Source organism: Nothobranchius furzeri, chromosome 10 (genome assembly GCF_043380555.1).
Source record: "Nothobranchius furzeri strain GRZ-AD chromosome 10, NfurGRZ-RIMD1, whole genome shotgun sequence".
In the NCBI taxonomy this organism is placed as follows: Eukaryota; Metazoa; Chordata; class Actinopteri; order Cyprinodontiformes; family Nothobranchiidae; genus Nothobranchius; species Nothobranchius furzeri.
Genome location: NC_091750.1, coordinates 42,717,089 through 42,857,088, shown reverse-complemented (window position 1 = coordinate 42,857,088; position 140,000 = coordinate 42,717,089). Strand labels below are relative to the sequence as shown.

Sequence of the window (140,000 nt, the reverse complement as noted above, 5' to 3'; positions counted from 1 at the left end):
TCTGCCTCTCTGTCCTGTTTGCTCTAGTTGAAAGACACCCAAAACCACACCCCCTTCACATGGTCACACACACACACAACAAAGTTTGCTGTGTGTGTTCTTGTGGTTTTCATGCAGTGTCTGTTTACGAACACATTTGAACATCGCGGAATTTTATTTTGAAATGTTTATTTTGTTAAATTTACCGGCCTGCCTCTTATGTCTAAGTTTGACTTCCTGCCAGAATTGACGCGGTTCACCCGCGGCTTGCACAAAAAACAGAGCCGACGCTGAAATGATCGCTGCACGGCGCGGGCTGGAGCGCTGCGCTTCGGCGGCCCATGTGGCCTATAGAATAGGCTAACAAGGGCCCCGAATGAAGGCGGTCCCCGTTTTGCGGCGCTTCAGCGGCCAGTGTGTCCCAGGCGTTACTGGTACCAGCTCCAAAACCAGCACTCTGGCTCTTGTTGGGGTTTCTGCAGAGAATCGAAGGCAACAAAGTCAATGGAGCTCAATTTGATGACAAGGCAGGAACGAGATTCGACCCTCGTCCAGATGCCCGGAAGGAAAATGTTTCCCCTAGGAATTCTTCCAGCTGTGTGTGTGTGTGTGTGTGTGTGTGTGTGTGTGTGTGTGTGTGTGTGGGGGGGGGGGGGGGGGGGGGCTTGGGGAGAAATTATGACAAGTCTTTAAATAAAGTAAAATTTTCCAGTGCAGATTGGAGACAACCCATAGAAGCACTGATTTGATCTCATTTCAGAGAAAAATAGAACAGGTCAGATGCACCTAATAAATAAAATTACTAACAAACTCAGGAATCTTTCTTTGCTTCACTGTTCTGGTGCTGAGAATATCACTAATGCAGATCAAAGGAGATACACAGATGAATGCACCTCTTATTTATTATTTGGAGACTACATTTACTGCTGCTGGCAGAGGCAGAGATTTTTTCTATTGATACACGGATTTACAGAGTCATTTTAAATTTTAATAGGGGAAGACTGCAGGAGGGAGCGGTAAAATACAGGGGGTCCCCAGCAAAAACAAGAAACTTTACGAGTCTGATGAAACCCGCTGGTTTTCCATCGGGCAGTCACGGGGCAGCTCCAATGACCCAGTGGCTGTGCTGGGTCAATGTTATCGAGCTCAGTCCGGCTCGGCAGAGGGTGAACGAGCCGAGGCGACGTCGTGCTCTGCTTAAGAAGCGTTATTTTCCCGCTTCAGAAGAAGCGTCCAACGTGTTTTTACGCTTTCTCCGAGACATGTCACGTCGCTAAGTTGTTAGCGCCGCGCGCTAAAACGTCAGTAGTGCAGCGTAGCCTGCTGGAGGTTTTAAGGGTAGCTCAGGTACCGAAAAAAGGCAAAGTTTCATACGACGTGAATCGCTACTCAGTCGGTACTGTGGGATTTGGTTGGTGCCTTAAAAAGTACCAAATTCGGTACCCATCCCTATCAATGACAGGCCCTTACATGATCCTGTCTGTTGATCGCTGCTGAATGCAGTTGCTGTGACATATTTAGACTATGCTATAATGACTTGCTAAATGAGAAGGAGACTAAGGAAGTGAGATGTTGCAAGTCAAATAAATTACACATGTGAAGTAAACAAATGCTTGTGGAGCCCAAACTGTTGATCAGTGATGCAAACCTGTAACTAGATGTTGGCATGGTGACCGGGCTACCAGCTCCACGCTGAGCCTCCGCCCCCTGCTCCCGTTGTGTTAGATAAGGAACAGAGGCAGACCCGTTGGGTGATGTGAGAGGAGCTGACCCTTCTCCTGGCCAGGCATGTGTGGTCACAGTGAAGGAGTGGAGTGGAAGTGACGTCCTCTTTTCTGTTTCTCTCTGCTGCTTCTGTAGCAGAGCTGCTGCCCCGAGGCCCTAGAGGTGCAGTAGGAAGCTTTCTCTGCCACCGCGGTGAGCAGCCAGTCAGGGTGCTGCAGTCAGAAAAGGGGAAAGTCTCCCTTAGCCACACGCAGGCCAGTGTCACCAGCATGTGTGAGTGGGCGGCTGCAGTGGGAGTAAGTATAGATGCTTGTAGATAGGCCGCCTGTCTAAGATGTGACAAAATGTCTGCTGCTTCTAGAGAGATGCATGTTTTGTTAGCACTGGTTTGGTTTCCTACATGATCAAGTCTGTGTCAAACATGGCGGTGAACATGGATTTAAGGCCTCTGCTTCCTTGTGGAGGAAATTCTGTTTCTGCTGCTTTCAAATACCTCACAGCCAATAGCCCTGGAGCTGGCCTAGGACACCTAAGGGTTAGAGATCATAACAAAGGCTCACAAAACTCCGACGCTGAGGTCGACTGTTATCCAACTGTGTCTTATTTTAACCGGGTTGTGTGTCAGGAGTGCAGGCGGGAAGCTGGGGCTAAATGGAAATGCCACTCATTCCTGAAAAGTCCCTGGCCTCGTCAAGGTTAGTGGTTTGTCTTTGTAAGTTGAGGGATTGATGCATGAGCCTGTCTGGCACTGAATTCAAAGTCCAAGGCTGTCACAGTCAGCAGGCCTCCCTCCCTCCCCTGCCCCGCACCCTCTCTTTTTGCAGGCTATCACAGGGCCCTGTCCTTCCCAACTTCTTAGCAGCCTGTCCTTTTGGGAACCTTGAGCAAGGACACAGCGTCTGGTGCAGTAAGCCTGTGCAGAGGGGGTAGCTTTACGTAACTCTCTGCTTTAAACATGGGTGTATGACTTCCCTGACACAGAGCAGTGCGGTGCAGAGCAGCGCAGCTCACAGCACATGTCCCAGTCCCCACCCCTCAAGGAGGGGCAGCGAGATCCCTGCAACTTCATTTTATCTTTATCTTTTAAAAGCTTTCGTTTGAAATTAAATTTTCCCAGGCAATTAACCAAAGAGGAGTTTTCAGAATTTATGAATGAGTGATGGATATATTGCACAAGATGACGGGTAAAAGAGGTAAAGGAAAGGGCGGGCCATGCACACTTGATGTGTCTAAGCAGGATCTGGGACTTATTTTCAGTTAAGAGTCACAAACTGATGAACTCGGTGGCTGATAGCTGGAGATCTACATCTTAACAGTGGTGGATGTTCTTTTACATGTGTTCGGCTTTTACCAGTTACATCACGTCCACCCCTCAGTTCCTCCTTTGGGTTTCGGGAGCAGAGCCTATAGAGCTCCGGATGTCACGTGATTCTCAGAGCGTAGGCGCCAGGCTGGCAGGCATCAATGTGAACAAGATGAACGGGACCGGCATGGATTTTACTACGTTGGAGTAGTCTTGGACGGTATACCGGTTCATACTAAAAACCGGTATTTATTTTGGTGATGATATGAATTTTTCACATACCGCTATACCGGTGAACGGCCTAGACAACGTACAGAACGTTCGTAGTAGGAAAGCGTTTCAGCGGGTACTCATTTCACTGCTACACACAAACACCACAGCGTGGTGAAACCAAGAATGGCGGCTGGCGGGAGCTGTCATGGCGACATCAAAACTTCGAATGCAGAAGAATTTATTCCAAAAAGAGGAGCCACGTCTGTTGTTTGGAGTTTTTTTGGGTTTAAATGTTCGGACGTGGAGCAAACAACTTTTATATGCTAATGCTGTCAAGCAACGGTGGTAGCCGGCGGGGGTAATACCAGCAACTTGCTTCGTCACCTCAGCCGAAAACACGTCTTGGATTACCAAGAATGTCTCAAGCTTCGATCTGCACCCTCCACTTCCAAGGCTAAAATGGCTAGTAGCAGTCAGAGACAGACGTCCATTAAAGACGCGTTCGTTAAAGGGACTGTTTATAAAAAAAAGCAAGTGGTGGGTCGAAATAACCAAAGCAATAACGTTGGATGTGAAATCATAAAGATGGTTAACTGCACAGATTATGTGCAAAATGTGTTCATTAAAAATAGTTCATTTTGACTGTAATATTTTATCTTTCTAGTTGTTTTTTCTTAACTGCTTTCTTTTGACAAGGATTCTCTGAGGGGGTTTTGCATTTACCTACCATTGACTGGACATGGAAAAACTGGTATTCTGCACATGAAGGTAAAACGGGCTATTTAAGGCCAATCTAGTGCAATAATTATTTTCTTATAAAAATAATCTGAGTAATCACGGCCTTGTGAAAAATACCATCAAATACCGTAAAACCAATATAATTTTTAAAAGTACCGTGATATGACATTTTTGCCATACCGCCCAGGCCTACGTTGGAGTTTACTTCACATTTTAAAACCGAAAATGTATCTTTATGTTATCAGAAATTAAATAGGCTAAACATCTCCGACCCTTGCCATGCCGCCGGGATACTTTTGAAAACTGTCAGAGTGGACCTTTTACCATATTTGTCATTTTAAATGTTTAAAAGTTTGCCCTCGTCCTACTCCGGAGCATCGCTAAGAATGTACAAACGCCAGGAGGGATACTAATGGAATCAATCAGGGTTACGTAAATGGCAGCATGCAGAAATCACGAATGATTAGGCAACATTTTACGTGATATTTACTTATTGCTTTGAGCAACAAGACAGAAAAAGTCACGTCAAAATAATTAGAAAGCCCACTAAGAATCGTCATAAAAGCATTTAAAATAAATACCATATACAGTTGAGGAAACGGTTTAACTACCTGAAATGAAGTGGTCGCTGCGTAAGCAAAAACCTTTGCTCCCGGGATCCCACACGTTCATTTTAGCCTGGTCACTAGCGCGTTTTACTGAGATGATCCAATGTTTGCCGGATCTTGGGGATTTCGGCTCTTCCCTTATCTCGTCCGCGTCTGTTATGGCATCCTGGGACACAACAGGTATCTATCCTTATTTCCCGTTTCTAGTTTGGGTTTTCTGCAAATAACAATAGCCTAACTGGGGGCAACAGTTTGCCAAGATGGTGCTGTTCGATTTGAACTGTTGCATGCCGGGAGAAGTGACGTCAACTCCTGGAGCTCTATAGTCGGTGGGCAATGGGGTTTCTTTGCTGGTGGCCGTGAAATGTCAATGCTCTGTAAGATCAAATGGGTCAGCAGTGAATTATCGGGGGGCTTCATTAAAGAAAGCCGTAGTCACCCTTGAAATGCCTAATTTGTTTTTCCAAGGTAGATGTTTGTCATTCATCCAACACAATGTTCTGTAAGAAGTGCATAAAGGTCAGCCTTGCAAACGCTCTCACATCGCTGAGTCCCTTCAGTCCATTTCAAATCACCAATGAAAACCTTAATGACTCATTGCAGTATCAATTAGGATCACCCAGCAGAACTCTCTTAGCCTGGCAAGCCAGACTAAATAAATGTATTATTTAGTCTGGCCACGCTCCATTGACGGCTCTTGGTTGTGGGGCGGGTTCTACCGTTGTCTTTCAAATGATCTCCGCATTCCATTGCACAATGAATGTGACATACTCTTGTTTCACTCTGTTGCATCATCCCACCCACCAGGCATATAGAGTGCCCTGATTGGCCCACAAAGCGGATAAAGCTCTGTGATTTGTTCACTAAGCAGATAGAGCATGATTGGCCCACCATTATGGACCAATCACAGCTCTTTATGTGTTTGAAACCCCTCTAGAGAGCTGTGATTGGCTAGCCAGAGTCCTGGTAGGAGCTGCTGAGGTTCCAATGGAGCATGCCTAGACCATTCTTTGCAAAGCGAGAATTTGGTCTAGTTCACTAGGCTAGAACTCTCTTTAATTCGTGTGTAAACGGAGAATGAATACGTCCACACAAAGGACCGAGGACGTTTGGCATAACTCTGGTCTCGTTTTCTCTTCGAGTGGCATCTTGAATTTTTGAAACATGCTGCTCCTTTGTGAATCTCCAGCCTACTTGTAAATCCATTAGAGGTGGTGTTGTTCACTACAGTCCTCACTACAGACGAGTAAACAGACTGAAAGCTGTGGTTGAGAAACACAGCTTTCTTGCAACGAGTTGTAGCGAGTGGTGCCATTTGTGGGGAGATGGCGAGTGAAGAGCTGATGACTTCAGGCGGCCATATGACCTATTACTTAGGAAAAATGGACTGGTGACCAGAAGATTGCTGGCTCATCCTCTGCTCACCCTCTGCCCTTCAGCAAAGGCAATTAACCTGGATTCCTTTAGTAAATATCCAGCTGTAGAAATGGAAAGGGATGTGGAAGAGTGATAATTATTTAAGTGACTGTGAATCAAAGTGTCCATTAAGCAGGAAGAGTAATATGGGTAATATAATCATAACTTGTGTTTTCAAGTTGTCAAGGACGCAGGACTGCTGAACATGTACGACCAGCGTTTGCCTCTCTTCTTTCTTCTCCCATTTTGTGCACTCTTCCACGTGCATGCATTTGCAGACCTTGCTCTTTTCCTTTGGCATTAAGGCCTGACCTTGACCTGATTGCAGAGGCTGTTTAAGTTACTCAAGGAGAAGATCCAATCATGTGACACCCTTCACCCAGCCTCACCCCCTCCCCTAACCGTTCATGAGGGGGCTAACTAACGCTTGCCACAGGGTTGCTTGTCACTGCAGGGGCTGTCATTCACTTGGTAATCACTTCACGGTCAAACAAGGTTGAGGTCATTAGTGCGGCTCGGACCATCCAAACTCCAGAAATGTCCGCCCCAAGCCTCAGCTCCGGTTGTACTGTGGTGACGAACTGAGCCGGTTTAGTCATCTTCTCAATTCTCAGTCACTTAGACCAGCATATGTCAGGGCAAGGTCATTTCATGTGCACAGTGACTCGTGTCCAGACAGAGCTGTCAGCATGGGTTCCTGTTATTGAAGTCAGTCACTACAGCCGTCCTGCTGCTGTCTCACTCTGGAGCACCCTCCAATCTCTGCCTGGAGTTTTCTGTTCTGCGACGTTAACATTTTTGCCTCTTTTGGCCAGGTAAAACAAACCCTAACTCGTCCTCTGCTCCAGTAAGATTACATTTGTGTTTTTTAAGGAAAGGGCCTGTTTTACTATGCCATGTCTGTAAGTGAACACAATCACCATGGTTTCACACACTGGTCACTGATCTATCATTTCAAAGCTGTTTGGTCATCAATGTTTTGGAGCCAGCAATGAAGGGGTTGAACTGAATGGCATCTATTTAAGGTGTTTTCATGAGGGCTGCTAGCATGCTGGTTACAGCAGGCCGTGTAGCTGATTAGCGGTGCACACTATTGGATTTCATCACAATTCGGATGGTTGTGACATCCTTCTACCCTACCCCTCTGTGGGACTGTTAAAGTATTTCAATGACCCAAAATAAAGTTACGTTTTATTAAAAAGAAATAAACAAATGTGATTCTTCAGTCACAGTTTTCATACAAAATATTTGTAGACTTTTTTTCTATGAAGTGAGCAAGTTTTCTTTTTTAGAAATAAAAAGCTGAAGCGCCTAAAGCCTCTCACTTCAGAGTGTGGAAACTAAAACTAAAAGAAAAGCTTCTGTACCATTTTAAGGACAACCATTGGGACTGCTCCATTCCCACCTATGAAGTGGCTGAAGTCTCCTATGTGGTAATATTTTAGATATCTTAGATATATTCCCATAAAAAGTCATTTGTGGCAGCCCTATTCGTACAAAACTGTAAAGTTCAGTTTCTGGTCAGCAGGCGGCTACAGAGGGGTCAGATTTATGGCTCAAGAACCACTGAAACCAGTTTGAAACCAAGAGATGTAAATGGTCAAAAACTCTTAAGGTGAAACTGGGAAATGAGAATATGGTGTTAAAGTACATTTATGTCAGTAATCTAGCTTAGACTGAGAGACCATCTAAAGGCTCAGGAGTCCTTTCAGGTGTTCTGGATCCATTAGCTGATTAGTGTGACACTTTCAGTCCAGAATATTGAACCTTTTCACATCCACACGCACACACACACACACACACACACACACACACACACACACACACACACACACACACACACACACACACACACACACACACATATCCATAAACAGAGACAGACTGTAACGTACGGCAGGTCAGAGATGGAGACTGCCACACACATCCCCCCCACACACACACACCCAGACATCCACATGTCCACACACACAGACACATCCCTATACACACACACACTAGTAATGTGCGGCATAACTGGTATGATTTTGGTTTATGATACAGAATTTTTTACTACCAGCGAACCGGCTGTGCTTGCTGATGAGGAGCGCGACAGTTTAGCACTTCATTTGCTTTTGCCTGAATGTCATCGACAGCTCCCGCAGCAGAGCGCGTGAATGAAAGCATGCTTGTAAAGAACGTGGGTTAACATCGGTTTCACGGACCTGGTTTGGATTTTAGGATTCGGATGGTGGGCTGAAAATCATCCTCAGTAAAATATGCCGGGTGAGAGTAAAGCCGTGTATCAGCATCAACTAGGCTTTCAAATGTTTTGGACATGTTCTGTGATTTAGTTTGAACAGTTTTCCCTCACAGTACTTCCCAGTTTCAGCTTTTTGTCTCATTAAGCTAAACAGATCTACTCCTCTCTCTCTCTCTCTCTCTCTCTCTCTCTCTCTCTCTCTCTCTCTCTCTCTCTCTCTAGAAAACTATTAGAGATTTTTTGCATTTAATTAAATATGTTTTGAAAATTACATGTAATAATACGAATTTATACTGATTTATTCTAGAGTTTTTAGGATTATTCGTTTTGCAATTCTTCTGGTATGTGAGATTGTTAAAAAACATTTTCACACCTATAAACAGAAGAAAATAATTTATTGCGATATAGATTTTTTGGCCATATCACTCATTCCTCACACACACACACACACACACACACACACACACACACACACACACACACACACACACACACACACACACACACACACACACACACACACACACACACACACACACTCACTCACTCACTCACTCACTCACTCACTCACTCACTCACTCACTCACCATATATATCAAGTAGTGTTTCTTAAATATCCTATTTAGTAAGAGTTTTTTTTTCAGCTTTTAATCAAAAACATTTTGATGGATATTTCCAGATATGTATGGTTAAAACTACACAATCTCTCTTTAAACAATTTTAGTGTTTATTTATGTGGTAGTTTGGTGATTTTTTTTGGTCTCTGTCATGTTTTTATTAATTTAACTTTGCTCACACGATGGGCTGGTGAAGGTTCTCAGTCTTCCAGGTCATGGTAATCCAAAAAGATTCAAATGAAGGCAGCTGGACTTCTTTAGTTTCTTGAAGACGTTTCGCTTCTCATCTGAGGAGGTTTGTCAATTCTAACTGGAATATGGGAGAGTCAAGCTTATAATCTGTAGCTGTCTGTTATTTAACAAGCAGAAACTACTCCGAATACCCCTCCACTACCCCCTGATGAGTCGTTGAAATCTATTGTGAGGGAGTCGCTCTCTCAAACCATCTATCTTCTCTGTCCAGAATCTGTACTTTGCCATCTTCAAAGGCGTGTCCGTGGTCCTTCAGGTGTAGGTGGACTGCAGAGTCGACCTGACGAGGTGGCTCTCCTGTGTTTTGCTCTTCTCTTGTGTAATTGTTGTTTAGTTTCCCCGATGTAAACATCTTGACAGCCCTCACACGATGGCTCTTACTATTGCTTTGTCTTTTTTGGGGTTTTAGTTCCCATCATTGAGGTAATGTAGTTGGTAGGAGCTATTTCTTATCGGGGTTCTAGATGAACCTACACGAAATGTTATCAATGTGATATGGCCCAAATTTATCAGTGATTAACATTTGAACTTGATCCAGTTCTGGTTCCAGAAGTGTTTAGGTCAGCTTTGAAGACAGAAGGCAGTTTCACGTTTTGATGTAACCCAAAAAAATTGTTCATATTTTATTAAAAAAATTTCCAGAGCAGCTGACAAACGAGTAACTCTGTACTAAACATATAAGGAAAAGGGTAGCCTTCTATCCAAATTAAACAAAGTCTTTAAATTCTGCTAAAGCTCAAATAATAAAAAATGAAGCCACTGATTGTTCCGCTGAGTCATGCTAACGTGTGATTGGCTTTTCCCATTGTCGCTCCAGTTTGCAGCCATGGAGACTACTGAGACCGGCGTTTTGCTTGTTGGCAGTTTGTATTCTGCCTGCAACACTTCAGCTGGATGGATTTTAATATCAGAGCTTTTGTTTACATTAACATTTGAGTCTGTGGTTAGTGTGTGTGTGGAGCAGAGTCCAGTAGTAGCATGTCTGAGGCAGAACAACAGACATGAGAGAGACTTCTGAAGTGAAGTTACAGAAACTCACACAACAAAGAATCACAGATGTTCAACATTTGTCACTCTAGATGCTCTGTGCCATAACTTCTGAATGGCTGATAAAATAATTCCAACGGTTTCCCAAAGTACATCAGACAAGCTATCCAATAAGGTATTGCATGATGTTACTCCAAATATCGCTTTTAGAGGAAATCCAGCTTTTCAGCATCACAGAAAGAAACCGAGCGACAGAGAGAGCAGAGAATGAAACTAAGGAGATAATCTGATCATCTGCATCAGTAGTTTTTATAAAATTATGGAAATGTCACAAAGGACGGACAGATACCTACTAACCAGGTGATTTAAAAATTTATTTATTTTTTAATTTCTTGGACCGATACCGATATGTTAAAAAATGACTAACATCGGCCGATACCGATATTGATGCCGATATATTGTCCATCCCTACAAAAAGATTTCTTTTAAAAGTGCAAAATTCTAATTCAAGGTCACTTCAGTTATGTTTTACTGTTAGCAAATGATATGAACAGGGCAGGGACAAATGAAAATAACAATCATAATATTGGTCATTGACCAACTGTTACAAGTTGAGTGTCCTACGTTTCAATTTCACACACACAAAAATCCTCATGCAATGTTTTGTGATGCTGCTTCAAGCGTGCAATCAGGTTGAACATGTTCACCTTTCTTGGTTCTGTTCCACCCTGGGAAACTTGTGCATGGTAAATGTTGTACTGAGCCACACCGTCTTTTACGGACTTTAACAAAAACTACTGCCACATGGTTGACGTTGCTCTTGCTCTTCTTGACATACACTGTTCTGATCATGTGGGCTTTGCATGCTGGATCTGGGAGCTGATGGAATGAAATTACGGATTGCTCATATCGGATATTTTTGATGTAGTCCAATATAATCCGATGCAGTGTTTTTGGGCTGATGTCGACTTATGTCCGGTATCGATATTGGAACGGGTTATCCCTATGCATACGTTTTATTACTTTACTGTGTATTTTGTTATTATTAAGTATTACGTCATTATTATAACACTGGAACAAGGGAGATATTCTGGATCGGCACCATGAAGCAAACATTAAGCAGTATTCTGGAAATGATATGAAATGTCAGTGTGTGTGTGTGTGTGCGTGTGTTTGTGTGTGTGCGTGTGTTGTGTGTGTGTGTGTGTGTGTGTGTGTGTGTGTGTGTGTGTGTGTGTGTGTGTGTGTGTGTGTGTGTGTGTGTGTGTGTGTGTGTGTGTGTGTGTGTGTGTGATTCCATATCAGGCTCTAGATTAATGTGGGTTGTTTTTCAGACTGATATTGTGTAAAGGATATCATTAGGTTGGTAGCAAAGCTCTGAGGTCTAGTGTAAAGTTCAGAGTGAGATCATAGAGTTGGATCAGGAATTTCTTATGAACAAGAAAAAGATCTAGGCTCACATAACTGTATGGATCACACTGGATAACTTTCTGTGGTAGCATACTGTTCAATATACTTTCTGTATGAGTGAATTTTTAAGGATATATTAACAAAATGACAGAGAAAGAAGGACAACCTGGATTTGTTTCCCCTTTTTCTTCGTTTGTAATACTTTGTATTACCACTTCGAACCAGATCAAGACTCTGCATTGGAAGATAATCAAAAATCATATAACTTGGACTCGGATCAGGGCCAAAAATGTGGTCGTATCTCCCCTATTTTTTCCAATTTCAATTTTTGTCCCCTGCACTTGTTACCAGAGGTTTGACCAAGTCACTGCTTTGCAAGGCGCAAGTAAAGCCTGATTTATGCTTCTCCGTCTGCATCAGTGCGGAGACACGCAACGCCATTATCCGTCCTTGCGTAGGGCTCCGGCAGGCACGCAAGTACGTACGGAGTCGAGCCCACTTTTTTAAACATCCGTCGAACGAGACGGATTACGCAAGCTTGTGATTGGTCAGGACGCCGCTGTTGTTTACAGCGCCGCCATTGCAAAGAGAGCCGAGGATAACTAGCGGCAGACACGGAGAAGCTTGAAGAATACCTCGCGAAAAAACTCTAAAAATGTGAACGTTTTATCCTCCCGTGACTGGAGGAGTGAAAAGATGCGCAGCAAGCGTTTTATTTGGGGACGGAAATGACAGGAAACGTGGGTTTAGAGGTGGGGAGCGCATGAAGCGGTGGGAGAATGAGAGAGAAATACGTCCGTGTTAAAAGTCTCTTATATACACAAAAAACACAATATAAACACATTATCTTGGACCGATACATGGCAGGATACCACAGAACAGCGCTACGCCCTCTGTTGTCCTGCCTGGCAATTGCTTTGCAACACTCTCCAGGAGACGGAGAAGTAAAAGAGCAAAACACTTCTGTCAATCCGTGCGTGTCTGTCCCTTGCGGAGCTGATGGAGAAGCATAAACCAGGCTTTTGTCACAAGTCTTTCCAGTCAAGACTCGAGTCAAGTCCAAGTCAAAGACAGCCAAGTCCAAGTCGAGTACAAAGTCAGTGATCTGGAAGTCCAAGTCAAGTCCAATTGCTTAACTTTAAATTTTCTAACCATAATCAATTCATCTGTCAAACTTCAATTTAATGATGATGATAATTAATAAATCCCAGAAATAAAACTTCTTAAATCTTAATTTATTTGCTCAAACAAGCAGAAAGTGCTGCTGCAGTTAGCAGTACAAGATCAAACCCAGATCGAAGAATGATTTATGATTTTTCTCCATGTCGTGCCACTTTTGTGCTAAAATATCAAATATGCTCAAGTCATCAAGTCAACAGATCCAAGTCGATTCAAGTCGCAAGTCATTGGCGTTCAAGTCTGAGTCAAGTTTTAAGTCTTTATAGATTGTATCAAGTCAAGTCAGAAGTCATTAAAATAATGACTCGAGTCCAAGTCATGTGTTGAGTCCACACCTCTGCTTTTTACCATCCAGAAACAATATTATGCTACATTAAACACACTGGAGGTTGAGCACTTGGACCAAGCGGACAACAGCCACTTGTGTTGAAGCCTGTTGAGCTCATCTTCTTTTTTCTTATTTAACACAGTGAAGTAATAAATATATATTTTTTTATCTTCGGCTGACATGTTTCAGCCGGAACCTCCACCTTCGTCAGAGCTGCCAGCTGTTGGTGGCGTTATTTCCGTTTACCTGCGGGCAGCAAAAGACGATGTCGCCCTCTGCTGCCCGCATCCTTCATGCTGATAACACAATCCCGTGTGTGATCCAACGTGTAAACACCGTCGTCTCTGTTCATGGTGTTGTGTCTGCGTCTCCTTATGTCTATCACTTTCTTAATCTATCTTCTGTATTTTTGTTGTTCTGTATTTATAATCCGTGTGCTGTCCCAATCCATTATGTGATTTTCCCTTGTGCAATGGTCCGTTACCGCTGATTTTTTCATTGGACTTCCCGCTTCCTGTTTTGCTGCTCTTGTGTGACTTTGTTTTGTGTTTTTCTCACACTCTTTTTGACGGTCTGTTTTTCGTGTGTTGAGTTGGCGTCCTGTTTCTGCTATGTATGTTTTACTGCAGAGTTTACATGGTATTTCGTAAATGACACCGCATTTTTGTCCAGCTGGTATTTTGTCTTTTGGGTGTACCACTCTGTTCTTGACCGTCAGGTATGGCTTTGTCGGTGTGTGTTGTGTCTTTTCATCACTGTCCTTATTTTTTCTGTTATGCCTTTGATGTAAGGAAGGGTTATTGCTGGTTTTGGTTCTGCTCCCTCTGTTGTCCTTGTTCTCCTTGGTGCTTCTTTTGTTCTGTTTTTTTTGTTTTGTTTGTTTTTTCAGAGCCCAAACTAGGGCAATATCGACAATAGAAATGGTCGACAATGAATTTCATTGACGACGTTGTCGCCAGACATGTTTTTTCCGACCCAGTGAGGCATCTCACTTCATTACGATCTCTGCCGAGAGTCGCACGTGTGCAATAGCTTCTCTGCTGAGCGCCAACTAACAGAAATGGCAGCGTACAACACAGCAGCTACGCGTACCAAAACATCTAAAGTTTGGGAGCATTCTAGCCTGGATTCGGCCAATAAAAAGATGACCTGCATTATTTGCAAAGCAGTCCTCACATTTCATGGCAGCACCTTGGGGCATGAACACTTAAAGAGAAAGCACGTCAGACAATTGAATCAGAGTCTGACTCACCTCGGTAAGATTTAAACAACATGAAAGCAAATACGTTTTGTTTTGATTGTGCATTGTACTTTTTTTAAAATGTATTTTCGCTTTAAAAAAGAGATTTAATGTTATGCCCGACTGTGCCTGACAAAAGTGTTTTAATTTTATTTATGCATGTTCTACATTTAAGTTAATTTTTTAATTTATTTATTTTTTAATGAATTAACTACAGTTAACCTCACTGGGAATACCTGATCAGAGGCAAGATGTCTGATTCATCCCAAGTGGCTGATACTTCTGAAAGATGAGAAAGTAAACAGATAAATCCTGCCATGTTCTGCTCAACTCTGCTCTGGCTAACTGATGGCTCTTGGAAAAGAAGCACCAGAGCTTTTTTCTATGCAGAGATCAGCTCACAAAGCATTCATTTATGCTAGAGAACACTGAACTTGGTTTTTAAGGAAGGAACTTGTCAGAGGTTGGGGGCATAAAGAAGGATTTTACTAACTCGTTTGATTCCATGTTTGGGATCTTAAGGGAAATGGAAGTGACAGCAGGATACCACCCCCCCCCCACCCCCCCCACCCCCCACACACACACACCGTTATCACAGAGAAGTTGGATGCTTGTGTAATCATGTTTACGAGTGTAGATCTAGCACAGGCGCAGGAGCCAGAAGAGTGTGCTTTATACGGCCCTCTCTGTCTAAGCCACCTTTCCTTCCATTCAGCGCTGACCTTGTTGCTTATGAAGAGGCAGGGCTTGACCTACATCCACCCCTGTAACTGAAACTAGAACCTTCACCAACCCCTGAAGAATAAAGAGGCTGCTCTCCTCCTTCTAACAGCAATTTCCCTCTTCCTCTGATCATATTTGTTACAATTGACTCACTAAGTAGATGATAAATAGCAGCTCTGGCATTTTAAAAGCATGTCTGTCAGCATGGGAAAGTGGAGCAGCAGACTTGTCTGTGTGTTCTGGGTCACCATTAGTGCACAGGGGCTTAGCATGGAGCCGGTGGGAGTTTAAAGGCAGGTCAGACCCCCTTGGGTTTAAAAGTGTTAAACGGTGGTTCAGAAAAATGAGAACATATCAAATATGTGTAGCTGCTAGCATCTGTTTGGCGGGACACACAAGCTCAGGCCACGCCAGTGTCGGAATCGGTTTTGACATCAAGGCTGGGTAAAAGGAAAAAATCATGAGTCATCATTTTATCAGGATTGTTTACATTTTAACAGTTTTAACCAGTTAATCATTTTAACTTTAGTCTGTTCTTTTTCATATTTTAAGTTCCTGAATGCTGCTAACACTTTCCTGCTGTTCAAACGTAACTTTAAAAGACAAATATGATGGAGGATTTAGGTGTTCATTTTCATCATTACCATGTAATCTACACCAACACAACTGAGACTGTTTCATTCACGCCTAGCCAATCAGCATATCCGTGCTTTTTTATGGTTACCTTGCTGTTCTGGTCAATAGCAGTTAAAATATTAGTACAGGTATTTAGGCATGCACTGAAAATTCAGCCACCAAAAACTTTCAGCCGAAATGACCTAAAAGGGCAAACAATGGCCAAAATAGGCCATCATGTGATGTTATGTTGTTCTTAGTTATTAGTTCTTAGTTATTATTTTGTTCTCTGTTGAAAATGTGGTGTTACTTACTTGTTGTGTCATGTTGGCACGGTAATTGAGGAGGAATGGGACCCTGTTCCCTTCTGCTGTCATAATAAAATAGTGGTGCATGGTTCACACTTCAGGAACCTTAGGATGCCAGGCCCTGTGTTCCTCTCTCACTGGCTGTCCGCAGTTATGATGTGTAAGAGCCATGAGTTAGCTAATGTCTTTCTGTCTGGCTATTAGCTTCCTGGCATGAAACACTGGTAAAAGTTAATTTCATTAATTAATGGAGTTGATTTATAACTGAACTTGACTCTAAAGAATGTAAAATTGACTGAATATTTAACACTGCACAGCAAATACAGCATGCTCAAATTAACAGTGTCAAAGTTGATTTCAACACTTTTAAAGTCTATATGGGTCCACACCAGAAAGAGTCAACTTAACTCCATTTGGAGAGTTGGTACTTTAACTCTGATTTAGTGTTAGAAACCACCTCTTGTGGAGTTGACAATTTAGCACTGATGTTAGAGTTACTATTGTAACTCCAACATTAGTCTCCTGTTAAAACCAAGTAAAGGCCCGCCAGGCTTATAAAACGCTGGGGGAAACACTGATCAAATTGTTGGATAACTTTGTCAGGTGGCTTAATCATGTCCCAGTTAAGATCACCATGATGTACAAAATCAGCTTTAATAAAGGGCGCCAGACAGTGCACTGCTCAGTATCTTCAAGGTGCAGGCCAGAGCTGATGGAGGACGATGGCATCCAGCCACAGACCGTGTGAGTTAATTAGAGAATTCAATGTTTAGTATAAGCAGATCAAATTGACCCCGGTAAAAAAAAAAGTTGACAATAATAATAACCGTCTTGTTTTTAAAAAAACTATATTATCTTGGTGGGTTTACCGTGGCTGCGGTGTAGGCGCGGTGACCCTTACCGGCCACCGTATCATCGGCTGAAGTTGCCGGCGGCACATACACGCTTTGTTGCTTACAACCAAAACTTTCTTGAAGCTAAAGCTGAAATAATGGTCAAAGGAGGAGACGGCAGCGCTCAGGAGGACATTTATTATCCTCAAAGAAGACAAAGTCGGAAGTACGGGCATATTTTAGATATTTGAAGAATGCCGAGGGAGTTTATAGAAGATGGCTATCCTGTTTGCAGCACGAGCAGAAAAAGTGTCTGTGAAAGGCAGCAACGCTTCAAATCTCATGACACATCTGCGTGACCATCACCCACAACTCTACAGTCAACGCAAGGCAAGTTAGCGTTTTAGCTAAAATGCGTGATCCGAGGATTTGGGTTGAGGGAGAATGCAATGAGTCGCTATATGCGGCGCCGCTACCTGCATATAAACCGTGTTGCGGACACCCCCATGTTGAAATGACGCTATGCATTACGGGGCTCCCAGGGGCAGATAAGAGTTGGTCTCTCTCCGAGAATAATTATGAATTTAACAATGATTACTGCCTGATGACATTTTCCCACATCTGCAAAGCTCACTGGAAGGACACACACCGAGGACAATATTTTCCTGATACAGTGATCCCTCGCTACTTCGCGGTTCGTTTATCGCGGATTCACGACTTCGCGGATTTTTTTTGGAGCCTTATTCAAGGGAAATTTGCCGATTCGCGGTATTTTTCTATGCGAAATGTCAAGAAATTCCTGTTTATTTTCATCAATTTCATCATAAATTGCACTTTTTGTAATAAAACTATAAAAAACCAAGTAAAAAAAATTTTTTTTCTTGAGTTTTACCCACAAAAAGAGAATGTGATCATACGATAATTCAATATAGTACTGTATGTCAGACTGGTCGGCTGGATTCGGGAGTTGAGCTTGTAGTGAGCGTGGTTTCACAGTTAGATGAGGAAGTGATAGCGTCTGTGAAACGCCGGCTCACGATTAATCTAGGAAACCCCCGAGCGTTCGAGCGTCAACGAAGTGACACGGAAATGCCGGGCTTTCCAGAAGTAAGTAAGATAACTTACTATGAGCTGACAGTTTGTTGGATTGATCGGTAGGTTGTAGGGTTGTCACGGTATGAAAATTTAACCTCACGGTTATTGTGACCAAAATTATCACGGTTTTCGGTATTATCGCGGTATTTTTTAAACGGTGTTGCATATGTTCAGAAAGCATTGATAGTCCTGTTCTACACAAACTGAAATAGTTCTGAAAAGGTTTAACAGTGTTTATTAAACCTAAAATAACACAAAGCCTTAGCAAAAGTGCAACTTTTCACAAGTAAAGGAACACATAGCTTATTTTTCTGGAACATGTTACAGTAGTCAGTGCAGGTTTAAATTATACAAATCCAAACATTCAAAACATAAACAATATGTAAACAAATCAAAGAAACACCACTTGTTTTCTCATATACTTGTTTTCTTCATTATCAAAATGAAAATCTAAAACTCCAGTCCACACTTGACTTGAGCGCTGTACAAGTCAACCTTAAAAAATATGTATTTAAAACAAATAGCCACTTTAAACAAATTACTAAAATAACTACTACACTATGTAATCAAATCCAAATGTTCAAGTATAAATGGCATTGAATAAGTAAACAAATCCATGACAAGGAACTAATTGTATATTTCTCTTCATCATCAACAAATAAGATGCTTCATCCAGCAACAGGGTGTCCGTGACACGGTTTAAATGCTGGCAGAGGACGCTGCGGCTGCAGTATATAGTGACTCGTTGCATTCTCACTCAACCAAAAGTCCTCAGTTCATGCATTTCAGCTAAAATGCTAATGTTATCTTACCTTGCACTGGCTGTGGAGACGTGGGTGATCGTCACGCAGATGTGCCATGAGATTTGAAGTGTTGCTGCCTTCTGCAGACACTTGTTTCCTGCACGTTCTGCAAACGGGATAGCCGTCTTCTATTAACTGTCCCTCAGCATTTTTCAGAAATCCCAAATATGCCCATACTTCCGATTTAGTCTTCTTTGAGGGCTGATGGATGTCCTGGGCGCTGCCGTCGCCTCCTTCGGCCATTATTTCAGCTTCAAAGTTTTGGTGCCGTTGCAAACTAAAAAGTGCGTGTGCGCGCAGCGGGAACTTCAGCTGAAGCGACGGTGGCTGGTAAGGGTCATCGCGCCGAAACCGCGGCCACGGTAAACCCACCGAGATAATATAGTTTTTTAAAAACTGGACGGTTATTTTTATTGTCAACTTTTTTACCGGGGTTTACCGCTATACCGGTTACCGTGACAACCCTAGTAGGTTGGAAACTCTGATCATGAATCTGAAGAAACAATGACTGAGTGGTGAGCTGGAAAGGCGACTTCCGTTTATAGCCGCGGTTTGTGACGTAGGTGCGACGTGGAGGGAATCCCCGCGAGGGGCATGCTGGGAGTCCCTACTTCGCGGATTTTCACCTATCGCGGCCAGGTCTGTACCGCGATAAACGAGGGATCACTGTATACGGTTTATTACTCAAGTAAGGGTAAAAAAAAATTATCTGATTGGAAGGCTACACTTGAGTACTGAGTATCATCTGATCTAATATTTTTAAATGATGACATCAAACAGACAAAAAATAAGAAGTTATGGGCAAATATTGGTATTTTAAAGACTAAAGGGAAAAATGTAAACAAATAAACAACATAATTACAAAACAACACATTTTTGGCAAAATTTAGACACAAACTGAGGACAATATTTCCTGACATACAGGGTTTATTTAATTGTGTGAAAATGTATCACGTTTAAAAAAAATACCGCGATACTACCGAAAATCATGGTAATTTTGGTCACAATAACAGTGAGGTTAAATTTTCACACCGTGACAACCCTAATACAGACCATTTTAGATTAGGTTACATTTCCTTTATTCCCAGATTATGTAGTTTGTACCACTCATTATAATGTTGTAGAAAATTTCTGGCCAATCCACGTGATCAGCATTCTTTGATATCGGTATCGGTGATCAGCAGCAAAAAACCTGATTGGTGCATCCCTATCTCCAGCCCAAATTATCTCAGGAGTCTAGCAGAAGAAGCAACACAGCTTAGATGCCTGGAGCAGTACCAACTCAGCCTAATGAGAGGTACAGGTAGCAGGGCCTGGTGGCTGGTGTGGAGGTCCTGGGCTCACAAAAACATTCACTCCTGAGTTGTTGTGACTGTAAAATACATCTGTTAAACCTAAAGGGATTTTCAGAACCAGGCTGTAAGCATGTTTATTTCTGCTGTGAAATTGTTATTTTTAACAGGATTTGCTCACTTGTGGTGCCTGCCCCTAGTGGACGAGTAGGGAACTGCAGTTGTCACTTTTTGTGTTAGCTTCACAATATTCAAACTTTGAAAGCCCCTTGGTTTTGACACACTGATGGTTTCATGCTCTCAGCGTTGGCAGGTCAACACAGGGGGTGGGGTGGGTGGTGGGGGGGGGGGAGATGTGTATTTGTTTAGCCATGTGACAGTGATTGTAATGATCTCAGAAGCGTCAATGTGTAGTGTGTGTACATAATAATGGAATTTCAGCTTTAAAAATACACAATCTGCTGATATCAGAATCAATATCATCAGGGTATATCAATTATTGGTTATAACAGTGATCATTATCAGCCGAAAATGTTCTTATTGGTGCATCACTAATTAGATGTATGTGACTTGTAAATGTGACCTTTGAGCAGAACCAAATAAAGGTTGCTAAGCAACAGCAAGGCACCATAGAGTGACGAGTGAATTTTGGCTGTAGCAATTGGAGCCTACCAAATGGCCGTATTTAGATCTACGCACACAAAAGTGTGTGTGTGTGTGTGTGTGTGTGTGTTGGTTAGGCTCACAGTTCCTGCAGCTGGTTCAGCTGTTCCCATCAGGAGAGCCCGAGTATGGAGGCAATATAAAAACCAGCAGGCACTGAAGAGCTTAATGGGGGGGGGGGGGCGCTAGCGTCAGAGCTCGGTGTGTGATCTCACATATACATCATGTGCTTTCCTGACCGGCGCGGAGGAATCCAAAGAGGCCAGTGTCATGCTACAAGGCATTAGGGCAGCGCACGGCTCACTTAGCCCTGTAACACCTCCCTGAGCCAGGGGGGGCTCGTCATTTTTCAAGTTGGATGACACATCATACCTTTGTTGGTGTTAAATTACATACTTGTGTGTGTGTGTGTGTGTGTGTGTGTGTGTGTGTGTGTGTGCGTGTGTGTGTGTGTGTGTGTGTGTGTGTGTGTGTGTGTGTGTGTGTGTGTGTGTGTGTGTGTGTGTGTGTGTGTGTGTGCTTGGTTTTAAAAGGCAGTGGGTTTCATTTAGCTCTCTGAATAGGACACAGACCATTCATAGGCGATGCAGAAATGACAAACTCCCATAGCTGTTGGTGTGTGTGTGTGTGTATAGGGGGGGTGTCTGATTCAAAGGCCAGAGGAAAACGCATCACCAGAATGCACAGATCAATCACAGAAAAGCCTTTTGGTTTCTTTTTTTTAAACTCTTCTTCTTTTTCTGACTCCCACCCACGCAACCCCCCCCCCCCCCCCACACTGTCTCCCTTGATAATGCTCTGCAGAACCCCTCTCATGGTCTTAGGGAGGAGAGAGAGAGAGAGATAAAAAAAGAGAAAGAAGAAAAGTGGGTCAGGGTGACCTATTTTTTTCCCACAGTTCAGGAAGGCAGAGGGTGGCAGCGTTATCGTCAGTTAGATGAGGAGCAGGGCCTGATGGGGAGGCAGGGCCTTGTCGCGAAGAGCAGCCACTCAGAACTGGGTCAGCAGCAGAGGCTACGTCTTGTAAACGGCTTGTCATACCGCAGGAGAAAAGCTGCAAATGAACCATAGATTATACGCCCCGAGCGGAGCGCCGAGGTCTCCCCTCTCTCCGCAGCCCTTCTCCTAAAAAAACATGTTCATACGACGAGCCTTACAGTGGAGCCCGCCACCTCCTATAAGGTCCTTCCCTCCCCTCTCCAGCCTCAGTAATAGCGTTTGATTACTGCAGTCGGAGCTGACAGGCTCAACCCCCAGCCGCACGTGCTTTTAAATAAAGATTCTTGTCACATTTCTCTTCCTCTGCCACACAGGTGGCTGCTTTCTAAATTTATCCAGCTTCTCCCAGATTTGCTCGACTTTATTCAGGTCAGGTTATTTACTGTACCAAGTTCAACTGCTGTGTAGAAATGAGCCGTACACTTGCTTATTCAGCTGTAATGACCCCCTTTTATATCATCTGTGTCAATGCCTGGATGTGCTTTTAAAATGGACCAAAGCCAGACCCTCATTTTCTTCTTTAACCGCTTTCCTTCGTCAGAGCACTCATGAGTATTTAGTGTGAAGCAGCAATGGAGTCTCGCGTCCAGTTGAGGTTTGATTTTGACTGCTGAGTCTCACCTTGCCTTTGTGTCTTCCCACGGTGTCTCAGACAGACAACAAGGGCTAAACACCGGATTTGATCCCTCCTCACAAATAATTGCCCCAGCTATTGTATAGGGCTAAGACCTCTCCGGCTGAAAACAGTGGGCTTATTCTGGCGTCTGCTTATGGAGCAGCAGAGCACACTCGTATTTCACTATGTGGAACAAGTCTGCCTGTAATGAATCTCTCAGGACACTGTGTTGCCTCCACATACGAGTTTGTTTTTTGGGCTGTTCTGCAAACAGAGAGCTACTGCGGCCCCTTTAATATTTCAGCCTAGGAAAAGTAGAACTTTGGCTTTGATGGCAGCAAGCTCTAATGGTTGTGTGTGTGTGTGTGTGTGTGTGTGTGTGTGTGTGTGTGTGTGTGTGTGTGTGTGTGTGTGTGTGTGTGTGTGTGTGTGTGTGTGTGTGTGTTCTTGCATAGTCTGAGCACATGCTGATCGTATTGGTTTCCCTCTGTTTAAAAACAGCCTTATTAGCCTAGGTGTGGCACTAACAGACACACCATGATATCCTGAGGTGGAGCTAAACATGGTGGGAGATGGGATTAGCAGCCAGAGTCCATTTGAGTCCACACGGCCCGTTCCCCTAGGTGCCCTGGGGCTGGCGGGCAGCAGACCTGTCTAATGTTATTCTTAGCCCTAGAAGTTCACGTGTCTGTGCCAAAGCCCCTTAACGCTAATTGTAGAGGCTGCTAGCAGCCCGGGTCGATCAACAGCAGCCTTCCGTTTTAGGGGGGAGAGCACACGTCTCACTGCCTGTCTGTCAACATTTGTGTGTATGAAGGTGAGAAGAGCTTAGCAAACCAGTCAGAACCAGTACTTGGCCACCTCCACCAGTTTTGTGTTTGTTATTATTTTGTGTGTGTGTGCGTGTGCATGCATGCATGCATGAGCGCATGTGCTTGTGTGAGAGCGTGTGTGTGTGTGTTTGTGCATGCCTGCGTGCATGAGCATGTGTGTGGATGTGTGTGTGTGCATGCATGAGTGCTTGTGCTTGTGTGAGCATGCGTGTGTGTGTGTGTGTGTGTGTGTGTGCATGCATGAGCGCATGTGCTTGTGTGAGTGCGTGTGTGTGAGAGTGTTTGTGTGCATGTGTGTGATAGGGTTGCAATGATTACAAATTTTGGTGGTACTGAGAAATAATGAAGTTTTTTAGATGTTACCCTATTTTACATGAATTGTGATGTTGTGACTATCGCGCGACTTTCCAAGAAGCGCTCGGCGGTGCGGCGCGTGCTGTGTGACCACTTCACTTCTCAAAATTGCGAGCGAGTCCGCCGCCGGTGTGCCGCAGGCATTATTTACCTAGATTGGGTGTAAAAGTGCCCAAATTTCGTGCAATCGGGACAAAAACAAGCGTTTTTATTTTTGTTTTTTCGTGTCCCAAAAGTAGTGCGCCACCAAGGACTCACATACTGAACGAAGACAGAATAGTGGATCATAGTCTCCGGCTGCTAGATCAGCATTAACGGAAAAGAAAATGTTGCCCTTTGCAGTGATCACTTCATCACAGGTAAGGGTTTACCAAAGGCTTTTTATGGCGCTTTACTGAACAGTTATTTAGAAACGCAGCTACAAAAACAGCAGGCAAAATGTTTGATGCCGTTTTCTCGTGTCCTCACCGCAAATAGCTTGTAGAGTGCTAATGCTAATTCAGCGCCTTGGGCTACCCGACAGGGTTGCGGAAGGCGCTATATAAATAAAGCTTTGATTGATTGATTGAATGTTTTAGCGGTTAGCTCAGTGTTGTAACGTGGAACTGCGGATGATAAGGATTAAATAGTTGGATAATTTTTTTTTACTTCAAACCAAACAAGACACGAACGGTTAAAGTTTGGAGCGGTAAGGTGTCTGTTGCCTTTTGTTATGAAACAATAATCTAATTATCACCAAGTGTTTCCAATGTTTAGCATGTTTGCTACCATACTGGGATTTAGCCTGAAACAACAGTGTTTGTTGTAAATGTTCTATATGCATACGTATGTATAATGTTATCTGTTTATTTATTCTTTATGTAACCAGGAAGGTCCCACCGACATTAAAAACCTCATTTTCAACGGAGTCCTGGCCAAGAGGCAGCAAGAGTTACAGTTACAACTTTTTCTGTTACACAGACATGTTATGTACTGAACTACAGAAGGCAGTTACAACACAGGGAATCTTTCTCAAGGGTTCTCAGTCTGGTTTTAAATGTATTCAAGGAGATGAACTCGGTTAATTTCCAGTTTTCCTGCAGCCTGTTCCATGCAGAAGGAGCACAGTGAACTGTACATTTTCAATAAACGAATCTAGTGTTTTTTAGGGTCAAAGAGACACAAAATCTTGTTTTTATTCTTTCTGCTAGTAGTTTATTTTGCTCTAATTGAAATTGAGGCCTGCCTCTAATTTTGGCCTCTTTCCAATAAAGGCCCGACCCAGGATGCACTTAAGTAAATAAAGGCCCGGACCTGTATTAGAGGATCTATGGTAGAAACTAATGCAAGAGAAAGTTGTAGGAGACTATTTTCATGTTCAGCCTGTGTGAAAAACTCAGTGACTGACTATCAGAAATATTCAGTGTTCCACACCTTTAATTATATTTGCCTAACAGTCTTTTGAAGCATCTGTAAAAAGGCTTAACTGTTGACATCTGGCCAGGGTTGGCACTGAACGATGGAGACACCTTAATGAATTAAGATGCTAGATTCCTACTAGTGCGGTTGTTATTATGGATATTACTTATTACTTAAATGTAATTCCTACTTGTTTATGTATTTTCTAATGCTATCAGTAAGAATATTATTTGGACAAGGATAAATTATATTATTGCTATGCAGAACAAAAATTACAGTGTGTTGTTGATTAAATACCAAAATGGGTTGCCGTACAAGGGTGTTGTAGACAGGTACAGGGGAAAGGTAGAACAGCACAATATGAACCGTCGTTCACTGGATTGTTCTAATATTGCTGTTAAATCCATTCAGTCACGAATGTCATCTGACTCTGTCGGAGGTCATTTGTCTGCGATGATCTCAGAGATGATAACAAGATGGGAGTTTCGAAACTTCTTTTCTGCCAGCTCTGCAAATCTGTCTGAATTTCTCTTAATCACACAGGTGTGTTCCATAAAGAAGCTCCTCCATCCCTGACACCCTCTTTCCGTGAAATGGCACTGCGCTTGCACCCGAGGGAGGCGGAGGAGTAGGTTTAAAAATAAATCCACGCCAGCTGGTCAGACATTTTGAAATTCAGTTTCTATCTCAGTTGATGGAGAGGTTAAAGGTACAGCATCCTGATAAATCTCTCACCATCAGCGGGGAGCCGATAATGGGGAGCATTAAAGAGTTCCAGAAAAAGGGGAGGATAGGTGGGAAAGGGGTGCAGGGATTGGAGTAGAAGGAGGGCTGCATGTTGTTTACACGTATATACGTCTCAGATCCAGTTGAAGGGCACCCACAGGCAAGGCAGCTCCCACTCCCGCCGCGCCAAGTCTGCTGCTCAAGGTCATCCGAGCCAGCCCTGTGACATTAAAGAAGAATAGGAAAGGGGAACGGGAGGGAGGGAGCCAGAAGCCGTCACACACACACACATGCACACACACACACACACACACACACTTGCATATCAATTGGGCTATACGTCCACCAGGTGGTTGGGACGTTGGTACACCTTCATTTCTAAGGCCATGCTTGGATTACTACCCACCTACATCTGTAACTTAATCTCACGGAGAAGTGTAACTTCTCACAGTCAAACGATCAGCTGTTACTTTGTGTTCCGTTTGCTCACACTGAACTGGGCACAAGGGCTTTCGTTCACTCTGCTCCTTCTGCATGGAACAGGCTGCAGGGACACTGGAACTGGACCGAGTTTATCTCCTTCACCATATTTAAAACCAGTCTAGGAACCCTTGAGAAGGATTCCCTGTGTTGTAACTGCCTTCTGCAATAACACGTCCTTGTAACACATCTGTAACTGTAACTTTTGCTGCCTCTTGGCCAGGACTCCTTTGAAAATGAGGTTTTTAATCTCAAAGGGACCTTCCTGGTTAAATAAAGAATAAATAAAAAAAAATAGAAAAATAGCCTCTAACTCCCTTACGTGACTTCCTGCTCCAGCGACTGCCTCTGAGGTGGACCCAGTCAGGCAGTAACAAGAGTGCCTTGTACTCTTTGTGCCGGGCCAAGAGATGCTTGGTTGCCTAACTACTTTGTAGCTGCTTGACACACATACAGAACACACTTTTGTGTGGGACGGGGGGGGGGGGGGGGGGGGTAGAAAAGAGTGATAAATCTGAAGGAAGAGAGGCAGAGAGAAGGGAAACTGTCCAGGTTTTCAGTCGAGAGTTAGGATCAGATGAGTTTAGGGGAAACTCACACATTTGTTTTGTGTTCATCTGTAAGCGTTGACTGCAGCGAGCATGCTGTGCTGCACAGCCCGAATGTATGCATCAGCAGGTGGTCTCAGATGGGAAGTGGAGCTGTGGCTACGGATCCAGGTGTTTAATGTGTACAGCTGTTGCTCATACTGAAATAGTTGCTTCTTCAAATGTGGATGAAAACGTTTTTGCAGGTCTAGATTGTGTCTGACCCAGTGGGGTGCCGAAGGCTGGCTCCCTTACAGTCAGGATTGCTTATGGTGAAGCTGGTAGGGAACTTTGTTGTGTCCTGGAGGTAGGACTCCATTTTAGGACATGTTACTGAGTGTCATGGCAGGACCGCCAATGACGTCAACAGTTTTTTCGAATCAAGTCGTCAAAGTCACTCTGTAGTCGATGCACCACTCTTACTTGTTGCGTCCCCCTAGGTTCCTAAACAGAGGAAGATTCTGTCTGCCTTTCCTCTAGTTTGTCCTCTTCTCCACCTTTACCAGCATCTCCGCCAAATACCGAAGAGCCAAAACGATGTCTGCTACCAGATTACCTTCCTGTTAGGTCTGCCTCTGTTTCCCGGCTACAGACGACAACTTCCTGGCTCAAAGCCGCTGATTCGTCTATCGCAGATGAAAGAAATCACCAAGCTTTGGACAAAAGTGTCTGCTAAATACATAAACATAAGTTTGCGTTTCTCCCATCATAAAGGAGCTTCTTTCAGACGTTTGAGGAGAGCTGTTTTTGTGGTAGCCGTCTCTGCGCTGGTCTGTTTGCTTGGTCTTTTTTTTGTATTTAAACTTGCTAACAGGTACTTAAAGGTATCCATCACCTCAGTGTCTTCTCCCTGGATGTTCATGTTGAGTGAGGAGGAGTGTTTCCCTGATAGTCAATCACCATTTCCTTTGTCTTACTGGTGTTCAAGCGAAGGTGGTTACGCTCACACCAGTCCACAAAGTCCATGATGACTGATCGGTACTCCTGGTCATTCCCCTCAGACACACAGCCGACAACGGCCAAGTCTTCGGAGAAGTTATAGACGTGACAGCTGCTGGTGTTGTAGGTGAAGTCCGAGGTGTAGACGGTGAAGAGAAAGGGTGAGAGCACCGTACACTGTGGCCTGTTGGTGAGGTAGTTGATTGTCCATGCAGTCAGATGTTCGTCCACTCCTGCACCCCTCATCTTCTGCTGCAGTAGACACGGCTGTATGGTGTTGAAGGCACTTGAAGTTGAAGAACTTGATTCTCACAGTGCTCTTTTGCATCTCGAGGTGAGTCGGAGCCCGGTGCTGCAGGTAGATGGGCGCGTCCTCCACCCCCATGTTTGGCTTATATGCAAATTGCAGTGGGTCGATTTCTGGGATCACCACTGAACATAGATGGGTGAGTGTCTCCATAGTCTTCATCAGATGGGAGGTCAAGGCGACAGGTATGGAGGGGTCGAATCTGTTAAAAAACAGGTTAAGCTCATTAGCCCAGTTCTGGTCCCCTTCAGACGACTCACTGGCACCGCTCCTCCTACTGTGTGTGACCTGTGGTGTTCTCGAGGCCTCTCCATGTACCACAAGCATTCTGCCCCAGATGTTTCTCCAGCTTCTTCCTGTAGATGTCTTTAGTCCGCCTGATCTAATATTTGAGCTCCTTCTGGACCAATCTCTGCTGCTGCTTGTCTCCAGCCATGAAAGCTTTTTTCCTATCGATCAGCAGGGATTTCAGCTCAGGGGTCGACCAGGGTTTATTATTCCAGAAACACCTCATTCTTCGAGTTGGGATGGTATTTTCAACACAGAAATTCACATAATCAGTGACACAGTGGGTCAACACAGGCTTTCAAGGTCATCACCATGAGCGCTGCAGAGTGTCTCCCAGTCTGTGGTTTGGAAACAGTCCCTCAGCTTTTCTGTTGCTTTCTCAGTCCACACTTTCACTATTTTTTCTTATGAGGAGGCTCCCTAATCACTCTGGGTGTGTGTTCAAGGTTCAGGTAAATGACATTGTGATCTGAACAGCCGAGCGGAGCGAGGGGGGTGGAAGTGTATGCGTTTCTCACATTAGCATACAGAAGGTCAATTGTCTTGTTGTCTCTGGTGTTGCACCCAACATACTGTGTAAAAGTGGGGAGGGTGGAAGAGAGTAAGGCGTGATTAAAATCCCTGCCGATGAGAATGAGCGCGTCCGGATGGGCTGTCTGCAGCTTCTCCACAGAACTTTGGAGCCGATAGCAGGGGAGATGTACACATTAAACGCTCTCGGGATGTAATAGGGCCAAAGACCAACAGCCAGTAAGTCTTTTGTGCAGAATTTTTGTTTAATAGTCACATGTGCTGGGTTGCACTATCTCTCACTAATAAACACAGCCAGAACCCCATCTTTGCGCTTACCGTTTCGCTCTGCGCTCCTGTCGGCCCGTGTGAGTTTAAATCCTTCCAGGGTAACCTCAGAGTCAGCAATGAGCTCATTCATCCACGTTTCTGTAAAAAACATCAGGCTACACTGTTTGTAGTCCCACTGCAGCCTGGTCACGGAGGGTAAATATGGTTTATATCTCCGTTTTCTCTCCTCTAGCTTACGTCCTGCTCTGCACCCACTGTGTTTCCTCCTTAATTCTGGGGGCAGAATCAGCTCCTCTGTGGAGAAGAGCACCAGCATCGTTTTAAACTCGGGCAGGTGATGAGGATAATACGTACGTTAGTGTTCTTACCCTGAGTTGGCCCAGTTAGAAATATTTCTTCATGTGATATTCTCACCAATGTCCAGTTATTAGGCAATGAAAATGTATGTAATGGAAGTTGATTTTTTTTTCTTGGGCAAATAAGCTCCTGTTTTTTGGAGCTAAACTAATAGCTCCACTATCATCTAAATTTCCTTTTAGATGTAAAAGTACAAGCGGACTCGTTGTATGAGTCCAAAAAGTCGGTCTCCCAGGCTGCTAATGGAGCTGCTTGGGGCGATGCATCAATATGACAGCCTAGATTACAATCTTTAGAGTTTGGGAGCACTTTAGATACTTTCAGTGCTGGAAGAACGGAGAAGGAACTGGCCCAAAAAGCGCTGAGTCATTATAAAAACAATCAGGGAGATGGGTGGAGTTGTGCAGTCATACAGCCTGACAGAAATGACTCCTGTTTTCCCATGAGGCCTTGTGATGAGGCCATGGGCCTTATTGGGAATTTGCTTTGGCATTCATAATGAAGTTGGTCTTTTGTTTCACTTGGTGTCCTAAGATGGCAGCACCTTGCAGCAAGAAGGTCCTGGGTTCAAATCCTGACCTGGAGTCTTCTTCTGCATGGAGTTTGCATGTTCTCCCTGTGAATGCCTGGGTTCTCTCCAGGGTGGTAAAAGTGGCCTTCCAGTGTAGTCAACTGCAAACATTTAATTTTGTCTTCATTACAATATTGTTTCAAGTATTTGATGATTGGTGGGGGTGTTCCTTGGTTGTGTTTTGTCAAGGATGCCTTTAAACAGAACATTTGAAGGATTATCATCAGGAACTTTAATTGAAGGAGATGTCTGGACTATTTCTTTCATCTGATGGCACCATCTAGTGGCTGAAAAACGTGTCACACCAAGATGTTTCATTTTCGTATTTACGGCCAAAAGCAACGCCTCTCGTTCATTAATGCGCTCCTCAAGCCTACTAAACATAGCTAAAACACATTGTTTTACAATTATTATGCTGATGTTGTGGATTCAAACATTTATATTTCAAAGACACACTTCTCAACCGATGCAAACCGAGGTACGTCCTTAAACCCTTGAGCACGCTTTGTGATTAACGTCTGTACGTAAGCAGTACAGGTTAGTGCTTACTGGCCTCAGTTCATATTGCATTGAGCTCTAGGGAACAGGGGGTGGGCTTAGCAACAAAAAAGGCTCATTTCATACATTATATCACAGTGGATTTCTGAACAATTGTACATAATTCCTGAAAGGGGAAAACTACGGATAGAAAAAGGCTCTTCACATTACTTGCTGACTAAATGTCCTAACCACAGTCTGCCTTAGTGGCCCCCAAACGTTTAAACTTTTATTGAATTCTTGAAATCATCTCAACAAATAAAACTTGAGTTTTGTGAACTACAGTGATTTCCAGAGTGCAACTTTAGTAACCATTAGGGTTGTGTATTCACAGACATCATATACGTAGACACCCCATTGGACTGGCGCTGTTGTATCAGTGGGCTGCCATCTTGGATGGGTTCCCTTTCACCGCCAGTGCATTTATTATTACTACTGAGGAAGGTGATTACCCAACCAAAAACCCAGAAACACTTGTTTTATTATGCTTTTTCATAATGTCAGACATATGGTATGGCATGATTGTTATAACAAAACTATAATAACTTAAACTAGAACATTTCTGAAGGAATTTTGTAAGGGGCCAGCCACCTGGCACAAGATAGTGGCCATGTGTCATATGCCAATGTGAACCACCACATCAGCACCTCAAACCCTCTTAATGTCCTGTAAGCTTGCTAATAAATTGTGCATGTCATCAGTAGATGGTGTAATGAGTGATCCTCTATAAAACAGTCATTAGTGCTGATGGTGAGCCCCCACCACCGGTGTACAGGTCAAGACCACGATCCCATGCTTTAGGAGGCCTCGGGAGAACCTCCAGACCCCAGGTCTAGATTTTGGCCCTGGCTGGGCATTCAAGGGTGGATACACAGGTTAGGAGCAAGATCTAGGGCTTTTGGAGGTATCTAGAGGACCCCCATACCCGAGGTGGCAATTCTGGCCCAGGTTGGGTGTTCAGGGGTGGATCTACAGGTCAAGACCACAATTATTAATAATAATAATAATAATAATAATATATAATAATATAATATAATAATAATAATAATAATAAATTTAAAAATTACAATAATAATAATAAAGAGATAATTTGGTCTGTACATAACAGTAAGGGCCCTGCCTGTTCAGCCGGTCCCTTAATTAAATTAAATTAAAATGTAAAATTCAAACAGGTAGGTTAGAAATGTCAATAGTAATCCCATGTGGTATTTCCAGCAGGGCACTGGTTGTTTCAGCCATAGGCTGCTCAAAAAAACGAGCACTCTGCGTTGACTCCAGTTGGGTGTGGAGAGTGAGGAACCCATCCAGCGCCTAATGGGTCATCTACATATTCATGTCTGTGTGTGTATTAGCATGAATGTATAGATATGATGCGATGTATCATTATACTAAAAGCCAGGCCACATTTTCCATTTTTAAGACCGAATTTGATTGGAAAATACTGGCCAAACACTTCCAGGATACATCCAGTGTTATCGGGAAATCTTGTTGTTTTGTCAGAATGAAGTCAGTAAAACCTGCTGCCACCCATCAGTTTACCACCTTTACCAGCTCAGTGGCCTAGTGGTAGAGTGTCCACCCTGAGACTGGGAGATCAGGTTAGATTCCTGGTCAGGTCATACCAAAGACTTTGAAAAAAATGGGACCCAATGTCTCCCTGCTTGACACTCGGCATTAAGGGGTTAGATTGGGGGGTTAAACCACCAAATGGTTCCCGAGCGCGGCCGTGTCTGCAGCTCGCCGCTCCCCCAGGGGATGGGTCAAATACAGAGAACAAATTTGCACACACATCAGTGTGTGTGACAACTGATGGGACTTTAACCTATCAGTTGGAGAATGAATTGCACCACACAAAAGAAATACAGGAAATGTTTGCTTGCAAAATTGAATCATTTGCTTTTAAATGTTGGCTCAGTATCATAGCACAAAATATTGCAATATGTTAGCGTATGGATATTTTCTTACGCCCCTAGTGACCACTTCTCCAACCTACCATTTTAATGAGACCTCTGACCAACACTGGTATCAAAGATGCACTCTTTGTCATTGAAACTAGTGTTTGTGTGACTCAGCAGAGAAAGGTATTAGTCTTCAGATCTGCTTCAGCCACTCCGCTGTCTGTTATAAGTCTGGATTATAAGTTAGTGTTTAGTTTTCATTTCCAGAGAGGTTGTTGTAACTCGATCTTCTCTGTTGTAGAAACCCCTCTCCAGATCTGCTATTTAGCCTTATCCCTGGAAAGAGCAGCTCCTCTTTAATCCATCCACCATGTGCATTAGCATCAGGTCTGCTATATGCTCTGACATCATGTGATAGTGAGACTGTTGAATGTTGTGATGAGTCCATTTTCTCCTCTTCTCTCTCCATGTGTTTCAGCAGCTTTAATGTAAATCTGCTTTTAGGTTTTTTATTGGGATTCAGTTCATACCTGTGATTTATTGCTGGCCTTTGTGATATTGATATTGTGACGGTACTATTTAATTTCCAGAATGGTGAGCTGCCCTAGCTTAAATTCAACAACACTTCTGGGCACCAAACCTCGGCTGTCTGAGTGATGACTCTACTACTCTGACTGGTTGTAAAAGTAACTCTTGAGGTATTTGCTAAGAAAAGAATATTAAAGACACTTTTCACTTACCTATGTACTTATTATGTCTCAATTTAAAAAATACTTTTATTCCTTAAAATGTGTATATATTCAGCATTTCTTTTTATTTTTTAATCTTGAATCCTTTGTTGCTCCTGTAATGAATGTTGTTGCTGATGTGACACCAAGCTTTCCCCACTGAGGGACAATAAAAGGATTTTCTATTCTATTTCCATTCTATTCTTCTATCGGTAATTTTTCCCGTTCCTGTTTTAAAGTAGGTGAAATCTTTTTTCACAGGCCAACAACATTGTTACATCCCCGACATGTGTTGGTAAAAATGTGAAGGATGGGGGTAACATAAGAACTGGCGGCTGAGTTTAAAATGGGTTTATTTGTACAAAAAGGTATTAAAAACACAAGCAAAACTGATTTATCTAAAAGGTTAACATTACGAAGCAAATTATCGACGATAAAACACCTGGTAAAAACTTATATTAAAAGTTTTACCGCAACAAAGGTGTTTTAAAATCCTGAAGTTGATAAAAGGCTAAAAACATTCTACTGACAAAAACACCTGGTAAAAACTTATTTTAAAAGCTTTACCACAACAGAGGGTGTTTAAAACCGAGGTCAGAAAAATAGCCACAGACAAAGTTAACCTTAAAACCCAAACACACAAAAGATCCCACTGGATCATCCTCAATTTCTGACTGAGTTAAAACTACAAAGGTTCAAAATTCACAGACACAAAATGTCTGGGATCATCTAAAAAAACCAAGTTTCAGACCTGGTGACTTGTTTACATAACAATAAATGCTCTGACAGAGATTATTTAAAATAAGGGTAATGCTTCCTTTTACAGTCCCCTAATTACTAAGTACTTACATGGTAATTACACAGTAAGTTAAAGTGTATTATTGTGTAATTAAAGTGTATAATTGTAATAAGGTGTAATTATTGTATAAAGCAGTATTTACGTGGATAGATTAATAAAATAAAAACTAGATTTGGACCTGAGTTACATGGTAATAACTGTTTAAGAACTCAGAAACAATAATACACTTTAACTTACCATGTAATTACCATATAAGTACTTAGTAATTAGGGGACTGTAAAAGGAAGCCTTACCAAAAGTAAGTAATAACTGATTAAGTAGCACTTACGCGTGCACGGGAATGTGCACAGATCTGATGACGTGGATGAAGTCAGGTAAAGCTGCTGTTGCACATCTCTGAATACTTGATGAATGAGTGGTTTATGTCTCAATAACTGAAATATGTCTACACCTATGTGTGCACGTGCATGTCATCACATGAGCATCCTCCCATCTAATGCCTCTTCCAACAAATACAACTTGGATAAATAGTTCTGGAAACCCAAGTTTAGTAGTTGAAAGTTACAATAGAAGCTTATTGCCTTTGTGTGCTTTCCTGTGATCTTGTTATTATGTTGATCTTCCTTTTCAAGTGTATGTGCTGCTGTAGCATGTGCATCCCCCCTCTTTGGGGTTAATAAAGTCTATTCAATTTATACTATTCTATTAATGTAGGATGCTCAATTTTGTCTTTTTACCAATATCTGATGCACCAATTCTGCTGACTTTAATTTCCAATCCTGATCAATGCTGTGCCCCCCTCACATAAAGAAATTTTTTTTTGTTGCTAACATCGCATTTCTCCTAGCATACATGCTTAAACTTCAGTTTAAGTTATTAACAGGAAGAGTCTTTGCTTTGTCTCCCAACAGCAGCCGAACCTCATTCTCCCTAAGCTTAGATGTGTGTTGGGCTGCCGCGCTTAGTCGACTCGTCACGACGACGTCGACAAATAAAATAGTCAACTATTCATTTAAAAGTCGACACGTCATTTATTTTATACACATTTTTTTGTCTCGCCTGTTGCAGCACGTTTGGCGCTTGCTTCCAGCCTCTGCTCAGCCGCCGCTTTAGCTTTGAGGCGCATGCGCAGTGGTGGCCATCCAAGTCGGCCTTCGTCACCGCAGAAAGAAAACATGGCGAGTCGGCAACGTAGCTCAAAAGTTTGGGAGTATTATACTCGAGTCGACTTGAACTTTATTTATATAGCACTTTACACACACTTACATGTGTGTGTGTTTGTGTGTGTGTGTGTGTGTGTGTGCGCGCGCCTCTGCACAGCAGTGTAAAACAGAGAAAAACGGCTTCAGTCAGAGACTTGTTACCGCCACAGCATCCAGAATGATAATGAATCAGGCATGCGGGAAGCCCCCGTGGGCTGACTTTATCCGCCAGTCAAAGGCTCCCCCTAGTGGTAGGCGTGCTTTTGAGCCAGCCAATCAGACAGAAGTGGGCATGTTGGCCCTGATTGGCTCCAAGCAGACCTTCTCGAGAAGAGACGTCCGGTTACGCTCAGGAAAACTCAAGGCTACGCTCGGTCCGGGCGGAGTGGAGCTGATGCTAGTGTGTAAGGGGACTTAATTATCATTCATACATAATTCTGGTGTCAGTGTCTGTAAATATTTATGCTTTATTGCGTGGACTTGAATCGTTTATTAATGCAGGAAAAAGCTTTGTTGTAGCATTTTAAGAACATTTTAGATGTTTACATTTCTTTAGAATAAAAAGATTTGTAAAAGATGTTTAGAAATTAGTATAAGTTCATGACACAGAAGAAAAGCTGTAAGTTTTACTCTTCTCAGGTGAAAAACATAACACAATACTGACAATCCCAAATGTAATCTGTTATCTCAAATAATTGTGATAACACAATTAATTTTATTAGTCCCTGAATCTGTTCACCCCCCCGGCTGGCATGGTACCATTTTGACTCTTTCCTTTGATTAAACTCTGAGACGTTTAGGCTAAACAATCGATAGGTACAGGCTCGAGTCCTGAAGGACTCTGACATCAATCTTCCTGGTGCCTGGCGTGGACTCGTTGCTGTATCATTTCTGCTGATTACTCTTCCCATTACTCAAAACAGATGTGTTTGCTGGTGATGAATGGTCCAATTATGGAATATCTGTCACCCATTTGATACCTGCTGCTAGCGTGTGTCCATGGGAAAACCGTCATCTGTCCTCTCTGGTTGGACACATGGACTGGACTTGTGGTTTTGTCTCAGCAGACTTTAGACAGGAGGCTCTTCGTCAGCCTAACGGTTGCAGGACAAAAGTCAGTCAGAAGCTAAGCACCTCATTTACATTAAGGGGGATTGTTACTCAGAATTAGAATTATTGTGCTTTGACACCCCCACACCCGCTCACATGCCTCGCATAGCAGCCAGAGATGCTTAAACGGCAGTTGACCCCTCCAGTTGCTCCACATACACACTAAAACAATACACACAGCTGAAGGGGTTCATGTACACCCCCGCCCCTGGACAGTAGGCTGCCTCCCTTCTTCTCTTTCTCTCTCCTGTTATGCTGTACGTGTGTGTGACAGCTCCCTAATTGGCCATTCTCCCCTTGTCAGAGCGACTGCCCACCCCCCTCCTCTAGCCCAGGCCGGGGCTGCTGACGAATGGCAGTGGATTACAGATGAGGACACAGTGACCTGCCTGACCTTGCTGCACAACCCCGGGGGCGGGAGAGGAGTCCGTGGCGGGTTGGGGGGTGGATGGAGGATGAGCACTGCAGAGAGGTTGGGGATGGAGGCAGGGTTGAGGTGGGTCTGCCAGGTGGCCAGGCAGGGAAGCGAGTGATCAGACGGTCGAATGACAAGTGTCTCACACACACACACGCACCAGCCCTCCCTTTTCCACTCATGTCAATATGTCAAGGGCACAAACCTCCACGGGCTACCACCACTGCAGCATTTCCCCCTTTTTTACTTTTCTATTTATTTCCTTTCCTCTCTTCTTCTGACTTTTTTATGCGTCTCTCAGACGAGCAGCTTCCCTGTGACTGCTGGCTCGCCTCCACACACCCACAGGCCGTGATGTGCTCGGTCAAAAGCAGGCAGCAGGTCCTAGAGTGCGATGAATTTTAATGTCTTCCAGCTCTATAGATAATTCTGTGCCCCCCCCCCCCCCCAACACCCCCAGTGTGTAAGACTGCCAAGGTGAGGTTGTGTCCTCTTGTTAAGAGCGATTAATAGCACTTGTTGTGTACATAATGAAAAATCCCCGCTGATGCATAGGGTGGTGGTGAAACTCCCACACCAACATGAACACACACACACACACACACACACACACACACACACACACACACACACACACACGTGTTTATTAATATGAAGTATTAAGCCTCACTACCATGTGAGCTGTGGCGGTTCCTGTTTCTCTGCTACAGACACAACGCTGCAGCGCGTCTGCGTGACGTGTGTTCTGAGTGATGGAGATTGTCTACTCACCACCAAGTCTTGTTCTGACTGGTGGAGTATGTTTAGATCTAATCTGTGTGTACGTGTGTGTGTGTGTGTGTGTGTGTGTGTGTGTGTGTGTGTGTGTGTGTGGTCGTTCTGTTGTACCTGTAGAATCTTCACCTAACATCAGCTTTTAAGCTGACCTTGATGTGTTGAGTGCGTGTCTGAGGCTTGTGTGCGTTTCTCGGACTAGATGCTGTTAGTTTACTCATGTCTCTTTTTAGTGTGTGCGTGTGTGTGTGTGTGTGTGTGTGCGTGTGAGTGCACTAACAACATTCAGTGCTCCAGTCAAGCTGTGCAAGCTCCTTTAATCCCACGCCCCAGTGTCTGTAGGCTTGATTAGTGGCAGCAGTTATCTGTGCAGCGCCCTCCTTTAGCATTTGATCAGGTTTGGGGCACTTAAAGGAGGGGGAGGGGGTGTCAAGTCATGAGAAACGAGGAAAGGAAAGAGTAGAGGGGCAGTGGTTTCTTAAAGAAGCGTTCCTGCCAGTGGAGCCAATTGATTACTGCATTTTACCCGTATCGGCCTCCACAGCTAAAGATGACGAGGTATAGGAGCGTGATGTGTGTCCGCATTCACCTCCCAACCACACCACTAGCTCTGTTGTACAACGGTTCCTTCAGTTTGTGTCATTGTACAATGTCTAGACGTTCTTCTCCGCAAACCAGTGTCTGTTGAAGTTGCCCAGTCTAGCTCTCTTTGGTCTACTTGTGGCTGAAGGCTCATTTCCTGTCATTTACCTGCGTACAGCGTGACCCATCAGCTGGTTCAGTAGAGTCAACACAGTCCGTCTCCAACCAGAACCAGAACACAACCTTGTTTCCATTCCATCTGTGGATGAAAGGTTCGGTTCTGCCAGTCTTCATCCTAGGAACAGATTCCACCTGGTAAAGAAACCTTAAAGGAAGGGTCGTAATTTGACGTCATCAGGGCGAGGAGGACAAGATTTTAAAATGCGAAAACTTGTTGCTCACTCCCCTGCCCTTCCTGAAAGAGCCAAAAGCCACACCTCCTATCGTGCACGCAGAGGAAAAGCTGAGTCAACAGAGCGAAAATGCTAACAGTAGCTTTACCAACATTAAGTTCAAGTTACCAAGTTTAAATAAACCAAAAATACCCAGCAGCAAACAGACCAGCACGGAGGAGAGACTGCTTCCACCAAAACAGCTCTCCTAATGTCTGAAAGAAGCTCCTAGCTCCTTTATGAAGGGAGAAACGCTCCCGGTGATTTTCTACATCTGTGATAGAGACGGAGCGGTGCATCTGACCCCGGAAGTTGTTGTCTGTTGCCAGGAGATGAAGGCGGGCAAAACAGGAAAGGAATCTAGTAGCGGACGGACATTGTTCCGGGTCTTCGGTATTTGGCGGAGATCTTAGTGAAGGGGAGAAGAAGGCGAGCTAGAGGAAAAACAGGCAGATTCCTCCTCTATTTACAAACTCCCGGGGATGCAACAAGTGGGCGTGGTGCGTCGACTACCGGATCTGACGTCGACAAATTTTTAGAATCAAGCCGTCGACGTCATCGAGGATTCACTACAGCCCTACTCACATTTATGAAAGAAAACAAAAACACTGTTTTCACTAATCAAATTACAGTTTGAAACATCACAATCTTTATGTTTACCAGATTCTGCTATCACTGTAGCAGAATCTGGTCCAGGTTTAGAGAGTCTTGGTCAGTGGTTCCCAATCTTCTGTCTTTGAGGATCCCTTGGCTGTGTGGTAACCTCGCCATCTCAGCACAAACGTGTTGTAGAAGAAGAAGAAATTATCTTTTGTATAGCGCCTCTCAAGATGAAAATCACTAGGTGCTTGTGTGTGCTGACGTACCACAAATTTGGTGGGGACTCCGTTGGTGGATCACAAACAGGTTGGGAACCACTGGTCCAGGTGTTGTAGTTTAAAATATGAGCAGATTAAAGAGAAAATGGGTTGGAATTGCCCTTTAATATTTGGAAACCTGAAATTGAAGCCAATGTTTTTAGCTTTGTCTGAATTTCCACAATAGAATGTAACTAAAAATACCAGCAATAATTTTTAGATTAACTTATACTTATTTTCACATAATTTTCCACGAATATCAACATCCCATTGAAAAAAGAATCCAAACTTGATAATTTTTCTTTTTTTTCTTAATAATTTTAAAAACTAACAAAAACAAAATGGTGGTTTTGTAGAAATGACAACCAATCTCAGATATTTAGAGGAGAGAAAACAACAATCACTGACTTTGATCTCTGACAAAAGTTGGTTTAAACTTAATGTTCTGACATTTTTCTCAGAAGTCTCAGAATAAATAATCAAGGCTTTAATTGGATTATTTCAACAGTTCTTTCATTTTGTTCAAAGGGGTTTGGTTATGAAACAACACAACCACATTGTCTGTGCTAGAATCATATTATTGGGCTTCTTTAGCAGCAGCCTGTCTGATTACTGAGGAACCTGAGCAGCTTTAACCCTTCAGTCTTTATTGTAACAGCATTTTCTCCACCACGCTCATCTCCCATTAGTCCAGGATCACTCTGTCATTTCTTTTTGGTTTGGAGATTCGTGAGTCTGCCTCCTAGCTTGATTGACAGCCGCTTTTTTCGCCTCACAATCAGTTTATCCAAGATTCAAAGACGAAATAGTGCCGGACGGTGTCTCAATTAGCAGGACCTGTGAAAAATTATGTAAATTCAGGACTAACCCACAGAAAGCAGGGACCCTGGTCACCCTAACGGCAGCATAGCAGCCACTCAGGAAGGCTCGGAGCCTCAGAGCAGAGTCTGGAAAGGTGAGCAGGATCAACCCATTTTTGAGACGGGGGAGATTTGCTGTATTTTTGTTTGTAAAACATAATATTTTGACCTATTGTATGGTTTTTATATATTACTAATGTGTTAAAAATCACCACAGATGGTAAAAATAAATTGATGATTAAATGCCAAACTTTAGGGGTGCTATGGATGAATTTAGGGGTGTAATTTTTCCCTATACATTGGAGAGACATCTAATTTTTTGCCCAGTTGTAACTTCATTTTATAGACAACACTTATATCTATTTTTACCTGGATAAACAATGTTTATATAACTACACTGTGTATTCTAACTTTATTGTTATACTTTCAGTAGTATGTGCTTCACCAATTTATTTTTTTACAGAAACACACTGTTTATAATAAACAATCACAGGCTTAAAGCTAATCTCCTTGGTGGAGATATTTAGTCTGTTTTCCTAAGCCTTCATCAGATTCTGCAAGAGCTGCTAATTACTGATTTTAATCAAATTAGTATTGCTTAAACAGAAAAAAAACTTTAAATCCGACACGAACCATGACTCATGGCCCACCGGGCTAACACAAGGCTGATGTAGCCTTGAAGCGCTAATAAACAGCTGATGTTTATGATACATTTCTGCTCAGAAACAAATGTTTCTAACAGCTGAATTATCTTCTAAGTCTTTTTAAAGCTCTACAGGATATGCTAATCACTCGTTTAATCACATCTGTGATGTTCTAACTGGGGAAACATCAAAAAACAGAGAGAAAGCAACAACGGTGATGCTAATGCTGACCACTAACATTTCACAGAACACACACTTCACTAACACAGAACAAACCTAAAACCAGACCAAGTCTCCTATGGCGTAAAGTTAAAGCCTACACTAACCCTTGGCTCAAATACACAAATGATAGTCTCCTTTCGTTTAAATCTCCTCTTCCACAGTTACCTTTAATTTTTTTGTTATAGACTGACATAATTTTGGTGCTTTTTAGCATTGAAGCTAGTTCCATATTAGCCAACACAGCTAAATCTGCACTCATTTCTTCCATTTTAATAAAAAAAATCTATTATAGTTCTCTAAAATACAATTGATGACTTACCTTTCCAAAAGTAGCTTTGCCAACTCTTCATCAGTTTGGAGGCCTCGTAGTCACAAAGCTTCACTCATCTTTTAAAAGTGTCTCCAATATAAGTCCTACTCCACAGTCAAGTACGTGTAATGGCGAACTTTAAAAAAGCACTTTTAAACTTTTTAAATTTGTTTAGGAAGTTAAGGCAGTCGAGGGAGCTGTAACAATATTTCTTGATCCGTTGTAGCAACACATTCTCACACCCAAAGCGTCAAATAATGACGCGTGTGACCAAGCATCAAAATTTGACGATTAGGGAAGCCCCAGCGCGTCAGGAGAGGACGCACTGGGACGCGCTGTTCCAGAGCGTCGGATTTCGACGCCCGCGGTGAGACGGACATTTGACCGTCTTGTGAATTACATAACCTTCCCCTCACCCCCATTCTAACCTTAACTAGGTTGCGCATGCAAAGCTTAATTGGAAATTACTGAGTTAAGATTGGGATGGGGGTGAGGGGAAGAGTAGATCTCTAGAGGTTCGAGGAATAATGTCCATGCCACTGCGGGCGTCGGATACTGACGCCCCCGTGACAAGTGTCCCTGCGTGTCCCAGCGCATCCTCTCCCGATGCGCTGGGGCTCCCTAATCGTCATATTTTGACGCTTGGTCACACGCGTCATTATTTGACGCTTTGGGTGTGAGAATGTGTTTGTTGTAGTGTGAACTGACTGAGGCGCGTGACACCATTGTGCACACTGGTGACTGAGGCTCGTACTCATTGGCTGACAGCTCCCCCTGGTGGAAAAGCAGCGGTATTTTCATCGCTATAGGCTTGCAGAAACTATTCATTTAGCTGAGGAGGCCAGGGGAGGGACTTAGGAACAAAATAAAATATGAAAGATTATTTGCTTTATCTATAGTTTCAAGTAATTTGACAATTTCAGCGTGCATACCCTGCCTTTAAAGGGGCAATATATAATTCTACAGAGAAATAATCACAAAATTGTCTAATGTCTGTACTAGGGCTGTCACGGTAACCGGTGTAGCGGTAAACCCCGGTAAAAAGGTTGACAATAATAATAACCGTCTTGTTTGTAAAAAAAATATATTATTATTCATGTGTTCACCTACAGAGGATGTTACTGTCATTTCTAACCCTCACAACTTTAAAGTTTAATGTGCTGCTGCTGACAAAAGGAAAGGATTTATTGGTCTGTTGAAGCAGATTTACTCCCATAAAGAGTTTAAACACTGCTGATGGTGTGAAAACTAAATAAGACAATGGGCCCAATGAAAAGCCACCGGGCTCAGTCTAAGACGTTTAACAGTTTCCTTTAATCAGCTGATGAGTTCGTTTAGGCAGACGTACTACTAAGCGGTCCCGACATAATAACCTCTGCATTATTCATCCAGCCCCTCTGTCTTCAGTCCTTGTTGCAGGAACTTCATATACTTGGTCAAACTCTCGTTTAAATCTGGAATTACTGATAATGAATTCAGATTAAATTGGAGAAGAATGATGTTAAGTCTCTAACCATTATGTGGAGCGTCAGAAGGGCTGTTTGGTGCAGCAGATCTGTCTAAAACACCAGCACCTACTCAGATTTCCACAGAGAATTATCTTGAGTTTTTATTCTGTAATCGCTCTGTCTGCAGTTTACTGTGCAGTCGGCATGTTAATAGCTTCACAAAGGACAGCCGAGGTAAACATGTATTCAACAGTCAAATGTGACACGCGGAAAGTCGTGTTGTTGTTGAATGGGACCGACTCTGGTTGAGACGCTCTGTTCCTGCTCTGCAGCTCCCACTCAGAACTTTGACCCCAACTAAAGAGTTCAGTCCAGCAGAGAAACAGTGGGCGGGTTTCTGAGAGGACTGGAGAGAACGGCGAATGACTCACTGCTCATGCTTGTATTCTTGCAAAAGGAGATATTCCAGGTAAATGGCCTGGCTAGGCAAACTATAGCTCGACTAAATCCACACATGTGAACTTTTTAATGACAAAATGGAAACTTTGGCGTTCCTTACTTTCCACTAATCACTCGTTTGTGCCGCCTCACGCCTTGGCGGCTCCGTTAGATCTGGGATGCTGTTTTGAATATTTAGTGTGAAGCCTGTTTGCGGTTGAAGTAGCTCAAACCGTGTCAGCAGTAGGTCAGACATCAGGGGCCAGTGTAGGACTAATCTTATCCACGTCTCTTGTTTATTGGCATGTACGGAGCTCAGCCCTGCCAAGTGGAGTGGGGCAGTCTGGGACCGATCCCCTCAGACTGTTGCATGTAGATGCATGAAGTCAAACTGATTTACCATTCTTTTTCATTAGTAAACTTTGACCTGGCTGTGATTGATTTCAAGTAAAATGAGGAAAATCTTTGTGTTTTTATGATTTTAATGTTATATTTCACTCTCAAAGCAAACTTTAGGCTAATCTGAAGAGCAAGTCACCCCCTACCACAGTCTCACTCCAGTCCCACTTCATGTTTGAAAAAGGCAAGAAATGCTGTTGCCTGGCAGAACGAGAGGGCAGAGCCGCTAACAAATACACACACACACACACACACACACACACACACACACACACACACACACACACAGGCTCACAACGACATTGTGACATAATAATGAACCAGCTAATGTCATAGTGTACCTCTTAGCCAGTAACTGTGGCAGATTTAGATGAAAATGCAGTGCAGCGTTTTGACCTGAAGATGGCGCTACACTGTGTTTTAGACAGAATATTTATATTTGAACTAAGATGCACTCAAGTGCCGAATTGACTACACGTGTCTACAGCACGATTAGACATGCATTTATATAGTTTATCAGCACAAAAAAAGTTGATTTGGGTTGACTTGCCCTTTAAAAGCCACAAAAATAAGTGAATGAGCATTCTGAGAGGCTAAACGATAGCAGAGATCCATCCTCTTCCATCACAGCTCCACCAATTATACGCACAGACCATGCTGCGTTCCCAACAGTAAAAGTAAGAAAGCAGGAGCCTCTTTAACCCAATAAAGGCAGACATCTTGCTGACTCACAGCAATAGCCTTCTTAGGAGTGATGCCAAGGATATTATGGAAATGATTCATTAAAGGCCAAGGTTTTTTAGCTGGTTTTATCCAGCTTTCAAGGCAGCTCGATGGAGGGACATTTGATCACAATTGCAAAGTGGCTCATTTCCCTCAGACATAACCACTGCAGTCTGTTTCAAGGGCCCGGCTCTGCCTACTAGCATGCTGACCGCGGGCCAATCAGCTGTTCCCGTTACCAGTGCTTTGTTTACAAATGTAAAATACACGTTGGAAATGAATGAGCACCGTTTCAAACCGGCGATGCAAGCAGAATACCTCAGAGCCCGACAGAACTGGATTCAGGATGGACTGATGGCACACACGGCTCATTAAGAACTGTGTGTGTGTGTGTGTGTGTGTGTGTGTGTGTGTGTGTGTGTGTGTGTGTGTGTGTGTGTGTGTGTGTGTGTGTGTGTGTTTTAATTGATGTGCTAATTGTCAGCCACTCAGGAAATGGCCCTTGGTTGGGTCTTTTAAATGGCACAATATGGACACAACATCTTTGGACGAACCTGGGCTTGTAAGGCGAGGCGAGAGAAAGTCTAGGTCTGCGATACGACCTGGTGACATCATCCCTCGGTCCTCTGCTGCTCAGCTGGGCTCTGATACACTTAGATGACTTGTTGGCGGACATGAAATCCTCTTAGTTTTCTCTCTCAACCTCAAGAACTCCTTGTACTGTCGAGCTCATATGAGGCTAAAATCCACCTCTGTGCTCCTCATTCAAGGCCAGACTCAGGCCAGGAAAATTCCCAGTCCAGATCAAGTTTGGCCCAGTCCAAACCAAATGCACTCAGCTTCCCCACGGCCTGCCATGAGGAGGATGGTTTTATCAATAGATGGTCCGTGGTACTTGAACCAGGAGCTTGGGCTTTTCAGCTCTGGTGTATTACATTTCCGTCTATTCCCTGGAATCTGTGTGTGCGTGTGTGTGTGTGTGTGTGCGCCAGTGCGTGTGTGAAGTTACTGTTTTAGTCAGTGCATCCTAAGAAGTAGGTCACGGTGCCCCAGTTCTCATTGTGTGGGCATGCATGTTTTCTGTGTATCCTTTTCAGCTGTTGTTTTGTCCCAGTTGACTCATCTGCAGAAACATTTGCTTGCTCGACTCTGCTGCTGTTCGGTAGCATGTTGCGCTCCTGTTTACCTGTTCTCGAGGCTGAGCAAGATCTTTTAAGTCTGCCTTCCTCTCCTGCACCCACTCACTTGTGGAGGTCTTGGAACAACTGCATTTTGTCAGGCAGCTTATGTTCTGCCTTATTTAATCATGTCAGACCATATTGAATTTACAAATAGCGGTCACGCCGCATGTGTAAGTGAGCTACCCCGTAGAGTGTGTGCAACAGGACTAGGCTGCAGATTACGTGATATAATAGTGTTTAGGCATCGCCTCCTCCTTTAAATTCCTTTAACCTTGACTCCCCTTAAATGCAGGGAGAACACATCTGCCAGGCTGGTGTCAGACATTAGAAATACACACCGCTCAGGCAGCATTGTCACTTTTTATTAACGCCCAGAGCTTTGCATGGACACCAGCTGTTGCATCAAGTGGAAGAGCCTTGGCGGTATGAATGACCTTGACTTTAACTGCCTCTCCTTTGGCTCCTTTCCCCTTTTCATTCTTTAGTTTGCTCTCATACATTTTAAACAACCCAGATCACCATTCTTGATGGCGATCCTTTAGAAACACCAACGATTTAAAGAAGACTGTTGGCTGAGAGGTGGAGATGATAATGCTATTGTTGTCGCTCACCAAACGTAGCAGCTCTGTTCATTTCCATGTAGAATTTGAAGGTTTGTTTTTTTCCCCAAGCAGCGGGTCAAGGAAACACAAAAACACAGAAGTGCTATCTACGACCTACCAGAAGCCAGTCCCAGACTGGTGACCGGGTTTACAGCAGCAGGTTTTTATTTAGGTCCTCTCACCGTGAGCTCATTATGGCTGGAACAAAGACGTGTTAGTTTATAGTTGTTTTCAGAACAGCACGATAAAATGATCTGCTGCTTAAGTCTAAATGTCCCTGCAGTCAAAGTCAACAGATGTCAAAATCACGTGATCATCCGTTGTTTGGTGAAAATCTGAATGAGGATTTGTTGTAAATAAGTTTCTGGATCAGATCTCGGCATGATGTGGTTCTCTGGTGCTGATGTGCATCGTGGGCGGTGGTTGAGAGTGCAGCAACCTTTTCCTGTTCCTGCCGTCCTCTCAACAGCAGAGGAGTTCAACGGAGAAAGACAAACAAATGAGGAATCAACCAGCCAGGGGATGATGTAGCCGCACCCCACCCGTGTGTGTGTGTGTGTGTGTGTGTGTAAGTGCGTGCGTGTGTGTGTGTAAGTGCGTGCGTGTGTGTGTGTGAGATACTGTAGGGGTAAAAATCACTTTAGTGCCTGCTCTGTCATTGGCTGACATTGTCAAGGATAATGGATAATCACCACAGAAACTGTAGAGCAGCTCACTGATGCTGTGGTGTCTCGCGGTGGAGGAGGGGTGGAGGTCAGGCTTTTTGGGTGCCACCACCAATGAAATGACACGTTAACAGATGTGTAAGGTCGTTCTCCATGTATACACCAGAGGAGATAATGTAATAGTAATGCACACATTCACAGTAAGGGACGAGGAGGGCCGGGAGCTTTGGGGGCTCCGTGTAGAGGACGACGCCTCCGCCTGTATTAAGGTCAGCGGGCTGTTAACAGACATTTGTAACCGAGGTGAACAGCTTGGGTTTGTTTTTCTTGTCCTTGCTGCAGCAACGTGCTTTGACACAGCCCGTATCATCACATGCCGCTCATAACTTCTTGGATTAAGTTGAGTTTGTTTTACTTTGTTCTGAACAGGGCCACCCCCCACCTCATCACAGCCGACATAATTAGAGGAACATTTTATTTCTGAAGCTAGTTGACTCAAACTTATTAACATTAAAGAAAAACTGAAGGGATAAGCCATCGCTAACTGGAGTGTGTATGTTGTGATGATGCAAACCTGATCGGGCAGATTGCCCTCCAGCTCATCACTAATTGTTCCAGCTTGTCTGTTATGTTTAGGCACATTTTATGGTTTGATGTTTTATAGACCACTGTTGAGGGGCTCAACAAAATAAATGATGAGTAAACACTTGGTCTCACATTCTCCTCTTTCTTTATAAAACGCCAAATCACGACGAGTCGTCTCAAGGACCTTCACACAGCAAACAGTCCAACACAGGTCAGTTCATTAAGCCAATCAGTAAAAAGTTTCCTGTATAAGGAACCCAGCAGATCGCATCAAGTCACTGACTAGTGTCAGTGACTTTACAGCAATCCTCAAACTAAGCAAGCATGCAGCGACAGTGGAGAGGAAAACTCCCTTTTAACAGGAAGAAACCTCGGGAGGATCCTGGCTCAGTATAAGCAGCCATCCTCCACGACTCACTGGGGATCGAGAAGACAGAGCGCACACACACACACACACACACACACACACAACATATATACCATTCAGCTTCTGAATCATGAAGAACATGACTCTAAATCACAAAGATGATCTGTGAAGGTAGTTTAAAATGGCCCAATCTTTAGGGACAATGGTCACGTTGTAAGTTAACCGATACCAAGCAGTGCAGTAGTATCCTGTCCGCTCTTTCTAGTCGTCTCTTTGTTCAAAAACATTAACAAGGTCAACGGTAATTCCAACGGTTCAGTGCCGGCAGCAGACAGATTAACAGAATTCTCCATGTTGAAACTGTGTCAGCGTTTTATTCCCATTTCCATTTGTCCTCTCGCTGACTAGGAGCCTCTCTCGCTGCATATTAGTCATCTTGCCAAGCTGTAGTCAAGGTAAACATGTTTACATGTTTACTGCACTAATCAAACGTGGCCTTACAGGCCATTCCATTATAGCTCTGTTAAGCTCAGTGGCGGGAAAATAGTCCTAATCCAGTGCATCTAAGATTAGTGTGACGGCAGACGTCAGATGGCCCAGGGTGACCAGGTTGGCCTTTGTCATTTTCTGTTTTAGGTCGTAGTTTAAAGATAACCTTAAATTATTAACGACGCCAAAAGGCCGATCTCTTTCTGTTGGAAATGGAATGCTGCCGTCTGAAATTCCAGTGGAGCTCTAAAGGTGACCACCCTAATATTCTGACTTGGGATTCGTGTGTGATTTAACCATCCTAGATTTGGTGTTTAATAGAGTCGTTGCATATCCCACCTGGTTGTGACCTGATGCTGTCCACAGAGATGGATTTGAGCCTGATTAGAAGGATGATGCTTTGTTTGTGGTCCTTGCTTCAAATATAAAGCTGAGGACATTGCTTTGGCCTTTCGTCATAAACAGGAGCTGCTCTCCTGTCAAGTGACCTGCAGCGTCGTTCCACTCGGCCCACACAAAAGGTGAAGACAGCATTGGGAAAGGACAAGGACAGCAGCTGAGCCAGGGTGGAGACTCTGTATTAATTAACCTTTGTGGGATGTGCCCAGGAATGTTGGAGGTGTCCCGTATCCACGGAAACCGTGCTGACAGGGTTCAGAGCAGAGGTCTCTCAGGGCAGCGTCTCTGACACTGTCATGGCAACTAGCACAACGTGCGTCTCAGTGCCACCAGCTCTGGCCTCCAGACAATGCCGTGCCGTGACAGGTGCACCTGATCCTTAAGCCACCAGTAATACTCATCCAAACAATCCGTGGATTGTCTCTGCTACTCATATCTCATAGCTGTAAACTTCAGTCCCATAAGACCAAGGCAGGGTCAGTTGTGTGTGTTGTCTTCGTAATAAAAGTGCTTTCAGATTGGAATAAGAATAGATTCTGTTTTGCTTTATCCCTTTAGTATTTGGTAACGACAGCCTCAAAAATAATACTGTTGAAGTGTATTTAGTCATTTTTCTTTCTTTTCTTTTTTTAGAGGGGGGGTGGGGGGGTCCTTAGTCGCGGTCCAACAGTGACTTGTGTTTATATTGCAAAACCACTAACATGAAGAAGAAAGAAGAAGAAAATATCATTTCTAAAGCGCCTCTCAAGATAAAAATTACGAGGCGCTTCACAAAAACAAAAAATGTGAAAATATAAAAAAGCATTTAGAAAATGTTTTAAAATATATTAAAATGAGCAAAAAATAGGAAATTGTGATTAAAAAAAATGTTAAGAAAGAGAGAGAGTGAACAGGAAAGAGGGAAATCAGTGGATCCTGAGGAAGCTGGAATAGGTGGGGAGAGCTGAATAAAGAGAGAGGGGTGAAGAAGGTCATACAAAAGCCAGCTTGAACAAGTGAGTCTTCAGCTGCTTTTTAAAGGAGACCACTGAGTCCACTGATCTCAGGCTCAGGGGGAGAGAGTTCCAGAGTCTGGGGGCCACAGCAGCAAATGATCAGTCACCTTTGGTCTTTAGCCTGGTGCTGCACAACCAGTAGGCTTTGATCACTGGACCTCAGGGACCTGCTGGGGGTGTAGGGACTGAGAAGATCACCAATGTAAGATGGTGCTTGTCCATGTAAGGCCCTAAAGACCAGAACCAGGATCTTGAAAGTCACCTCTTTCTGTATGACCTCATCGGTACTAAATGAAATCCTGGTCCTCTGCTTGACAACATTTCAGGTCCGTAAAACTTGACTCTTTAAGCCGTAGTTGTCAACCTCCTTTCCCATGACGGACTCTGTTTCTGTTAATGGCACGATATACATCACAATGCCCTAGTGCCAAAACACAACATGGCGGCACCTTTAAGCAGGATAATTTACAGTGCTCAGCATTAATTTGTCAAAAAAAACCTTTAGTTTCCTTTCAGAATTAACATTTTCTATGAGATACCGTGCTACAAAATAATCCCCAGTGATTGCAAACAGTAGTTGCTAATTTGCACACCCAAAACGTGTAATCATGTTTGCTTCAACCAGCTTTAGTAGAACTGAAGATCTTGTGATCTAAGTTATATTATTAAACTAACTTTCATGTTATTGAGTTAACCAAGTGTTCAGTAAAACCAGCCTTGTGAAAATTCTGGAATTTGTTCTTTTGTTCACTGAGCTGCTGATTAAGTTTGTACTTTTTAAAGGGGGTGTACACTTTTATGCAGAACACTGTAGCTTCAGCTTTCAACAACACCAAGAGGTGGAGACACTTTACTATTACAAAGGGTGATTCATGCTTAGCCTGGCCTGCCAGACTCGTCCTCTGTTTAATTCTGCACAGAGTCTGGTTGCTCACAGATAGAGAGGCTCATGAGGGGCGGGACTAGCCAGCTCAGAAATAACCAATCAGAAAAAAGGCGGAAATGCCAACTGTAACGCGTGGCGGTGTAGTTTTTTTTAGCTTTAGTCAAAAATGGTGTCTGGCAATGGCGCATACATGTTTTTTTTTTTTTTTTTTTTTTTTTTTTTTTTTTTTTTTTTTTGACGAAAGGCTTTTAGCGCTTCTACTTGTTGTGGATTTCAAGACGTGTTCAGGTCATTTAGACCAGAGGAAAGAACCGCAGCGAACTCCGCTTCAGTCGCCATCTTTGTTGTTGGAGCGTTGTGGTGTGTGACGAATGCTGCTCAGCGCTGATTGGCTCGGGTAGGATTCTCAAGGGGTGGGGTTATTTGAAGAGAGTTCCCTGATGGGGCTGGCTGGTCTTTCAAACCCAAGTTGTTTTGGTTAGGGATGCACGATCAGGTTTTTTTGCTGCCGATCACCGATACCGATCACCGATACCGATCACGTGGATTGGCCAGAAATTTTCTACAACATTATGATGAGTGCTACACACTACATAATCTGGGAATAAAGGAAATGTAACCTAATCTAAAATGGTCTGTATTAGGGTTGTCACGGTGTGAAAATTTAACCTCACCGTTATTGTGACCAAAATTACCACGGTTTTCGGTATTATCGCGGTATTTTTTTTAAACGTGATACATTTGCACACAATTAAATAAACCCTGTATGTCAGGAAATATTGTCCTCAGTTTGTGTCTAAATTTTGCCTAAAATGTGTTATTTTGTAATTATGTTGTTTATTTGTTTACATTTTCCCCTTTAGTCTTTAAAATACCAATATTTGCCCATAACTTCTTATTTTATGTCTGTTTGATGTCATTTAAAAATATTAGATCAGATGATACTCAGTACTCAAGTAGCCTTCTAATCAGATACTTTTTTACCCTTACTTGAGTAATAAACCCTATATCAGGAAAATACTGTCCTCGGTGTGTGTCCTTCCAGTGAGCTTTGCAGATTTGGGAAAATGTCATCAGGCAGTAATCATTGTTAAATTCATAATTATTCTCGGAGAGAGACCAACTCTTATCTGTCCCTGGGAGCCCCGTAATGCATAGCGTCATTTCAACATGGGGGTGTCCGCGACACGGTTTATATGCAGGTAGCGGCGCTGCGGCTGCTTTATATAGCGACTCGTTGCATTCTCCCTCAACCCAAATCCTCGGATCACGCATTTTAGCTAAAACGCTAACGTTAGCTTGCCTTGCTTTGACTGTAGAGTTGTGGGTGATGGTCACACAGATGTGTCATGAGATTTGAAGCGTTGCTGCCTTTCACAGACACTTTTTCTGCACGTGCTGCAAACAGGATAGCCGTCTTCTATAAACTCCCTCGGCATTCTTCAAATATCCAAAAGATGCCCGTACTTCCGACTTTGTCTTCTTTGAGGATAATAAATGTCCTCCTGAGCGTTGCCGTCTCCTCCTTTGACCATTATTTCAGCTTTAGCTTCAAGAAAGTTTTGTTGTAAACAACAAAGCGCGCATGTGCCGCCGGCTACTTCAGCTGATGATACGGTGGCTGGTAAGGGTCACCGCGCCTACACCGCAGCCACGGTAAACCCACCAAGATAATATAGTTTTTTAAAAAACAAGACGGTTATTATTATTGTCAACTTTTTTTTTTTTACCGGGGTTTACCGCTACACTGGTTACCGTGACAACTCTACCTGATCGGTTTGCTTTGATCTATTTTGAAAATTCCGATCAAAACCGATAGGGGCGCTATCGGCCGATTACGATCAAATGCCGATCCATCGGTGCATCCCTAGTTTTGGTCAGGTGTAGAGCAAAAAGGTGCAGCTCCTTCCTAAAAAGCAAATAATCTCCAATAGAAAATAAGAGGATGCTTAGACTTTTGCATTGATGTTACTAATTTTTTTAAATCACAGCTCATCAGATCTCCAGACTTGATCCTGTTCATTATGGCCCAGTAGTTGCTGCTTCAGAAACCTTGTGGTTTGATCAAGGGTAACTTTCCACACATAAGCGTGGCCCGGCTGCCCTGTCTTTAGCACAAAGAGCTTTGTGTCTTCAGCTGATCAGCCATTTAACGTTAAACGTGCTAATATAGGCTTCTGAGATGGAGCTCCTTGTGTCTGTGATGATTTTTCTCTTTGGCATTGTGTTAACACGCGCCTGAGCTAAGACCTTAATTATTAAAGACATTATGCAACAATTCAGATGTATTCACCTAATACTTTATACTTGTTTAATGCCCAGAGACTATTTCACGGTGTCCTCTGTGTTTTCAGACTGTATGTCCTCATACTTCTGCTCATTCGTGTATTTAAGCAAGCGTGCTTCTGTTGGTGGGTGGGTGGCTCTTACTGTAGCTAGATGAAGGGTTGTGTGGTTTTAGATGAAGCTCAATTGCAAACGGAGTCGGGGGGGGGGGGGGGGGGGGCTAATCCAGTGAAATGGCAAGCTGCATAAAGAATTATGCACAGCTCTCAGAAGGCCCTTCACTTTTGAAAGACACAGCCGTGAGAGGCTTACAGCTCAAGACCTGAATGTTTTCAAGGTAGTGAGCTTGAATTTTCAATTTGAATCCAATCAAGGCTCATCTACATGTGTTGTGTGTTGGGTGGCTGTGAGGGAAGAGTGCAGAGAGAAGGAGCCGTGTGCAGTCAATCTGAAATGTTGCTAAGTAACAGCGATGGCAGACAAGGTGGGGAAATGAATGTGATATAGTGCTCTGCAAATCCCTGCTTCTCACATGGTTTCCTATTTTTCCCCTTTTTCCTTCCCCCACCACCCCTCCCTGTTTTCTCTCTATCTCTCACTTTTATAGATCTCCCCCCTCAGCTGTGAGCTCTACAGAGACACCACTGACAGAACAACAGACAACCATGGAATGCGTCAACATCATGGTGGTGGATTCCTGCTGACTCCTCGCTTGCTACTGGCATCAACCTGAATCTTGGCCTTCTGGGGTCCTGCAGCGTTTATAGGCATACAGCAATGCCTTGGAGGGCCGCCTGCCCCAGATTGCTTCCAGGCATGGTTGCTTCTTCAGCACGTTGCTGCTTGTAGCCTCTTCAGAACGATCCAAGTCCAGCGAGCGCATCCTTCTGCTCTTCTCTGTTCTCACCTGGCGCCAAGACCGGCCCTCTTTCTGGTGACTAACCAGTGCATGACTGAACCAGATGACCCAGATCACATTTATTTTCCAGTAGCAGTGCTAAGCAATACGAGGGGATCTGAGTATTGAACATGACTCATGGGGAGGAGCCTGGCCCTGAGACACACAAGGATTCAGCTGTTCTAACTTATCTGGAAGGTTTACTGATGCATCCAGTGGTGGCCGGGCCTGGGGCCACAGCAGGCGGGAGGTCCGAGGCTGTCCACAGCAATCAGCAACAGGGCAACAAGGTGGGGGGGTCCTTCCCACTAACTCACCATGCTCCAATAGCGCCCAAGGCTGGAACTAATAGACCGACTCTGGGTTCCTCACAACACCTGAAGAAGGCTCGCCTGCTGCGCTCCGGAGCGTGGAATGATCCGGGGAACCAGCGGCTGAGTTCACCCCCCATGGACCTGAATGGCCAAGTGGGAGGCCTGCAAAACGGAACGCTGGAGGAATCCCCTAATGCTGGAGAGAGCACCCTGTTGGCATCTCTGCTTCAGTCATTCACATCACAGCTTCAGAATGTGGCATTGTCTCAGAACACTAGTAAACCCACCAGTGAGTGTCCATCTCCAGCCAAGGCTCCAGCTGCAGACAAAGAGCCCCTACCTGTTTATGGGACAGCCTCCAGCCGCTTGAAAGGCCTCATGCGGAAGAGCAAACTACAGAATCACAACAACACCCCTTACAGCCGCCGTGGACACAGCCAGGACCGGCCACCAGAGTCCCCTCGATCAGCACACAGCGCCACGCCTCCTGCTGCTCCTGCTGAGTCGGTGTCCTGTGCTGAGCGTTTGAAAGCAGTGGCTAACTTGGTGAAAATTCGTTCTAGCCCCGCCCCCTCACCAAAGCCCAGCGTGGCCTGCAGTCAGCTTGCTCTGCTGCTGTCCAGCGAAGCACATCTGCAGCAGTACTCCAGAGAGCATGCTCTCAAAGCCCAGCTCTCAGGGAGATCAGCCAGCGAGAGACTGGCTGCAATGGCCAGCCAGCAGCACGACACAGACAAAAGGCCTCCAAGTGTTGGGGGGTCTCCAGACACACTAAGCTCCTTAGCAACTCAGAATGGAATGACAACTACCACGATGATGGCAACACTCCCTCGGACGGCAGTGTCCAGTCCTCAGAGCCCATCCCTGCTGCGTGGCCACAGCCAAAGCTCCCCACCCGCTGCTCCCCACGCGCCGAGCCAGCCCCCCAGAGAGAAAAGAGGCTTTGATGCTCGTCCAGTCCGCCCACCGCAGACATGCAGCAGCTTGCTGCTGCTGCTGCTGAACAACCACAACAGTCAGAAGCAGCTGACCAAGAACGGACACCTGGAGGACATCGGTGGCCTTCTGCCTCCAAGCGGCTCCTCTTCTGTCACGTCGGACAGTGAATGCTCCACCCATGAGAGAAGCATGACCAAGGACAGCAGTGATGCTGAGAGCTCCTACTCCAGCTGTTCCCCAATTGACCTCTCCATGAGAGGTCGTGGCAGTGCTAGTGCACAAGACACTGGGCCCAAAAATGCTCCCTCTTCTTCCTCTTCCGTCACCTCTGTGCTCTCTTCCTGTACCATGGTGCTGTCTTCCACCCCAGCATCATCCTCTCCTCAAGCCAGTGCTCAGCCCTCCACTTCATCCTACTCACCTTCTTCTTTGACTGTCTCCTCTGTATCCACTGCTATTTCTTCATCCTCGTCCTCCTCCTTCCCTACCTCCTCCCTGGACAAGCTAACGGAGTCTTTAATAAACAAGTGGAAACCAGAGCCATCCAGATCAAACGTCTCCAACAACAAGGAGCCAGAAATGAGTCCGGACCTAAAATCCCACCCGAAGGTCACTCTCATGCAGCTGCTGCTCGAGCGCAGGAACTCTGAGATGGCTAGCAAAAGCAGCGGGACACAGGACTTGCCTCTTGACATAACTATGGCCACCATGTCTCAAAGTCAGCAGAAAAGACTGATGTCCTGGGAGGAGAGCAGAACCAGAAGCTCCATAGAAAAGTCAGCAGGTCCGCCCCAGTCCCTCTACTCTTTTAGTCAGGACCCGAGTGGTGCACTTTCCCCGTATTCTTACCCCTCCCCCCATGTTCAGTCCAGCCCACTAGATTTGTGTAAGTCTAAAGCCTTCCCAGCTGAGAGGTCCTCAGAGCCAGCCTTTAGTGCCAGTAAACTGTTGCAGAATCTGGCCCAGTGTGGCACCACCACCTCCTCCTCCTCCTCCTCCTCCACCCCGCCCATCCCCTCCAGCAAAGGCCTGGGCCAGGAGATCGACACCAGCAGGCCCCTGGCCTTGATGGAAAGACTTAATGCTCCAGTCCACCGGACCAGCACCACTCCACTGTCAGATGGAGCATCAGGCAGCGGCACACCTTTCATTCACAAGGAGCCGTCCACTCCCTCCTCACAGATCGAGAACCTCCTGGAGAGGCGCACTGTGCTGCAGCTTCTTTTAGGAACCGGGTCGGCCGGCAGTACCACCAGCCGCAAAGACAAGTCCAGTGGTGGTTACCGGAGGAGTACTGAGGCAGCTGGGGGGTGCTACGAGACCAGCCCTGCCACCACTGTCCTTTGTGACAGCTCTAACGAACCTATCTTAGATGTGAAGGTAAAGTCTGAGCTCACAGAGGAGGCGGGGCCACCTCCTGCCAGGTCTGAGGACTTTAGCAGCAAAAAGAGACTGAGTGGCTGTGAGAAGAAAAGCCAGCTCTCCGACCCTCAGCAGGACTTGAAAACAGAAGCGCGGCCGCCAGAGGTCATAGCTAAATACGGCCTCCTGAGCCAGCTGCTCAAACAACAGACTGCCACCTACTACACTAACTCTGCAGTGCTGCTGGAGTCCCAGTCCACACAGGTGAAGGAGGAGCAGAGGGACTATCCCAGCCCCGTCCCTAAGAGGAGACGTGTCTGCCCTGAGCAGTCAGAGGGTTTGAGTCACATCAGGTCTCCAAAAGCAGTGGACGGTGGTTACACAAACATGTCCGCCTCTCCCACTGTTCAAGTGGAGCCGGAGCAGCAAAGGAGTCTGAAGGAGGAGGAGGTTCCACCAAGCGAGACCCTCACTAGGGAGAGCCGTGGCTTCAATGTTCTGAAACAGCTGCTGCTCTCGGACAACTGTCTGAAGGAACTGTCCCAGCAGCCACGTGGGACGCCCAGTCCCGCGGCCCTGAAGGCCAATGGGAACAGTCTCTCTCAGCCTGCCCACAGCTTCCTCCACACGCCCAGCTGGCACCCCCATGGCTCCCTCAACTCAGGGCTTCCGAGTAATCTAAGACCACTGCCCACCCCTCCCTCAGACAGCACCCCCGTCCGCTTCCCATGGGTCCACCAGCCGGCTCCATGGCCTGTCGCTCAGAAGCGAGAGCCCCCGACTCTGGTCAAGCAGGAACCCGAGAGCCCGGTCCGGTGGGGCAGTCAGGAGAACGACGGAGAGGAGGAGGGTTGTGACTCGAACCCGGACTCGCCGCGGCTGTCTCGCTCTAACCCCATCCTCTACTACATGCTGCAGAAGGGCAGCCTCCAGCTGAGGAAGGAGGCGTACGATCAGGGAGACGGAGTCCAGCCTGTGGTCAGGGTTAAGGAGGAGCAGATAAGCGACATCCACGCCTATGAACGCAGCCTGAGCTCCACCCCTCAGTCACCAACACACAACGACAAGCACAGCCACGAGAGCCAGGGGCTGAGCCAGTCCTTCCAGTAAGACTGTGGCTCCACCACAGGAAGTAGAAGCTGTTCATTGACTCTATTTAATTTAGGGTTTTATTTCTGGTTTTGGGGATGAGTTGCTAAACTGGTTTTGTAAGAAAGTGTGTGGTTCTTTATCTTTTTTTTTTTTAACCATGGTGTCACTGTTTGAATCCTACCTGCTGAGGTCACAGCAGAGGCAGCGTTGCTTTGGTCTCGATGGTCCACGTGAATCCCACACGCATCACTTCCCTCTGTTGCCTCTCATAAACCTTTTACACAGAACATTTCATAGTGATGACTCAAAACATGCCAGTGCTCACTTCAGTGCACACTTTTTATTTTCGCCACCAAAGCGTTCTCAGATACAGTCTCATCAGCTTTAGACAGGAGCGCCGTCCCGGGGCAGACGCGGTGGTCTAGCACAGCGGCACTCGTGCTTAGGAGGACCTGCGGGCTCTTCGGTGAGGAAACGGAGGCTTCTCCTCGAGTGCCGCGGCTGTGGGGAAAGAACCCACCCGTGGAGATTCGCTCAGTTTTTTTATTCGTGCTGAACCTTTAAGGCTGACATTCAAGAGTGCAAATTCAGGATGCCGTGAGCAGGATGAGCGCAGATGGGTCAACAGAAACCGCGTGGCTCTTAAACTTGAGCAAATGTGTGTAAACGGGTTTCTAGAGCAACAGTCTATAGGCTGCAGCTTATCTCAGCAGACTGGTAAAACTCACACCAGTTTTCCTTGTGCGCGCGCACACACACACCACACACACACACACACACACACCTCTTTCTGTGTATGCCATAGAAATAAAACTACCTGGAGTTTGCACTTTTGAGACTGAGCCTTTTTTAACTAATGATTTCTTGGCATGTGATGGAACAGTGTCAGTATTGTTATCTGCAGAGAGAATGACCGTTTGTGAATTTTATTTTCTAGCATTTTATTCCTGTTGTGCTCGATGGACATGTTTTATTTTTGTGTCGATGTCTTGTTCATAAACTGTCAAAAGAATTGCATGATGCTGATGAAAAGAAGACCACGGTACTTTGTTTTAGCAGCAGCTGGATTCGTGACCCTGCCTGCCCACTAATCACCAAGGCCTTTGTGTCTCGAGGGAGGTCTGGCATCCAGCTCTTTATTTCTGATTGTACTGTATTCTTTCTGCTTGATTTCATTCTGCTTATCCGTTTAGTCTCGTGGTCTTTTTATGACATATATTAATGACATATGTCTGCAGTTATTAATACATTTTCACAATGATTAAATATATTTGTGTATATAGTACTTTCAGTATGAAAAATTACTATTTTGTAATGTTTAAAAAAAAGATAAGACCCTAGTTTTTAATGCCCTGATATGTAAATATGAATTCTATGCGTACAGGTGTACATATGAAGGCTGAGGATACTACACCCATCTCTTTTTGGTTGGTTGGTTCTATGCATGTGTCTCAATGTGGTAAATGATAATCTATCCTGCGCTGTGTTGTGTAACAATGTCTGACTCTCCTCACTGCTGCCTGTTGCATGCAGACGCATGGGAACTACCTGTGTATCCCTACTGGTGATGGGAGAAAATGTCAAGTCTTAAAATAGATTTTTTTTATCGCAGAGCGAGAGGTTAGCACAGAAAACGAGCAGCCTCCATATAACAGACTGAGCAAGGTGATGAAAGTGTGTGAAAAATAAACATGCATTGAATATTTTTGTGATTTTATTTTCTGTTACTGGTTAACTTAGCTCTGTGAACAAGCATGGGGCTCTAGTGTGGGATTGACGTACAATCATAGATCTGCATTGTGCATCGAAGAAATACATTTGTAGCAGCAAACTATAAATATATACATATATATGTATGTATATGTGTATACATCTATATATATATATATATATGTGTATATATATATGTATACATATATGTATATACATATATCATTAAATACATATATATATATATATGTATGTATATATATATTTATATACACACATATATATATATACATACACACGTATATATATGTGTGTATATGTATATTTATATATATATATTATATATACATATGTATATATGTGTGTATATGTATACAGATACATGTATATGTATGTATGTATATATATATATTTATATACATGTACACACACACACACACATATATATATATATATATATATATATATATATATATACATGTATATGTATATTTATATATATATATGTGTATGTATATATATGTGTATATATATATATGTGTGTGTATATGTATATTTATATATATGTGTATATATACATACACACATATATATACATATATGTATATATATGTGTATATATACATACACACATATATATATATATACATATATGTATATATATATGTGTGTATATATATATACATACATGTATATGTATGTGAAAATGTCTTTTTTCATGTGAAGACCTGAAATATTTCATTTTTTTTTAAATGTTTTCATTCTTGGTGTTCATTTGCACTGATATCTCAGAAATAAAGTACTAAAATGCATGACCTAGTATGGATGTCTTCTTGTTTTTCCGTGTTGCTTCTAAATATCAGCTTAAGAGGGAATATGAGTTTTTTTTAAGGTAAAACAAGTCTTCTGATCTGGGGATTTTTGAACAAATAAAACTTATCAAAAATTAGCGCTTAGCTTCTCTGATTTTTTGACCTTGGGTGTCCTGAAAGGCGCTTTTAAATAAAATGTATTATTATTATTATTATTTTCTGACCGCATGAACCGAGCCATGAAAGTTTTCAGCAATCACAGATCAGCTGCGCTCTCCAGGTTCAGCAGCATTTTAGTATAAATGCAACTGATTAATAGTCTGTTATTCCTCGCTGATGTTTGTGGGAAGTGTTTTGATTTGAACCAGGCCAGAGTAAGTTCTGTTGTTTTAAATGAAATTAGTCTTTCGTCCTACAGGGTTCTTCATGTGGCCGGTCGCTTTTACAGAAATCTTTAATAAAGCAGAACAATAATTAGGGAAATGTGGCTTCTGCTGCTCCCAGCACCAGACTCTGGCCTGATATGAAAGAATATTATTTTTTTAAAGAACATCAAAGCCGAACAGCTTTCTGTGATCAAATACTGGTTTATTTAAGTGGGGCGGGAGGATGTCCTGTATTTGCCCCAAAACTGGTGCTGCTGGTGTGGCTGCTGCTGTCCTCACAGCCGAGTCTTAACAAAGGCAGGAAAGGTTCGGTGAGGCGGGATGGAGGTCACCAGATGTCCTCCAAGGGGACGTCTCTGACACCGACTCAAAAAATTCATAATAGATGTGGTTGTGTTTAAAGCACTGAATCATTTAGTCTGAGAACTGGTTTGTGTTGGAATCCTGGTGGAGTTTCTCAGCCTCCAGCGTGACACATGCCAGAGGTGAAGACGAGTTCAGCTTCCTCTAACTGCTGCTGAACATGGAGTCCAGCGAGCCAACAGACAGCTTTTTGTCTGCTGCGCACTTTTGAAATGCAGCGCAGTTCCTCAGCGATGACTTCCCTTTTCATTAAGTCCTCCCCGTGACCGACTGACTACGTGCTCTTTAAACTCTCAGTAACCTTTCCCCCCCAGTCAGCTTCTCCATTCTGAGATTCTTATCACGGCTGAACCGCACTAACCTCTCGATTCCTTGCGATTGCTGAGGCGGTGGCGAACATAAAGGAGTTAAGCAGAGGTCAAGGTGTAAAACGTAACAATTGGCTGTTTGTCTGCAGCGTCTCTTTGATTTCCTGACCTCAGCAGGAGGCTGAGTGGATGCCGGAGCCGAGCACCAGAACACGCTGACCCAACTGTAGGCCAAGGACTCCGGACGTTCCTCCACACGCGTTAGAAGTTCGCAGGCCTCCTAAGTCGTTTCCTACTTTAGATGCTTTTGTGTGACCAACAACTTAATGACAGCACTTACTGTGCTCAGACCAGAGGTCATCTACAGGGACGTGAACCACTAACTGCACTTGTCTCTAGGTGGTCTGTCTGCCCATACGAAGGCCATTCAAGCCCGGCGTAAGTTGTCATGGCGATCTGTGTGACGAACTCACAGATGTTTGACTGCCCTCCTCTCCTTGGGTGTTTGATCTCTGAGCACATGAACTGACCTCACACACACACACTAAAATCATTAGACGTAACGAGCATTTGAAAGGCCTGACCCCGTTCAGAGTCGAGTGAAGTGGACGTGAATCAACGCGGCTCGTTTTTCATGACGCCACCAGAGCCGCTGCAGCAGCCAGGTGAGAGAGAGCTCTGAGTCAGACAAACACCTGGGGCACTTCTGCTCCGTGAAACCAGGTCAGGGTGGTTTGTTTTCTCGACCCGGTACTGGCTGTCCCACTGGGACCGGAGTGTTTGAAGGTACACCTCTGTCACTCAGCCCTGGGGGGTCACGGCCTTTTGGCTCCACCTCCCATCCACTGACCTGGCTGATGTCTGTTTCCTGGGATGGGAGCAACTGTTGTCCTGCAGCTGTGTCCCCCCCTCCCCCCCTCCCCCAGCTGAACAACACTCCTCCAACTCCCCCTTCTCTTCAAAGCTTCAGCCATTCCTCTAAGGTTTAGAGCAGGGGTCCTCAATTATACCGGGGTCGGGGGTTAGGGTTAGACCCAGAAGCAAGAGGACCAGGGTAACCCTCCCTGACCCTCACTGCTCCTCGTAGCCTCCTGCTCTATCATCACGAGTGAATGTCTTCTGTCTGATGAGTCGTACGGAGAGAGCTCCGTTATTGGATGAAGATCCTGCAGGTGGACATTAACAGACCCGTAAACGCTCCTCCCTGAGCTCCACGCAGAAGCCTGGCAGCTTGGACGGATCCCAGCTGAACACGGGTGATGTTCGTCCTGTCAGAAAGGCGCAAGGGCAGATGTTTGGTGGCGTCGGGGGAAACGAGTGAAGCCCATCTCCTGTCTACCGCCTTTTACCTTCTCACAAATGTTCCTGCCTGTAAATGTGAACTCTTCAGCTGCACATGGCTGATCTGAGCCCTCCTGCAGATAGAACAGGTTTGCTCTTGACCTGACTCTACTCATATTCGACAGACAGCCAATAATAAACCACCATTTGTTTCCATTTTCCGACTCCTTCACGTGAAAGAAGTCATCATCCGGAAACGTGTTTCACCACTGACGCCCAGTAGGCTCTGGGGTTGATCTGCAGGGTCGTGAACTTCTCCAGTAAACATTTCTGGATAAGAAGGGCCAGCTCAGGGTTTACCAGACTGGGTGTGAACTTTGAGCTTTGGCCTGTTTAGAGTGATGCACGCTAAATCTACGTTTGTTCTTTGATGTTCCACTCAGACCAAACCCAAACGTTAAAGGGAAAGGTCCTCCTCCTCCACATCAGCGGTGTGTTTGTTCGTTTAGCACACACTTTTTGTTCAGCTGCTCCGACAAGCGTGTTTCTGGCCTGTGGGATGAAACCCACAGTGAGCTGGGATTCAAACTAGCAACCATGCTACCTGGTATGCCACCATGCAGGTCGTTATGGTTACAATAATAATAATAACAACCTGTTTTGAGATTTTTTCCTCTTAGATGGGTTTAAGTTCAGCTACGACCAATAACTTCTGTATCATTCAGCCCTTATTGATCAGAACAAATATGTGTTGTTGTTTATAACTGAGGTAGATGAGCAAGCTGGAGCTGAATGACCCTCGTTATATGCGATGGAAAAGATGATCCGGTCAGGAAGTGCGACTTGGAGACAGGCAGCTTTTAACCGCTTCATTATTTACTCCGTCACAAAATCAATGGCACCACTGTGCTGCAATGTTTAAAGAACAAAGGGAACACGCGGGATCACGTGGTTTAATCTAACAACACCCTCTCAGCCGAACGCCAGGACCTCGTCTTCCTCTAGTCTGCAGGTAAAAGCTCTCAGCTCACCTGTTCTCTGACGGATTAATATCCTGCTTGGCACGAACGGGCTGGAAGTGTGGAGAAGTCCCGGACACGGACGAGCCTGAATGTGAGTGGTTTGTTAAACCTTTGTCGGTGAAGTGATGTGCGATTGGGTTTGCTGCTCGTCCCTCAGATCCTTTCATCTATCAGAACATCAGCAGACATGACGTTGTTAAACTGCATTAAACACACTTCAGTCACTCTTTTACAAACAACAACAACATAGCAGTCACACGTGGATGCTCAAACACGTCATTCAGACCACACTTCATCTAGAAAGTTTTTGAGCAGCTTCAGTTCAGAGAAATGCCGATTATTTCTGAATTCCAAACGAACCGGCTGCCTTCAGAACCACGTCTTCGACAAAGCTACAGTCAGCTCACCAGACAACGGCAGCATAGGTGCTGGACTCACCTGTCTGACTTGCTGCCGACAGAGGATCCGTGCAGAAACTAATGACACATTTACCCTGAGCTGATGGTGTTTTGACACGAAGAATGAGGAGAAAACATAAAACTCCGAAGTGTTTTACTGGTTTGAGACACTGGGTTTGAGTGTTGCTGTGACTTCTTGTGTTTCGGATTGAGTCCTGGAGAAGGTAAACATCCAGAAACGGATGGATGGATGGTGTTTGGTCGTCTGACAGACAGAGGAGTCCCACATCCAGCTGGACAGCAGCATCAGAGACTCTACAGGATAAGACTGCCCTCTACTGATGAACACCACCATAGCAGCTCACCCTGGCCAACATCATGCGTCCATTAATATTTATATGTGCTACTTTATCGACACAGTTCCTGCTGATGGCTTCACTTCTAGCAAAATGGATTCCTGAGCATCAGAAGAGCGCCCTGGTTTTGAGTCAGACGAATAATCTCCCCAACATTTGGATGATTTTTCTGGCTGAATAATTAGGCCAGACTCCGAAAGGCTGACTTCAGGGGTTTTCTTCACAATTAAAAGTTTTTGATGTCATTCTGACAAAAGTTGTGATGCATTTTTGTTTTGTCAACCAGAAAACTAACATGTATTCGATAAATGTGCAGAGGTGTCCCAAAAGTGTGGTTTAATGTGAGGACTGAAGAGTGAATAAAAAAAGGACAATAAACTGATCTAAACCACTGGTTCATGTGAGACACATCCACACAAAAACAAATCTTCCCTGATAGAAATGAAACACACTTCCAAACAGTGATTGTCTGGAACAGAAGTGATTGTTGGATTATTCTTTTAAATGAATAAAAATAGAAAAACAAATCAGCAGTAGATGCACAAGAAAAACAATCTTTAAAGGCTTAAAATCCCTTTTCTGTGTTGCTTTTTGTTGATGGAAATGATAAAAAGCTTTTGGCTTTTGTTTCCACACTTCCAGGTGAGGCTGCTTTTCAAAAATGTATTTACCAGGTTAATAATAATAATAATAATAAGCCCCTCTGAATGCATGTTCTTTAAAAATGCCGCTCAAGTTAAGTGCTGGACTAGACAAAGTCACAGGAGACAGAAGATCGTTTTTTCTGTTTTTAAGTGTTTTGGATGCTTTGGCTTCATCAGACAGTCGCGTTATCCAGTGGCGTGTCCAGATCTTTTAGAATGGGGGTGGCCCAGATGAGGCACTACTTTGTGCATGGGTGACACCAATGGTTATGCTTCTTTTTTTTACCCCAAGCCTTTTGTGGACAATGAAAATACTATTTAAATGGAATTCAGTGTGGTGACACATGGGGTGGCCATTCAGATTCCAAGGGTGGCATGTGCCACCCCAGGCCACTCCCTGGACACACCCCTGGCGTTATCCTACACACTGATGGAGAAAGCTGCCTTTGCCAGGAATTTGGTTACAAAAGACACTAGGTCATTGAATTTGGGGACTATTTTGATGTTACCGGGTGGAAGATGATGGTCCATCTATCTGATTTTAAACAGATTATGGTTGTTTTTTCTCATTATAAAATTTGATAAATACAGTCAGACGGGTGAACTGCATTTCTATTTCTCACCCGTGACGTTGACGCAGTCGAGTCAGACGAAAGTAATCGATCCCAGCTCGTCGGCGGGCTAGAGCAATGTTTTCACGAGCTGAGCTAGTTTCTCTGCCATGGCGCCCGTAGTGTCGCTGGTTAAGGTGGGGACTTCGTAGCATCTTGTTTTGATTCGCTTCAGGAGCGAGTGCAGCTTGTGTTTCGCTGCTCCTAGTTGGACCTGACTCACATTTACCCCCGAACCGGCCATGACCGTGGAGCAGAATGTCCTCCAGCAGCATTCTCAGAAGGTATGCTGGCAGAAGATAACTTCAGAGCTAGCAAACTTTAGCATAATGCATAGCTTCAGAGTTTCAGGACACAAAGAATTTACAGCATCACTGTGTTGAGACGCTGGATAGTTGAGTTGGTTTTAAAGCGTTAGATGTCCTAATGGTTGGCCTTCCACGCTTGAGCTAAAGCTTTAAAGTCCTGTGTGGTAGCAGCAATTTAAAGGCCCAGCTTTGCGCTGCTGTTTGTTTACTAGCGTTAGCTAACGGTCCGCGCTAAAGGCGAGTTTACCCTAAACCCTGGCCATCTGTGGAGGTCCGGTCACGTTCGCCATATTTAGTCATTTATTGATAAAAAACAAACAACGTGGCACTCGAGGATCTAAATACGTAAAGATTTTAACAAGAAACCCAATCAAACGACACCCTTAACTGGCGTATTTAATTTTATTTTGGGACTTTGTAAATAACGTCGTTCCCTTTAACAAAAATGTTCACATTTCTCTTAAAATGTTAATTTTATTTGTGAATTGTATTCCAGCTTACCTATGATGTATCTGATGTGTTTGTTTACAAAACACGGCTAACTGGAATTCCACCCCAGTCCTGCCGCTTGGCGGTGATCCACAGCTGCTTCACAGCTGGACACGTTCTTTATTATCATCGTCCCAACCCATCATACTATGGCGAGTGATTTCTGATCACCAGCCGGAGAATGATGGGACGGGACGATGATCAAAAAAGAAGAAGCGCTGGGAGAAGCACGTCGCCTCTGTAACGTGGAGAAGTGCTTCTTCGGCAAGCTCTAACACATATTGGCCACTAGGGGCAGCAGTGGGCATTTTCAGTGGGTTTTTGCCATTTCCTGTTTATTTGTTACAACATAAAATAAACTAATAAATTCCCTCATGGAATTAGCCTGTTCTTTACATAACTGATATCTTTTCACTAGGGGTTCACCGGTATCGGGCCGATACAATACCATCCCACATATGTTGGGGGAGTTCAGATGGCGCTCGCGCGGGTTCACGAAGCGAGCTGCTCGTCCTCTTTACGCAATGGAACCTTGCGTTTTATTGGCTTTTGCGTATTTTGTTGTCTCTGATGCTTTTTTTGAATGGTGTGGCTTCTCTGGTGACTTATGATCGAGCTGTGCGGCTGAGGCTTCGTCCTCCTGTTGATGTAGCGGGTGCTGCGCGCTGGGAACCTCACGGATGGCGTTGTTGTTTGGACTGCCCGTGTGCTCTCTCCCCCCAAGCCATGATGTGTTGGCCCTCTGTCCGCCCCAGCTCGAGAAGGAAGCATCGTATAAGACGGGGAAAGCGAGGTAGCCTTCGCGTGAGACGTCGGGCTGGACTTCCTGGATCCCTGAAGAAGCGGCTGGTCCAATTCGGCCCAGCTTGTGACCCGGTGGTTCCGAGACGTCTGATGGTTTACTCTGCGCCCTGCCTTGTGATCTTGGCCGGCTTTGAGGGTGAGCTGGCACCGTGCCACGGCCAATCGGCTCGAGGACCTCGCCAGAGTGGGGTTTGCTGGGAGAATCTACGCTCAGTTACGGGCTCAGAGTTGGAGGAGACGGTGCCTGTACACGATCCAGGTGCTGTGGCCCCGCCGCAGACCCGGTTTGGTCTGGTCAATCCCAGGTCTGTGCAGAACAAAACTTTCATTCTTCGGGATTTTTTTATTCAACATGACTTGAGTTTTTTGTGCATCTGTGAGTCCGTTTGGTGACTCAAGCACCATGCTGGAGCTGGTACCACCTGGCTGCTCCTGTTTTAATATCCCCAGATCGTCGGGCAGAGGTGGTGGGCTGGTTGTGTTTTAAAATCCAGCTTTCCTTGTAAACAGCTTACACTCACCATGTCATTTTCTTCTCTTCAACTGTGCCTATTTGAACTGCATCTCCCCCCGCCTGCTCGTCGTGCTAATTTATCGCCCTCCAAAGACTGACTCTAACTTCCCGTAATGATTTCTATGATCTTGTGGCAGACTGCATCCTAAAATATGACTATGTCCTATTTTTGGTGATTTTATCATCCATATCTGCTGTCCTGACAATGTGCTTGCTAAAGGTTTTCTGAATTTGCTAGATTCATTCAATTTAACTCGATGGGTATCGTCCCCTACTCATGCCAGGGGTCACACCCTGGACCTGGTTCTCTGTTTTGGTCTCCCTGTCATGAACCTTGTGACGTTGCCTCCTGTGTTCTCTGACCACTCTCCAATACTCTGTGATGTTACTTTGCCATGTCCTGTCCCTGTGTGTGAAGCTCCAGCTACTAGGTTCAGAGCCCTGGATGCAGAAACTATTGCAAATTTGTGGACTGTATGTCTGTAAGGTTAGAGACCTTTAACCCTGATCCATCTAACATTGATCACTATTCACAACACTTTGATTTACTTTGTAATCAGGTCCTGGACGTGGTTGCCCCTCTCAAGCTTTGCAAGTCAAGGCCTAGGAGGGAGCCTTGGCTCTCTGATGTCACACGGGCTTGTAGGCGGGCGTGTAGATCCTCTGAGAGAAAGTGGAAAAAGGATGGCCTACAGATCTCGCGTGAGTTGTTCAGAACATCTCTGGTTGCTTATCAGAGTGAGGGTTGCCAGAACCGCCTATTTTGCAGACATCATCGAAACAAACTCTTAAGAATCCCAAGATTCTTTTCAAAACACTGAACTCTGTTCTGGTGTATCAGGAGCCTAGCTCCATGTCTCCTACAGCTGCTGGAAACTGAAGATTTTCACAAATACTTTGTTCATAAAGTATCAGGCATTAGAGCAGCTATTTCTGGTAACTCTGTTGACCCTGTTCCAGTTCCTCCATCACCACCCACCCTGAGCTCCCTCAATGCTGTTTCTTATTCTGAGCCGAGTAAGCCTGTTGCAAGGCAGAAGCCATCTGGCTCTCCACTTGATGTTCTGCCGCCTCCTCTCTGGAAGGCTGCCTTTCCGTGTCTTGGCCCTTCACTTGGTCAGATTATTGATGGGAGCCTCAGCACAGGTGTGGTTCCAGCTGCTTTGAAAGCAGCAGTTGTTCGGCCGACCCTAAAGAAACCTGGTGCTGATGTCTCTGTGATAGAAAATTACAGGCCTATCTCTACCCTGCCTTTTATATCAAAACTGCTTGAGAAAGTCGTTTATCAGTAGCTGGTCTCACATTTAGCTGACTCTGATCTGTTTGAGGTTTTCCAATCAGGGTTCAGGTCTGGCCATAGCACAGAGTCAGCTCTACTGATGGTCTTGAATGACATCTATCTATCACTAGATCAGGGTACTTCTATGGTGCTTCTCTTGTTAGATCTGACGGCAGCTTTTGACACAGTTGACCACGCGATTCTACTTGATCGCTTGGAATGATGGGTTGGGATCAAAGGGTCTACTCTGGATTGCTTTAGATCGTACCTCCACAACAGGACATTCTGTGTTAAACTGGGTGATATTTTATCTTCTTGGGAGGGGCTCCGCTGGGGGGGTCCCGCAGGGATCGATCCTTGGTCCTCTTTTGTTTGCAATTTATCTGCTTCCTCTGGGGTCAATCTTTCGTAAACATGGCCTATCGCTCCATCTCTATAGAGCTCCGGGAGTTGACGTCACGTCTCCCGGCATGCAACAGTTCAAATCGAAATGGCACCATATTGGCAGGCAGAAGCCCGCAGCTGGACTATTTGTTATTGTCAGAAAACTCAATCAAACGGGAAATATGGTAGATTCTTGTTGGGCCCCAGGATGCAGAACAGATGCGGACGACATAAGGGATGAGCCTTCTACAGGATTCCCCAAGATCCAGAGCGCCGCAAACGTTGGATCATTGTAATAAAACGCACTAGTGACCGGGCTAAAATGAAGCTGTGGGATCCCGAGAGCAAAGGTTTTCGCTTATGCAGCGACCACTTCATATCAGTTACTTAAACCACCGTTTCCTCTATGGATGCACCGATGGATCGGCATTTGATCCCAATCGGCCGATAGCACCCCTATCGGTTTTGATCGGAATTTTCAAAATAGATCAAAGCAGACCGATCAGGTAGGGTTGTCACGGTAACCAGTGTAGCGGTAAACCCCGGTAAAAAAAGTTGACAATAATAATAACCGTCTTGTTTTAAAAAAAAACTATATTATCTCGGTGGGTTTACCGTGGCTGCGGTGTATGCACGGTGACCCTTACCAGCCACCGTATCATCTGCTGAAGTTGCCAGCGGCACATGCGCGCTTTGTTGTTTACAGCCAAAACTTTCTTGAAGCTAAAGCTGAAATAATGGCCAAAGGTGAAGGTGCCAAAGGTGCTTCTCTGGGGGTGAAAATTGACGCTGAACTTAAATTTGATGTTCACATAAACTCTGTGGTCCGGTCCAGTTTTTTTCACCTGAGACGCCTTGCAAAAATCAAGCCTATGCTGTCGAGAGCCCACCTGGAGCGGGTACTGCATGCTTTTGTAATTTCTAGACTTGATTACTGCAGCTCTCTGTATGCAGGGTTGTGTCAGTCATCACTGCGTCGCCTACAGGTTGTGCAGAACAGCACAGCCAAGTTTCTGACTGGGACCAGGAAACGGGACCACATTAGTTCGGTTCTGGCCTCACTGCACTGGCTTCCGGTCTGTTATCGTTCACACTTTAAACTCCTCATCTTTGTTTACAATTTATTCCAGGGTGGTGCTCCCCCCTATCTAGCCACACTCCTGAACAGACATTCCCCATCACACGCTCTGCGCTCCTCTGACCAAGGCCTGCCCGCTGTCCCTCATTCTAGGTGCCAGCAACGACTCTACCTCCTGAGGAAGTTGAATTCTTTTGGAGTCAGGAAGGACATTTTACTGACTTTCTATTATTCTTTTATAGAGAGTATTATCACATTTTCCATCCCCTGTTGGTTTTATTGTCAGCCTGCAGTATAGACACCGACTACAAAGAAGAAGAAGAAGAAAATATCATTTCTATAGCGCCTAAAAATAAAAATCACAAGGCGTTTCACAAAAACAAAAAATATGTAAAAATATAAAAAAAGCATTTAGAAAATGTTTAAAAACATATTTAAAATGAGCAAAAATAGGCAATTGGGATTTAAAAAAATACACCGTCAAAGCGCCGCCATGGTGTGCTCTCGGATCATTGGACTACCACTGTGAAACTTAACTTCTCTATGTGACCAGCATACAGGAAGTTTAGCACAGAAAATCATTAAAGACCCATTACACCCTCTTCATACTGTTTTTGAGTGACTGCCCTCCAAACGCCGACTTCGATGCCCATGCTGTAAAACACAGAGGAGGAGAAGTTCCTTTGTTCCCAGAGCTGTGCTTCTTCTCAATTCTCAGTGCAGATAGGGGGCGTGTGCATTACTTGTGTGTGTGCGTGCATGTAGTTACATGTATGCATGTGTATTTGTGTGTGTGTGTGTGTGAGCCAAAGGTTTACTCATCGTTGGTCATTCACATGTGAGGTTGTGACATGAATGTGTACATAGGTTTAATGGGTTTTACAAATGTGTAAATTGGTTGTGTTTTTAGAATTTAGAGATTTTAGTGCCGGCTGCTTCACAATGCTGTCTCGAATTGCCCCTCGGGGACTAATAAAGTTGTCTTGAGTCTTGAATACTCGCGGGGACCGGGCTTTCTCAGTCCTAGCACCGTCACTCTGGAACCAGCTACCACCCTCAGTTAGGCTGTCCCCATCTCTGCCAGTCTTTAAGAGTCGCCTAAAAACCCACCTCCTCCGCTTGGCGTTCCCTGAGCGTGTTAGAATTTGGCCCTCTTTTATGTTGATTTTTTTCCCCTGTTTACATTGGTCTCTTTATCCCTTGTTTTACCCATTTGTCTTCTACTTTAATGTTTTACCTTTTTTGCACTATTTGAATTGCTTTTATTTTCGATTTATTCATCATATTTCACTTTTCTCATGTACCATGCTCAGCGCCTCGGGCTTCCAGACAGGGTCACGGAAGGCGCTTTATAAATAAAGCTTTGATTGATTGATTGATGTACTCGTTAAAAGTTAACCAATACCAGGAACTGATACCAATGCCTGAAAGTGGCTTCACTGTGACTTGTCACTTTTGTTGTTGTTTACTAAACTGACCACTAGAGGGGAGCTGTTGAGCTAAAGAGTAACAGTGTGGGTTAAGCAGTGCTGGCTCAGAATAATAAAACCAGGGGGTGTTGTAGCTTTGTTAACAGCATGTCAGCCTTGTGGACATACTTTAAAATTTGTGAAGATGACAGAAGCATACTGACCCCAATGTGTAAGCGTCATTAGTGGAGAACAGGTGCCAACCTCTCCAGGATCTCTGTTGATCTGAAGTTTTATTGTTTATGTCCCTCAATAGCATCAGCAGACGTTATTAAACCAGCTGAAAGAGGTCACGGGTACCACGGACATCCAGCTGCTCCAGCAGGCCCTCCAGGTATGTTGTCAGACACACACACACACACACGCACGCACACACTTATTTATATGCTTGTGGGGACCTCCATTGGCTTCCACTCATTTTAGTGAGTCCACTATGCCTAACCGATACCCTAACCTCAACCAATGGGGTTCTATTCCTAACCCTGGCCTTTACTAAAACCATGTATAAGGGTGCTTGGCATGTAGACTAGAAAAATGTGCCCACAATGTGGAAATGTCCACACAGTAGAGGTTAGTCCACCTAACCATATCAAGACAAAAACACACTAATATACACTCTAGTTGACACTATTTGTCACTAAGAGTATTGATTGGGAAATGATTTTGATACAAGTCAACCATGGACGTAATTTTCACTTTAGAAGTGGGGGGGCGGGGGGGATCTTTACAGTATGTTCTAATGGGAAACGGGCTTCAACACAAACGTTTGTTTTCTGCTTGGTCCTAGAGCTCAACCAGTGTCAATTTATTTTGAGCCATGGCTCTGGTGTTGATCAAGTTTAATTATATCTCTTTGCAACAATTTTCACAAGAAAACTGAACAGTTAAAAGCAGGGCTTGTGTTGACCGGATAGTTCCTGTATTTGAGCGTTTATTTTGATGGAGAAAGAGTTGAAAGAATTACCCCGACGCATGCAGACGAGCTGACATTTTAATTGTTACGCACATCGCAGAGTAGCTAAATCACTCAAGAAAAGATTCCCATCTGAACATCTGAGCTGGACACTGCTCAGCGCAGCTCACTGTCAGCGCATACGTACGGTGCACAGCGAGCTGAAGATGTGGAGAGGGGTTTGGAGCGTGTCGCAGAACCAGAGCGCACGTGGGAAGATTCCTCCCACTGAAGCGAGTGTTTTTCCAAACCCTGTCTCTCAGAGAGACTTGTCACTTAGAAAATGTTTCCTGATTATGAAACTTTGGCTGAATAGCGCTTGTTCCTGTCTCCAATGTGGCGACACATCCATGAGCCTGTCTGAGGAAAAGTCCAGAATCTCACATCCTCTTCAGCTCAGACAGCGCCTATAGAGACATCTGATTACGCACAAGCAGGTGACCTGTCAACCCGGTCAGACAGTAAGACCGGGTTGGACCTGTTCAGGTTTACGCAGACAATCTTTACATTTAGAATAGGTATACAGATATAAAATTAATGCAGTAATAAATGCAGTTTATTTAATAACCTTTCATTGTTTTACAAGCACAGAGAGCCGCGTCAGATGGATGGAAGAGCTGCGGGTTGCCGACCCCCGTCCTAGACGCAGTTTTAGGTCTGCTCGGTGATTTTGATGTTGTTGTGGTTCTGCAGGTGAGTAACGGAGACCTGGCAGAGGCCGTTGCCTTTCTGACAGAGAAGAATGCCAAGGCTCCTCAGCAGGATGAGACTACCTACTACCAAACATCTCAGGTGCCCAGCGACAGATATATCAGTGTTGGCAGCCAGGCGGATACAAGTGAGTGGCATCTGCTGGAGTCTTCATAAAAAAATCACAATCGGTGTTTGGAAGATTGGGAGTTCATAAAATCTGTATTTACATGTTTATATTTGTGATGCAGATGTGATTGATCTGACAGGAGATGATAAAGATGACCTGCAAAGGGCTATTGCCCTCAGCCTGGAGGAGTCCAGCCGGGCTTTCAGGGAGACGGGCATCACTGATGAGGAGCAGGCAATCAGCAGGTGGGCTGGTGGAAGTCACCCAGCAGCACACAGTGGTGACCTGAGCCCCCTTCAGACAGGCCATGAAAAACGGAAATGTTCCGGACTCTGTCCGTAAGACCTTTGTGTCTGAATACAAACATCCGGATAGCGTTTTCCGTAATTAAACCGGACGAAGCCCCTAGTAACAGGTCCAGACTTATTACGGACAAGGTGGCTGCTTCAGACTGGTGAGGTCGAGTTCCGGACAGGGAGGAGGGGGAGGAGGAGGGGACCGGGGGACGCTGTGCGCACCTAGATAGCCCGCTGCTGTAGCATGCGGCGAACCATGGCAGCTCGCCTCCTACGGTCGGTACCGTCTCCTAGACGCGCGACGGAGTGCATCACACCGCTTCCGTGATTCCTTTTAACCATTGAGCTTCATCATCCTGGTCTCTTAAGCGTCTTTGTGTGCGCAGAATTATGCTTAACATAAGTCTGATCAGTGAGAGGAATTCTATCTCTTCTGCCATGTTTGACTGAATGGCTTTGTTTGGGTAAATGACGCATGTACACCCGCCGCACTATGCCCCCCCCCCCCCAGACATCTGGAACTTTTCCCTGCTGTGTGAAGGCAGCCAAAAGGACAAGTTCCGGTTCAAAAGTGGTGTGTCTGAAAACACAGTTCCGGTTAAAAACCGGATTGAATTGTCCACACATATTCCAGAATGTCTATCTGAAAAGGGTTCTGGTTTTATGTTATCTTGAACCCTGTCCTGGTGTTTTTTCTGTAATAAGTATGACTGTTAGCTGGTGTCCTCACACAAACACGCACGCACGCACGCACGCACGCACGCACACACACACACACACACACACACACACACACACTCTGGTTCTGTTGTTGCAGCTTACGTTACATAAACTTTAAAGCCCGGTTCATGCTTCTCCGTCAGCTCTGCAAGGGACAGACACGCACGGATTGACTGATGCATTTTGCCCTCATGCTTCTCCATCTCCTGGAGAGGGTTTCAAAGCATTTCCCCGGCAGGACAACAGAGGGCGTAGCGCTGTTCTGTGGTATCCCGTCATGTATCGGTCCAAGATAGTGTGTTTGTATTGTGTTTTTTTGTATACAAGAGACTTTTTAACAGACAAATTTGTCTCTCATCCTCCTCCACCTCTTCATGCACTCGCCACCTCTAAACCCACTTTTCCTGTCATTTCCGTCCACAAATAAAATGCTTGCTGCGCATCTTTTCACTCCTCCAGTCACGGGGGAATTAAACGTCCATGTTTTTAGAGTTTTTTCGCGAGGTATTCTTCAAGCTTCTCTGTGTCTACCGCTAGATATCCTCGGCTCTCTTTATGTTTTTGAGGGCGCAACAGCGGCGGTGTAGACGACAGCAGCGTCCTGACCAATCACAAGCTTGCATTGTCCGTCTCGACTGACGGATGTTTAGAAAAGAGAGCTCGACTCCGTCCGTCCTTGCGGAGCTCTCCAGCAGACCTGCAAGGACGTCGCGTGTCCGCACTGACGCAGACGGAGACGCATGAATCAGGCTTAACGGGGGCTGGCTTTCAGCAGAAGGCTTTAATAGTTGCTCTCAACATCTGAAGTTATATTTAAGTTACATTACCAGCTTAAGGAACACTGACAGGAACATGGGCTCTGCTTCAAGTCAAATCAACATGAACTGAAACTGTGACACGGCTGAGCATTTTGTAAAAAAAACTAAAAGGTAAATTAGAATGTGTGTGTTTTCTTTGATTTGTAGGGTTTTGGAGGCCAGCATAGCAGAGAACAAAGCTAGTCTAAAACGTACTCACACCGAGGTGTGGAGCGACTCACCCAACCCTCACGACAGGAAGAGGATAGACGGCTGCCCGGTGGGGCTGAAGAACGTTGGTAATACCTGCTGGTTCAGCGCCGTCATCCAGGTGAGCTCACGCGCTGCTGGTCCCAACCTCTTCAAGTGTGTGTGTGTGTGTGTGTGTGTGTGTGTGTGTGTGTGTGTGTGTGTGTGCGTGTGTGTGTGTGCATGAGTGGAAAAACAATCTGCATCATATTGGAACATATGTCTGAACAGTTTGGTTTCCCAAACCAAAAATGAAGAGCCTTTTGAACTGGTTCATGTAAGATTCAGACCTCTGAAATCAGCTGCTCTTCATGATCTGTAAAAACCAGAGGTACCTGACCTCGTTCCACAACAAACAGTCGTGTCTGATGACTTTGTGCTCAGTAAAATCACTGGTGGGACAAAGCAGAGCCCCGTGTTGCAGCAGCCCACGCTTTTCTGCTGTAGAAAAGCTCAAAACCAGGGACAATGACCCGAGCTCGTCTGCTGGTGGACTTGTTAATAGAATGTGACCCTAGCTGAAGTATGCCAGATACACTGGATACACCATCACATGATGTTTGGCGTCTCTGTGTGTAACACTACCCACATAGCTGAAAAGACGCCACTACTGCAGCTGGCCCAGTTTGGAGTAAACAAGTTGTTTTTCCTAATAAAACAAGTAGAAGTCTGGACTGCTGGGACTGTGGGAATCATCTCTTCCTGTTCATGTCTGCTTTTGAAGGATGATAATCCTGGAGCCAAATGGCTGGCACCAGGTGCATCAGACCTGCTGCAAAGGCCAAAGAACACAATAATATTCATTCAATAGACCTGTCAACATTTTTCTGTTGAATTTGTTGTGATCACTTGTTTTTACATCAGTCAGTGCAAAACAATTCCATAAGCCGTCTGCTTACATGCGTAAAGCGGATTTGGGTTATAAATAATAGGCCGTTGGGTTCTTTTGAATTACAGGTGCAATTATTCATTTATTTACTTTTTCTCGTCTCGTCTCGTCTCGTCTCGTCTTCCTCCGCTTATCCGGGTCCGGGTCGCGGGGGCAGCATCCCAACTAGGGAGCTCCAGGCCGTCCTCTCCCCGGCCTTGTCCACCAGCTCCTCCGGCAGGACCCCAAGGCGTTCCCGGACCAGATTGGAGATGTAACTTCTCCAACGTGTCCTGGGTCGACCCGGGGGCCTTCTGCCGGCAGGACATGCCCGAAACACCTCCCCAGGGAGGCGTCCAGGAGGCATCCTGACCAGATGCCCAAACCACCTCAACTGGCTCCTTTCGATCCGGAGGAGCAGCGGTTCTACTCCGAGTCCTTCCCGAATGTCCGAGCTCCTCACCCTATCTCTAAGGCTGAGCCCGGCCACCCTACGGAGGAAACTCATTTCGGCCGCTTGTATCCGCGATCTCGTTCTTTCGGTCATTACCCAAAGCTCATGACCATAGGTGAGGATTGGGACGTAGATCGACCGGTAAATCGAGAGCCTGGCTTTCTGGCTCAGCTCCCTCTTCCCCACGACAGATCGGCTCAGCGTCCGCATCACTGCAGACGCCGAACCAATCCGCCTGTCGATCTCCCGATCCCTCCTACCCTCACTCGTGAACAAGACCCCGAGATACTTAAACTCCTCCACTTGAGGTAGGACCTCTCCCCCGACCCGGAGGTGGCAAGCCACCCTTTTCCGGTCGAGAACCATGGTCTCAGATTTGGAGGTGCTGATCCTCATCCCAGCCGCTTCACATTCGGCCGCGAACCTACCCAGCAAGAGCTGAAGGTCAGAGCTGGATGAAGCTAGGAGGACCACATCATCCGCAAAAAGCAGAGACGAGATTCTCCTGCCACCAAACTCGACACACTCCACACCACGGCTGCGTCTAGAAATTCTGTCCATAAATGTGATGAACAGAACCGGTGACAAAGGGCAGCCCTGGCGGAGTCCAACCCTCACTGGGAACAGGTCCGACTTACTACCGGCTATGCGGACCAAACTCACGCTCCTCTGGTAAAGGGACTGAATGGCCCTTAACAGAAAGCCACCCACCCCATACTCCTGGAGCGTCCCCCACAGGGTGCCCCTGGGGACACGGTCATAAGCCTTCTCCAAATCCACAAAGCACATGTGGATTGGTTGGGCAAACTCCCATGCCCCCTCCATCACCCTTGCAAGGGTATAGAGCTGGTCCACAGTTCCACGGCCAGGACGAAAACCACATTGCTCCTCCTCTATCTGAGATTCAACTATCGATCGGACCCTCCTCTCCAGTACCTTGGAGTAGACCTTTCCAGGGAGGCTGAGGAGTGTGATCCCCCTATAGTTGGAACACACCCTCAGGTCACCCTTCTTAAAGATGGGGACCACCACCCCGGTCTGCCACTCCCTAGGAACTGCCCCCGATGACCACGCAATGTTGTAGAGACGTGTCAACCACAACAGCCCTACAACATCCATAGCCTTGAGATACCCAGGACGAACCTCATCCGCCCCCGGGGCTCCGCCGCTGTGTAGTTGTTTGACTACCTCAGCAACTTCTGCCCTCGAGATCGGACAGTCCATCCCCAGGCCTCCCAGCTCTGGTTCCTCCTCGGAATGCGCATTGGTGGGATTGAGGAGCTCCTCAAAGTATTCCTTCCACCGTCCGACTATAGCCTCAGTTGACGTCAGCAGCTCCCCATCCCCACTGTAAACAGTGTGAGCGAGTTGCTGCCTTCCTCTCCTGAGGCGCCGGACAGTTTGCCAGAACCTCTTTGGAGCCGATCGATAGTCTTTCTCCATGGCCTCACCAAACTCCTCCCACGCCCGAGATTTTGCCTCGGCAACTGCCACTGCTGCACCCCGCTTGGCTATCCGGTACCTGTCTGCTGCCTCCGGAGACCCACAGACCAGCCACGCCCTGTAGGCCTCCTTCTTCAGCCTGACGGCTCCCCGAATCTCTGGTGTCCACCAGCGGGTACGGGGGTTGCCACCACGACTGGCACCGGCCACCTTACGACCACAGCTAGCAACAGCCGCCTCGACAATCGCAGAGTGGCACAAGGCCCACTCGGACTCAATGTCCCCCACTGCTCTCGGGACGTGGTCAAAGCTCTGCCGGAGGTGGGAGTTGAAGACCGTCTTGACAGGTTCTTCTGCCAGGCGTTCCCAGCAGACCCTCACTATGCGTTTGGGTCTGCCAGGTCTACGCGGCATGTTCCCTTGCCATCTGATCCAACTCACCACCAGGTGGTGATCAGTTGACAGCTCCGCCCCTCTCTTCACTCGGGTGTCCAAAACATACCGTCGCAGGTCAGATGATACGACTACAAAATCTATCATCGACCTGTGACCTAGGCTGCCCTGGTACCAAGTGTACCGGTGGGCATCCTTATGTTCGAACATGGTGTTCGTTATGGCCAAACTGCGGCTTGCACAGAAGTCCAATAACAAAACACCGCTCGAGTTCTGATCAGGTGGGCCGTTCCTCCCAATCACACCCCTCCAGGTCAAGCTGTCATTGCCCACGTGAGCATTGAAGTCCCCCAGCAGGACAATGGAGTCCCCTGATGGAGCACTATCTAGCACTCGTCCCAGGGACTCCAAAAAGGGTGGGTACTCTGAACTGATATTTGGCCCATACGCACAAACAACAGTCAGGACCCGTTCCCCGACCCGAAGGCGCAAGGAAGCTACCCTCTTGTCCCCCGGGGTAAACCCCAACACACAGGCAGAGAGTCTCGGGGCTAACAAAAAGCCAACCCCAGCCCTCCGCCTCTCACCCGGAGCAACTCCAGCAAAGTAGAGTGTCCAACCCCTCTCCAGGTCTCGGGTTCCAGAGCCAATGCAATGTGTCGAGGTGAGTCCGACTATATCTAGCCGGTACCGCTCAACCTCTGCCACAAGCTCCGGCTCCTTCCCCGCCAGCGAGGTGACGTTCCATGTCCCAAAAACTAGTTTCCTTGTCCGGGGATTGGACCGCCAAGGCTCCCGCCTTGGTCTGCCACCCGATTCACATTGCACCGGACCCTTCATGTTCCTCCTGCGGGTGGTGGGTCCACAGTTGGACGAGCCCATGTATCCGGTTCGGGCTGGGCCCGGCCGGGCCCCATGGGCGAAAGCCCGGCCACCAGGCGCTCGCTCACGGGCCCCAACCCCAGGCCTGGCTCCAGGGTGGGACCCCGGTAACCCTCCGGGCCGGGTACTCCGACTCTTCGTTTTCACCGCCATGAAAGATCCTTCGAACCGTTCTTTGTCTCACCCTTCACCTAAGACCAATTTGTCATGGGAGACCCTACCAGGGGCACTAAGTGCCCCAGACAACATAGCTCCTAGGATCATTAGGGCACTCAAACTCCTCCACCACGATAAGGTGACGGTTCAAGGAGGAGATTTATTTACTTTTTTTTTTAGTAAACTACCTCTGTTACCGCAGAGGGACTACAGCGTCTCTGTGTTCACTAACATGTTTTTGTCTCTGATTTCAAGTCCTTATTCCACCTTCTGGAGTTCCAGAGGCTGGTTCTGAACTACTCTCCACCCGCCAGAGTCCTTGATCTTCCCCGCAACCAGAAGGTGAGCCAACAGGTGAAAGTAGAGCTGAATTCACAACCATCTGGAGTTTTTCTCACACCGCGAGCACATGCAGGAAATTGCATCCGACTTAAACTCTCTCCTTACTATTTCATCCTACATGTAACGAGTGTGGGACTAGTTGTGCGCCAGAATTATATAAAAAGGGAACGAGTAAACAGCATAAGCGTTTTTGTTGGGGCAGCAGTAGCTCAACAGGTTGAGCGGGTTGTCCAGTAATCGGAAGGTTGCAGGTTCGATCCCGGCTCCGGACAGAGAATTCTGCTGTTGTGTCCTTGGGCAAGACACTTAACCCACCTTGCCTGCTGGTGGTGGTCGGAGGGACCGGTGTCGCCAGTGCTCGGCAGCCTCGCCTCCGTCAGTGCGCCCCAGGGCAGCTGTGGCTACATCGTAGCTCATCCCCACCAGTTTGTGAATGTGTGTGTGAATGGATGAATGATACACTGTAGTGTAAAGCGCTTTGGAGTCCTTAATCTGAGAGGCGCTATACAAGTGCGGGTCATTTATCATTTATCTAGCAGCCTCAACGTGAAACCTGTGATCTGATCGCTCGTCAAAAGTATTCTCGTAAAGCAGGTGATGAGCACTGTCGCCTCCTGAAGTGTTGTTATTCCGGCACCTAATGAACACGTCACACCGTCGCAGGGGGTTTCCTCATGCCCGCCTCCAAAAGTCCCTGAGCACTGTGCAAAGGCAATCTGAAAAGGTTCCTATGGGAAGCGTAGTTCTAGGAACTAAATCCTAAGAGGATGGTTCTAGGAATTTAGTTCTTAGAACTGTGCAGTCCGAATGCGTTTTATGATGTTTGTTAATGCTTATATATTTTAAAGAGTTACTTGAACGTAAGAATGGTGGCCAACTCTGCATCTGTCTAGGTGCATCCTCAAACACTCGTTCACACTCTGTAATCAACATCTGTAAATAACACGGACGTAGTTTTGACTTAAGAAGTGGGGGGGCCAAAACCAGCATGAGGACGGGGGTCTTTAAGTATACAAAAAATATGTGATGGGGAAAAAGTCTTCAACACAAGCGGTTGTTTTCTGCTTGGTCCTCGTGCTCAACCAGAGTAGGTTTTATATAGCGTAATATTAGGGATGTGAATCTTAGAGCAACTCATGGTTTGATTCGATTCCCATTCTTGGGGTGCCGATTCGATTCAGAATCGATTCTCGATTCTCAATTTAAATCGATTCACAATCAGTATTAACAAAGAGTGTCAGCTCCAGGATTAACTACTTTGTTGTACAAGTTAGTTAAAGCTATGGGACGTTTTTATTAGACTTTAAACTGGTCATGCTCCAATTTACAATGTAAAATAAAGTGATTCTAAAACTGTAAACAGAAGCAATCTTTTGTCCAAAAGGCAACATTTATTTCTGCTTTCCTTGTAAAATATAACAAATCTGTAGTTACACAACAGTAGCTTTGAAAGTAATACGGTTAAATACTTTTCAAGTATGTGTAGAAACAAGTTACATGAGTAATCCTGAGTACTCATTTATTAACTTAGAAAATAAATATGAGAATATCTCAAATTTCTGAGTATGGAAAAAATGACATTCAAGTGCCCTCTTATCAGCAGATTCAAACATAAATCATCTCAATCTATGGGACCACAAAAGTAAACGGAGTACTGACTCTCCTAACAAAGATCAAAAAGAGCATCTCAAACCTGTAACATGCCACATATTTGAGTTCTTGGAATCGATTCTGAACATTGTGAAAAAGAATCCTGATTCAGACTTGAATCGATTTTTTTCAGCACCTCTAGCGTAACATTGTTTTTAAGTCCATGGTAAGTTATATGATGTCTAACACTATTGGCTAATGCGGCATGCTTTCTACGTGACGGGTAGAAAATGTTAATAGCTAAATATTGGAAGTAAACTATACGGAATTTGATCTTCTAAGTTGTAGTCACTGACTGTGTTCCTCTAATCAGGAGCACAGGAACCTGCCCTTCATGCAGGAACTGAGGAACCTGTTCTCTCTCATGGTGGGATCCAAGAGGAAGTATGTGGATCCATCACGGGCTGTGGAAATCCTCAAAGATGCTTTCAAGTCCAGTGAATCACAGCAGGTCAGTTTGTCTTTGCTACAGGGGTCTCCAAACTTTTTTGGCCTGTGAGGACCGTGAGGACACTGAATGGACCGAAGCGCTACTGGCATAAGATTTATTCACATTGATACTTTCCATGTATGAATTTGCTAATGTTTAAAATGCTATACTTAATACATTAATTTGTTTTGTATTCACAAGTTGTTTTCTCTATTTTAATACATCAGTATTACAAGGAAAATGGTGACATTCTGAAAATCGAACTAAACATTTTGATTTTTAACTAATCAGATACTTTCAGATAATGAAATACAAATGTACTTGGTGTGAATGATTTGACTTTTTTTTTTAATGGAAAAGTTACGTAACTTTTTCAGCACACAGGAGCAGCTAACCTGTTGCTGGTCAGTCCCTGACCCTGTGCCCAGAGCCTAAAAAGCAATGTCAGTTTTTCATATTTTCTCATAAATGAACAAATACTTCCAAAAACTATAGAATGCATTTTAAAGAGCATTGAATTTCCTTTAAATGGTATTGAATACAAAGTGTTATAGTAATTGTTGTGTTATGATTATTATTTTTAAACAATGCTAAACAGATTTTCTCATAAAATGAATGAAGCTGAAGGTATTTTTAATCAAATACATGCTAAATATGATGAAAACACAACATTCTAAATTGTTTGAACTGTTGTGAAAACTGTAAAAACCAAAATAACATTTCTCCCTGCTTTCTGATTAATTGAATCATTTTTATGGATTTTTTGCTCATGAAAGTTAAAGAGCAAGTCACCCCCTACCAGATTCTTTCTCAACTCCCACTTCCTGTTTGAAAAATGCAAAAAAGGCTGTAGCCTAGCAGACCGAGAGGGCGGAGCCGCTAAAAATACACACACTCACAACATTGTGACATCATAATGTATTATCTAACATCATCGTGTATCCCCTGAGCCAATAGCGATGGCAAATTTTAATTCAAATGCAGTGCTAGGTTTTTACCTGACGACGGTGCAACACTGACAGTTTTAGGTAGAATATTTCAGTTTGAACTAAGATGTACTAAAGTGCCGAATTATTGACTGCACATGTCTACAGCACGATCAGACACTCATTTATATAGTTTATCAGCAAAAACATACTGATTTGGAGTGATTTGCTCTTTAAGCGTAGCTTCACAGTTGAAGAACTGTGGGTAAATAATGCATTGCTGCATTTTTTTGCCGACAATATTAAGGTTAAAGGTTTAGTTGTAGGCGTAGTTTTTTTTTCTCCATAGGTCTGACGGCTGTGTGCAACACAGAACAGAGAGAGAGTATGGAAGCATATGTGTAACAGTAATAAAATTATTATGCAGTAGCAGAAATGATTTATAATTTTCATATTAGAACTGCCAAATTTGACTCATAAATAAAACAAATAAGCAATCTTCCTAACAGCTTTTTTATTTTCTTCTTCATCATTGCTTATTCTGTGACTTAATGAAAATGATAAAGAAAAACATTTAAGATTTTATTTTCAAATAATACTCCAGCAAAAATATAACAAAATTCAATTTGACATGTCAAATTTGAAAATTAAACTACATTAGTAGAATTTTTTTTTTTCATTTTCACTACACAGCTGCTCAGTGTGACTCACAATTAAAATGAAAAAGTTTCTCCAAACTGCTTTTTAATCTAATTCCATGATTTCGTTCTTTTTAAACACAAACAGTTTTGTTTACCTGTTTGAACTAAGATGTACTAAGGTAAACAAAACTGTTTCTGTGTTTAAAAAGAACGAAATCATGGAATTAGAACCACAACACAGCAAGAACACACCTAAGATGCTTTTTAATCTTCTTCATCGTTGCCCCTTCTATGACTTAATGAAAAGGATAAAGAAAGGGGAACTGCCTTTTTTTCATGCCCACCCTGCATAAAATGTTTCATAATTCTAATTGAATTGGCCATCCTTAGCGACGCGCGAGAGTGACATCAGTGTTCGCCTCGCTCCTCTGACTCAAACATACTACGCATTTAGTACACTAGGAGGTGGTGTACGCACAGACTCAAAGGAAAGGCCTTGCATTGGCTGCGTGAGAACAGGAAACGCGGCCGCGATCTTGAACCGGTTCCCTAGGACTGCAGTGGAAGGTAATCCCCCGAGCCCTGGCCTCAAGTAAGTTCGAGCATTTTTATTGTTTGTGTTTTATAAATATAATGTATTACTGTACTGCAGCGGCCCATCAATAGCCGGCCCTGTTCCTAGTTCTCTATCCTTTTCATTAAGTCACACAATGGGTAATGGTGAAGAAGAAAATTAAAAAGCATTTTAAAGGATTGCTTTTTCATTTTAACTGTGAATCACACCAAGCAATTGTAAAGTGAAAATGCATTTCTGCTAATTCATTTACATTTTCAGATTTCACATGTCAAAAAGAATTTTTGCTGGAGTATTATTTGAAAATTAAATGTTAAATTTTTTTTCTTCATCATTTTCATTAAGTCACAGAATAAGCAAAGATGAAGAAGAAAATAAAAAAGCTGTTAGGAAGATTGCTTATTTGTTTTATTTATGAGTCAAATTTGGCAATGCTAGTATGAAAAATAAAAATAATTTCTGCTACTGCATAGTAACGTGATTTTTTTACACGAACGCTTCCTGTTTTATTACTAAATGGGACAATCAGCTGAAACTTGAGAAAAATATGTTGAAACTAAATCACAGGAGATGTCCAACTCAGGGCTTACCACACCTGCATGGACCTGCACAGGTCTGTCCACCTCTGAGTCTCTGCATTACTAGATCTGTCTACAGCTAATTAAATTAATGACAAGTGAAACAAATGAATTTGAAACTAGCTAAATATTACGAGATGTATCATTCATTTATTCTAATATTAACATGTACATGTTGGATGCACAACCTGATTTTGTATTTGTCCTTAAACTGGGATTGCTCTAATCCAGCATCTAGAGAGGCTAAATGAGGTCAGCCTTGTGGCCTCGTTGCATCAATCACATCTGTCCTTGATGCGTACTGGTTGGGTTAGGTTGATTCTGACCTGAGTCACTGGGAGGGTAGCCTCAGAACCAAAGCTGGTACCTTCTGGATTGATCTGCTGATCTTGTAACACTGAACATGATCACTTCTGTATGTGTGTTCAACAGCAAGATGTGAGCGAGTTCACCCACAAGCTGCTGGACTGGTTGGAGGATGCCTTCCAGATGAAGGCTGAAGAAGACAGGTAACTTCAGCTCAGTGTGGAAAAAAGTTAACTAAGATGTGCTTGTTGGTGGTTTTAAGAAGACATTTGCAAGCAAAGGTTCAAACAAACATTGAGTAAACCAGAGACAAATGGTGACGCCTTCATCACCATCCATCTTTAAGCATTGGCTATCCATGTGTTTGTGACCTGGGCCTGGTTTTCACCACACAAGCCACAACACTGGACAACAAACAACATAACAAGACCTGGTACCAATGAGGTCCTGTTCAGACCACATGACTCTGGACCTCACTAACCCTGCTTTAGACATCTGTGAGAGGGAGGTGGGGTGGGGTCTTTCCTGGAAGACGAGATGAACGGCAGGTACAGGTACTTGGCTGTCATTAGCCACGTTTACATGCGCATATTTAATCGGATTGAATGCCCATTCAGATTGAAAATTCTGCATGTAAACATGTCAATCAGAATATTCTGATCCGATTCGGCCCGATCGGATTGAAATTTCAATCCGATTGAGAGAGGTGGTTTATTCCGTTCTTCATTCCGATTGACGTGCATGTGCACAGCCATTCGGATTGTTGGGGTAAAACAATGCCCACTGCGCATGTGTGCAACAGCCAGCGGGCCTCTCCGCTGTCATTTGGACTGCCTGACTTCAAAAATGACGGTGTAATTAACAAGCGGCGGCTTTTAAATCCGATAACAAGCCGTCCCGTTTCAGTAATATTTAATTCAGAACTTGCATTTTGTGGAAGTAAAATAAAAATCTGATTATTGCACAAATCATTCGACAAAGATGTTCAAATCTTTACTGGAAATACGCAGGTTTATCGTGGGGGTTGCAGCGCACGGATCCCCGTTTCTGTCAGCTTTGAACACAGCAGCTTCTGCAGCAGGTGATGGAGACACGCTTGTAAAGAACACAGGATAATCTGGGTTTTACAGACCTGATTGGAGGCTGATGTTGGGTAGGAAAACGTCCTCGGTTAAATACTCTGGACGACAGTAAAGTCCGTGTTCGTTAAAAGCACGTAAACGCAGATGACCTGAGATGCGGTTCGTTAATGATGAACACAGGCTTCTAAACTTTCTGAACATCTTCTGTTATTTTGTTTGAACAGATTTTTCTCAACAGTTTCAGCTGATCGTCACATGTTATTAATAATAAGCCACAACAGAGCTCAGTAATAAAACATGAGGCTAACCCCGTCCCCCCCCCCCCCCCCCACCACCCCTCTGTGCCGCAGCGCAGCGCTACAGCTGTCAATTCAGACCTGCGGACCAGCTGATCAAGAGGCAGACATAACCCTCCCTTATTTTAATCAACAATAAAATGCAGCAAAGCATATATCTGCAGTTATTCACTGAAGAAAACGTAACTTCTATGAGCTAAATAAAAATATTAAATTGAATAAATGGATCAGGAAAGCAGGAAGAATAGTTATTTCTGTTTTTACATTTTTCTTTTCGTTTCATGGCGTTTGTTTACAATTTTTCTTTCGTGAAAGGCAACTCTGCGCATGCTCAACCTATTTAATCGGATTAAATGCTTGGTGCATATGTACGCACGGCATGATCGGATCATTTCAGTTCGTGTCCATGTGAACAGAGATTCGGAAATTCCGATCAACCAAGATTTCAATCGGATTGAGGAAATTAGGCACATGAAAACGCAGCTATTGTTCACTTTGGAAACCGGTCCAAAAGGTTAGACTGATGTTTTTTAAATGCATGTTAGTCATGCTGAAGGTGTATTTGTTGTAATCGTACTGAAGCACCCAAATAATGCAGTAAGAAACCGACTTCCCAATGCTGTTGAGTTGATACCGGTTACTTCGGGAAGTGACAAGAAAAAGCAGTCTTCTGATGATAATATGGCCTCAAAGTAACATGTGTAATACCATCAAAGAGTACAGTATGCACCAGATAAGCTGTGCTGCGATATTGTTGTCTATTCCTTCGGCCATTGTGCATATCCTGTTTTAACTTTGTCTGCTTTTCTGCTGCCAGCGTTTATTTACATTTTCTGTTGCTATAGGGAGCCTAATCTCCTCCCCTTCTGACGGGTCCTCGGAAAAACAAAAAAATTAATGCAAGTGAACGGGGGCCAAAAGTGCTATTTTCTAATTTGCTTTGCCTTGCGCCCTGGATCGCACATATGTTGTATTTAAAATTAAATTCAAACTAATGTGTATTTCGATCACGCCATTCACGTACTGCTATGATTATCAGCTTGTAAGCATGACTACAAATCAGACGTCGGTACGTCGCTTATATGACGTCACCACCGAATCTCTTCTCCCCTAGCGTAGCTGTTACTTACAAAATGTCCAAATTTATGGTGGTTCTTTCCTCCTGAAGGAAGGATTTAAAGTTAGCTGAACTTACAGCCATCTTTCTTCTGCTTTTCTTCGTGTGCGATTCGCTGACATCAAATTGGTGATGCGCATTTGTAGTCCTGGACATATTTTCACACAAAACCTAAAATTACGTTTCCCCCATTCGAAAATAAGCGCATTCTTGGCATTTTAAATCCATATTTAAAATTCACACACATCATATGTAAAATCCAGGGCACATAACAAATGGGATTAGAAAATAGCGTTTTTTGCTCTTTGATTTGCTTTACAAGATATTTTCATTAATCTGGGGACCCATGGTCCAGAAGTAGATGGGGGTGACTTGGGCTTCCTTTAGGGAGCCTAAGTCTCCTCCCTTTTCGGTCGGCTCATGGGTCCCCGGAAGAACGAAAAAATGAATGCAAGTCAACGGGGTCTAAAAACACTATTATCAAAGATAAACAATCAATGATGAACAGGGGTGTGCTTCTAGACCTGCAGAAAAGGGACACACAACAATAAACCAGGAGCAAGCTATCACTGCGTCAACTTGATGAGGAAATATTAAATCAACATTGTTTTACTGAACAATCACACGATAATAGATCACAGTGCATTAAGTACCAACAGCACCTTAAGACGTGTTGAACGTGCCCAAGTCCATACTTATGAGAGCACCATGTAAGCACCTGTGTGTGTACCCACGCTTGTATATGTAAGGTTTCTCTATAGGAGCGTCCAATAGAGTGTGAAGGGCCACAGATCCACCTCCCAAAGATTTGTAGGAGATGGGGGGAGCTCCAAGTCCCAGAGATCCATGGGCTGCCCTAGAGCACAGGGACCCTAGGGAGACTGCAACCAGAAAAGCCCCTTCCCCCTCGAGAGGCGCAGAGGTTTGCCCCGGAAGGCCACAGCCAGCAGCCGGCAGAGTCCCGTGAGATATCAGCGGCAAGCCCACAGGCTCGCCCACAGGCTCGCCCGCAACCTCCCACCCCGTAGCCGTCCGAGCCCAGAACGCAGCAACCCGGGACCCAGGGTCGACCAGCCCTGCCGGGGACCCAGCAGAGCCCAGGGACTCAGACCCCACCAGGCAGCTACCGGGATTCATCAGGCAGATGCCAAAAATCTTAAACCCCCTGACCCGGGAGCCGCGAACACTCAGGCAGACCAAGGCATCACACTCCACACGCAGGGGAAGGGGAGGCGAAGATGTATAGCATCAAAAGAAGTACCAGGAGAGGAGTCAAAAGCCCCACCTGACATATACAGTCATACACAGACACAGTATCACACTCCCTCCCTCATTCTCACACATACACATACAACCTAAGACTTACAAAAATGCACGCCAGATACCCACTCATGCTCCCCATACACACCCTATTTACTCTGGTCCCGCTGCCGCATGTTCCCGCCTTCTTTCCGGCAGAATACAGTTCATGAATTTCTCCAGCCTTATCTTCAGCTTTACCCAGCATGTTTCTGGCCCCACACACACCAGGGGACACACTCTGGACCTTGTTTTTACCCTGAGTCTAAATGCTGACAGTGTTTGTCCTGAGGACGTTTATATTTCAGGTCACCATTGCATTTTCTTTAATTTGTCAGTTTCTGCATCCCCACCTCCTGCTCGCCGCCGTATGGTTAGTTCTCGTTTTCTTAATGAGAGCATAGCTAGCGGTTTTCTTGCTGCTTTTGATCCACCCTGTTCTTCTGATAATGACCCAGATTCCTTAACTTCTCAGTTTAACGAGAACTGCCTCTCCATTCTGGACATCTGTCCTGTCAGAACCAGATCAGTTCCTGCAGTGAACCCTACTCCCTGGTTTAATGACAGCCTTCGCAGCCTGAAGCGCCAATGCAGAAAAATTGAGCGTTTGTGGAAGAAAACCCATCTCCACGTCCATCTGCTGCACCTATAGGATCTTCTGACATCCTTTAACTCTGCAGTCAGAGATGCAAGGGTTTCCTATTTTTCCAACCTGGTGTCCCTGAGCAAAGGAAACCCCAAGGTGTGGTTTAACACCATCAGCAGCATCGTCTCTCCTGCCTCTCCTACAGCCTCCATCCACTCTGTTGCAGACTGTGAGAACTTTCTGTCTTTCTTTGTGGACAAAGTCAATAAGGTCAGATCTAGCATCTCTCCTTCAGCCTTATCACTGCCTCTCCCGACTCCAACCAGACCCATCATCCTAGATAGCTTTGCTCCTGTTTCTTTGCCTGAGCTAACCAAACTAGTTAACTCTATGAAGACCTCTGCGTGCCCCCTCCACATCTTACCCTCATCTTTGTTTAAAAGCGCTTTTCAGTCTATCGGTCCCAGCGTGCTCTCTATAATTAATGCTTCTCTGGTTTCTGGTCAGGTCCCTGCTTACTTTAAGAACGTTGTAATCCACCCGCTTCTTAAACGAGTCTCGACCCCTCTCTCCAAAGCAGCTTCAGACCGATCTCTAAACTTCCGTTCATCTCCAAGATCTATGAAAAGGTTGTGGCTAAACAACTCACAGCTGCTCTTAATGAACATAACATCTATGATTGCTTACAATCAGGTTTTCGTAGAGCTCATTCTACTGAAACAGCTCTTCTTAGGGTCTCTAATGACCTTCTGACTCACAGTGATGCAGGGGACTGTTCTGTTCTGGTCCTGCTGGACCTGACTACAGCCTCTGACACTGTTGACCATCACCTGCCACTGGAGAGACTGAGAGACTGGGTAGGCCTATCAGGATCTGCTCTGGAGTGGTTCTCCTCTTATCTTTCTGAGCGTTCCTTTTCTGTGGCCGTCTCCAAGTTTAGGTCCTCCACCACCTCCCTTACCCATGGCGCCCCACAAGGTTCTGTGCTGGGGCCTCTGCTCTTCCTCCTCTATCTGCTTCCTCTTCAGCACATCCTGAGCTCCTTCAAAGGAACCTCCTACCATGTCTGTGAAGGTTCTCAGTCATCCAGGTCATTGTAGTCTAATGAGCTTTGAAAGAAAATCTCCTACCATCTTTATTCAGATGACATCCAACTGTACATCTCCTTTAAGCCCCATGAGATGTCTAAGCTGCAGCTGTTACACACCTTCTTAGACTATTAAAACCTGGATGGCTGGGAGCTTTCAACAGCTGAATAAAGATGAGACTGAGATCCTCATCTGTGCCCCAGACATGCTGGTTCCCAAAGTCAGAGACTCTCTTGGTCAGCTTGCTTCTCACACCAAACCTTCCGTCAGGAATCTTGGCGTGACCTTTGACCCTGCTCTCACCCTGGATTCTCGTGTCAGTTCTCTTGTTCGCTCTTCCTTCTTCCATCTCAGGAACATTGCTAAGCTGAGTCCCATTCTGTCCCGCTCTGAACTTGAGACAGTTATCCACACCTTCATCTCCTCACGCTTAGACTACTGTAACTCTCTTTTCATGTGTCTGAGCAGAACCTCCCTGAACCATCTACAGGTGGTTCAGAATGCCTGTGCTCGGCTTCTGACCAAGTCCTCCAAACACACCCACATCACCCCGCTTCTCCAGCTTCATTGGCTGCCAGTCAACATCAGGGTTCATTTCAGGATCCTGGTTCTGGTCTATAGGGCCTTACATGGACAAGCACCATCATACACTGGTGATCTTGTTAGTCCCTACACCCCCAGCAGGTCCCTGAGGTCCAGTGGTCAAAGCCTACTGGTTGTGCAGTGCACCAGGCTAAAGACCAAAGGTGACAGATCATTTGCTGCCGTGGCCCCCAGACTCTGGAACTCTCTCCCCCTGAGCCTGAGATCAGTGGACTCAATGAACTCATTTAAAAAGCAGCTGAAGACTCACTTGTTCAAAGTGGCTTTTGTATGACCTTCTTCACCACTCTCTCTTTTTTCTGCTCTCCCCACCTATTCCACCTTCCTCAGGATCCACTGATTTCCCTCTTTCCTAGTCACTCTCTCTCTTTCTTAACATTTTTTTTAATCACATGTCTCTCTGCTGGAGACCGTGGCGCGCTGCTGCGTCCCGTGTTGTTTATTCTGTTATTGTTACCGGTACTTGTCTTGTAGTGTGAAATGCTTGGTCTCAGATTTTGTAAGAAAAATAATAAAAATTTCCCCCCAAAATGCGACTTATAGTCCAGTGCTACTTATATGTTTTTTTTCTTCTTCATTATACATTTTATGGCTGGTGCGACTTATTCTCCGGAGCGACTTATAGTCCAGAAAATACGGTACGTTAAAAATATTGAAAACTTGCTCAAAGCAAAATATATTTTCATTAAGGAAATAACTCATAAACTTATCGGTTTAATACTTTTGTTATTCACAGAATGATAGTTTTCATGAAAAAGCGCCGCAAACCTTCACACAAACTCCATGTGAGCTTCAGGCCGCTAGTGTTTCACAGAGTTAGCTCTGGTTGTAGCTAGGTAGCTACCTCCATTAGCTTAGCTCCCACCTCCACGTTAGCTTTGGGTTAGCTTCAGGTTAGCTTGTAGCTAGTTCGACTGGATGTCGTCATTTGATCCCAGCCTGACAGCCCCACCCTCAGCTCCACTTCTCTTCCCTTTTGTGGAATTGTCTGGGCTTGACGGAACCTGTGACACGGTCAAAATGGCGGTGGTGGCCACCTCCCGTTTTTCCTCAAAAACGTGTTATTGGAGTCTATGGAAACCCATTGTCCATATATATATATATATATATGTCAATGGAGGCAGCAGATAGGAGGAGGAAGGGCTCCACATTGTGACATTTTAATTAGAGGTTTCTCAGAAAATAAGTTTTTCTCTGGCTTTTTTTAAACTTTCTAATTTACATGAAAAGTAGATCACACACAGCTTTGACTTTTTTGTCATGCTACTTTTGACCACCCAAACTGTCTTTATTCACATACAACAAAACAAATCTTAGCTTAGATTCTTTGCCCCCTTTAATATAACTTGTTTTTCTGTCTCATTTTCAATATCCTTTACAGATTTTGTTTTGTTCTGGAGTTCTCAGATTAACTTTGACTTGTGTAGGCTTGAGAACAAGCCATTAACAGCTGTGACCTTCATTTTCAAACTTTTTCTTTTCAGTGTGGGAGAGAAGCCCAAAAACCCCATGGTGGAACTTTTCTATGGCCGCTTCCTTGCTGTTGGAATATTAGAAGGTGAGTGGAGATGTTTAGTTTAAATAGTTAAAGATAAAATGGAGCAGCAGCTGGAGGATCACAGAGGGCTAAAGCTTTAGCATGGTGTGGCATAAGCATCCACAAAGCAAGCAAGTCCTTGCCCATAGTAATAAAAGGTGACCTTGTCTTAATGAGATGTGCTTCATGCAGAACAGCAGAGCAGTTACATTGATTGTAGAAGACCTTGATAGATGATTGACATTGTGTTTATTATGCATGCCAATCCTGGCCCAGAGCCCCCTAAAGCTGGACTTGTGGGTTTTGCTCCTCATCAAATGTCCTTAATGCCTCATCTTTAAGGCCTTTAGCAAGCACTCCTCTTTTGGGCAGTGGGACTGTCATCGGTAGTTGGTATAAAGAAATTAATGCAGACTGCTTAACAGTGGAAAATAGGCTTCACATGTGAAACATCTTTAGTTTTACATTCAAACTCTTTTGTGATCATTTTTATAATTGCACTGGGGCTTGATATGTAAAACTTTGCATATAATCCTTACTAGACCCTATTGAAAATGAAAATGTGTATTTTTACCTTTAATCACTGGAAATATCTATGGAAACACACACACACACACATTATATATATATATATATATATATATATATATATATATATATATATATATATATATATATATATATAATGTAAACAAAATATACTTGTTTTCAGTAACATTTGTTGGGCCCGCCCATTTTTTCTCAGGCCCGCCGACAAATTAGTTTCTTGTTACACTGCTGCTCAGAATGCTCCTCTGTTGATTTCTTTGTGTGTGTAACTCCTCAGGTAAGAAGTTTGAGAACACGGAGATGTTTGGACAGTACCCCCTGCAGGTGAATGGCTTTAAAGACCTCCACGAATGTCTGGAGGCTGCCATGATCGAGGGCGAGATAGAGTCTCTGCACTCAGCTGAGAACTCTGCCAGATCTGGTCAAGAGGTCAGTATAACAAAAAGTACATGCTACAAAACAAGTTACAAGTTATAAAACTTGGTACAAGTTACATGTAATATTGCCCCAATCCAAGCTCCATAGTCGTGGCCTTTCCCCCTGGAAACACTGAGTGGTAATGATTTCTATCAGTAAGCCTGCATTAGCCCACTGATCCAAATGGGACCCGTCTCGTTAAAGATTTCTAAACCTCACCGGCAAGGTCAATAGTCAAACCGGTTAATACATGCAGCCTTACATCTAACCATAAAACCTTTCTCCAGAAGACCATGTCCATGTGGACAGCTGTAGGTTTCTGTCCAGCTTTATTGGTCTTCTCAGTCCAGGCTGATGTGAGACTGTCTTCAGTTGTGGACAAAGACATAGATTCCAGTTCCTGGTGGACTTGATCCTTGGTGGTCCCTGGGTTGTAGGTGAACGTCAGAATTGAATTCCTTCTGTCTGAAGGTGACCGTTTGGGTCTTATTTCAGATATTGGCAGAGCGTCGACTCATTCACAATAGCTACGTTTCCATGGGCGCAAGTAATCGGAATGAGTGCCCTATCTGATGAAGTTCCATTCTGATTGAGAGAAGTGATTTTGTCTGATCATCATTCCGATTGATGTCCATGTACACCTCCATTCGGATTGTTGGAGAAAAATAATGCCCACTGCACATGTGTGCAACTTCAGCGTGACGTCTTTCTGCCTTTGCAGCCGACAAGCTTCAAAACCGGAAGAAAATGTTGTCCACACTCCAGATCGGTAGGTGGCCGTAATGCGCCATGACACCCCAAACAGTTGAAGAAGAAGAACTATGTGAAGGGATTCTACCGCAACAGACACAGAGGATGCAGGTTTTATCAGCGGCGTCGAGAGTTAAAAACCAAAAGGATCAGATTATATTTTGGATGCGCGACGGACGAATGGATGCTGCTTCAATGCTGACACGGCTCATTTCCTACCAGGTAAGAAACCTCTCAACATATCAGAGCTGTATGTCCGCGATTTAGGCTAAGTGAATAAAACCTAGGGATATAGTTATTACCACTTTAGATTATCTAACATCTTTGTGCAGAAGCACGGTAAAAGAAAAAAAATGTTTATTAAGTGGATCTCGAGAATATGCACAGACCCAACGAAGGATTAGGATTAGTTTAGCCTAAAGGGGAACAGAAAATCCAAAGAGAAAATAGTCTGTTGCCATAACTACGCAAAGTTTACAACGTAAAAGCTTGTGTGGACAAGTTCATGAGCGTTGGTTTCTAAAGCTGTTCTGTGTTGCGTTGTGTGTAGGGCAGAAAAAACTGATGTTTGTGAAAATGATCAAACGAATGACTTAGTCAGGAGTCACAACCAGCTTGTTTACATGTTTGTATTAAAATGTGTTTTCCAGCTTCTGGGAGAAGCAGCCTCCGGAAACTGTAACTCAGGGATGTGATGAGAGGCTCAACACCCAGCAAGCAAACAGCAGCTAAAGCCTCATCGGTCATCTCCAATCGAAGCAGCGTCTGAGTGGTCGGTGTCTGTTCTGTCAGACAATTAAGCACAACTACAAACCCACCATCACACCACTGAACACTTTTTCTTATCCGTTTGTTTTCACAGGCTGGGATTCTAGAGGGTAATTCCATTTTACGTGTGTGGCTGAAGGTCAGCATCGACCAATTTGGTATATTTCCCATAAAGCCCAACACCATGATGTAAGTAGTGTGACGTCGTTTGGGCATCAAGAGAAACCTTCTAATTGAAATAATTACCTTTCTCTTCAGAATAGTGCTAGCGCACTTCGCTTCTGTCACATGTAAACTCTTCTAATAAACGTTGTATTTCCTGGTAGGACATGTGGGTCATCATGTCACAGAGAAGCACGACTGGACCCGTGGCTAATGAGACCATGGACCACTTGATGAGATGACCAGTGATGAAGAGCTCATGGTGCCAGGTTCTCCACCACACCAGGCTCATGTTCAGCAGACTCTGGTTGAAGGATGTCACCAAGTGTCTGACCTTTAGGTATATTAATAACTTTGTTTTCAGAAGCAAAACAGCTTTAGTGTCAACATCAAAGCTGACTAATTACATATAGAGATATGTGAATCTTCAAAATGTAGTTCTACAGTTTTAGCTTTGTTTTATTTTGCAGGCCGGCTCCATAACTGCATGCTCACATATGCTGGGAAAAGGTGATTGGATTATGATGCCATCCATTCACCGTTTGTTTGAATTTCCAGCTTTCAAATGAATAATAAACGTACGTAACAAGTCTTACGCCCAAGCTAAATTAGTCCCTTGAAAATGATGCGGTTCAACTTTTATTCCCCCCCCTCCTGCACACACACAGGTTGGCCTTCTCTCCTCCTGTCTATGAAGCATGGTACCTTCTCACTGCATTAGACAACCACCAACCAGATTACATCACCCGGAATAACGAAAAGCTGTGAGTCTCACTGTGTTTGGATCTTCCAGAGTACTGAACATGATCTGGCCTTCAAAATAAGTTGTCCTTTGTGCTGGTTTAGGATCATCTGTCACTGGTTGACTGGAGAGGTAGGAGAAAGAGGGAGCCCTTCAGTTAATCTTTGTAACTCTTGTCTTTTAGATCCAAGTAACTATACAGCAGGAAGTCATGCTATTACTGTGTACAAGTGGTAAAGGGTGCCAAAGACCTACATCCCTGAACTGCAGCGTTGCATCTTGAGAAAGCAGATGGATGGAGGGGCACTCCCAGGAAAGGAGACACGCTACCCTGGTGACCCAGGAAACCCTGCAGGAGCTCTCCACTGCTCACCTGCTTCCCAGATCCCCACCCCATCCCCGTGGACCACCTCAGTGAAACCCCCTGTGTCTGGAGACTCGTGCCTGCCACCACCCTCAGACTGGACTACCCTCTTGAGCTCCATGGCTCCAGAGACCGTAAGGACCCCTCCTCGAGTTATTCTCCAGCCCCCCCTCCCCCCCCCTCCCCCCCCCCTCAAGGTGCTACCGGGACTGTGTTGCAGAAACCTTCCTGAGTGAAGCTGACCCACTAGCCTCACGTTGATGGCGCACCTTTAGTTCTTCTGTTTACATAATAAAATATTACCGTATTGACCCGAATATAAGACGAGTTTTTTTTTATTGAAAATAATTTAAACGTGGGGTTGTCTTATAATCGGGGTCTAACCATTTCCACATGCTGATATTTGTCTGGGGTCATTCTGGAAAAGCAAATCAGTGCCGTAACCAAAGCTAGTTTTTATCAGTTAAGGAGGATCGCCAAGTTTAAGCGTCTGCTCTCAATCCATGACTTTGAGACGGTGATTCACGCGTTTATTACATCACGCCTTGACTATGACAACTCACTGTACCTTGGTCTTCCTCAGTCTCACCTCTCCCGTCTTCAAATGGTGCAAAATGCAGCAGCACGCCTATTGACGGGTTCGAGAAAAAGGGATCACATCACCCCAATTTTAGCTTCGCTGCACTGGCTGCCTGTCGATTTTAGTGTCCTGTACATGGTTCTTTTACTGGCTTTTAAAGCTGTACATGGCCTTGCTCCGCAGTATCTGTGTGAACTTTTAGTTGCTCACTCCCCGTCTCGGTCACTGAGGTCAGCTGACCAGTTTCTGCTGGAGGTGCCGAGAATGAAGAGAAAGCTCAGGGGTGATGGAGCTTTCTCAGTAGCAGCCCCAAGGTTGTGGAATGCACTCCCAATCCACATTAGGATGGTTTTAAATCACTTTTAAAGACTCATCTGCTCTCCGTTGCTTTTAATTCTGTTTGAGAAGCATCTGTTTTAGAAGCTTTTATGTCAGTTTGATTTGTTTGTTTTTGTCATGTTTTTACTTTTCGATGAACTTTTACCTTATTTTTAGCATTTTAGGAAACTTCTGTTCGTTTGCTTGTTAAGCACTTTGGTCAGCTTTTATGCTGTTGTAAAGTGCTTTATAAATAAAGTTGACTTGACTTGACTAATTACACGCCCGTAACGGCAGAGGCTGCTGCTAATCAAACCTTTACATTTTAGCACTGATGGGACGTCAGTATTGTAGTTGGTTTGGTTGTTGAAACCCATTTCTCCTATCGCTCCGCAGCGCGCAAGCGGCAAAAACGCACTCGCTCACTACAAGCCCGTTCCTGCGGCGCACTCTGCCCACACACAACAGAACTGCAGCCCCGTGCGTGTTTTGTGCACATCAATACTTGATGCTGGAGCTAATTCAGTTGTTGAAGGTATCAACCCTGCATATGGATCACCTCAGATAGCTTGTCCATGCAGATATTTATTTATTTAACGAGAACAAGAGATTCAATTATTACAAAAGCAACATAAATAAATAGCGTACCAGGCGAAGCTGAAGTTGGTTTCCTATTTTAGTTTCAGAGTCAGCGAGGGAAATTCAATAAATATTTTCACTCCCTGAGCATTTTTACTCTGCTCTCATCATTACACATTTACAAAACTTAGACTCTTTAAAAGTGGACTGGGTAATTCTGCACTAATACAGAATCCTTAAGAGACATTTTCTGATTTTTAAAACCTTTATTTCATTTGTGGCGGTTCAAAGCAAGCAGACTTCATTACATTTCTAGTCCACCTTAGATCTGGTCCAGCTCTAAACTACAACACTTGGACTCCTCAGGCCTGAACTAGATTATTCTACAATAACAGCAAAATCCATAAATGACAGTTAGTAAATTGTGAAACCTTCAGTAGATTAGTGAGTCCAAAGAAGACAACTTTCTTCAATGATGTATTGTGACTTTGGATTATTATGTTGGCAACATGTTTTTTTCAGTACTACAGGATTATCAAGTCAAAGACATTTTATTGTCATTTCTACCACATGTGCAAGACATACAGAGAAACGAAATTGAGTTTCAGTACACACAATTCAGAGATCAGACATACATGGGCAAGACACATGACAAGAATTGGTGACTGCGGTCATTCGCAACATGAGTCGCGCTACCTTATATTGTTATAAACTGTAGGCTGCGTTTATCTCAAGAGTTTATATTGGTCACCCATGAAATAAAACATTTTATACTTCGAGCTGATTAAAGATGCAGGAAGTGAAATAATTAGCTGGAATTCACCTTTCCACATCAGAAACTGGAAAATGAAACCAATTCAGTTTTGTACAAAACAACAATAAAACAAGAAGAAAGAATAAATAAAAGATTTAGCCAAATTATGAAGATAAAAAATCAAATTTAAAAATTGTGGTCATTTTTGTGACCCTCTAAACTACCTCACCATGCATTTTGCTTAATCTGCCATTATGATGTGAACAAAAGCCACCAGGGAGCTGCAGCTTATGAATAAATTAGCCCCGGTGGTGAGTGCTTATGCACTTGGAGCCAGTTTAATATCACATTCTTGAAACCTGTTGCAATATAAAATATTTAAATGTTGTTAATTTTGATTAAGTAACTTGTGGCTATCAGCTTGTATAAGCACACATATAAGGTAAGAAACTGCCACTTTTGAGTTCTACTGTTTAATAATAAAATACATGATACATTGGATTTTTCAAGAAGATGTTTCCAGCCAGGGAACGAGGAAATTACAGCATGGAAAGCAACAGAGTTGCAAAAGTCAGCAAAAAAAGACAAAAAAAAAAAGCACAGCGCATGTGGTACTCAAAAATTTTGACAGTTTGCACGTCTGCAGTTGGATCAGGGAATTTTTCATGTGTGCAAAGAACAGAGCAGCTTGGTGTTGGCCTCCGATTCCCCCTTCCCAGACGCTCAATTTGCCAGATTGTGAACTGGCGTTAGAAACAGAAACTCTCTGTCTCGGCTGCCCTCGATCGAGAAGATTGGGTCCTGGTGTCTCTTGTTGGAACACCAGGATATCCAGCATCAGCCCTGGTAGACAGCACCACTCTCTGGAGAATGTTGTCTCTTTCCTCCTGGCTCAGATGTTGTGAAGCTGTTTAGAAATGAATCGGGAACATTTGTTTACATGACTAGATTCATATCTCAAGCCAGTGCTTAGTTGTTTACATTGTTTTTTACTCAGATGGTTAAACCTCAGCTATGCTGCAGCTCCAGCTGTGTGAGGTCTCTGTCTTCTTCCATAAGAGCTGCTCCATCACTCCTCCTGAATTCAATTCCTGAAACCAAAACAATGACAGTAATGATAAAAATAACTACTACCTTCAAGGGGATGATTTACTGTATATGATGCATTTTTTGTAATCCAACATTGGAATTTGTGTTCTTATTTAGGTTGTTGTGTTGCCTTGTCCTGTAATGCAAGTGGTTTACCAAACAATCTTAGTAGCTTGAAACATTGGATGTTCTAACACGATAATATTAGCTTAGCTTGTTAGCAAGCTTTATCCAAACTAATAGCTATAATTAACCTAAAACCACCATAAATCACCAGCAGCCACAAAGCCTTATGCTAATAAAGTAGCATCATGCTACTGTCCAGCTCACCAGTCATTAAACCGGCTGCTGTGTTTGTCAGAGGAAGGAGCACTTGCTTTACATCTCCAGTGTCATGGCTAAATATGACAAATGTCAGGTTAGCCTAAAGTAATGTTGTTACTTAGTCGCTCGACATGGTGCTGGTTTTCATACCGGGAAGGTCCATAATGGGGGAAAAAACAAGTCAATGAACAAAGCTAGAGAATAAGCGAGGCGAAAGATTATGTTTGTTTACAAATTGTTTTCTGAGAAAGACAACTCTGCGCATGCTCAACTTATTTAATCTGACTGAATGCTTGATGTATGTATACTCATGGCATGATCGGATCATTTCAGTTAGTGTCCATGTAAACAGAGATTTAGGATTTCCAATCAACCAAGATTTGAATGGAATAGGGCAAATTTGGCACATGTAAATTTAGCTATTGTTTGTATTTAGTGGTTTGAACTAATGATCTCGTTTAGAAATGGCTCCACAGAGATTTTTCAACATGTGTAAATTCTGCTTTTTGGATCTTCACGTATTTCCTTGGACCGTCTCATTCTGTCGAGTGCTGGACTGAGCTCTTAGTTCTAAGACATAAATATTTATGTGCTCAGCCCTTTCAAGTTAAAAGACCTTCTAGAAGCAGCAGCTGAACTGCTTTTGGTGACTTTGTGGAAGCCAGAAAATCTACAGACCCATCCCAACTCTTTTCTTCTACTCTTTAATGAATCATTTACCCATTAATTATAGAATTGTGTTTATAATTATTCAACCCTTAAAAAAACCTTGAAATCAAACATTCAAAGACCTTCCTCTTCGTGATACATAAACAGACTAACTGCAGTAGTAAGGACCATGTTACCACCCTGACCTAAGTAGTGTGTTAGTAGTGCGTGTTCTACTGAGTCAAACACGAGGCTTACGTTGGTGTGGAAAAGAAAACTAACGTTAAGCAGTTATTTTGATCAGGAGACTGAGAACAGACACATGGAGTCCGTCCTCTTCATTCTGATTTGAATGCGTTCACAGCGTAGCAAAGGTAGATGAACAACATTTTGCTATTCTGTACACACAAGAATCGGAAAAAGGAATTGCAGTCAGTCTTGCAGTTTTTAAAGGTTCACCGAAGAATGGTATCAGTGATCAACATCCAAATGTCTTCCAGCACTGGTTTACCGAACTCCCACCTGTGCTGACCTTTGAACTGTCGAGATTTGAGTTCAATCAGGCCCTCGGGCGACCCGAGAAGATCCACAGCAAGCTGGAGTTTTCGTCTGTGCTCTACATGGACAGGTGACTGACACGCTAAAGCACCTGGGCTCTCATTTATCAATCGTACTTATGAACAGATCTGTGCATATTTTGTGCGTAGGACCAATGTTACGCATTGTGTGGTATTTACCAGTTTGCACTTGTGTGTAGAAATGTTCCTACATATTAGAACAGCTATGACCGTGTGTATGAACAGCATCTAGCGGTAGAACGGGGGAACCACAGTACTGAAGGTCTCAGTCGCCCACACATGTTCCTTATCCACAAATCCTTTTACCCAATAAATAATTATGTCGATGGAAAAACGGCCTTTTCTCATATTTGGTGCTAAAACCAATGAAAGACACGTGTGACCGACGGGATCTGACATTACGTCATGGCTAATCTGTGCTTGTGGAGGATTTAACAACGCGTGCACACTAGAGGGAACACATCCTCCGTGAGCGCTCTGCTCTCCCGAAAGAAATCCTGCTATGCTGGGATTTAGGGCCCTTTGTGGCGCGACAGACAAACCTCACGAATCTAATTCCACTTCATGTTTTATTTTACAACTACGAGAACCCTTCAGAACCTCCTCTGCTCCCAGATCATACACACGCCGCGTTGCCAAGGTAACCAGACTGAATTAGAGCTCAGAAGAGGCAACTCAGACAACATTTCCAAATAAAACAAAGTTTAAACAGAACGGCTCCTTAACAGCCCGCTACTCCATGATTTATCAGATTCATTATTTTGTTTCTGACAGGAACCTCTACTCTGTCCCGACTGCATTTTTAGTCTCTTCAACTTGTTTGGTTCTTTTGTGCTTCGGCAGCTAGTGTCTCGATCTCGCTGTCCAGAAAGGTTTTCTTTGTTTCCGGGGAAACAATGGAAATTCCCTCACGTGCTGAGGACGATGCGCGACCAAATATGGTTAATTGAGGGCGTTTCTGAATGTAAATGACCGAGAACGGACACATGCACCTGGGTGCATTTATTATCAGACAGTTGAGGAGGAGCTTGCGTACGAAAGGCCACTGCATGTTTTATAAATCAGGTTTTTGACTGTTTGTACACACATTCTAAATTTCATTCGTAGGAAGGAATATAGGACAGTTTCTACGAGCATTTGTTAAATGAGGGCCCTGGTTTGCTCTGTTTACTATAACACAGTGTTACAGTGACGTTGCTGCTGCATGTTCAGGTACATGGACCGAAACAGGGAAATAACTAGAATCAAGAGGGAGGAGATCAGAAGGCTGAAGGAGCATCTGACGCTGCTTCAGCAGCGACTGGAGAGGTATTCCTTGACCTGCTGGGCTCTGGAGGGATGCCAGACGCTGTTATTTTGTTTCTCTCTCTGTGACGCCTGATCGCTTTCGTTTCCTTCCAGGTATCTGAGTTATGGTTCCGGCCCCAAGAGATTTCCTCTGGCGGACGTCCTCCAGTACGCTATGGAGTTTGCCTCCAGTAAACCTGTGTGCACATCCCCGGTGGAAGACATAGACACATCAGCACCCCCTGGTGGCACAACTGGACAGCAGTTACCATCGCCAAGGCAAGCTGAAGCTGTGTTTATTGCTGCTGTCTAACCGCTAAGCCCTCCTCATTACTTCTAAGGATGTGGCTGCGTTGTGACTCATCTATGAAACCTCTTTCAGTGTGAAGCCAGTCACGATGCTCTCTAGTTGGTTTATATTCACTGGGATGTTCCCTGACCTTTAGACATTGTCAAGCCCGCTCATGTGTGAGTGCCCCTCGTCATTCATCACTATTTAATGAAATCTAAATTATAAGGGCACCAGGTTTTTTTTTTTTTTTTACTTCACCACACTTTAAAATTTGCATGCTGACCAGTCATCACCCATCAGCCTTGCTGTTGTTTATCTTTTCTGCAGCACAGCCGAGCAGGACGCCCTACCTCCTGCAGAGAGCTTGGGCCCCACCTCAGCTCCCTCCACCGCTCCTTCTGTAGCTCAGCAGCAGAGAGTTCCTGTTCATAAGCCCTTCACCCACTCCCGGCTACGCCCTGACCTGCCCATGCACCCTGCCCCACGCCACATCACTGAAGAAGAGCTGAGGGTGCTCGAGGGCTGCTTGCATCGCTGGAGGAGCGAGGTGGAGAACGACACCTGTGGTAAGTCTCTGAGACCACTGCTGGAGATGGACACAGAACGTTTGATTTGCACACATTCACTTATTGGACATGACGGTCTTCCTCCTGTCAGACCTGCAGGGCAGCATAAGCAGAATCCACAGATCCATAGACCTGATGTACTCCGACAAATCCATGATGCAGGTGAGCAACACTCACACATCGGTGCACATCACCCGGCAGCTCCTTTTGACCTCCCTTGTATTTTTGTAGGTTCCATACCGGCTTCATGCAGTGCTGGTCCACGAAGGCCAGGCCAACGCGGGTCACTACTGGGCGTACATCTACGATCCTCATCAGTGTTGCTGGATGAAGTACAATGACATCTCCGTCACCAAGTCGTCCTGGGAGGAGCTAGTCAGGGACTCGTTTGGAGGCTACCGCAATGCCAGTGCCTACTGTCTGATGTACATCAACGACAAGAAGCCATTCCTCATCGAAGGTGAAAATCAGCCGCTGGCGTTCATGTGTGGTAACGCCTAATATTTTGTCAAAATTGAAACTAGAACAGTGCTCTAGAACTGGTCGCATTTGTCATGCATCAGCTGGTAATTCTATTAATTATTAAGGAAAGGATTCATTAAAATCAGTTGTCAAATGTATCTGGACAGCTCAACTCTCCAGAAAACTTGTAGAAACTAGGGAAGCTCCGATCCAATCCCGTGATCAGAAACCAGGCCCAATCAAAAGATTTAAAAAGGATTGGGAGTAAATGATCGGAAAACACGACTTTTTTAATTTATCCTGAGAGAGAGATTTTCAGATGGAGTAACAATGGCTTAGTTGCCATTAGTTGGTGGAAACGTGCATTGATCAATTCAGCTGCATACCGAGGGAGTAAACAACTTGAAATATAAGCAACGATGGTACTTTTAAATATGTTCATAATATAATGAACATATTTTACACATATCCTGACACTGTTTTATAATCGGTGTACTTCCTAAACTAGTGAAAGTGAAACTTTAAGGACAACGTATTTTAATGCTTTCTTGAAAATTATCAATTCGGACTGTATCGGTAGATGACTCCGAATCGAATCGGGAGCAAAAATATGTGATTGCAACATCCCCAGCAGAATCGTTGTCAAACTGTTGACTAGTAGCAGATGAAACAAACGGTTTGATCTGAAACCCTCAGGTTAAAGTTCAGGGGTCTCATGTGTAGCGTTATGGATTTATGCTCTTTTATGAAAGAGAAACCGTGCTACGTATTAATTCGGAATATTAATTTTAATAAATCAATAACCAAATTTTATATTGTTCAGAAGACTCAAAGGTTGTTTTCATCCATAAACTGCCGATAATATCTGAGTGTCTGTGTTTCAGTTCAATGAGGAAACAAGTTTGAAGGATTAAAAGTTTTAATTATTCAAATTAAACTAATGATTTTGGAGCCAGGCCTGGGGTTGGGGCCCGTGAGCGAGCGCCTGGTGGCCGGGCTTTCGCCCATGGGGCCCGGCCGGGCCCAGCCCGAACCGGATACATGGGCTCGTCCAACTGTGGACCCACCACCCGCAGGAGGAACATGAAGGGTCCGGTGCAGTGTGGATCGGGTGGCAGACCAAGGCGGGAGCCTTGGCGGTCCAATCCCCGGACAAGGAAACTAGTTTTTGGGACATGGAACGTCACCTCGCTGGCGGGGAAGGAGCCGGAGCTTGTGGCAGAGGTTGAGCGGTACCGGCTTGATATAGTCGGACTCACCTCGACACATTGCATTGGCTCTGGAACCCGAGACCTGGAGAGGGGTTGGACACTCTACTTTGCTGGAGTTGCTCCGGGTGAGAGGCGGAGGGCTGGGGTTGGCTTTTTGTTAGCCCCGAGACTCTCTGCCTGTGTGTTGGGGTTTACCCCGGGGGACAAGAGGGTAGCTTCCTTGCGCCTTCGGGTCGGGGAACGGGTCCTGACTGTTGTTTGTGCTTATGGGCCAAATATCAGTTCAGAGTACCCACCCTTTTTGGAGTCCCTGGGACGAGTGCTAGATAGTACTCCATCAGGGGACTCCATTGTCCTGCTGGGGGACTTCAATGCTCACGTGGGCAATGACAGCTTGACCTGGAGGGGTGTGATTGGGAGGAACGGCCCACCTGATCAGAACTCGAGCGGTGTTTTGTTATTGGACTTCTGTGCAAGCCGCAGTTTGGCCATAACGAACACCATGTTCGAACATAAGGATGCCCACCGGTACACTTGGTACCAGGGCAGCCTAGGTCACAGGTCGATGATAGATTTTGTAGTCGTATCATCTGACCTGCGACCGTATGTTTTGGACACCCGAGTGAAGAGAGGGGCGGAGCTGTCAACTGATCACCACCTGGTGGTGAGTTGGATCAGATGGCAAGGGAACATGCCGCGTAGACCTGGCAGACCCAAACGCATAGTGAGGGTCTGCTGGGAACGCCTGGCAGAAGAACCTGTCAAGACGGTCTTCAACTCCCACCTCCGGCAGAGCTTTGACCACGTCCCGAGAGCAGTGGGGGACATTGAGTCCGAGTGGGCCTTGTTCCACTCTGCGATTGTCGAGGCGGCTGTTGCTAGCTGTGGCCGTAAGGTGGCCGGTGCCAGTCGTGGTGGCAACCCCCGTACCCGCTGGTGGACACCAGAGGTTCGGGGAGCCGTCAGGCTGAAGAAGGAGGCCTACAGGGCGTGGCTGGTCTGTGGGTCTCCGGAGGCAGCAGACAGGTACCGGATAGCCAAGCGGGGTGCAGCAGTGGCAGTTGCCGAGGCAAAATCTCGGGCGTGGGAGGAGTTTGGTGAGGCCATGGAGAAAGACTATCGATCGGCTCCAAAGAGGTTCTGGCAAACTGTCCGGCGCCTCAGGAGAGGAAGGCAGCAACTCGCTCACACTGTTTACAGTGGGGATGGGGAGCTGCTGACGTCAACTGAGGCTATAGTCGGACGGTGGAAGGAATACTTTGAGGAGCTCCTCAATCCCACCAATGCGCATTCCGAGGAGGAACCAGAGCTGGGAGGCCTGGGGATGGACTGTCCGATCTCGGGGGCAGAAGTTGCTGAGGTAGTCAAACAACTACACAGCGGCGGAGCCCCGGGGGCGGATGAGGTTCGTCCTGGGTATCTCAAGGCTATGGATGTTGTAGGGCTGTCATGGTTGACACGTCTCTACAACATTGCGTGGTCATCGGGGGCAGTTCCTAGGGAGTGGCAGACCGGGGTGGTGGTCCCCATCTTTAAGAAGGGTGACCTGAGGGTGTGTTCCAACTATAGGGGGATCACACTCCTCAGCCTCCCTGGAAAGGTCTACTCCAAGGTACTGGAGAGGAGGGTCCGATCGATAGTTGAATCTCAGATAGAGGAGGAGCAATGTGGTTTTCGTCCTGGCCGTGGAACTGTGGACCAGCTCTATACCCTTGCAAGGGTGATGGAGGGGGCATGGGAGTTTGCCCAACCAATCCACATGTGCTTTGTGGATTTGGAGAAGGCTTATGACCGTGTCCCCAGGGGCACCCTGTGGGGGACGCTCCAGGAGTATGGGGTGGGTGGCTTTCTGTTAAGGGCCATTCAGTCCCTTTACCAGAGGAGCGTGAGTTTGGTCCGCATAGCCGGTAGTAAGTCGGACCTGTTCCCAGTGAGGGTTGGACTCCGCCAGGGCTGCCCTTTGTCACCGGTTCTGTTCATCACTTTTATGGACAGAATTTCTAGACGCAGCCGTGGTGTGGAGGGTGTCGAGTTTGGTGGCAGGAGAATCTCGTCTCTGCTTTTTGCGGATGATGTGGTCCTCCTAGCTTCATCCAGCTCTGACCTTCAGCTCTTGCTGGGTAGGTTCGCGGCCGAATGTGAAGCGGCTGGGATGAGGATCAGCACCTCCAAATCTGAGACCATGGTTCTCGACCGGAAAAGGGTGGCTTGCCACCTCCAGGTCGGGGGAGAGGTCCTACCTCAAGTGGAGGAGTTTAAGTATCTCGGGGTCTTGTTCACGAGTGAGGGTAGGAGGGATCGGGAGATCGACAGGCGGATTGGTTCGGCATCTGCAGTGATGCGGACGCTGAGCCGATCTGTCGTGGGGAAGAGGGAGCTGAGCCAGAAAGCCAGGCTCTCGATTTACCGGTCGATCTACGTCCCAATCCTCACCTATGGTCATGAGCTTTGGGTAATGACCGAAAGAACGAGATCGCGGGTACAAGCGGCCGAAATGAGTTTCCTCCGTAGGGTGGCCGGGCTCAGCCTTAGAGATAGGGTGAGGAGCTCGGACATTCGGGAGGGACTCGGAGTAGAACCGCTGCTCCTCCGGATCGAAAGGAGCCAGTTGAGGTGGTTTGGGCATCTGGTCAGGATGCCTCCTGGACGCCTCCCTGGGGAGGTGTTTCGGGCATGTCCTGCCGGCAGAAGGCCCCCGGGTCGACCCAGGACACGTTGGAGAAGTTACATCTCCAATCTGGTCCGGGAACGCCTTGGGGTCCTGCCGGAGGAGCTGGTGGACAAGGCCGGGGAGAGGACGGCCTGGAGCTCCCTAGTTGGGATGCTGCCCCCGCGACCCGGACCCGGATAAGCGGAGGAAGACGAGACGAGAGACGAGATTTTGAAAATTGACAAACAGGAAATAACAATCACATTGGCAACTTTGTGGGACAATCTTTTAACAGTTTATATGCTGTTCTTGCTCAAATAGACCTTCTGGTGAATTTATGAAGATTGAGAATGTTGTGACATGAATGCGTGTGTGAGTCTGATTTTGCTTCAAGAAGAAACAGGTGTCTGAGTGAAGTGATGGTTTGGATAAACTTAGGTCTTATCAGAGAACTGCATCAAACGCTAAAACCGTGCTCTGTCTCACCGAACTCTTGTGGACCCTCTTTCGGATCCGGGCCGTGGAGGATGTTGTGGTTCATCCAGATGACACCGGCGGCTGACAGGAGACATAGGTGTCGAACGGAACCGGTCCAGAGTTGCCCTCGGTACACGTGGATGGTAGAGCGTTTTATCGATGCGCTTTCTTAAGTTAATTCACTCAGAAATCAAAAGACTCGGTAATGAGTCTTCGTTAGAAGTCGCGATTCAGCTATTCTGCCTGGCTTGGCAGAAACAGCGTGAAAGGGGGGAAGAACGAGCCAACAGGCTCTGCCCCCCCTTTGGTTTTCAGGTCTGTTCTCTCTCGTTGTCCAACACGAACTGAATCCAAAGACTGAAAACTTACCAAAAACCTTTCTCTTCTCAAATCAAAACATGTGCGTCATCAAATGTGTCTGGAGTTTACTGTGGGCAAGATGTGTGTGGGTGTGTGTGCTTGAGTGTGAAGGTCAGTACCACACATTCTTAACATTATTTAAGAATGGATTCATTAAACCATTATAATTACCCCAAAGCATACTAGTCATTCATTTGATTAAACACATTTATAATGAGCAAAATGATAATGGTTATTTTAACATTAAAATCAAGAAAAAGAAGTTTAAACTTTATGTTTTGACTTGGTCTGGGTACAACTCATGTAAACACATCTTCTGGTAGACTGCAGGTGGCAGATGTTATGGTTTCCTCCCAGACTCGCTGGCGTTCAGGTCTTAATCTGTGGGTGAAAGTTCTCAGCGACCCAGCTATGACCCAGCTGAGTCCAACACCACCATTGTGACAGAAAACTCATATTTCCTCACGTTACACATGTATCAAACATTGCGTAGAATCCTTACTAAAACCGTAATTAAGCTCAGCAAAAAAAATGTACTTACGCCAAGTAGGTTTGTGATCCATCAAACGTGGAGTACGCAATCTCCACTTCATAAACCAGAGGCTATCTAGAAAGGTTCTCAGCTGCATTTTAGTCACATCCCGCCCTCACCACGCCCACTTACTGCCATAAATGGCCAGTGCAAAGTGCCTTGTGGATCTCATGCATACACATAAGCCGGCTTTTTGCAGCATTTTGATTACGACCGCAGATCAACGAAGCGCTATTTCACAGAAGCAGAAGTTGAGGTACTTGTGGGTGAGGTGGAGAAATGAAAGGAAGTGCTTTTGCAAAACAAATAAGAGAACATCCACGGAGTGGCGCAGCGTTGCTGAAGCCGTCAATGCTGAGTTCTTCAGAGAGATCTGTGGCGGATATAAAAAAATGGTCCAAACGGGATTCGATCCCCAGACTCCCAGGTGAAAGTCATGCACACGCTAACCAGTCACCCAAACGGAGAGCTACCCTGTACATGTAGCCAGGGCGCATGATCAATCGGGTCACAGTGACAGGACACACACTGTCACACACGCATGACATTCTGTCTCAATCTGCCCCCCTGCTGATATTCTGCATTCCGTATTCTGCCCTTCAGGCTGCGTGTGTGTGTGTGGGGTAGGGGGGGTCTTGTTCTGTGTGAAAACGAAGCAGTACAAGTGATAATGCTGCAGGATTTCATAATTGTATCTTCTCAGCAGCAGCACTGCAGGCGCTCTCCATGTCCAACATGTGTGTAAGCCAGCTCCTTAGTCAACTTAAAGTTGTGCACATTTTTTCGCTACGTTTTCTTTCATAAATCCCAAAGTTTGCGTGGAAAGTTGCTTACGCAGTTTTCCGACCCCGTTTTGTGTGCAAGCAAGCTTGATGAATGAGGCCCCTCCTCTGCAAAGCCAGTCCTTATTCTTCCCTCATGATCTAACTGTAAAGTTTCCTAACCATCCAGCACATTGCTGATTCTACCTTTTAAAAGAACGCATTACAGGATTTTGGATGTTTTCCTGCAGACCCTTTAATGTTGCTCCTCCCACTTTGTTACAGAGGAGTTCGATAAAGAAACAGGCCAGATTCTCAGTGGCATGGACAAACTGCCCCCAGACCTGAAGCGGTATGTGATTGAGGACAACGAGTTGTTTGACAAGGAGGTAGAGGAGTGGGACGCCATGCAGGCCCGCAAAGCCCAGCAGGAGAAGTTAGACCTGGCCTCAGCAGCTGCTGCTTCCACCGCAGCGTCCAGCACTTCCACGTCATCATCTTCTCCGCAGCCAATGAGCATCGAGTCCAGTCCTCCAGACAATGCGGGTATGGGTCATGTACTCCAAAATCAGAACAGCAAAATGGGTTTTAACACAGGACTTAGTTAAAGGCCTTCATGTTAACAACATTAGACTTTAATCAGCGTTTAAGTCATTTAAAACCTACAGTTAAACCTGCACTTCATGCTTCTCACTCGCAAACTAGACTCCAGTGTTTTCCTGCTGAGTGACAGACGACTCTTGCTACTGCTCGGTGTAAAAGTGAAAACGGTTAAAGACCCTCCTGCTCATTAGCTCAGGATACTTGTTACTTCCTTTAACTCGAACTGCTTTGATGTGGGTTAAAGCACCTGCCTGTTGGTGGTTTTCCCTTCCTGCAGCTCCTCAGCAGGACCCAGAGTACATGGAGCAGCCGTCACCCACAAACGACTTCAAGCACCTGCAGGAGGACACGGAGAGGGCCATCTCCAGAGCTGTTGCTGCTGCTGCTGCTGCTGAGCAGGACCGGAGCCCTGAAGCCTTATTAAACACTGTACGTTCTCTTAGGTCAATGCTTTTACCTGCACTTCAGTTGTCCTTGTGACATTGTTTCCTTCTGTGTGCGTGCTGAAGAATGATTTTTGTTAAGCAAATTTAACAGCAGCTTCTAAAAGTGTAAACAGGAACATGGGCGTGTCTAGCAGGTCTAACACTGAAGCTGTTTTAGTTTTCACTCCGTCTACGTTTGAAATCACAAAGTTAAAATGATGCTTCAAGCAGACGTGAAAATTCCTCACCTTTCCGCTGAATTCAACGTTTTGAATCCAAAATGGGTCACCTAGGTGATATTTTGGGGTGGGGGTGGGGGGTGCACGGCGAGGCCAGCTTTTCCAGTTTAACCAGTTTCAATATTATCCACTGGGGGAAATATTGATGAGTAACAGTAGAACAGTAGAAAAAAGCTCGTCTGGAAGTCTCCTGTGTAGACCTCCAGATGATGGCTCTTCCTGCTTGTATGGTCCGAGCCTGAACAGCGTACCGACGGGTCGGATCGGACTTGGGTCGATTAATTTTACTTGAGTGTGATGAGTCGCGCTAGGAGAGGGGGGAGAAGAGGATGCACCGCACATGAAACTCAGTAGCAGCGTTACCATTCATCCATGGTGGTGAAGAAAGGTGAATGAAGTCTCTGGTCATCCGGTTTTGGGCTGAAAGTCCTCGGGCCATTTCAGTTTCAGTCTTTGGGTCTGGTTGGGCTCTACTGCGCTGCTGCTGCTGGCGGGGTGGGGGGGCACGGAGGAGCTCACAACAGCTGTCAGCCTGTGGAAGTTCCTGCTGAACTTTATTCTGTTTCATGAACCAGGCTGACCTGGGTTTATGTTGAATTCAGCTTTAAAACTGGGAGAAAACTTTAGTCTGCCTTTGAGTTTGATGTTTTCTTCTCCTCAGAGACTCACTGGATAGAAGGAGATGATAAAAGTCAACAGGTCCCCAAAGGAAGGGTTAGTTAGCTGGTTAGTCAAGTCATTAAACCCTAATCCAGCCCACTGCCTCCTGCTGGTGTTGTTGTTATTATTATTATTATTGTTATTAATAACACAAATATAAAATAAACATCTTGGAGGTTCAGGATTCGTGGTGGTTTTGGTGTTTTCAGCAGCAGAGCCTGCATGGTTCGTGTTTGTCACATTTCCTTTTGGGTTCAAACCAAACAACAGACCAGGCCAAACGTGTTATTTATTTATCTGATTTCATCCATAATTCATTTAGTTTTTAAAGCTCAAATTTTAAGTTGTTAATTTAAAAACAATTGTTTAAATATAATTAATTGGTATTTTTAACATGGGAGTCAATGAGGATTTACTCGCTTCTGACACCAGCCCCCCAGCGGATGAGGGTGGAACTGCAATTTTTGGTACTTCCGGGTTGGCCTCAGTTTTTGAGCCGCATTGTGGGGGCTTGGTTTATACTCACCAGGTGATGGATCTGGTGACCTGGCGGGACCAGCTTCTGTTTGGCGTCTGAAACGCTTCCTGTGGCAAGGAAGCTCTTGGCTAGACCATGTTTATGATGTTACACGCTGCTTATTCGTCCAGGCTGGATGAACTCATCTGCGCACCACGGTGGCGTTTGTAACAGTCAGCCCAAGGTGGATAGCAGAATGAGAGCAAAACACATTGGCAGCATACAGCGCTCACAAAATGTGATCAGTGTGGATTATGACCCTCAAAACTCTGTGGCAAGATGTCTATGACTCTTTTATAGGAATCACTACACACAGTGGTGGCAGTTCTGTAGCATGAGGTCAGCTGACCTGCTGCAGGTGTCTGTGCGTCCCAGTCCCATTTGTTTGTGTTTACATGTGTTTTAAACTGTTTGAAAGGTACTGAGTGTTGTATCCTAAAGACACCTATGTAATGTAATAGTATTATTAGTATGTGACAATAATTTATACTCACAAGCTTTAGGTACCACTAAACGGCCCCACTCTGCCCGCTGTGGTAGGACTAGGGCCGTGATGTACTTGCTGTTTGTCGCAACCTGTTTGAAATGGCTGCCATTTGTTACTTGCATTGATTTGAAGCATCATTTGTGCACGCCCCTCGAAATTAACGCGCCGTGTTCGAACACTGCAATAAACGAATAAACCAGTAAGTAGAGTGAGATGCACTTACCATGGTGACTGCCTCTGGTTAGAGGTCTTTGACACCATCTACGACACCGTTGCTGCCTTTTTTCTGTCAGAATCTCACAATTATTCCTGTTGCGTCTTTTATTGATGCCATGTTTGTTTTGGTTGTACCCACAGACCCGACTCTATCCGGTCTGAGTTCTTTAGTGTGCTCCCTAGTGGAACACTCCAGTACTACATGCAGTGCAGTGCTGTGTAGCAAGTACAGGGTGGGCCGTTTCTATGGATACGCCTTAATAAAATGGGATGGTTGGTGATATTAACGTTCTGTTTGTGCCACATTAGTATATGTGAGGGGGCAAACTTTTCAAGATGGGTGGTGGCCATTTTGAAGTCGGCCATATTGGATCCAACTTTTGTTTTTTTTCAATAGGAACAGGGTCATGTGACACATCAAACATATTGGTAATTTCACAAGAAAAACAATGGTGTGCTTGGTTTGAACGTAACTTTATTCTTTCATGAGTTTAACGCAAGGTTAAAAAGCAAGAATATTACTGCACTTGGGGTTATGATTAGGGTGGTGTAGCCGAACCAAACACAGTGAAATAATTTAGATTAATTTATCCATCATCAAGAGCTGTTTTGTTTTATGTTCCTCTCTCAGTTTCTAACGCTTCTCTCCATCAGCCTTTCCTGATTCCTTTGCCACGTTTTCTCTCCATTCACGTGCCTTTCCCTCCTCTCTTCAGCCTGAGGTCCAGATGAGCCCTTCCCCTGCCCCACCCTCTGATCAGCCCACAGAGGAGGAGTCCCTCGGGCAGCGCACCGTAGAGGTGGCCATTCCTAATGTGGGCACCTTTGTCATTGAGACAGAGGAGGGGGGGTACGATGACGAGGTATCTCCAGCCTGAACAAATCTCCTCCTCCTTCCTGAGCTCAGACGTCTGAGACTTTTTGATTGGTGGAGTGAGATGGTGGTTGCCTTTTCACAGGGTTCTATGTTGGGGTTTCTCACTGGAGGATATCTGGCTCTTGTGTGCTATTGGTTGATTCCAGACATGGTGTCAAACTTCAAATATGCAGTGAGACTGACCTCTTTGTTGGCCCTTTAATAAACTCGTGTGAAAAGTGGACATGAGCCCATCTGCATCTCTGTGCTGTGACAGGCTGACCTCTTGGAACAGACTGATGGTTACCTACATTGGTCTCATTGAGAATAAGCTGTTGACATGAATCAGTCACTTTTACACACCAACAAAGATCACACACACGCAGGGTTTTTTCTGCATTGAAAATGCATGGCGGCCGCCTCCAGCTAATGTTGTGCCGCCCCAGCCTGATTTCACTCTGCCCCCAGATGTTATTTTAACTGCAGTTGCAGCGTTGCGCCACTACAGGGGCGCTGTATCAGCAGCGGTGCACGAAAAGCGCTAAAACCGCTGCAGACAAAGAAGATCAAAAATAGCTTTTGTCCCTAGTTGGTACATATCTATGGTTGGTGCTTTTGACGTCCTGATTGTCCCCCAGGCTCTTCCATATCAGAGCTGTACAGTGCGACGAAAAAAACTGTCTGTGCGTGTCTGTCTATGTTTAAACGTAGAACTGGTGCAACATCTTTGATTTACTATTTTCCCCAGAACTTTACTGAACAAAAGTAAGTTACGTGTAAGAAAAATGCTTTTTACTGGCGCACAGTGTGGTCATATGGATGCAGTGGAGGAAAATACAGGAACCAGCAAAGGCAGAACCGGTCCAAAGTTTGGGATCAGAAGTGCGGCTACGCGCAGATTGGCTAATGCTAAAGCTAACGATCAAGTGGCGCACAAAAAATATATGATGATGGTAAAACTAAGAAAGACTAAACTCTACAAGCGGATGAAAAGTTCCCACCATCCTGTTTATTCTGCATCCTGCAGCGCTACGGATCAGAACCGCTGCAGATACGAGTCACATACATTACTGCTACAGTCTGCTCCACACACAGCTGCAGGAAGTACGGCAAGCCGTTGTAGTATATAATTCACAACCGCTTCTATCTTTGAGCATAATTTAAACTGGATTATTGCCAACCCGTACATGATAGACATGCCACCATTACATTGTTAGCAGCAGAAATTAAATGTTATTACCATTTCCAATACAAATGCAAGCTAATGAAATGCATTATATTTTACTGGATATATGTATGTGTTGTTGTGACTAAGATGAGTGTTTATAATACAAACCTAAAATGTTACTGAAATGTAGGTTAAACATTTAAAAATACGTTAACTATAAATATCAGATGGAAAAAGGAACTAAACACCAATCTAATGCATATTATTGAGCCTTTCATAATAAGAGTGTTATTTCAGCATGATCATTTTGTTTTATTTCATATTTTTTAGCAGCAAACCAGTTTTGTTTAACTTGAAACGTTGTCAAATGGAATATTCAATTAGTAACAGAAGCTCAGATTAGAACACTTAACGACAAAATATTTAGCCTCTAAAACAATGAGGCAGTTGAATGCACAGAGAATGCATGTGCCGGCGCACAGTCAGGATGGTACCACCTCTGCCTCAGTTTGAGCCAGGAAAAACCTCTGCACACGTGATGCATGAACTTTTCATGAAAATGAGATACCCCGTTTATTGAATGGGACTTGGTTCTAGCGAGAACTGGATTTCCTTTGAAGAGCCAATATTGATGTCTGTCTCTCTGCATTGTTGGCTGTCTATTTCACATCTTTATGACCTGGCCGGTCTTCATGCATTATTATCCCAGAGAGGTTTGTTCATTTGGCCGTTGGACTCAGGCTGTGTCCCTCTAACCAATGCATGGATGGCTGGGTGACCTTTGGCATGCCCTAACCACAGTATGCTATGCTGTAGTTCCTGAGAACCAACAAACATTTACAGTTTTTCACAAGGAGCTGTTGTTTTGTTTAACATGGTTCCTTCTTCCTGGGAAGACAATGATGACCCCCAACATGCAAGGTATAATTATGGCCATTGGCAAATCCAGCAGCGTATATGAAAAGAATGGACCTGAGGCGGCCTTTTTCAAGGTACAGCTTATCTCCTCTCTCCTCTCCACTCTTCACATACCACCCCCAGCCCTCGTCTCCTTTTCTTTAATGTTCTTTAATCTGCATGATAAACCTCACAGCTCACCAAGGGAATCACACAACCACCCAACCGGTCCGGTAGCATAGCAGTGATGCTCGGTTGTTTTCTCCAGCAGCTCTGAGGTCTTCCTAAAAGACCAGAATTTTCTCCTCGTAAAGTCAGTTTTTATTGAAATAAATCATTTCACCTGCTGCGTTTCATGTTCAACATTTAAGCTAAGACTATTTCCTGTTGAGGAATGGCTGTTTGGTTCAAATGCGTGTGTGAAAATCACACGTGAGCTTGGGATCTGTAAGCACTTAGGGTGTCATGAATGATTTTCGCCAGATATTAGTGAAATTCCACATTTTTGACCATTTTATGTTGGTTACATTTAATTAGCTGTGGCGGCCATCTTGAATTGGGTTGACTCCCAATGTTTATTAGTTGTAAAAGAGAATCCCGATCGTGTTCCTGAGCAGCAGACACACATGAACCCGTTTCCTGGACAAGCTGCTTATATTCCTCTGACTTTATTTTCAAATGTGCTATAAAGGATTTTCTTAGTGAATTTTGGGTCTTCCCTCTACAACAATTGTCCATGCTAGCAGGAGTTGAGATTTTGTGGTGGCTCCTTTGAGGAATACACATGTGGAGATTAACCCCTTACATTTCCAGGTTTATTGAACCCAATGGGGTTTTGTCCCATGGGCAGGACGCTGGAATGCTAGGGGTTAAACTCCCTGCTAGCTACACGGCGAGACTGTGGGTTTGTTTACAGTCCAGAGGGAGGGATCAGGACTGAAGACTACCTTGATGGGGAGGAGCGGGTATTGATGGTGAAGCAACAACCCCAACCCCAGGTTTCTGCAGCTGCTGGGCAGACTGAGGATTTGCAGCTGAGACAGGAAATGCATGCTTGAAGCCAAAAAAACACTTTGGGGTGTATTTCCTGAGGAAATAAAAATGTAACACGGTCAACAGCTCCAAAAAGTGGATTTGGCATGATATAGGACCTTTAAACTACAGAGTTTGAAGAGCCCTTTTTTCTTTTGCAGACTGATGTGATTTTATCATCAGAGGTCAGTTTCAGTTTTCTACGTTGTCCATGGGCACCATTTGGGACCATTCTGGTGCCGTAACTCCTCCTGATCTCTGTGTGGAGGACATTAAGGTCCTTGGTGTTCTTTGACTCTGTTACGTGTTTGCTCTAAAGGACAAAGGGAGTTCTGGGAATTTGAGTGTTTATTCATAGTTTAATCTGTCCGTTGAAATGTTTTTTCAGTTGTAGTACAGCTTGTTTCTGTGTCTGGTCTCTCTGCTCAGGCCATCAAGTTGGAGTATGCTCGTCTTGTGAGATTTGCCCAGGAAGACACGCCCCCAGAGATCGACTACCGGTTACAGCACATCATCGTCTATTTCATCCAAAACGAGGCACCTAAAAAGATCCTGGAGAGAACGCTGCTCACACAGTTTGCTGACAGGAACCTGGCCTTTGATGAGAGGTAGATCTTTGCTTTTTACTTCCAGCTCATCTGGATCACAACTTTCTATAGTCGTTTTCTGAGTTTTAGTCCCAGAAACACTCACCCATGATCCAGTTGACCATTTGCACATGATGTAACGCTGCTCACGTGACCGCCCCCTCCGCTGTGACGAATGACAGAAAGACCTTTTACACACGTTGAAACTTTTATGAAGCCAGTCTGTTGTCTTCTATTGCTTTTATCTCGTTGCAGTAAAATGGTCACCCCCAAATAAACATTTTTTTGCTGATAAACTAAATAAACGAGTGTCTAATCGTGCTGCAGACACGTGTCGTCAATAATTTGGCACTTCAGTGCATCTTAGTTAAAATTTAAATATTCTGCCTAAAACTGACAGTGTTGTGCCGTTGTCAGGTAAAAACTCTGCACTATATTTTAATTTAAATCTGCCACTGCTATTGGCAAAGAAGTATGCTATGATGTAAACTGGTACATTATGATGTCACAATGCTGTTGTGAGCCTGAGTGTGTGTGTGTATTTGTTAGCGGCTCCGCCCTCTCGGTCTGCCAGGCAACAGCAATTGTTGCATTTTTCAAACATGAAGTGGGAGTGGAGTTAGACTCTGGTAGGGGGTGACTTGCTCTTTAAAGTTAGCTCCGTGGTTGACTGCACTATTACAGACATGGATGTAAACGCAACTCGTCTGTGAGCAGACAATGCGTCTCTCATTTGCTGATCGAGCGAGCGGAGCGCGCCGCGTGACAACCCGCTCAATTAACATAATTCACGGCCCAAATCCAACAGAACCGGTCGGGCTGATCCAGTTCCGGTTCTGTCTCAGGTTACAACTCTAGCGCTCAGCCCTGCAGTACCACATTAAGGCGGAACCACTTGGTAAATGTGGAGGACACTCACTCTGACAGATTTGGATCTGCGCTGGAGCCGCGTTAAAAAAACAAAACCACATTCCACTGTAATCGATTATGGCGCACTCTTCTACGATGCAGAATCGTCTATGTCCGCATCCCGATGCATCGATTATGTGATTATTTTCCTCAGCTCTACTCAGCTGTCACCTTCGCCTCCAGTTTAACACTCCCATAATTCATTGTTGCTTTTATTTAAAGATTTAATGGATTTAAAATGATTGAACATGCTCCTCCCATTCCTGCATCTAGAAAACATCTAGTGTGGTTAGGAGATGGTGTTCTGGTGCATACCTCAGCTCAGAGAGCCGTGGTGATGTTAACAGCTGAATCAGCATCTGATTTCTGAGCTCCACTTAAACAGATGAGCCTCAATAAGCAGGCAGAACATGGCTACAGCTGCTAGTTTAAATGGAAACTAAAAAAACAAGAAGTACAGATCATCTCATGTCTGCCTTCATGTGGTGTGTTTGTGTGTTCCTGACCTTTGACCTCTGCTGGTGTGGAACTTGTGCCAGTAGGTGCACCCTGTACAGATAGTTAGGATCCAGGAGAACCGCACCAGTGATGCGGGCCTGAGCGTAGCTGTAGTGACCAGCAGAGGGCAGCACTGCCTTTCTCCTAGTTTGCCGTCAAGCTGCAGGTCCTTGTGATTCATTTTCTTTATCTTTTGTTTAAATAAAATCTGTAGAGGTTGCTGTTCATAAATGATTTCCTTCCTCTTAACGCTGATGTTTTAGTCGTCAAGGAAGGTAACGGTCTTCACGTTTCTAAAACTTTGCTTGTTGGCCTCGATCTGTATTCATGAGTGAAAACTTGATTTCGCCTCTATTTTGAGCCAGATAATTAGATGAATGTGTGCGTGTGGCCTGGATAGGAGCCTCTGGAGGAGCGTTTCACTTCTGCTCTCAGCAGTTAGGAGTGATTCATTATGCCGTGTTCAGGCCTCGGGGCAGCGACCACCATTTAATCTCACCTGCCTGTCTCCCTGACAGATGTAAGAGCATCATGAAAGTGGCACGTGCTAAACTGGACCTGATTACGCCTGAAGAGGTCAACATGGATGCATATGAGGTGAGTTTAATTCAACTGAATCAGCGTCAGCAGCCCTTTAGAAGGCTTTACTGTGTTTGCTGTGTTGTCCTAACGCCTGCTCCTCTCTGGCAGATGTGGCATCAGGACTACAGGAACTTCCGTGAGACCACCATCTTCATGGTGACCGGGTTGGAGCTCTTCCAGAAGTCAAAGTATGGTGATGTGCCTCCTGACATCCTTCTTATGTCTAACACTGGACAGCAAATTAACTCAACCAGTGCTTTAAGTGGGCCGGTACGCAGTACCAGCACTTCTTATCTTTGCCTCTCAGCGTACCGGGACTTTCTATGGAAGCATACGTGTAACAGAAATCAAGTTATTATGCAGTAGCAGAAATTACTTTTCATTTTCATACGAAACTACCAAATTGGACTCATAAGTAAAATAAAAAAGCTATTTTCCAAACTGCTTTTTATTTTCTTTTTCATCACTCTGTGACTTAATGGCATGCCTGCAAACTTGTTGCTTTTTGGCTAAAAGCGCCGTTTTTGAAGCCGAATGTGGCGTTCACGTAAGTTGTGTAGGTCCGAAGAGTTTTTTTGGGGGGGGGGGGGGGGGGGTCTTCTGTCGGGTTTCAGTCACTCTTATGGAAATCAATCAGAGAAAGGAGAGGGGACTCCTCTTGTTTACAGTCTTTGTTCTAGTGTGTTAGTCACATGCCATCATTTGACCAATCACAGCCAGAGACGGCACGCTGCAGACGATCAGGCAGAGCGGCACTCGGTATGAGTGCTGTCGCTATAACTTCTCGCAGCGGTTTGAGCTTAAAGTTCATCAAACTGAGCAAAATCACCACTAAATAAGGACTTTAGCAGATTTACCTTTATAGATTATTTTCTGAGGCTGGTCATGTAGTTATTATTATTATTATTATTTTTTTGTTTTGGAGTTGAGTTCGGAGTAAACACAGCCAGCAGTATTAGTAACAGAAATACTATTTCCGGTAAGAAATGGCGGCCAGTATGCTTCAGCCGTTTAAAACAAACCGCGGTTAATGGATCTGGGCACCAGGAGATTTAAGGAAGCTGGAGGAGAAACACGTGATGAGGTCATTTCATAATATTGGAACATTTCTGCTGCAATAAAGAGTCAGATCAGCATTTTACCCTCAGCAGTGGTTCATCAAAGTATTCAAGCAAATAGCTGCAATAAAGCTACATTTACCTGCATCTGCGTCTCTTTCTAAACATTTAATCAGAACGAACTCATCAGAGCAGCTGCACTCATGACCCACAACAATCAGCTTTTATGGATGATTACAGCATTCTGGAATATTGGAATATGTTCAGATGTTTCCATGTTTGATGTTCTGAGTGTGAATTTGTCTCAGAATAATTCTTAAAAATGTATGATGATCCCTAATCATATTTATCATTTTTGTCATGCATAATTTTTCTTTACCATACCAGACCATGTTTATTTATATAGCACATTTAAAAATAGCATGACAGCTGACCAAAGTGCTGTACGGTAAAAAGGACAAACCCCAAGATAAAAACAGATAAAAGTTGTATAGGAGGTAAAATCTAAAAACATGTAAAAGAAACGTACAACAATAAAACACAGAGTCGCGATTATTTGAGCAGAGACTGTCTAAACCTCATGGTAGAAAACGGTTTGCATTTTGCTAAAAATCATGTTGATGAGTTTATTGTTTTATTCCAACTGCAAGTATATAAATAACAGTGCAGGTCACTACAAACCCCACAGACTGGCACATTGTAGTTCTCACCTTTTTCACACCCTCTGAGTTTGCAGGTATGTAATGAAAAGTATAAAAAAAAACATTTAAGATTTAATTTTCAAATAGCACTTCAGCAAAAATGTAACAAAATTACATTTTAAGGGTGACTCGCAATTAAAATGAATAAGCAATTTTCCAAACTGCTTTTTAATTTTCTTCATGGTTGCTTACTCTGTGGCCTAATGAAATGATGAAGGAAACAGCATTTTTATACCTTTCATGAAGTCACAGAATAAGCAATGATGAAGAGGAAAGTGAAAAAGCAGTTTGGACGATTGCTTATTCGTTTTTCATGAGTCAGATTTGGCAGTGCTAATATGAAAACAAAGTTATTTCTACTGCTGTTTAATAATTAGATTTCTGTTACACATATGCTTCCATATTTTCCAGGGTATGATGTGTATTTGTAGTTTTACCGGCCATTTACTTGTCGAAATCTATGAGATTGCTGAAGAAACATCTGCCCATCTCCAAGTAAATACCAGCCACCCTTAGCCCCCCCAGTGCTGTTGTCCCACCCCTCCCAATACGCAGAACACGCCCATAAGGGTGGCCTTATTTTGTGCATTAAGGATGCTGTAGCCTGTACCTTTGTCTGTGTCACACACACACACACACACACACACACACACTCACACACACACACTCACTCACTCACTCACCCCCCCCCCCCCCCCCCCCCCCCCCCCCGCCGGCAGATTGTCTCCGAACACTTTATTCAGTCCTTCGGACGCTCCTCAATCTACAGGTCCAACTGAATTCCTGTGGAATAAGACGCCTCCTCTGTGTCTGCTACTTGTTTATGTGAAAGAGGACATTTATCACCTGCTGTTGTGCATACTCCCGCTGCCACGTCTGCTCTCTGCTCCCCAGCACGCGTGCTCGTCCCGGCAACAGCGCAGTGCCACAGATGCTTTCTGTCTAAATGCGCAAAAGGCGCATCATCGATGTGAAGTGCGCCGCACACACAGCGCCTTCAGCTCAGGCAAGAGGAGAGAAAAAAGCAAATGAGTTTTCTGACACCGTGCACACTCCTGCAATGATTGATGGCGCACAGCAGCTGACCAACCAGTGGTCAGATGTGGAAGAGAAGGCATCCAAACAGAAATATAGACAAGGAGCAAGCACAAGAAAGAAAACGTCAAAACCAGAGGAGCAGTGTGTTTTTGGGAAAAGAAAAGCTTTGCGGGCATAAACATCCCAGCAAAAAATAGAGAATGACTGTGTCTAGATGTGGGCTGAAGAATACATTTTACAGCAGCCCTCATTATCATTCATAAAATTCAATTCATTTTATTTCTATAGCCCCAAATCACGACAAGAGTCGTCTGCAAGCACATAGTAAACATTACAATACAGGTCAGGTCATTAAGCCAATCAGTAAAAAGTTTCCTATATAAGGAACCCAGCAGGCTGCACCAAGTCACTGACTCGTGTCAGAGTCTTTACAGCAATCCTCATACTAAGCAAGCATGCAGCGACAGTGGAGAGGAGAAACAGGAAGAAACCTCCAGAGGATCCTGGCTCAGTATAAGCAGCCATCCACCACGACTCATTAAAATGTCTTATATTGTTTATGATTCACAGCCTTTCAATCCATGCTATCAATTGTATTAACATTGGTGTATAAATAAATATGTAGGAAAACATGCATACATGTTGGACTAAGTCTGTATGTATGTATGTCTGTTTAGTGAGAGAGAGATGTTTCCATATTATAATATAATCGTAGTTTTTGTAGTCATATTTACATTAATTTCATTGTGTAATTTCCCATTTAGACCATAATAAATCTTAATCTGCTTGTATGATGGAAGTCTGGTCAGAACAGGTCATAACTTGTTCCAGCTGCTTCTGCTGAGTGAAGCTTCTCACCCTGAGGCTCATCTGTGGCACCAGAACACCCGAGTAGCTCAGCTCAGAAGTAACAGCATCAGATGACCTCATAGAAGACTTTCATTAGGAAAAAGGAGATGTGTTTGCAAAAGGTCTCGTCCGTTGTTGAAAGAGGCTTCCTAAGAAGTTGTAAATTTAAATGGCTGCCGGCACTTATTTTTTCCCACTTCAAGCACTGAACTCAGTCACCTGCTGTTGGGTGGACTTTTGGTTTTGTGTCCCAGCTTGTCCTGCAGGGGGCAGCAGCACGCAGCCCCTGCAGCTCCACTCTTGCGCGGTGGGGTCAGGGAGTTCCTTTGTCCTTTGGAAGAGTTTATTCTACAGAGTTCTTGGTGTTTCTTTGATATTTTTATCTGATGGAATATTTGTTTGTGTGTGTTTTCCAGCTACGTGGAGGCCCTGGTGTATCTGATTTACTCACACCAGTACAACAAGGAGCTGCTGTTAAAAGGGCCGTACCGAGGCCACGACGAGGACCTGCTCACTTATTACCGTCGAGAGTGTCTGCTGGTGAGGCATTTCTCACTTCTGACTGAACAGAGCCAAGTGGCTAGGAGAGCCATCTGTGATGTTGCCTCATCTTTGTCACTTCCTTTCCTCCATATCAGACTTTCTTAGCTAAATGACTCAGCAGAAATAACAGAGCTGGTCCTGAGTGTGGCTCTATCAACAGATTGCTCTGCTGTCATGCTGCCTTGCTTGCTTACAGCCCACAGCCTGGTGCTGACTGATGGGATGTGAACCCACACGCTAGCTAGGGCCGGGGGTGGGGGGGGGGTATGGCCCCATCCGTCCTGCACTGGTCCTGACCGTCCCACTCACTGCTGCACTCAGTAACCCTACCCCAGCATTGTGCTCATAATGTAATTGTAGTGCTAATAGGAAGCAGGAGGGCCAGTAAGTGTAAACGGATTACCATGAGAAAGGGGCGTGTCCTCGGCTGACCTCACAAACCTCAGCCGGACCGGACCGGCCGTCTCGGATCAGCCTCTGGCTTCGCCCTCACAGCTGTTTCATCTTCAGCTCCTGGTGGGACTGAAAACTCAGCCGATTCCAAACTGGCTAATAAAAGCAGTGTGCTCCTCCTCAGAGAGGAGGTCAGCGAGTTTGTCTGTCTGCTGATGGTTACGGGCCAAGAATGGAGGAAAAGCTTCGTCTCACTCTCAGGCAGTCGTGCAGAGAGCTGCTCTGATCCAGCAGGGGAACGAGAACGGAGTAAAAACCAGTTTGAAAGAGGCAGAAACAACCAGAAGAAAAACATTAACAATAATGGGTTTTTTCAGCTTATTACACTGAAGGTGTTCAACGTTTCTGAGACGAAGCTGCGGGTTTGTTGGACCTCAAATGTTGCGTTGAATCTTCATTAGTGTGACAGCTTCAGTTTAAAGGAAGCCGACGTGCTGCTAGGTAGTTTGGTATCGTGTTGTGTGGACACAGCAGTCCTGGACCAGAGGTAACAGACCAGCGCTGTCTGAGGCGCTCAGAAAGAAAGCAACAGCTCTCTGAGTTAAAGGTTAAGGCTTCAAGATCAAATCCAAGCATTTTCATGCTCCTGAGACCACAGCTGGCTCCGGTAATGAACGGGTAGTGTTAGGGCACCAGAGTAACCCCAACCACAGGTTGATTTGATGGGTGGGAGGTAGATAAAGACCCAAGTAAACCATCGGTTTCTGACTGCAGTGTTCTTTACATTCTGACTCATAATGAGTTGGATGGCAGGAGACCCAGAAGGGCTCCACTCCCGACAGAAGAAACACCAAAACAATGCATGAGGACAGCTCCTAAAGGTGTAGGGAGAAGGTCCTTTACAACCAGGAGACAGCATTTCAAGCTCAGCCTCAGGTACAGATCACTGGACCTCCAGCGGGATCCTTCACTAGAGCAGTCAAGAATGGCTGGAAAGGGAACAGTAGACTTTTCCTAAATGTTCCTCCATGAACCGGGATCTCAATCCTGTTGAACATGTGTGGAAATGCAGTGTGAAGATGCCAGCTTTCTGACCTGAGACAGCTGAAGGTGTCTGCTCAGGAAGAGTGGACAGTAGGGGAACTCTCATAGAGAAGTTCAGAGACCTTCAGTCCCATTCAGACGGTGCTCTGTGCTGGGGTGAAGGAGCTCTGGCTCTTGATAGATGCAGTCACTGACTATCTGTTCTTGTCTCTCCTACAACAGAAACTAAATGAACAAGCAGCTGCCATGTTTGAGTCAGGAGAGGAACCAGAGGTGACCTCGGGTCTCAGCATAATGAACGAGCTGGTGGTGCCGTGCATCCCTCTGCTACTGGCTCAGGACACGGAGAAGGACCTGCTGGCTGTGGAGGACATGAGGAACCGATGGTGCTCCTACCTGGGCCAAGAGATGGAAGGTGAGTCCTTCAGGGAGGCTCAGCCTAGAACAGGGGTTGGCAACCTGCTCCCATCAAAGAGCCGCTCTTAACCGTTTCCCACGGTAAAGAAAAACTGGGAGCCGCAGCGTTGTGGGTGGGCCTATCCGGCCTGGGCCCACCCTAAGACATCCGAGAGCTGCTTTAACCGATCACAAGTGACAGCTCATGTACGCCAAAGTTATCTTTCAACAGAAGATAATTAATAAAACGATTTGTATAAAACTGATCCAAAACTTGTAGCCCGTCTGTGCTGCAAAGTTTAGATATTTTTCGCCCCGTTAGTGGTTTTAACAGCTAAGTAAGTGCCGCTTTTTGATGCGTCACACACGTCTCCTTTTAAAACATGTTTAAACTGTTCAGAATACAAATCCAGGCTCTGTCTCGTTGGGTTGTTGCAATTAAACTTTGCGCTTAACGAAACTTTACATTAAACAATGTTGAAAAGAATCAGATCGGTTTGTGTTTCCCCCTTGTTTACAGTGACAAAGATAGCTCTGGGTACCCCTCCTCTCTACACCACGATGAGTCGTTAGCCTCTATTGAGATTTCATCTTTCCATAATGTAGCTTTGAGTGGGATTCCTAAGCAGGTTCAGTCTAGGCCACACCTTCCTGTGTCTAATCAACACGACTCAATAGAGGTCAACAATTCATCGGGGGTAGAGAGGAGGGGTACGCAGAGTGGTGTTGGCTCGTTAAATAACGACAGACAGCTACAGCTTATAAACTTGACTCTCCCATATTCTAGTTAGGATTGACAAAGCTCCTCGGATGAGAAGCGTAACGTCTTTTGGCTGAATAGCTGGAGTTTTTGACAGTTAAAATTGCACCCACATTTTCTAAGTTAAACACGTCTCTTTCAACAACGGTAGCTTCAGCCCTCCCCCTGTGCAGCGGCCGCAAACTCACTGGTGCTCCTGCAGCCTCTCAGAGTTTCTGTTGATCCAAACATTAAAATAACTATTTCATTTCTGTTCCTCACTTCTGATTACCTTCCATGGTGTCTGTTTGTTGCAATCACCAGGTACAAAAACTAACTTGTTTTTATTTGACTATTTTTCTGTCCTGTCTCTGTTTATTATCTTCCTGCATCTCCTCTCAATCCTAAAGAAAAACTGCTACCTGGCTTCATATATATTCACCTCATGAGTTATCTTTGAACTGCAGTTCTAAAAGATCTACCGACCGCTAAAACAGCGGAGTGTGCGCCGGCCGCACCGGTAAGGTGTGTCATCGGAGGACAAAACAGGTGATGCGCCCTGCTCCACAGCAGCGAAACGCATCAGGCACAAATAAAAGACAGAAAACATAAAAGGAAATGAGCCGACATGAACGATTGCGTGTTAAATTAGTTTTTGAGGTGGCGACACCTGATTTGATAATGTTACTGTGGCCGTGCTCAGGACGCAGATGTCTGGAGCGCGTCAACGATCAGAGCTTTGCATGCGCAAGCTGGTTAAGGTTAGGATGGGGGTAAGGGGAAGGTTAAATTGCAAGAGGGTAAAGGTCACAATTCGGTCAAATGCCCGTTTTATGGCGGGCGTCAGATACCGACGCTCTGGCACAGCGCGGCGCCTCCCAACGCGCAGGGGCTCGTCACCTGCTGTCTTTTCCGAGGACTGCATCTTGTCGGTCATTATCACGTGACAGCGACTAGTCTATGAAAGGCATAAAAAGTCACTACAGAGCAGTGAAATCGACTAGTTGATACAACCCCTAGTCACTGGGTGTTTCTCACTGTCAAGGCGCCTTGCTTACGAGGACACTGTCCTTCCTTGGTCAAAGAAAACGGTTAAATGGAACAGACTTGCGTCACATGACCACGGCGGTCACGTAACGTGACGTGACACAGTAGGTAACGTTCTATTTTGTACGTATTAGTTTCAATATAAATATATAATGAGCATTTTACTATTTCAATTGTGTATATATTTGTTAAATAAAAAATATAAGTGAGTTACTACCCGCTAGCCACCAAAGCTGCAACTACTAAGCAAACTAACCAACCCTAGCGAACTTCTTTGGATCTAAAAACACATTTTAAATTAGTTTTCTTACTTTAAAACTTGAAATTTGCCCCCAAGGTAGCTGCTGGCTTCTGATCCGCTGTCCTTTTGAAAATACCGCGGTGTATCCTGGGAAATGTTTGACCAAGGCAAGGCTACAATACACCGCCCGTGTATCCTCCGCTCAGCTAGCTAAACGGCTAACAAACAGAGAACACACACCTCAGTAGAACATGAACATTGGAACACGTCTTGGTGGCTCCTGATGATGTATCTCCTAGGCAACCGGGGCGGGGCCAAGACATCAAGGCAAGGTTCCTTGGCATTGAGAAACACCCACTGTGTCACAATGACCACTAGGTATCCATCCACCCACCCATCCATCCTTCTATCTATCTGTCCATCCACACTTCTGTCCATCCATCCATCCTTCTATCCATCTGTCCATCCACCCACCCATTCATTTGTCCGTCCATCCATCCATCCATCCACCCACCCACCCACCCATCTGCCCAACCACCCATCCATCCATTCCACCATCCACTCATCTGTCCTCCCACCCATTCGTCCATCCAGCCATCTGTATATCCATCCATCCATCCATCCATCCACCCACTCACCTATCCATTAATCCGTCCATTCACTCATCCACCCACCCATCCATACATTCAACCATCTACCCACCCATTCATCTGTCCGTCTGACTATACTTTCATCCATCTGTCCACCCACCCATTTATTCATCCATCCACCCACCCGTCTGTCTGTCCATCCATCCATCGTTCTATCTATCTGTCCTTTCACCCACCCATTTATCGGTCCATCCACCCACCCGTCCGTCCATCCATCCATCCATCCATCCACTCATCCATCCATCCATCCAACCATCCATCCATCCATCCATCCATCCATCCATCCATCCATCCATCCATCCATCCATCCATCCATCATTCTATCCATCTGTCCTTTCACCCATCCATCCATCCATCCATCCATCCACTCATCTGTCCTCCCACCCATCCATCCATCCACACATCTGTCCATCCGGCCATTTGTCCATCCGTCTATCCATCCACTCATCTGTCCACCCACCCACCCATTCATCCGTCCTTCCACTCATCCATCCATCCATGCATCCATCCATCCACCCACCCGTCCTTCCTTTCATCCATCCATCCACTCATCTGTCCACCCACCCACCCATTCATCCGTCCTTCCACTCATCCATCCATCCATGCATCCATCCATCCACCCACCCGTCCTTCCTTTCATCCATCCACACATATATTGATTTATTTATGTATATTTTTTCCTCACAAGGAGGAAATGAATGCCATTGCAGCTGTTGTGGATTTTGATGATGAGAATCCTCATCCATCCACCAACAGGCAGGTAGATTGACATCAAAAGGGTTTCATTTCAATATTGCAATATCAAAATGAGGAGACAGTCACAGTGGCTCTACCTAAAGCAGCCCCAGGAGTGTGTCCTACTCAGCAGAGGCCCCCCACTCTTTTTATACCTCCCTTTTTATCACTCAGAAAACATGAATATTTATGGATCTGATGTCCACTACAGATGCTGATTCTGTGTCTTTGTTCCCTCCTGCTGGCAGCAAATCTGCAGGAAAAGCTGACAGACTTCCTCCCCAAGCTACTGGACTGCTCCACGGAGATCAAAAGCTTCCACGACCCCCCCAACCTGCCCAGCTACTCCACTCTGGAGCTGTGTGAGCGATTCAGTCGCATCATGTCCGCCCTTGGCCGGGTGTCCAGCAGCGGAAGATGAGCTGGGACGAGGCTCCGCCCCCTCCTCACAAGCCTGATCCTGGGCAGAAACACCTTGACCTCTAACCCTCGCCTTCCTTATCAGCCCAGGGCCACTCTTTGCTACTATAGTTTTATCATTAAGGTTATTATTAATTTTCCTCTGAAGCAGGACACAGTAGAGGACTGTTGAGAGGTTAAAAGTCACATGCCTGAATGGTGGCAGATGTGCTGTGAGCTTCAGCTGTGCAACAAACACATTTAGAGTTTTCATAGTTAACTGTTGCTGTTTGATTTAAGCTTCCCTGCCTTGCACATAGCCCCACCCACCCCCGTTCTGTGGAACAGATCGTCCCCGTTCTCTGCCACCAGTTTGGTACAGTATTACCATGTTTTATTTTTCTAAGAATGAAAGGAAGAGAGCCTTGAGACCTATGCGTGGCTCCAAGGGTCTCTGATGGGTCTCGTGTCGTTGTGAACTGTGCCAGAATGAGATGTTTTAAGTGCTGTGGTAGACGGTCACGGACTTCCTGTGGCTTGTTAATAAATCGAGAGAATAAAATTTTATTTATGGCCCTTTTAGGCCAATTACATTTCTGTTCTGCCTCTTGTTTTTACTTGAAAAGACTGCTAAAATTAACATTCCTCTTGTTGGTGCTGCAGGCAAGTAAAGGTTTGGTGATACCGAGGTTAACGCTGTTACAGCGAATCTACAGAACAAGCTAGGTTTTGAAGGCAAACGCGGAACACTCACCCCATACCTCAGTTGTCTTCCCTTGGTTCAGCGTTCACCCGAACCAGACAACCGTGATGCTGAATGGAACGAGATGGTGCTAAACACCAGTCGCTGTTTCTAGGTCCAAATGTCTTTGGTTGTCCATGACTTCAAACAGACTCTGGTAGTTTGTCCTAAAGTTGAATCGGTAGCAGCCGGCTGTTTCTCCTTTGATATTACTCAGCAGAGAACCTATCGCACCTGTGTTGTTTTGGTGCTACGTGATTATGTAATGAGTGGAGGACCCAGAGAAGGACGGTTATTAGCGGAGGTTTATATGAGAGAACCACTATATTTTTTATATTGTTTATTTAATCTTCATAATATATTTATGGATTTACTATGTAACATTGTTAAGAAGCATGAAAAAAGTTTGAAGCTAATTTGTTTTAGCTTTAGAAGTCTCCCGTAGTCGTGAGGCTGCAGTGGACTTCGAGCGGGTCATGCTGCACACCAGAAACAGGCGTTCATTTATCTGGGATCACAAATCTAAACAATAGTTATTGGCCAAAACAATAAGAGATGTTTACCCGTTTGGTTTAGTTTTAGTTGATGAGACAACAAGCTGGGTTCATCTGCGTTTAAAGGTCACGTTGGACTGTGGGTCATTTCTACACAAAGAATGAACACAGAATTTTCGATATCCAGCCGTTTGTACCAGAAGTACAACCTGAACAGCTCTAACCATGGTACGAGCAACCAAACCCTTTTATTGTTTAACATGGGGCTTAGGAGAGCTTGTCACATTCAGAATAAATGTCTCTGTCTACAGCTGACCTGGGGTAACTACCGGGCTGCAGCTTAACTATCTTCTGTTTTTGATTTTCTACTTGACACTGAAATGTTTCAGGTCAGCAAACACACCACATCAGACCCTGAGTAAATACAAACGGCTGCTTTCTGAAGAACAATCCAAACCAACTTGGACATGTGGAAAAACGTCCCTCCGTTAAAACTTTTACGGTATAACATCTCAGCAATCCCAAAGACTTGAGAAAATACTCTGTGAACAGATGAAACCAAAGCAGAACTTGCTGGGAACGTGTGTCCCGTTCCATCAGGAGTCACGTGCTGGTAGTGTGATAGTCTGGACTGCTCTGCTGCTTCACGACCTGGACCAGCTGCTGGAACTGATGGAACCATGGATTCTGCTCAGCAGGACAAAATCTGATCTTTGACCTTAACAACAACCTGAAACAGGATGTTCCTGCTGGAAACCTCCGGTGTAGCTAAATTCAACCAATAACAGTAAAAGAGAATCATTTCCAGCTATCACAAACAAAAGATCCAGGTTGGTTTGTAGAGATCTTCTTTCTTAATGAAAACATCTCAAGAAAAACCACTGGTGAAACAGGAAAAACGATAATCTGGTGCAAAAGTCCATTTATGTTAGAAATCCAGCTCAGACTGAGCATCTAAAGGCTTGGGAACCCTTTGCAGGTGTTATGGATTCATTAGCTAGAGTGTGACATTTTGAGTCATAAAAATAAATCTGTAACATCTTACGGACACTGGGTTATTTAAATCAGAAGATTGGAACTTTTTATTACAGGGACTTTAAAATAACACTTTGCATTAACTGAGAGACAAGAGAAGAGAGAGAGACTTTCAACGTTTAAGTAAATTTATTACTAAATAATTTTAAACAATTTAACAGGACTAACTCTCTAATGATGGATGTTGTGTTTGAATGAAGTGTGAGGTGAATGGTGTCAAATTCACAACCCTCGCATCCGGAGAAGCAAATTCTGAGTGGGAGATGATGTTTTGCTCCTAACTGATCAGAGTTTGAGACTCGTAGTCATAAACACATGAAACGCCATTTGTCGCATCCACATACCCTCAGTGAGACCTCCACGATGGATCCAGGATGCCAGGTCCTCGGACCTTCCTTCCGGTGCTGGAGTCAATGGCACAGCGTCACAGCACGACAAACTAGTCCTTGGATTGTCTCCAGGTAAAAAGCGACAGGTGTTTCACCGTCAAAAAGAGACCCTCCTTGGGTCAGCGAGTTCAGCTTTTATGCTGAAGGAACCGTTGCTTGGTTGATAACAACGGAATTTTCCCAGCTTGAATGGTTCTCGGCTTAGAAAGAGAAGTATAGATGGTGAGGTTTTCCGGGCACGTCGAACCAGGAGGAGACCTAAAGAGAGACCCAGGACACGGTGGAGGAACTACGTCTCTGGCCTGGCCAGGGAATGCCTTGGGATTCCTCAGGAGAAGCTGGCCCAAGTGGCTGAAAAGAGGGAAGTCTGGGCCTCTCGCCTTAGTCTACTGCCCCCGTGACCTGACTCCGGATAAGCGGACGAAAATGCATGGATGGATGGTAACAGTGATAGGGCTAAAAGACAGAATATATGTTTTGTTTGTGTTTTTTCTCATTACATTGGAACTTCACGTTTTCCCACATTTGGCAAGTTGGGATCTGGTCACCCTAGACTTGACCCGCCTCCTAATAAAACCCTTTTTTACATGAAAAAAAATGTCTGATGCTTTGCAGAATCAGAGTAGCTCCTTTTACTTGGATTCATTAACATTCCCATTCCTCCATTCAGGAAATAATGCCTGCTGAGACTTGGAAGGCCATGTATAATATTTATTATTGCTCTAACAGGACCTTTGTGCCTGCTGTGATGGTGATGGGGCTGGAAGCTGAATTCGCAGCAGGTCGGTGATTCGATTTTATCAGGAGACTGAGAGGCTGAGACTGAGGTGAGGAGGTGTTTTTGGACGGTTACCCAAGCTTCAGGGTGACATGACTGAGGATCAGTGAAGCTCTCCACATGTGCAGCTCTTTTTAAACATGAGTGTGTGTGTGTGTGTGTGTGTGTGTGTGTGTGTGTGTGTGTGTGTGTGTGTGTGTGTGTGTGTGTGTGTGTGTGTGTGTGTGTGTGTGTGTGACAGAGGAGACAGAGCAGGAAGGAACCTGGAGAAACACATGAATGAACTTGAAGAATGGGTTTTCACATGCAGAACAGCCACAATGCTGGATCCTGAATGGGCTCACAGAACTATCTTCTTCAATTCAAATGATGCAAATCTGTGGGATTGGAGGAATTCATTCACAAGTGTGTGTGTGTGTGTGTGTGTGTGTGTGTGTGTGTGTGTGTGTGTGATGGAATGACAAAAATCATTTTATCTGGAATTCCTGAAAAAAAAACCCCAAAAAAACCAAAAAAAAAATGTGATTCTGTACAGATCAGCCCTTTAAACTCCAATGTGTCTGACCCTCTAAAAGACTGGAGTAAATATTTCATATTTCTGATTATAATGTATGACGTAACATTAACACAAGAGCATGGTGAGGAACTGAAAATTCCACCACAACGTGACACAAAGGGTTCCTGTGTGCCGAGGAGGGATTTCTCTCCTCCTGCAGATCAATTAACCTGATTTCCCAAAACAGCACAAAGAAATAACTTCATCTGAGTTATTCTGTAATTGAAAAAAAGGACACAAGGGTGAGTTAATGTAATCTAGTGTCCTCAGCCAGAGCACTTTAATATAATTATCCCAGTGGTGGGAGGCACGTACTGTGTTGGTGTAACAGCAGCCGCTGGAGTGACGATGCTCTGTGTGTGTGTGTGTGTGTGTGTGTGTGTGTGTGTGTCTGACAGAATTATCTCTGTCAAGTGGCTGTCCAGCCGCAGCTACATGATCTCATGAATTACAGCCTCCCCCCCACACACAAAACACACACACACACACACACACACACACACACACACACACACACACACACACACACACACAGCATGACCTAGAGGTCAAGGTGCACTGACTCCAGAGTTTGTCTAACGGGGCCTCTTGGAAGTCTCGCCTCGCATTCCAGTGCCCCGAGGAGGGAGGGGTGGTTTTCAGCAGCCAGGCCTATTACTGAAGCAAGAGAAAGAGTGATAGAGAGGGAGAAAAAGAGGGAGGGAGGAAGAAGCGGGGGCTTGAAAGAAGCTGGAAGGTATTATAGACGGCTCGCCTCTTACTCCCTCCCACTCGGCCGGCGAGAGTTCTCCAACAAAGTGAAGGAAACAGAAAACTTAAACCTGCTCTCCCTGCTGCCTCGGCCTTCCAGCTGCCTCCCTCATTCTCTCCCCCACCGCGGCACGGCTCTCCTGCTCTCGCTCTCCGAGCTGCCTGTAAGAAGATCACTTTGTTTCCATTGCCTTTTTCTCCGCTGGTGCAGACACACATGGAGGAGAGGACTGAATTTGAGCAGATAGTGACGGGGGCCTGGTGGTGGGGGTTAGGGGTGCTGCACAGCTGCAAGAGTCCCTCCATCTCCATAGCAGGACTAATACTTCCCTCCCTCTCCTGCTCCAGAGACTCTCCCTCTGTCGCACTCTCTCTGTTTCTGCCTCTCGGAGGGGTGGGGGTGCCTACCGGACGCTAAAATCACTGAGAGTGGATCGGAGCCGGACCAGGAGAACCTTTCGTTCCTGGGCTCAGACGTGGGGATCTGAACGGTGAGTTCCTGCTTCCCCCTCACTCCTTTCTTTGAAGTCCACCAGAAACCTCAAACGCCAGAATTCAGCTGCTGTCTTCTCATCTGTCAGCTGTGTGTGTGTGTGTGTGTGTGTGTGTGTGTGTGTGTGTGTGTGTGTGTGTGTGTGTGTGTGTGTGTGTGTGTGAGAGAGAGAGAGAGTTGAGTTTGTAGGTTTAAATCAGGTTTTTCACCTCATGCTCCATGTTTGGAACAGTGAGCGGCAGTGATGAGAGGGTTTCAGATGAAAGTTCTGAGGGTCAAGGTGGAGCGATGCGGGGGGTGGAAGGAGGCCGTGTGGGGGAGGGGAACTTGGAAGGGTCAAAGAGAATGCCGCTTGCTTGGCTGAGGCGGCACCGTGACTCTGAAAACCGTTCCTGCTCTGACTTTGTCTCAGGGAAATGATGGAGGTTAGTTTTCTGTGTTCAATAAAGGAAAACGTGACGTTTGTCTCATTCTCTTGTATAATCTTAATCCCCGATACCAAAGTAAGTTATCACAGCTGCATGAGACAACACACCAACACTGCTTGGAACAGAGAAGGTGGATTGTGTTGTGAAGTCTCCATCCAAGATAAAATACTTGCTGCAGCATCACTGAAATGAAAGTTGTTGCAGTGATCTGTGAGGAATGTGAGATTTAGCTGCAGTTGCAAACGGGCCTGCAGCTGACTGAATGACCTCTTTGTGTGATTAAACCAACGGATCAGACCCCACCTCTGGAATCCTTGTGAACAACCAGAGCTGGTTTTCATTCTCTCCTATTTCAGTCCAACTGGAGGCCACGGACGCCGGTTTCATTTTTGCAACAGTTAAACAGTCTGGCTGTATGAGCAGAACTCAGAACCGGTCCCAGACTGGCTCGCTCCCTCGCTGCCTTTGTTCACCAGACCCGTCAGCGACGTAGAAACAGAAGCGGTTCTGAAGTGAGAACGTCAGTTTGGGTCTGCGGGCTGGTCTTAAAGGATGCAGAGACTCTGTGTTCTGGGTGTTTGCCGCCACCACAGCTCCTTCATAAACACGCTGCTGCAGAATCTAGTTCTCTATTTTGAGCATGTGGGTCAGCGTCTAATGAAGCAGCAGAACAGAAGCGGGCTGGTGTGGTTTCTGTCAAAAGATGATGGCTTCTCTGTTCCAGCGTCCTCCGCAGCTCGGAGAGACGCGGCGTTTTCTCAGGGGTCACTGCTGGATGAACAGAGGAAGCCTACTTCAGCTCTTACACAAGTAAAAGTGTGTTAATAGAATCCACTACGCAGAGTTGTGAGATAACCTGCCTGACCTCTGCAGCCAGCTTCGGCCTTAAATCAGACCTCCTGCGGTTAAAAATTAGCCCAGTCGTGTGTGAGCGCTGAAAAGGAAAAGCTCACTCAGTAGCTGTGATTCATTAGCTGTTAGCCAGCTGCTGACATGTGAATGACACAAGTGACATTGAGGATGAAAACAAACGCTCAGAAAGAAGCAGGCAGGATCTGACGGCCTCAGGAAACAGGAAGCCGTCTCCTTTCCTGCCTCTGCACCAGGAGAGGAACAGCGTGATTTACACGCCCAGGGACGGCTCCATGTTTAACCTGTTGGATGAATTTCACCAGAACCATTCTGATGTCCACCAGGCCAGAATAAAGAAGGTTAAGCTGGACCACGTTGGTGTATATCTGTCCGTCACAGTTTCACACCTACAGAGAGACACACTCGTACACCGTATATGCTGAGAGTCTTTTAAAAAACCCCATGCCTCACTCTAAATCCAGCTGTGCGTACTTCCATTACAACCATAATGCAAGTAAGGTAATTCAGTTAAGATGTTTGCATGACAGTCCCAATCTGGGTATTGTCTTACTCGGGTTATGATCGGATTACTGGAGTGCTTTAAGAGGACTGAGAGGGACCTGCTGGCCTCTCCTGTTCCCTTCACAATGCTGCAAGAAACCAGAGATACCACCTAATTTTAGATCTCCAACCCTCACATCACTGGTGGACATCAGAGGCTGAACCTGCAACATGGAACAGCAAAATAAAGATTTATCCAGATGACGACAAGCTAGCGCTCTTTCGGATCTAACAGCGGTAGAACACCATCTGGTTGCTAAACTGTTCCAGCATTTCCAGATTTTAGATATTTGACCGAATGAAAGTAATTGGAAGGTTGTAGGTGCGATCCCCGCTGTGTCCTTGGGCAAGACGCTTAGCCCGCCTAGCTTGTAGGTGGTTGGAGGGGCCGGTGGCACCAGTGTTCACCAGCCTAGCGTCTGTCAGTGTGCCCACAGGGTAGCGGTGGCTACATCGTAGCTCATCATCACCAGCATGTGAATGTGTGTGTGTGTGTGTGTGTGTGTGTGTGTGTGAATGATTGATTGTGCTGTGAAGCGCCTTGGGGGGGGGGTACAGAACCCTAGAAGGTGCTGCACAGGTCGTTTATCTTGGTCCAGAGTCCGGAAGATCAGATTTAACAGTAAATGTTTCACCTTTAGCTCCTGGGTCACTGTGAAAAACCATCAGCGTTCTGGTAGAAATTCACCGTTTCATCCCTTTTGACCCGGAGTTCAGCTTATTGTGATCATAAAACAGTAACTAAGTTTTAAACTGAATCAACCTGTGTGCTAGATTTGAGTGGAAAAATAGCGATGTGCCTGTAGAGGACTCACTGAGCAGGGAAACCGGTCTAAACTCAAGCAAACAGTTGTTTTTATCCGTGGTGCTTCCGGATGGATGGGGAGCTTTGTGATGTAGTTGTTCAGACGGCTTTCAGTGTCTCACAAATCCAACTTCACTCATTGTTTTATTAAGGCTGATGATTTCAAACTCATATTGCATTAAACAGAACAGGAACGCTGCCGCTAGCATAGCCTCACACATTCTTGCCGTGGACTCTAAAATGCACAAGCAAATGAGCAACATTTGAATCCAGACCCAGAGCCCCGTGCTGATTTTCAGCCTAGATGTTGAATGTTTTACCACAATCGTAAAACTTGTTTACTTTCCAGTCGTGTTTATAAAAGTCACCATTCCTGAGGTCATTGGTGTTAGCCTTTCTGATGGTTAGCATGAAATCCAGATTGATGTCACTCATTGCTGACTTACATAAATAATAATAATAATAATAATAATAATAATAGTTTTAAGTCAGTCTCTATTGACAGTGAAAAAAGACTATAGAGTTGTTTATCACTGTTCATTGAAATCATCTTTTATATTTATTGGATGAAGAAAAGTAAACATTTTTATTCTTTAACTCAGTAAGATGAAAACGTCCTGCAGAGGACACTGATGTAATCCACACATAAACACAATATAGACAGCGGGTCGGTCATGACAGGGATGATGTCATGTCTCTGAGGGAGGCCTGCATCTATTTCAGATGCAGATGTCATGGTCAAAATAGAGCAGAGAGCAACAGCAACCTGCAGAAAGACAAACCAAATTGTGTGTTTTTGTGTATATATATATATATATATGTATATATATATATATATATATATGTATATATATATATATATATATATATATATATATATATATATATATATATATATATATATATACACAAAAACACACAAAATATATATACCAAAAACACAAATATATATATATATGCATATATATATTATATATATATATATATATATGCATATATATGGGTGTGCTCATTTGTTTGTGCATAAGAGAGAGAGAGAGCTAGATGTATAGATAATGCAATTTTAAGGATTTTTGTAGGATTCTGGAATCTTTTGTCCTATTTTCTGTGAAGAGGTTGTATGATGGAAAACTTTAGTGATCCTGCTGCAGAAGGCAGGATGTGCTCCTGCGCTTAGGGTTTCTGATTTCTGATTAGGATTTTTGCTTTAAAAACAAACGTTTAGTTTCTAATAGAGCTGATACTGCCAACGTTACTCGTTATCTCTTTTTGTGTTTATGCATGCTGCCTGCCATTCGGGTCAGGAGATCAACATCATTTTGTCTGCTTCTTCTCCGGCCAACAAAGCTCATCCTCCATCCATGTGTGCAAGCCAATGGTTTCAGGACTCATGTGTGAGTGTGTGTGTGTGTCTGTCTCAGGGTTCCTAGCCACGGGACTGCCTTTGTACCGTTTTAAACAGCTCTTCTCCATAAATGACCCCTGCCTTTTGTAGCCACACAAACATGGGTGTTGGGGGGTGCAGAGGGAGGGGAGAGCACACTGTGCTCAGAGGCACACTGGAACATGGCTCCCATACATTCAGCGTTTCCTCTCTGAGGGCAGCCTGGCGTAGTGCGGCACGGCTGCTGCGTCAGAGCGGTGCTGCTGTAGAGGGGTGGAAGTGTTGGTAAATGCAGACACAATGGGCTAAGTCAAACATTAGGAGAGAGACAAAGGACACTCCACTCAGGTCACTGGGGGACAACTCGTCCCATTATCTGAGGGAAGTGGTCTTAACTGGAGAGGGGGGCTGTACCCATCAGCAAATTAGTGGTCATGTAGAGAGGCTGGTGTGTGATCAAAGACTTGTGTGTGTGTGTGCGCTAACAACAAGCATGCTATCATGACTGTGTTATCATTGTGTCCAGTGCCGTGTTTACTCTGAGGATAAGTTCTTTCTCATCTGCTCTCAAGCAGAGCTTCGGAGGCAAGCCTCCGCTCTTTACGCATCCACCGGGTCCAGACACGATTTCACACAGAGCTGCTCTCTTACCGGGACGGCTGGAGCCTCGTGTTGCTGTGGTGAGAAAACTAAAGGTGTTGTTTGCTTAGAAAACAAAGATTTAACATAATATCGAAGATATGAATTATTGTTTATTTATTTCAACTAAATATTAAGAAATCTGATTAAATTCAGCTATTTATTTACCACTTAAGCCAGTAGAAGTGCTGTAGTTCAGTGCTGCTGCTTTATTCCTGTCTCTGGTTTGTTTATTGTGCTGTTCCAGGTTTAATGGAGTTTCCCATTCCCGTCGATTGAAAGTTGTTGAAATAAAAACTGTGAAAAACAAGAAAAATTCTCTCATGTAGCCTGAAAAATTTAATCGTACTTCATTTTAGTCCCACGCTCTGAGATGAAAGAGACCCAGGTGAACGTCTGCACCTGTCAGGAGACCTTTCTGGGGTTTTATACAATATTTCTATAAAAGTGTGAAAATATATTCAACCCAGTTCAGTCACCAGAAAATACAGGAGATTCTACATTTCCATTATCATTTAAATGACTGATTCCACTTCACATAGAAGCGTTAGCTCCAGCAGCTAGTCAGCGATTACGACCCAAACAGGCTGTCAAACTGTCACCTAGTTTATTACTTTAAAACAAGGTGTCAATTACATGGTAATTACACGCTTTTAAAGCTGCTGCTTAACAGCCTGACATCAGGAACATTTATGTTTTCGTCTCCCAGTAAACATTTCATTTACTCTGGAGCCTTTCACTCCAGAAGCCGTGTAATCACAACAATCAGTGGTTTTGTTTTCTAAGGGCTTTAACAAACAATGTAAAAACACCTGAAACAGGTGAACAGCTGCAGCGGGCT

The 140,000-nt window shown here is 44.8% G+C and overlaps 2 protein-coding genes across 4 annotated transcripts; both read left to right on the top strand.

Moving 5' to 3' along the window:
- Nucleotides 1-53,420: 53,420 nt before the first annotated feature.
- On the top strand, nucleotides 53,421-57,473 carry nrip1b (nuclear receptor interacting protein 1b). Its single transcript, XM_015960132.3, has one exon. It carries the CDS (start codon nucleotides 53,648-53,650, stop codon nucleotides 57,239-57,241), a length of 3,594 nt encoding a protein of 1,197 aa, XP_015815618.1. The 5' UTR covers nucleotides 53,421-53,647; the 3' UTR covers nucleotides 57,242-57,473.
- Nucleotides 57,474-65,178: 7,705 nt separating this feature from the next.
- usp25 (ubiquitin specific peptidase 25) lies at nucleotides 65,179-129,506 on the top strand. Of its 3 annotated transcripts, XM_015960133.3 has the most exons (26): nucleotides 65,179-65,398; nucleotides 71,696-71,773; nucleotides 73,085-73,229; nucleotides 73,333-73,456; nucleotides 75,193-75,355; nucleotides 79,725-79,811; nucleotides 81,775-81,912; nucleotides 85,043-85,119; nucleotides 92,472-92,545; nucleotides 93,351-93,502; nucleotides 101,069-101,196; nucleotides 102,359-102,454; nucleotides 102,548-102,712; nucleotides 103,053-103,291; nucleotides 103,383-103,453; nucleotides 103,523-103,751; nucleotides 110,030-110,290; nucleotides 110,625-110,776; nucleotides 113,608-113,754; nucleotides 115,812-115,907; nucleotides 117,274-117,452; nucleotides 119,357-119,435; nucleotides 119,529-119,608; nucleotides 123,483-123,606; nucleotides 125,269-125,461; nucleotides 129,103-129,506. In XM_015960133.3, exons 1-26 carry the CDS (start codon nucleotides 65,357-65,359, stop codon nucleotides 129,273-129,275), a joined length of 3,492 nt encoding a protein of 1,163 aa, XP_015815619.1. In that variant the 5' UTR covers nucleotides 65,179-65,356; the 3' UTR covers nucleotides 129,276-129,506. The 3 variants fall into 3 exon arrangements, with proteins under 3 accessions (XP_015815619.1, XP_054586429.1, XP_015815621.1); XM_054730454.2 differs by lacking the exon at nucleotides 115,812-115,907; XM_015960135.3 differs by lacking the exons at nucleotides 113,608-113,754; nucleotides 115,812-115,907.
- The last annotated feature ends 10,494 nt before the right edge of the window (nucleotides 129,507-140,000 follow it).

Bases quoted from the DNA above. Each gene is read 5' to 3' on its own strand.
- nrip1b (XM_015960132.3), top strand. From the start codon at position 53,648: ATGACTCATGGGGAGGAGCCTGGCCCTGAGACACACAAGGATTCAGCT.
- usp25 (XM_015960133.3), top strand. From the start codon at position 65,357: ATGACCGTGGAGCAGAATGTCCTCCAGCAGCATTCTCAGAAG. The intron at 71,774-73,084 runs GTATGTTGTCAG...GTGGTTCTGCAG, and splicing joins TGCTCCAGCAGGCCCTCCAG to GTGAGTAACGGAGACCTGGC. The intron at 75,356-79,724 runs GTGAGCTCACGC...TCTGATTTCAAG, and splicing joins GGTTCAGCGCCGTCATCCAG to TCCTTATTCCACCTTCTGGA.